This window comes from Rhinolophus sinicus, linkage group LG01 (genome assembly GCF_036562045.2).
Source record: "Rhinolophus sinicus isolate RSC01 linkage group LG01, ASM3656204v1, whole genome shotgun sequence".
Lineage (NCBI taxonomy): Eukaryota > Metazoa > Chordata > Mammalia > Chiroptera > Rhinolophidae > Rhinolophus > Rhinolophus sinicus.
This window is the reverse complement of record NC_133751.1, coordinates 193,048,399-193,190,861: the sequence shown is the minus strand read 5'-3', so window position 1 is coordinate 193,190,861 and position 142,463 is coordinate 193,048,399. Positions and strand designations below refer to the sequence as shown.

Genomic DNA, 142,463 nt, shown 5'->3' with positions numbered 1-142,463 from the left:
ACCACAATTACAGGGCCCACTGGGGTTGGGGGGAGCAGCAGGGATGAAAGGCAGCTCAGAGAATGGTTCCAGCTGTGGTGACTCTGGAGGAGGTTGCAGAGAAGGGAGGGCTGGAGAGGCACCAGGGTGAGAACAGGTGGGACCCTCACAGCGTTAGTCCAGCGCAGGCCAGGCTCAGTCCTGCTGGGTGAGTCTGCAAGTTTGTTTTGGTGAAGAAGAGAGGGAAGGAGTCCTAGACTAATGAGGGATCTTTGTCCTATTGCTTGGGTCTTAGGGACCACCCCGTCACCAAGGTAAGGGGGCATAGCTTGCTGCTTCAGTCTCCCAAACTCTTAATATTTGGTCATTAAAGGGAAAGGGAAATGCTTCCTGAGCCCTCGGCCTCAGGCTGATCCTGGGCCTTCCAGCCGGCCTCCCCACCCATCTGCCTGCGTTCTGGCTGTTCCTGATGTGGTCACGCACACATCTGGGGCATCTCTGTGCTCTTCCCCCATTCCCCAGTTCCACATGTCCCTCACCACTCAGCCAGCGGGAAAGCTTGATGGCTCAGACTATGCCTGGGGCTGAGCAATGGGGTGAGCAAGGAGGGGTGATGTGATGGAGCATTTCTGAGCTCTGCTTCCAACCCCCTTACCAGGCAGCAGTGGAAGAGTGCAGGGCCATTTCTGAGCTTAACGGGGACCAGGATAATGGTCAAAATGGTGCCTTTCCGGCCATCACTCTTACCTTTCACAGATGACAGTTCCCAGCCTCCTGCTGGGCTTGGTCACAGAAGATGGACCACTAACATGTGACTAAAGTTTGAAGATTGCAGTGTACTCTTACAACGTACTAAAGCTACCAGGCATCTGCATTTCGTGAGGGGGAAACTGAGACGCAGAGTAAGTGATCAATCAAGGTCCAGTTAGCAAACTAGGCCTTTTGTCACTGTGTCATGTTACTTCCTCTGAATACCTTTTAACCTGCTTGGGTTGATCTCAGTTCATTCCGCTGCCTCAGTTTCCCTCCCTGGCATCATGAGAAAGGATGTCCATCATCACCCACCCCCATACCACCCCCTCCTACTTCAGGACCTGGAAGTAAAGACTGGGAGGCAGGCATCCCAGCCCTAGGTCTGGTCCAGCCGAGAGGTCCCAGACAGTCTGGAACCCTAGCAGCTTGACCCAAGCTGTCCATGGGTCTCCTTGCTTCCTTTCACCCTACCCTTTCCTGCCCACGACTCTTGAGTTCCCCAGATATCCTGCCCGGTCTTGTCTGTTGGTTTTTTTTAATGAAGAAACTGGGCTCTGTGCACCCTCTGGTGGTCTTGGAGGGAAGTGCAGGAGATCATTTTAAAAGTATTGTACCCAGCACAGAGCTCTGGGGAAGGCAGAGCTGTGAATGTAAACCCTGTCTATACGGAGCTTCATTTCAATTCCATGTAGCCCACGATGCCAGTTCCACTCTCCCCCCTTGATAAATCATCCAAGCCCACTTGGATTGAGAGATTCTGAGTCCAACTTCTCCATGACACTTCTCCGAAGCCCAGGCATTTGACCTGAGGGAGCCAGGAGGAAACAGGAAGGAGAACCCAGATACTCCTTCCTTCTCCCAACACCCCCCTCTCCATACATGCCACCCTGGGGTCCTGACCTGATCCTTGAAGGATGAACCAGCCTACGCCGTATAGTGGAGGCAGGCGGGTTGTAGGGGGAGGGCAGATACATTGGAAGCCATGGTTAAGGTCTGTTACATCTAGGAAAAGTTCCCCTTCCTTCTGCGTCATTTGAAGGACTCTCCTCTATTCCCTGTGCCCCCATTCCCTGTGGTCCTAGGGGCGCTGCCAATCCCAGTCATGGTAGTACATCTCCCTGGACGTTGTTACTGGTTCAGGAACAGGCAAGTGACCCGAGCTGACCCAACCAGGGTCTTCCTCAGGACTTCTGCTGAGAAGGCCATTGTTTTTCAGATTACCAGCTCTAAGAATGTAGGCGTAGGGATGCCACTTAGAGAAAGTCTGTCTGCTGCAGGAGAGAATGAGAACAGCAGGAAAAGAGAGGCAGAGATAGCAGAAACAAGAGATGTGGGGGAGGGGAAAGAGACTTATGACATCCTTTGGGTCCCTCAGTTCAGCTGTGCCTGAATTCAGTCTTACCCCTGGACTTCCCAGGTATAAGGCCCGTTAATTTTCTTTGGCCCAAGTTAGTTTGAGTTGGGCATCTTCATTTACAGAGAGCCTGCCTAATATCTGCAAGATATCAGCTTTCTATCCCCATTCTGATAGTAACTGATAGTAACCATTTATTAAACGTAAATTTGACACATAGTGTCAAATGCTGTACTAAGTGCTTTTCATAGTTCAAAAACATCCTCCCCATAATTCTGTGAAAATATAGAATGGATTATGATGGCTGCAAATTCTTTGCCACTCTCCCATTGAGACTTGGAGTCTATTTCCTCTTCCCTTGAATTTTGGCTGGTTCTGTGACTTGTGTTTCATTCAATAGGGAGTGACAGCAATGCCGTGTAACTTCTAAGGCTGGGCCTTAAGAGGTGACATGCAGCTTCTGCCTTTGAGTTTGGCCAGTCTATTTTAAAAGCCAGCTTTTTGAAAAAAATTTTTTATTGGGGAATATTGGGGAACAGTGTGTTCCTCTAGGGCCCATCAGCTCCAGGTCATTGTCCTTCGATTTAGTTGTGGAGGGAGCAGCTCAGCTCCAAGTCCAGTTTCTGTTTTAGTTGCAGGGGGTGCAGACCACCATCCCATGCGGGAATTGAACCGGCAACCTTGTTGTTGAGAGTTCACACTCTAACAAACTGAGCCATCCGGTCGCCCCTCCGGAAGCTCAGCAGCAGCTAGTTGTCTTCAGTCTAGTTGTGGAGGGCGCAGCTTACTGGCCCATGTGGGAATTGAACTGGCAACCTTGTTGTTCAGAGCTCACGCTCTAACCAACTGAGCCATCTGGCCACCCAGAAAGCCAGCTTTATGTAAGTAGTTCAACTACACTAAGACCACCATGCTGTGAGGAAGCCCAAGCTAGGCACATGGAGAGAAGGAGACCACTGGAGAAGCTCTGAGGCACTGGACATATATGAGTGAAGCCTCTTGGACTATCTAGCCCAGCTCAGCACCATTGGAATACAGCTGAATGAATGACCACAGCTAATAGTTCTACCATAAGGAGCAGAACCACTAAGCTGAGTTTTGACAAATTCCTGACCTAAAGGATCAGTGAGAAGTTATGTTGGGGTTGTTTGTTATGCAGAATGTATAACTGAAACAGGATGATATTCCCATTATACAGGTAAAGAAATTGAGACTAACATGGCCTATACTGTAAACTAAGCAGCAGCACCAGCTTCAAACTCAGAGCGCCTGAGTTCAAAGCTCTTGCTTTGCCCTACCTACCTTGATGGGGTGTCAGTCCACTGCAGTATTTGGATTGTGGGGAAATTGGGGGCTCTGAATCCCACCCATTTAGCTATGCCCTCCCTCATTCTCTCTGGAGGAAGAGGTTTAGCTCTGGAGAACTCAGAACCCCAAACCCTCCTTTCTTCCCTTCCTGCTCACTATCAGCTTCCTGGGAAAAAACCACGAAGAAGGAAACGTGGTCGGGTGCCAAGAGAAACCTTGGGACAACTTTTCTTCATCTCCCTCAATGTGCAATTAGAAATGCTGTTCTGGGCAGTCTTTTCCATGGTAATGGGAGTGAAGTTAGTTTCAGTGGTAAGTCTGATGGTACTAATAACATATTTCATCACATTCTACAGTTCATAAAGTGCTTTAATCCTATGGGCTTGGATGGCCCTAAAAGTCTACCCACGAATTCCCCAAGGGTCACAGAAACAGAAGGGCAGATAAAAATGTCACACTCCCCTAGAATTAAGATGAGGGGTGAACTGAGAGCTGGGTGCACCAACAGAAGCTTCCGGTCCTCTTTCCCCAGATCCTCTCAGTCTGCTTCTTTAAAGCGGGATCGTGACTTCCTCCCCAGCTTGCAGAGCCAGGCCCCAGCTGTGTGACAAGAGTGAACAAGAAGAATGCCAAGGGAAGATTTAGCACTCCTCACCACAGTTGCCAGGAGAGCCCAGTCCCATAGGAGGGAAGATAGGAACCCAAGGTGATGAGCCCTGAATTGCTAGTTCTATGTAGTTCCCTTTAGATACTCCTTTCAGAGCCTGGCCCCGGGACAAACCCGCAGGAGACCCGCCTCCCTCCCAAACTGTGGGCCCAGTCCTATCGGTTTAAATATCTTTATTGATATTAAACTCACCCACCCAACCCATGACCAGCAGTTCTGAGGAGCCCATCATCCAGAGGCCTAGAGAAGGGTTCTTTGGTTTCCATCTGGGGCGGAGGAGAGAGGGCTTGTACAGTCTCTCCCAGAAGCCCCCAGAGTGCCTCTCGGGCCCCACTCCGGTGCCCTGGGCCTGCCTGGGCGCGTGTATAACTCAAGCCTCCCGGCCTCGCAGTTTCCAGAGGCTTGGGAGATGGACTTGCGTGTAGGGGAAAGCTGGGTCAGGGCCAGCGCCCCTTGCTGGAGCCCAGAGGTCGCGCAGGTACCGAAAGGCGGCTCCGCGCTCAGTTCAGAGAGGCGCGCGGCGGGTCAGAGGCAGAGGCTGAGCTCCTTGCGCACGTGGCAGCGGTGGCACTGCACTACACAGCACCAGTGGAAACGGCACAGGCAGTTCTCCTCGAGCTGCACGCTCTCCTGGCGATGCCCGCGGCCGCAGCACAGCAGGTCGCAGCCGCTGAGGTCCGGGGCACTGCTGTTGCAGGCGCGGCCCCGAGTGCCTGGCGAGCCGGTGCGCCGGTTGGGGGCGCAGAAGTCGGGTGAGTCAGCAGCGTAGAGCAGGTCAGCGCGGCCCGGCGGCTTGAGACTGCGGACGGCGGGCAGCAGAGCCTTGCCATCGTTGGTGCCCATGACACGCGAGGCGCCGTGGAAGCGCTCGAGCAGCCGCGCGCCCACCTCGCGGAACGGAGGCAGTTTCTGCCAGCAGGTGCGCAGCGCGCACGAGCCCGACAGCCCATGGCACTTACACTCGGTGCGCATATGGCTTCGAACGGCCTGCGGGGAGCAGAGGAGTGGGCAGATGGGGACAGATGGGGGTACTGGGTGCGGAGAGGCCCAGACGACCGACACAAAGTAAGATGGGGGCGTGGACCAAAGGGAGGAAAGAGTAGGGAAAAAAAAGAGAGAAAGCGAAAGGTGAGAATGAGGAAATCAAGGGAGCGACAGCTCGGAGAGGAGAAGAAAGAAAAATGATGGCGGAGTATGAGAAGTGGGACGTGGGGGAGAGAATGTGCTCAGAGATTCCAAGATCCCAAGACAGGGAATCGAGGAGAAAGTCGAATGGACAGCAAGGGTGAGATCCTCCCTGGAGGAGGGGGAAGGTGGTAGCTGTCGCACCTCTTCCTCCTGCCAACCCTCACAGCCCCAGGCAGGGCTGAGTAGAGGCAGAACCGTCTGTCTCCACCACCCCTCCCAACCCTCTCCGACAGGTATGTGGGCCTGTCAGGACATTCCTCTCTGGGTCCCCTTTCCTCCCCCTGCCCAATACCTCAGGCCCAAACCCTAGAGGACACAGGATGTGTGTGTGGGTGTCCTTAGAGCACCCTAGAATTGAGGCATAGGGTGCAGGAGGCCCCACTGTAGACGCACTACTGAGAATTGGGACCCAAGAGTCCTGCCCTTTATTTGCTATTTGTGTCTGAGAGTCACAACTGCACCAGAGATATGGGGTCAAATGACCCAGGAAGACAATCTGCAGAAGCTCAGTGACCAGAGGCCAATCTGAATTACAGATACTTGTGTCCTCCTCCCCATCCCAGGCCCTCTCCTTCCTCCTGGAAACATGTGACCCAGATAGCTTTCTTGTCCCTAAACAGTAGCTCCTGGGGCCCTCATTGCAGAGGGAAGGGGAGAGGCTGCTGGGGTCCTGGGCACGGCCTGGTCTGGGGTTGCTAGGCAGCCAGTTGACAAGAGCCCAGATTGAGTCACAGCTTTCCTGGCCTCTGCTTGACCCCCCTCCCACCTCCACCAGGATCTACTCTTTGTCCTTCACTCCTTTCCAAGCCTGTTGCCTCTTGGGCTTATTCTAGCCCCTTTCCAGGCCTCCCTCAGCTCTCCTGGCTTCCCTACCTCTAGACCTCATAACTTTGCCCGAGCTTCTGTCCTTCCTTTCATCCCCAACCTTTGTCTCCCTCCTCTGTCCCTACCCTGGCAGCCACATCTTTACGTACCCCAAAGTTTACCCCACCTGTTCTGTCTCAGAGGTATGCCCCCAAGTGACTCCTAGACTGGCCATCTCAACTCCTACATGGCCATCCAGGCCCCCAGCCATTTTCCCTAGTGGCCCCCCCGTCATGCTGGCTCCCACACATTAATATACTCCTACACTACCCACCCTTACTTCCTCACACAGTTCCACTAATGTGTTCCTACACAGACACCACACATCCACCCACCCACACTCACAAACACACTCTCCCACATCCACCGACACACTCACACATTTCCACACTCACGCGCAAGGAGTGTGTACTCTTACACATTCCTGCCCATACTCACCAGCCGTCCTGCCTCATTGTTGTGAAGTTGCACCAACACACGGATGTCTCCACGTCCCCGCTTATGCCGAGCGTCCATAAAGAGCCTCGACTTCTCATCCCCGAAATCCACGTCATCACCGCAGCCTCCCCATTCCCAGGCAGCACTGCCATCTGGGGAGCCCGTGGGGCCAGGGGGCCCAGGGGTGCCTGGCAGGCCCGGGGGTCGTGGTGGGGCCCGCCCTCGGGGCGCCTGGCAGCCACACTGCAGCAGCTCGCCCATGGAGCAGGCCTGAGTGACCGCGTGGCTGGCGCCTGCAGCAGTAATAGCAAACACAAAGGCCGTCTCCCGGATGTCTGTGGAGGCAGGGAGGGACAGTCAGCTGGCAGCACCAAAGCTGTCCTGGGGGGCTGTGATGGGCGAGGCAGTGAGGTAGGGGCTGGGAGGGCCTGGGAGACAGGGTCTGGACAGGGTGCCCGGAGATCCATGGGAGAGATGGGGCTCCGGCAGCCTCCCCAAACCTCCACCTCTCCCCTGGACCCCAGGTCCCCTCTCACACTGACCCTGCTGCAGGATGCGCCCAAAGGCCTTGCTGTGGCTGGAGCAGTTCCAGCGGCGGAAACGGAACTGGAACTGGCACTCTCGAACCCCAAGCCGGGCACCCCGTGCTAGCTCGGCCACCACTTCTGGCTCTGCCTGGCACAACTCGGCCTGCCGCCCTGCCAGCCTCCGTGCCTTCCTGCAGATACTTGTAGGGTCCATGACCAAGGGGCTGCCCACTGCCCTGGGAAGCAAAACACAGCAGGTCAGGGGTATAACTCAAAGGGCCCGTGTGTGTGTGTGTGTGTGTGTGTGTGTGTGTGTGTGTGTGTGTGTGACCAGCCCATTCAGGCCGCAGCCAGGAGCTGGGACATGCCTCTCCCCCACCCACCTACCCACCTGCCCTCCCCAACTGAGACTGACATTCTTCTCTCAGGTTCTCTTATCATCCCATCCATGTCTGTGTCAGCTCTTAACTAGAGTCTAGACTGCTATAGAGCAAGGATTCAGTCTTATCCTTCTGTGTACATCTTCATTAATAAATCTTCATAGGAATTTGACTCAAGGTGAAGACAGCTGGCACCAGGTAGGCCAAGACTAAAATTCAACAGGCCAGGCCCAAAAGGGAGACAAGGAAGAAATTAACAGAAGGTAGATCAAGAAGGCTATCAAAGAAAAGAAAGTATGTATAGATACTAAAGAAAAATAGGCAGTATCAGAAAGAAATCTGGTCTTAGTGGACCACAAGCCGGATGTGTGTCAGCCGAACAGCCTTGATGCTAGAAAGGCAGGGGCAATCCCAGGTATATAGAAAGCCATGGGATGTTAGAATTGCAGGGGATTGGAGCCTCTGAAGAAAGTCACACCCCCTCTCTAGCCCAAGTTTCTCCTTCTGTAAAATGGGAAGGCTGGGCTTTGATCTCTAAGATGGGACTTCTCACCCTGTTACCCTGAACTGGAAAGCAGGAGAAAGGAGTTGGGAACGGAGACTCTGAAGTGCTGTGAAGTAGGTTCCACTGACCCTTCTCCTGCTCCAGGATCTGTGGCCTTTCTAGAGCTGGATGGCGGCAAGCCAAGCCCTCTGTACTGGGGTGACATAGCTGATTGGAGACAGGGGATACTGGCTGGGTGGGTAAAGACCTCGGGAAGTTCCACACACTTTCAGAAATCCCTCTATTTCCAGCCTTCATTCCACCTGACAAGGGAGCTACCATTTGGTTTCCATGTACCAGACCCCTGAAGGCTAAGTCAGCTGGGTATTCACACCTGGGTGTAATGAAAGGGCTTTCATCAGATTGCTCTTATTTGAATGCTTAACTGGGATCCCTTTCTTGTAGGAATGAGTGGGTTGAGCACATGGGAGCTGAAGGTAATTTGAGACCACTCAGAAACCCTTCAGCAGAGGGCAGAAAAAGACTCTGGGATGGGGAGAGAGAAGTGACACTAGGAGACAGAAAATGTAGAGGAAAATGGTGGCAGATAGGTGTCAAAGGTCAAGGTGGCCTCTTTTCAGTTTAGCTTTAGTATACACCCGCCCCCACTGTCCCCATTTGCTCCACAAGTACAGGCTGCCCAGGCATGTTCTGGCCTCACAACAATGAGGTGTAATGGGCTTAGCAGCAAGAGGAATTTAGGTCTTAAGGTAGAACTTCTCAACACTGAGGAGTGAGATGCAGGAAGATGTGTAAGCTCAGTCCTTTAAGGTCTCCTGACACACACACACACCCTACAGGTCACTGTCATCCTCCGTAGCTACCCAGGTAGTCCAGGAGCTGAAGTTCTCTCCTTAGTGGAAAGGGAGACCTTCCCTCCACCGTGCTTAGAACCTGCCCATCCCTGCATTCCAACTGCAGCCTGGAAAGGTCCAACCTCGACACTTTCCCAACCCTAGAGCAGTGGGGAGTGAGCCAAGGGTAGGGCAGCCAAGCTGGCTCCCAGTGACCTTCAAGAGTTGATCAGTCCCTATCTATCTATCTATCTATCTATCTATCTATCTATCTATCTATCTATCTATCTATCCCCCCCCATCTACTTATTCCACCTCATTACAAAAAGAATTTGAGGCATGTGGGTGCTGGGTGGTTCAGTTGGTTAGAGCACAAGCTCTCAACAACAAGGTTGCTGGTTCGATACCCACATGGGATGGTGGGCTGCACGCCCTGCAACTAAGATTGAAATCGGTGACTGGACTAGGAGTTGAGCTGTGCCCTCCACAACTAGATTGAAGGACAACGACTTGGAGCTGATGGGTCCTTGGAGGAACACACTGTTCCCCAATATTCCCCAATAAAATTAAAAAAAAAAAAGAGAACTTGAGGCAGCTTCCAGCATGGTCGTACATGGTCAGTAGGTAAGACCACAGCACCTTGAGGCAGGACTGTCATTCTCCTTTGTCTCCTAGCAGATTTTTAGGTGCTTAATTTCTATCCCCCATCCCCAACTTTAAACAAAATTTGCATATTATGAGCAAGTATTATAATACTACAATGAATACCATTTAACACACGTTTTTGAATGAATGAATGAGCCCACATTCATTCCTCACTTGAGCCCAGCCCCTGTCCATATGTCATTTTATGACTCCTAATTAATTTTTGTAAACATTGTATTTCCCCCACTGGATTCAGAGGCAGGGAAACAATCCTCCCCAGGCTGTCCAGTTCCTCTCCTGCCACCTACATGCCCAGGACTCTGAGTCTGGGACTCTGCAAACTCACCTCCCCACCCTCCTATGCTGCTAAATTCCCTAGTCTTCTTTCCCCAACCCTGCCCTCTGCTAACTCCCTACTTTCCCAAGGTTGACTGGCCTTATCTTCCCAAGGTTACTCTGCCTCCATTCCTCTCCTCTCCCTCCTCCTGCCCTAGGAAAGCAGGAGAGGGAGGGGGGATGCAGGAGAGAAAGGCAAAACCTTCTTGACCTTGTCTGCTTCCCAGGGGCTAGAGATAGAGAAATCAAGAGGAGCATGAAGGGCAGGGCCCTTTCAGGAGGTGGGGCTGGCCCTTCTTGGGGTTGAAGGGCTGCCCCAGAGTCAGTTCCTGGTCTGGGTCTGGCTCCCCAGGCTGGCTGGCTGCCTGGGAACTAGACTTGTTTACAAGCTGATCAGGAGAAGGGATGGGCAATAGTAGCAGCCAGAATCCCAAGGGACCAGCTTGCTCCCTGCCCTCCTGTCCTCGCTCCCATCCTCAAGTCACAGGAAAGGAAATTCCAGAAAAGGAGTGGCAGGGGACGTGGGGTAAAACACCGAGCCCTCGCTTCAGTGCCCTGGTCACAGTCAGCTCTGGGTGAGCTGAGCCACTCTGGGCAAGTCAGGTCCCTCTCAGGGCTTCTGAAACCTGAGGAGTTAGCATGAAAGGCTCGCATACCCCCTCTAACTTTAACACTTGACTCCTTATCAAGAAATAGCTCCCCTAGACTCTCCTTTTCCTTTATCCTCCTTCCTTCCCTTCTGCTTCCCTAGGGCATGAACTCTGCTGTTGGTGCCTCTGAGTCAGTATTGTTCTGGGATCAGCCGAGAAGATGTGCCCCTTGGGGGACATCTGCATGTTTTGAGGGCTGGGGCACAGTGGTGGTAAGACAGAATATAGAATATGTAGGGTCTGAGATCTTAATCAAATCGACATTCCTGGGCATAGAAACAATGAGGACAGCCTTAAAAGAAATCAGTACGCAGACAAGAAGGGACAAGCCTAGGGTTAGCCATTCTAACGAGCTTGGCCTGTGCCAAGAACTCCCCCCAGGGACCTTGGTTGATAGAATCAATAGCCAGCTGAGTGAGGTGGCATCAGGGGCCAGCCAGGTCCTACTGGCAACATCTGTAGATCTAAGCCCGGGCAGTCCCGGGTTCTGGCCTAACCTGCCTTTTTCCTTTTCCTGGATTCAGAGGGTCAAAGAGAACGGCAGAGATCATGTAGTCCAGATCCAGCCTCACCCCCATTATATAGATGAATAATCTGGGAAGGGAGATGACTGACCCTGGCCACTCAGTGCAGGGGTCCCCACTGCAAGAAACTTAAGTGAATATTTTAAAAACCAAGGGGCCAGAGGGAAATGGCCACCAGAGGTATCAGAAGACCTCAGCATGCCATCGTCCACACAGCGCTTACTCCTAGAGGGACTGGCTAACTCTGCAGCCATCCCAGACTGCACTGCTCAAGTTCTGGATTCAGAGCCACCCCTCCCCACCCCGAAGTCATCAAATGCTTACCCAGCATCTTTCTAAGTTCACCTCAGATCCTACTCACCCTACCCCGCCCCCAGCCCTCACTGACCTTCCCCCTCTACACCACCCCACCTGCCACTCATTTGGGGGTGCTTGTTATCCAACCAGGGGCATAATGATTTGTCATCTTTTCGTGTCTTATCTGTCCATTTAGACAGAAAACTCATTAAAGACAAAGATCTCACGAAGAAACATAACGTCAATAGCAGAGCACACTCAAGGCTGTGGGGATCCAGTGGACCTGTGTTTGGATTTGGGCTCTGCCGTTTGCTTGTTCTATGATGTTGAGCGAATCCCTAGCGTGAGAGGTTGCCCTTAGTATTTGTTGAGTGATGAGGAGCTTAACCTTCTGAGCCTGTTTCTGCAACTGTAAAATGGGAACAAATAATGACACCTGCCTGCTTCCCCGGTGACATATGGATAGAGCCTGTCCAGAGATTGGGCTTCCACCAGTGTTTTTTGTCTTCCTATTCACACCTTAGTCATCTCTCTGCCTACATGGTGCAGGGCAAACAGCAGGAGGACAGGCAGGCTTTGTGGATTCCTGAGAACACCCTTTTCTCCAACTTTCTGCCCTTACTTCTCAGCCTGGATCCACGTCCCTCCTCCCCTAGGGACCAGAAGCACACTCCACGACCCCTCCCCTTCCCCAGCAAGCACTCCTGGGTAGATTATTGAAGCGGAGGCGATCACAGACCCTTTGGATGCCAATGTCCTTTGAAGGGTCTCACAGCCAGCTTCCCTGTATTTCATACCCACACTCACCCCCAGGGTCCCTCACTGACCCCCACCTTCCAGGAGCCAGCAGAGGGAGCCCTGAACCCTGGGGCTGTGGGTGGGGGCTGCACGGGGGTGGGGGAGGTGGGTGGTGGAGAAGGGGCAGAAAAATGTTGCCTGACAGCTGCTGAGGCGGCTGGGCCCGGGCCTGTGCCCGCCCGCCTGTCCTGTCCTGCTCTGTCTAACTCAGTAATTACTGCTCCCCCTCCCCCAGTCCCTACCCCCACCCCAACTACCACATCAAAGCCAGTGATGCCCCAGCTCCATTAACCCCTGCCTCCCCACCAGCCACCCACCACCCCATTCCACCCCTCTCCCACCCCGCCCCAATTTGGTTCCCTCTGCCCCTTCCTGGAAACTGCCCTTTCCAGCTCCTCACACTTCTCTCCTTCCCAGCTCTCTTGGGAGAGGCAGGGGCTTTCCTTTCCCTGACGGACTTCACCACATAAGAGGTTTCCTATTGATCAGGGCCGTGGGAGACCACGGAGGGGACACACTGGCTCTCCACTGGATCCTGGGAGGAGAGTCTGTCATGTGTCTTTCGCTCTCCCATACTGAGGTGGGGAGCACCCAGGTGAGGGTGGGCATGGGGGAGCAGAAGGGGCCTGTGGAAGGCCCTGAACCCCTTTCCTGACCCCACCCCTCAAAGCAACCAGGGTGAGATCCTCAGCAGAAGGAGGTGGGCTCTGGGCCTCAGTCTTTCACTGCCCGCATCCTGTGCTCGGACTTTGCTGGACTTCTCACTGTGAGGGAGAAAATTGAACCAGATGATCTCTCAGTCCCTCTTGGTCTCATTTCTGGATTAAATGGGAGACTGAGAGCTGGAAGAACCAGCCAGAGAGGCCAGGTGGAACGTGGCAGGACTCTCCCAGTGAACTTTTCCCCGCCTCAGTTCCTGAGGCAGTCCAGGGGAAGCACCCAAGGTCTCCTCCCACCACACTCCAGGCAGGAAGTCGGGTGCAGGCTAGAGGGCCCTCTCCCTAGTCCCCAGGGACAGGCTGATATGTTCCCTGAGTGCCTCCTGCCTCGGTTGGCTGGGTGCCCTGCTGCCAGCCTGACCATGGCCTGGTTGCCTGCCCCACCCTCGATTCATCCTCTCCACAACTGCCTTTCTCCATCAAAGTACACATTCTGGAATCCCCCTCACTGGGCCCTGGTGATCAAGCCTCTCACTGACTTCCCCCCACCAACTCCTGGCTCCAGATGAGAACGGGGCAGGGGGGGGACTGCACCCCCACCAGGAAGTGTCACAGTGCCAGGACTCTGGTGGGCTCAGGGCATGCTCTGGCCCAGATCAAGCCGGCCTCCTTCTGCCCCTGCCCTTTTCTGCTCACAGCCGCATTGTCTCCCACCAGGGTAAGCTGCCAAGGCCAGAGGCCTGGAGGGTGGGACGGCATGGACGCCCCACCCCCACCCCCACTCCACCCCAAGCCTGGCCAGGGCCGTCAACAGGACTGCCCACGAAGGGTCAGGGGCCCCAGATAAAAATGGGATGGGAAGGGTGGACAGGCCCAGCCTGGGGTGGGGGTCACAGCTGGAAAGCTTGGGTATCAGAAAGAAGTCTGGTCCTTTCTCTGACTCCCTGTGGGGCCAGAGATGAGGCTGTCCTAGGCCTCTGGCTCCTGTTTCTATAAGGGAAGGTAGGGTGGGGGTGGGGGTGAAAATCAAAATGAGATGGGGGAAGAGAGAGAGCCTGGGTGGTGTTTTTCCGAGTGGAACATTGGGAGGGTTAGTTCCCTTCATAGAAAATACAAAACAGAAAGAGGAACATGGAAGAAGGGAGATTGATTTGGCTATGCTGTGAGTGTGAGCTATTTCCTCCATCCAGTAATTGAAGGTATAAAGATGGGTCAGACATTGAGAAGAACTTCCTGGAGGAGGGCAGGGAGCAGGTAGAAGGGGTGGAGCTGGTGACCAGGAAGCCATAGCCTTTCCCTTTCTGTCTCATTCTTAAGATGGGATCTGTCCGGGCCAGAGGTAGGCTAGACGGCCTGAAGGCAGTGGGCTAGACAAGATGGACTCAAGACTGCCTGGCCAATGTCCTGGAATCTGGAATTCTGCGATTCACAAGGCTAGGGTTACAGATGGCAGAAAGAGAGGCTGGAGGCAGAGTTTAGAAAGCACAAACTGCAACAGGGGAAGGAGGAAGAGTGGGAAAGGAGTGAAAAGGAAACTTCTGGAACCTGGAGTCAGGTTCTTGAGACTATTCCAGGGCCCCAGGCCACTGCCCTCCAGGACCGTCCTTTCCTACCAGGACAGGCCTGTCACTCAGAGTTCCTGGGGTCCTCTTGGGCTCCCAGACTGGCTGCTGCCAGGATGTCAGAGGAGACTGCAGTGAATTGCAGGTCTTGCCGCTTTCCTGTCTGCCCCGGAGCCCTGACCTGGCCAGCATTCTCTGGGGAGCAGAGAAGAGGGCCAGCAAGCAGGTCCTAGACATCAGGGAACAGCCTGGAAGTTCCTGGCCTGAAAAAGCTCCTAGCTGAAGTGAAGCGGGGTGGGGTGGGTTGGGGTGGGGGAGTGACGATGGGGGGTGGGAGAGTGGGACAAAGAGTGGCAGGAGCCTCAGGCCACCTGGGATGTTGGGTCTGGCCCACCCGCCCAAACCTGATCTTGCAGGGCAATGATGGGGTATGGAGGGGCCAGGAGTGTAAGCAAGCAGAATCAGAGTTTCTGAGAAAGGGAATGTGGGCTCAGACCAAAGGAATGAAGTATCAGAAACAGGCAGAGGAAAGTGAGGGGGCCGAGGCAGGGGGGAGAGGCAGGTTCTCTCTGAGAAGCATCTGAGAGAGGCAGTCTCTAGACACCTTATCACCCCAGCCCCTCACTCTTCACCCTGCTCACCCTGCAGCTGTGGCCATGAAGGCCTTTGTGTTCTCCCACACCTGCCCTCCTCACCTCCTCCCCCACTCCTTGCTCCCCAGCTTCAGGGTCAGTCTCCACTGGACCAGGTCTCCCTCCCTCAGGTTTGGCTCTCACCCAGCAGCCCTTCCTGAACAAAGGAACCCCCCACAGATACAAACCCCAGAAAGATGAATCAACAAATTCAGCAATACTCCACAGAACTGTCCCCAGCACCTTTAGCCTCCAGGGCCCCAAAGACCAAGGCTCTGCCTTCCAGGAGCAGGGAAGAAAGACCCAAGAGGAGATGGTTGTCAGTGAAATGCAGTAACTGGCACAGCTCCGCAATGCATGGGCTGCATTGGGAGCTCAGAGAAGGCAAGGGAGGGAAGACAGAGGGACAGCTTCATGGAGAAAGTATCATTTTAACTGGAAGGAGGAGAATATTTTGGACAAATGGAGGAGGGGAGGGAAGGCGATGACCATCAGGGAGAGAGAGAGAACCTTGTCCACATACCTTGAGAAAGGGCAAAGTTAGGAAAGGTGTGTTTTGCTTGAGACCCTGGACTTTAAATTTAAATGAATCCCCCTTTGCACCCATGAGGTCTCTGGCCAGGAAAACCTGGGATGTGGGGGAGGGGACTTACTTTTATGGAACACCTCCCAATGTCAGATCATTTTGTAAATCATCCCACCGAATCCTCCTATCAGACTGCCAGGTAGGGGGGCTGTTTGACTATTTTACAGTTGAGACGTTGGGGGGCAATGAGAAGTGACTTGCCCAAGGTCACAGACTTAACAAGTGGCCAAGATTAGATCTCAGGTCTATGTCAAAGCTGCTACTGCATTATGCTAAGCCATGATCAAAGAACGCATGTTCCCTAGCCCGGACCTGGGTCGTCCTCGATTTGCCCCCTCACTGACACCCCCAAGGGACGTCTCTCCCTCATCTCGGAAGAGGGATCTCGGCCAGCAGCTCCCTGTGTGGGCATCCAGCTCTTTTTCTCTCTGGAAGAGAGGGATCTATCTGCCTGCTCCACCCCTCCTTCCAAATCCGGCAGTGGGGGAGGAGTGGAGTGTAGAGAATCCAGCCAATGACAAGGCGATATGTAAATAGCAAGGCCCTGCCTTCTTAGGATTGGCTGATACATCAGCGGTATTGTCCAAATCCCTCCTCTCTAAACACTGAACTATTCCGGGCGGGTCTTTGCAGCTCAGGAGACTGGGAAGGGAAAAAAGTCTGCGGGATCCAGATATCCCGGCGGTCCCGACTGGGCACCCACTTTCTCAGCCCCTGCCCAGTCCCACCAAACTCAAAGTTTCAGCAACCTTCACTGCCTTGGTGTCTGCTCTTAGTTAGGGCCAGTTCCGGAAAGACATCCTCATCTCTTGGCTGTCCAGGCCTCCCTCCCTTTCACGAGTACTCCCCCCGGTTCCCAGTACCTCCTGAGCTGCACATTTACTTTATCTTTGACCCCACATCTGGAAGGCCTAGGTGCCTGGGTCCCTTTCCTGCCTTCCCTCCTCTTCTTTGCTCAGGGAGGAGGAAATAAAGAAAGCCAAGGTCCTGACTCAGTTTCCCCTTTCCATCCCTTCCCCGCCACTGCCGCCCGCTCTGAAGGAACCCAGAGAGAAGCTGGTGGATTGGGGGGCAAAGTGGGGCGGGGAAGAGGCAGCTGTTTGACTCTACCTGACTGTGGCTTCCCACCTTGTTCCTCTCTTTTCCCCAAATCCAGCCCTCCTCGCACACTCTCTTCTTCGGATCTCTGACTACAGATCTTTCCCCCTGTCTCCCCCGTAGCTCTTTCCTACCCACCCGCCAATTCCTCGGTGACCTGGATTGAGCGCATAACCAAGGAGGGAGATGGTATGTAGGACACGGGAGGAGGAAATACAGTAGAATGTTCGGGGGTGGGGGTAGGTTAGAGCCGCCCAAGTGGCAGTTCAAAAGTGTCCCTGGCGGAGGCCGGCAGGAGAGCGGTACGCACCTCCCCCGCACCTCCCCTGCGCGCAGGTAGAGCCCGGAGGCAGCGGGACCACGGTTCGGTGCAATCTGTCGCGAGGTCCCCACCCTCCAGCGTCCGGAGCCGCACCGGGACAGCCGATGCAGCACTCACCACCACAGTCCGCCGACGTGCGCCGGACACAGGAGCAGCAGCAGCAGCAGCCCGAGGCGGGAGGGCACCGGCGGCAGCATCGTGACCGCTCTACTGCCGGCCGGTGCGGGCAGGGGGCGAGGCTGCGGAGCCAGCCGGTGGGCGCCGGGGCCCGGGCTTCAGGGCGAGCGCGGCGACGGCGGCGGCGGCCTGGAGGCGATGGCTCTGGCGGCGGTGGGGGGGCCCATCTCGGGCGAGGAGGGCGCGGCGGAGGCGGAGAGCGGACCGGGCAGCCAGCGCCTGTGTCTCCTGCCGAGCTCGCTCGGGAAAAGAAATCAGAGCTGGGGGCGGGGGTGGGAGGGGAGCGGGGCCGGGGCGGGGGCGGGGGGCAGGGAGGCCGTGGGGGTGGCAGTTGCGACAGTCAGGCGGCGGGACTCTCGGGAGGGAGCCGCGCGCCCCGGGGCGGCAGGCGCAGAGCTCGGCGGAAGGCGGGAGCTCGGGCCCGGGGCGGGGCCCGAGCGCGCTCGTGGCTGCGGGACCCGCCTGCCTCGCCCCCTCACCTCGCCTCTCCGGGAATGGGAGCCCCCCGCCGCCGCGCGGAGTCGGGGGCAAGGAGGGGCGGGAAAGTAGGGTGGAGCGGGGTGAAGGGGGAAGGAAGAAGAGCTGAGGAATGGGGGACGGGCTGGAAGGGAGACGTTTGACAGGTTTGTTGACTGTAAAGAGAGAAAACTTCCCAGGAATGAGGGAGTTGGGGGGGTAGCGGTGCGGAGGGCGATGCTGGAGCGGGGGCCAAGAGAGGAAGTCCGCCTGGGGCGCTGGGTGCTCCCGGGAGTGGTGTCTGTCGAACTCTATGGTCGTACGGGCGGACTCTGGAGGGGGTCACCTCTTACCGGGCCCCGCCTCCGCGCCGCACGCCCCTGTCTCAGTCTTTCCTTGAGAAAAGGAGGAAGCCCTAGGCCTCCACTCTTGCTCCCCAGCCACCCCGCCTCTTCAAGCCCGTGTTGAGCGGAGGCGGGTGCGGAGGGGAGATTAGGCAGCAAGAGAAACCTCTTGATGGCCTGCGCTCAAGCGCTCACACGTGTAAACGAGAGATAGAGTCGAGGCTGCAGACTTACAAGAGATTGAGGGGTGAGAACTCGCTGCAGCCGGGCCTCACGTATCCGTGGGTACCTGCCTCACCTTGCTTCCCCAACTTGGCGGGGCCAGAACGGGTGGGAGAGCCAGCTGCAGGTGAGATGGCGTTTATCTGATTCTCTAATGCCACAAAAATGTCTTTGATGCCCCTGGCGCCCTCCCCACGGGGCGGGGGGAGATCAAAGGCTCCGTGGGAAGGAGGGACAGCTCCATTCATCACCGCAAGCGGACTGGCAGTCCCTGCTCCTTCCCTCCAGCCTCACTTGACCCAGGGGTGCTGAGGGACAGGTGGCGTAGGACATTTCACAGCAAGGGCCTGTCTCTGCAGCATCATCATCTAGAGGGGCCATCAACCTTTAGGGTGTACTGGGCTGGGGAGGACAGATCGAGGGACTCACGCCGGAGGTGCAGATACCTCAGGCTCCCAGAGGAAAACTCCTGGTGGTTTGAATGGGGGAGCCCCTTAACTTGGGGAGTAAGGCCATTTCCAAGAAAGATAACCTCTCCTGGTGAGCAGAGAGAAGGCAAGATTCTGATTCCCCAGAGAGTAGAGACGAGTGGATCAGGATGAGACTGGGGAGCAAGGGGAGGTGAGAAAAGACCATGGGTATCTACCCCACAGGAGGAGGCAGATTGGGAAAGGAAGGGTGAGCAAGCGGAGAAGAGAAAAGAAGTGCAGATATGTTAGTCTGGGCGCTTAGGGAAGCCCCCGGGTTTTCTGGGAGCCCCACACCAGGGCTTTGGTGTCCAAGATGTGTCAGTCTAATCCCTGGGTACAGAGGGGTCTGGTGAGGGGCTGGGATGCTCTAGAGAAGCGGAAGGGACTGTGGGATGGGGTGCTGGTGGCTGAAGGAGATAGTGAGGAGAGCAAGTGATGGCCCAAGTGCTGTCCCTTTTAGTTCTAACTATTCATAGCATCAAGATGCCACCCATATCCTGGCACCTATTAATTTTGTACACAGTTGCTATTTCTGCAGGGCAATGTCAACTCCAGGCACTGCACAAAGACATGCCCAGGGTGGGCACACACTCAGGCCAGATGGTGCTGAACAGGAGGCTGGGGGCTCTGTGGGGGTCCCTGGAGGCTGCAGGTGGCTAATGACCAGCCCCTCCTCCCAGCCACTGCCTGGGTTCCGAACCCCCTGCCCCCACCCTGCTACTGTTATTGCAGATTATGAAATGCTCTCCCTATCCTGCATTCTTCTCCGAGGCAAGAATTTTAATGTATTTGTCTTTGTCATCAGGGGACCAGGGCTCTGGGACCGCCCTGCCTTTGCCTGAGGAGGGAGCGCCCCAAGTCTAGTCCTGGCTGCCTCCAGACCCCAGCCTCTCTCCATTACCACCCCCTCATGCCCTGGCCCTACCCCTCACCTCCCCCTCCTAAGACATAGTCTCTCGGTGGGGTGAATAAAAATGATGTTATTGAAACAACAGAATTGGGAGCAGTGGCAGGGAGCAGGGATCAGCTCAGGAAACTGGGGAGTTTGCCAAGAAGCCTTCTCCCCCGCAGGCGGCCTTTCTGCCCCCACCCCCCACCTTTCCTAAAAACACACACAGATGGCCCCACCCCTCCCACAGTACTCTCTCTGGTCAGATCTTGCAGAATATTTGGCCATCCCTGGACTCCCCAATTCCTTGTTCTCTCCTCCCATCCCAGAGTCCCGTTCCAGAATCAGTTAGCCCAGTGGTGCCTGCAGAAGCTCTGGGGCAGGGGAGGTGTGGCCTGTCATCTGTGATAGACAGGCCTCCTGAACCTTCCATTCCCAGGGCCTGGGTTCCAAGGGCAACGTTGCCTCTGTTCACTCCCCTTTGCCTTCTCTGCACCCCCATCTAGGAGTTGGCTGGCATCTGGGCAGAGCCAGAGCAATGACTTCTGCCCTTATACCCTCTGAACCTTCAGAGAGATGAGTTTAGAAATTCCTGAGGACTCAGTGCACCGCTATCACCTTAGAAAACTCTGCAAGGAGCAGGACTGCGGGACCAGGAGAGAGACAGAGGCACACAAAGACAGTCCAAGGTACATGCACACACATGCACACTCACCCCTCCACACACACACAGCTTGGCACAGGCTTCCAATTAACCCCACAGAAACCACAGGACACCCTCCCCTCCTCCAACAATGCTGAAGAACCTTCACCCACAGGTATGGATGGACACACAGATGGGGTGGCTCAGGATGAGACTCATGCCTGCCTCCGTGCAGACCCAACGCACACACATGCACACCACCTCTGCATAGGCGCGCATGTAGAGGAACAGTCACAGAAGACTGGAACGGAAACACTGCCGCCCAGACAGAGGCATGGTGAATGGAGGGGTGCCACTCTGATCCCTAGCTCTCTGTTCTCTGGGCACTGAGCCCCCTCCACTCTTCCCCCATCTCTCTGCCTTAAGTCCCGAGAACCTGTTAACTCCACTTCTAGGCCCTGGCTCAAAAGAGAGGTGAGAAGCAGAGACATGGGTGTCTGGCTGTGGGGTTGGAGAGGAAGGAGGGGCAGAGATGGGGACTGCGGAGGGGGAGAGAGAGGCAGCTGGAGAAAGATAACATCAGAATCGCTGCAGGCACAAGCAGAGCCCTCTGTTTCTGTCGGATTCTCTCTCTCTCTCTCTCTCTCTCTCTCTCTCTTTCTGTCTCTGTCTCTCTGTCTCTCTCTCTCTCTCTCCAAGTCTTTCCCATGTCTTTTCCTGTCTCTCTATAATTTGGTCTCTATTTGTGTCTGTCTCTAAATCAATTTCTCTGTTTCTTTGCTTCTCAGAATGACTGAAACTGCAGGAGCCCAGGAATTTGGGCCTGTGACCCTTTCCGTCCCTCTCTCCCTCCCTCCCCACTGCCCTCCCACCCTCCTTCCCCAGCAATGGAACCTAATTCTTAGTCCTTTAGGATGGTGACAGGACTTGAGAATTCCTAAGGGCCTTGGGTCTCTGGGTCCCAGTAGAACAGAGGAAAGGCCAACCCTCTAGAGCAGGGGTGTCCAAACTTTTTTCAACGTTTTTTACCAAGGGCCATATGTGGTAACATACACAAACAGCCAGGCCACTCACTCGAGGTGAAGTACGTATTGCCTCACCTGGTTTATTTAAGTAAACTAAATATATTTTTGGAATTTGCTGCAGGCCAATAAAAAATGGATTGCAGGTCGCAGTTGGCCCATGGGCCGCAGTTTGGAAACCCCTGCTCTAGAGAGATGGAGGGGAGGAAAAAAAGAAAAAAGAGAAAACTCACTTTCCTCTCCCTCTGTACCCCAGATGCCTCTACTTCAGCTTTGCCCCGGCCCACCTGAAGTCATGAGACTGTGCCTTCCCAGCTGAGACAGTGGGAATTCCAATGTCCCAGTTTCAGCCAGCCTAGTCCCTGCCTCACAGGCCAAATTTTCTGAGACTCCCTCTGGGCTTTTGTCTAAGGGAACCCCCACCCATGCCCCAGTTCCCCACAGAGCCCACCTGCCTCCCATCTTCCAATCAACCTTCTCCATGCCCTCAATGTTCCAATCACCCCATCAGTCAAAGGGAGAAAGAACGGGGGTGCAGGGAGAGCTCAAATGAGGGCATGGGGAAGAAGGGGCTGAGAGGGTGGGGCTGCTGGCCCACTAGGACTGGGCTGGAAAAAGCCAGCGAACATTTGTTTTCACTTAGCTCAGCCCCAGTGGCCCCAAATGGAAATGGTAGGGCCCAGGAGCCTCTCCAGCTTTCCCAGTCCGGGCCCAGCTCCTGCCTTATGGATGGTATGTGAGCAGAAGGACCCTGCCATGTCCTTGGCTGTTCTGGGCGGAGCCCCTACCCTCTTCTCACCGCTCCATTTATGATACCACCTCTCCCTGCTGTGTCGTCTCTCACCTCGGAGGGATCCGGACTCAGACTCTCTCCTAATCATGTTGGTGCTGCTGGCTATCTCTCCCGGAGTAACAGTCAGCACATTTTTAATCGAACACCTACTACATGCCCGGCACCCTGCTAGATAGTGGAGAAAAAACCGTGGTGAGCAAAAGCAGACATAACTTTTATCCTCATGGAGCTGACGGTCATTAATCATGTCATCTCACAAACAAATGGAAAACCACAACCTTGACCTGTGCTGTGGACAAGGGAGGGAGGACACAATGAAAGCCTCTGGTGGGGGGACTGGCCAAGTCAGGAAAAGTGAGAAGTCTTCTCTGAGAAGGGAATGCTCCAACTGAGGTACAAAAATAAGTTGGGGTTAACTGGGAGACACAAGGCAGGGAAGAGCATTATCAGGCAGAGGGAACGGCCTTGGTGAAAGCCCTTTGGGGATATGGAGAAGGTGTGTGGGCACCAAATCAGTATTGGCACGGGGTTGAAAAGAGAGTGACAAGCAGCTTGGTTGGAGCTGAGGTAGGAGGTATTTGGGTGATAGTCCAAGTAAAGCCTTACAGGCATGGAAGGAAATTTTTTTCTTATTTTGAAAGCAATGGGAATTCTACGAGACAAGTATATTGCAAGAGGGAAGAAAAAGAGATGGAGGGGGACTTCTTGATTAAAGGAGAACTAACAGACATATAAATAAAAAACAAATGCAGGCAAAGGTGAATTATAGTATTTAGAGATGCATGCTTGGATGACAAAAATAACTAGATGCTTACCATGAAAGTCAGAACGGTACGTGATCTGGAGGTGACGGGAGGAGGCAGCTCTATTTTGAGGGGTGCATGAGTGGGACGGCTGGCAAGTTTCTGTCGCCTTTCATGGCAGTTAATTTCAAGGCTCTTCAACAGTACATTTGTTCTGTTCTCTTTTCTATATTAATCAAAGGGTTTTTTAAAAAAAGCAATAGGAAGTCACTGTGGAGATTTTATTGGGACAGTGAGTGACACGGTCAGTTTTACATTTTGAAAAGATGGTTCTGATCACAGTGTGAAGGGTGGATTGGAAAGGAGCCAGCGTGGAAGCAGGAAGACCAGTTAGGAGGCTCCACAGTGGCCCAGGCGAAAAGCCATTGTAGCTTCAGTCTGGGTGAATGGTGGAGGAGATGGAAAGCAGCAGACAGTTCTGACTGGTGTGGAGGAAGTAGGGTCGAGTGGACTTGGGCAGAGGCTGGAAATAGGAATCAGGAAGAAGGAGGTGGCAAATCCTTGGGAGGTGGATGCCTCTGAGATTTTTAACTGGCATAACAGGATGAATGGTGGCATGTCTACTCAGCTAAGGAACACCGGAAGAAGACAAGCATAGGTGAGGTTGGGTGGGGGTGTTTGGGACATGAATTAAAGACGCTTCTGAAATATTAACAAGAGCTGTCGAGTAGGCAGTTGGATATATGGGACTGGAGCTCAGAGGGGAGGTCTGGGTGAGTCATCTCGGTGGAGGGTGTAATTAAGCCAAGAGCATGGCTGAGCTCGGCCAGGGAGAGTGCAGTGAGAGGAGCTTTGATGAAGTACAGTGTTTAATGGCTGCATGAAGGGGAAGAGCCTGCAAAAGAGACTGAGGAGGGGCTCCAGAGGCAGGAGGGTACAAAGAGCATTGTGGCTTCACAGGAGCCAAGGAAAGACAACATTTGGAGAAGAGGGCAGTGGGCAGCCATATCAACCACTTCTGAGAGGCAGATGAGGAGGAAAGCGTGTTCGTAGAACACACAAGGGAAATCACTGAATCAGTTAAATCTCAGGCTAATTTTCCCAAAGCACAAATACGACTCTGTGATTTTCTTTCTTCGGCACACCTTCACTTACAAAATCATGCTTCTTAGCTTGGCATTCAGATCCCGCCCCAATTTGTCTCTTTGTCTGTCATCCCAGCCTCAACTTCCCTATTGTCTCCACCTGAGCTCCAGGCTCACAGTGGTTCTTGGTCAGGCCTCCAAACTCTGGCCGTCACTCCTTCCCCCTCCACGTTCTGCTCACACTCCACTCCCCAGCAGGCCTAGCTCAGCTCCCACTGCCTCCAAGATCCCACATACCTAGAGTTGGAAGAAATCTCTCCAATTCCCAATAACTCACAGCATTTTTTTTTTAAACTTTTACTTATTTAAGTGTGTTTTTCCAAGTCCAGTAGTTGTTTCAACCTAGTTGGGGAGGGCGCAGCTCTCACTGGCCCATGCAGGCATCAAACCGGCAACCCTGGTGTTATGAGCATTGTGCTCTAACCAACTGAGCTAACCAGCCACCCCATAACTCGTAGCATTTTTAAACTTCTCTTATAGGAAATACTGCCTTTAGAGTTGATTTTGTTTGTATATTTTTCCTCCACTTGCTTATGAGTTTTCGGAGGGGGTGAACTATGTCTGGCCTGCCGTGGACACTTCATAAACTTGTCTTGTGTTGAACTTCAGGAGAATGGAAGATATGTTGCTGGGCAGGAAAAGGCTAACTCAGCAGGTATGGTGTCTCCTCGTCACCAAAACCAGGTCTTTTGAACTCAGGTGGGAAATTGGGGTCCTGAGATTTCTTAACATCCCCTCTCCTGGTGCAAACACCGCGCACAGCTAACAGCATGGCTCCTTCTAGGGGAGCCTAGCACAGAGTCACAGCGCCATCTTCTGGCAAGACGGGACACTGTGCGGTGAGAGAAAACACTTTCTGAAAGGTTGTCTGGGTAACAGAGAAACACAAATTAAAAATGAGAACCTGGAAGAACAACCTGTTAAATTAACAACAAAATTTTAGAAGGTGTAAAACTCAAAACTGGCAGAGGTGGGGAGAAACCCTTGGGCATTGCTGGTGGCGCTATAAATTTGACCACACTTTCTAGAGGGCATGCCAATAAAATTGGCCATATACTTAGCGTGATTTTACTTTGGGGGTGATACACAGTGTAAGTTACTTAAGAGAAACAAAAGAACCTACTCTATGCATGCACATATAAGTACATTTTCTTTATTAGTGAAGAGCTAGAAACTTATGCAATGCCTAGCTAGCAGTAGGGTATGGTTAAACCTGGTGTGATTTGACCACACAACAGAATTTTGTGCAGCCATCAAAATGACAAACATGTTCATTGTATTGAAACAAGGAACAGTCTCCATAAAATAATTCCAGGTGGCAAAAAGCACACCCCAAAATGTTATTTTTATAATAAAGGCCTGGAAATAGAAACGGTGCATGCAGCAGTAAGGATCAGGAGAGGATTACAAATTTTAGAAATAGTTGATGTCCTTCAAGGGCACAGAAGCACTTGGAGTTTTTTGCTTATTTATTTACTGTTTGGTTAAAGTTTGTTTTTATGATCAAGGCTTCAGCTCTTCAGTGAAAATAAATCAAATAAGGAGGGAACTGATTGGGAAAATGTCCAAAGCTCATGAGGCTGAGGAATGTCCCTTGGGGACAGTCAGGGTCAGAGACATTCCCTGAGGCTTTTCTCCAAAACTTTCTTTCTTGTAGCACAAGGTCTCGCACGTAACATGTTCAATAAATGTCTGTGGAGCCACTAAATGAAAATGATGCGGTGCCTGAAATATCACCCATCTTCCTTGGTGCCGTTCTTCTCTCAAGAAGCCTCCCTCAATTGTCCCCCAGCTCTTGTGTCTTCAAGTTGTTTGCCCTGGTTCTATGAGGACCAGATCATGCAGAGAAGCTGTCACTGAACCCCACAGCCTGACCTTCCTATTGCCTTCAATGCTTCCATTAAAAAAAAAAAAAAAAAGAATCTAGGACTGGCCAGAAGGTAGGTCCCAAGGAGCTGGATACTTCTCACATTTTGGATTTGTACCCAGCATCATTTCATCAAAATTGATGGCATGCTTCCTTTGTCCTGGGCACATAACACGGATATGCCACAGATTGGGTTCTCCTGAAGCAGATGCTGAGATAGAGTCTGGGGTACAAGGGGTTTGTTTGGAATCAGCACCCATGAAAGGAAGGGGAAGGGAGCAGGACTGGGCAGAGCCAAAAGTGGGGCTGCAATGCAGGCTTGACAAAGCTTCCGTCAACATAGGCGTCTTGAGCTCTGGAGGGAGTTTGCCCACCAGAGCTCACCAGAGTGTTCCTTTCTGGGTTGAAATGGCCGGGCCTTTACACTCCTACCTCACTTGGTCACCAGATACGTGGGCAGCCCCCAGAAGGGCAGAGTGTGTTCTCTGAAGCTAATCCTGAAGGAACTGACAGCTGGAGACTGTCTGCTGACCCCACTCCCTGGAGTTGGACAGCAAGGCCGTTCATGAAGGGGAACCTAGGCGGTCCATCTCAGTATTTACTATGGGATATTTGGCAGATGAGGAAACTGAGGCCAAGGTCAGAGTCACTGAGTGGTGAGGATAGGAGTCCAGTTTCTGCCTGCACCCTTGCCCCCGTCCTCCTCCACCCGTTCCACTGTGGCCCCGCTCTACCCCAGAAGAAGGTCCCAGGCAGGGCCAGCTCCTCAAAAAGAGATCCCATGGAGCGAATGTTAATGGATGGCATGTAAATAATCAGAAGGGGACACAGGGTGCCCAGCGGGGTCAACAACATTCCCCAGGGTATCAGAAAAGGAGGACTCGGAATGCCCCTCTTATCCACCCCATCTTCTCCTTCAGTCCCCACTCCCCTGGACTTACGGCCCACACGTTCTCTGATTTTCCTGTCTTCCCATATGCCAGAATATGTCACCTTGCTCATGCCTCTATCATAACACGGCCTACTCCACTGTACTCTTCTGTCCGCTGTCTGCCTTCCCCCTGCACAATGAGTCCTTCCATAGCACATATGCTGCCCCAGTCATTAGCTCTTAACTATAGCTTTGCATCATTTTACTTTTAATTTCAAAAGACAAACAAGATCACATAAATCGGCTTTGGAAATAGAGTGGGATGAAATTCAGCTGAACCATTTACCAACTGTGGGAACTTGGGCAAGTAACTAGCCTGTTGTCCATGTCTCAATTTCCTATAAGGATGGGAATACCCACCCACAGAGCTGTAATAAGGATTGGATAACATCATGAAGACACACCAGATCAGTACCTGAACGATACCAACTTCTCGTTCCTCAGTAATTGTTTTTTCTAAGTGAAGAACTCAGGGTGAGGATCACGTCTTCTTGCCTAAATGAAGACAACAAGGACTCCAAGACAATTCCCAGGATCCAGATGCATCTATACATCATCACCTAGGGGAAAGGGATGCATTTCCTTGGACCTTTAAGGTTAAAATGAGACATCTAAAGAAAAGTATCAGGTAAACTAGTTTTGGTGATACATGGATATGGCAAAATCCATGAAGGGGCCTGCAGACGATGGTGTTTGGGGAAGACGGTCTACCCGTGTGCCGAGGGCAGTATTACACCCACCCATGCTCTAAAGGGAAACATGAGACATCCCAGAAAGGGCAATAGGACCACTCCCCCAGAGCACAGCAGTGGACGAGACAAGCTAAGCAGTCATTCCTTCCAATCCAGCGGTCGCCAGCCTGACAGGGAGCTCCAGAGAACCCCTGGGGATATGTGTGGAAGGCAGACTCTCCTAGCCTGGGAGTCCAGTCAGACATCTGTCTTCATTCCTTCCAACGATGCTGTGCTGGAAATGGTCCTGGAAGAAGGGTCAGAAGGCCTAAGTTGTGGTCTGAGGAACTGGTTTGCTTTGTGTTCTTAAGCAAGTCACTTCCCCACTTGCTGCCTCAGTTTCCCCATATGACAGTGGGGTGGAAATGGATGAGCTCTAAGTTAAGTGTAGGTCAGGCAGTCCTTTAAAGATTGTGGTGAATCCTCAGGGCCAGCAGAGGGCGCTAGACCCTAAGGAGCAGATTCAAAGCACCCTTCAGACCACCCAGAAAGAGTCAAAGTTGAGACAGAAAAAGTGACAGCTTCAAACAGTGGTGGGATAATCCTAGGGACCGACTGAAGGGACAGGGCTGCTCAAGAGAAAGAGCTCTGCATAGGGACAGGGCAAGTGGTGTCCCGGCCTATGGGAGCTCTGGGCAGGGCACTTTAGCTCTGTGGGCTAATTGCCATTAGAGACACTGGCTAGTATTCAAAAGCAACACTTCATTCCAGCACCATCTTCCTGTGGGTTGGGGGTTGAAGATAAGACTAATTCATATTCTCTCTCTTCATCCATCTCTCTCCCTCTCTCTCTCTCTCTCTCTCTCTCTCTCTCTCTAACAAAAAAATGTTTTTAAATACTCGGGGAAAAGAAATGCAGCACCATGGAAAACTCTCATGTTCTGCAGAAGACTCAAATGCCTTACTTTTACTTCATCTAAGTTCAAAATGAATTTGTCATTTCAAGATGTCTAAACAAGCAGCTCATTAGCACAGTAATGGTAATAGTAAAAAAAACAAATAAACAAAACCCTAGAAACAACCTAAATGTCCATCAATAGGGAAAAAATTAGCTACATTATAGCAATTCCTTACCATAAAACATAAACTCCCTACACATAGTGATGGAGTCAAGACATACTGTGCATGAAGAAAATAAGAACAGTGCACCAGGGTAAATCCTATAAATGGGTACATTTCTGGAAGGAAACACAAGAAATTGTTAACAGGAGCTACCTTTGGGACAATGGGAAAGGGAGATTTACTTTTCAATTTTATTCCTCTGTATGCTGCTTTGGAATTTTCTAATAATGCGAGTGTATTCTTATTTTTAAATGTCAACAGGGATTAACTGGTGGGAAGATCAGGCATCATTTTTGTTTTTATCTTTAAACTTTACAGTTTTTAAAACAAAAATATTTTGTTATTTTGAATGGGTAGCACATTATAAGGTTCAAAAAATCAGGGCAATATAACAAAATGTGCACGGAAATCTTGCTTCCACCTTGTTCCAATCTACCCCACTGTCTTACCTTCCCATCCTGCAGCTCATCTTCAGTCAATCTGCTATCAGTGTGCCCCATGCTTTGAAAGGCCAAAACTCAAAACGTCAGAGATTGGAGTAAGGAAAGACTTATCGATTGAGCAGACACCAACTGACAAGATGAGAACCCTAGTGGTACCTTAAATCCTTCTTAAGAAAGTTCAGAGTTCAGGCTTCTTTTACGTCAAGGGAAGAGGAAATGGGAGGGGCAAGAGACATCTGGGCTCCGGCAGGGGTCCAAGGAAGACTGTGCTAGTTGATGTGTGTCCAGTCACAGAGTTCCTGCAAATCTTTGATAAACAATATATTATTTCTTTATCTCCTTAAGCCACAAGTAGAATTCCTCTGATGGTTAGTATGCAAGACTAAGCAGAAGCTATTAGCCTGAAGGCTTGGGGAACAAAGCAGGCTTGAACAAGATGGAGTCAGAGAAGTCAAGCACTTCTGTGACACGAATCTTCTGAAACCACTTCTATTGTTTTATGTACCTGCCTGTGTTTCTCTGTGCAGAATTGAGCCACACAGATTCATATTCTAATCCCCTTTTCTTATACAAAAGGTAGTATATTACATCCACTGCTGTGTATCTTTCTTTTTCTATTTAACAATGTGTCCTAGATATCGTTCTATATCACTAAAAAAAAAAATCTTTCCCATCTTCCTCTTCACCCCTTTTCTAATGTAAGTATTTAGTGCTATAAACTTCCCTTTCAGCACGGATTTAGACATTTTAGGGATGTAGAAATCAAGCCTCACAAAAAGCAAATAATTTGCTGAAAGTCACACAGCTAGTGTGGCAACATCCCTTGGGTGGGCAGAGCAGGAGCTCTCTTGAGGCCCAGACTCTTCTCAAAGGTCCTCTGTGGCCTCCAGGTAAAGTAGGACTTCTTAGGACTGAGGTCCACTCAAATTTGCATGCTATCCAGCAGCTCTGAAGGAGAAAACTTGAATTTGGCCTATTCTTGGCATTTAAACGTGCAGCTGGTGGAATGGAATTTTCTGAGAAAGGTAGATTGGGGAGGAGAAGAAGGAGGGAGGGAAGAGGAGAGAGAGGAGAGAGAGAGAGGAGAGAGACCTAATGGTAGTGCTCCAATGGGCCTATGAGACAAATCTGTGTGTGAAGGAAATCTAGCCGAGGCTGCTGTACTGGGTAGCAGGGTTAGGATGTTGGTGGATGCTGTGAGCCCAGTGGCAAGTGACACTGCACTTGACAATAATCCAGGCCCCACACCACACCCTGAGACCCTGGGAAGGAGAAAGCTTGATACAGGGGAAGGAAGGGTATTACTAGGGGCCAGCAGCTCGATTGTGGGAACAACTGTTGAAATAGCTGATCTGAAATAGGTGGGAAGTTTCTGTTGGCCAAAGAGGGAGACAGAAGCCACAGAGCTCTGTGATCAGAGGAGTAAGAAAATGGCACAGGTAGTGGCGTGGGTAGGAGGGTGGCCTCAGCCAACAGAGAGGATGGCAAAGGCAGAGGACAGCAGGGTAATGGGACAACAGCCTAGCATGATAGCTCTCACCATGTGTGGAACATACCCAAGTTCCTAGAAGGAATTGGGGTAGGTGAGGGGTTAGTCCCAGGGGAAAATTACAAGGCTTTCCACTAATTAAAGGGGTATCACTTCGAGCTCTAGGAATTTGGCATATCAGCTGCAAGTGCGGTACATCTATTAGGGTCATCAGGTGAGATATGAATATCCACAGTTCTCATTGGTTCATTTTTGTCATGATTTAATTTTAAATCAGGATCACAACCTGCGTAGAAGACATTATTATTCTCATTTAATACACGAGGACACTGAGGCTCGGAGTTTTTCCAAGCTCACATAACGAGAAACAATGACCTCACACCCTACCTGGTTTCTTATAAACCCAGGTGCACATCACTGACTTGATAGGCGGGTCTGCACGTCTCCCAGAGATGCTGGGTTTGCACCTGGATAGAGAGCTGGGTGAAGTTTGGCACTTTTTTTTAGAAGGGCCTGAGTGCATTTTATTAGGCATGTGTGACACAGCTTGGAGGTTACATATGAATACTGGACAACTAAAGGACAGGACTATAGTTGTGGGTGTTCTGTAATACCGTGTTGCCCCGAAAATAAGACCTACTTCAAAAATAAGCCCCAGTTAAGATCGTCAGCCAGACGGACGCATTTAGTACATTATGACAATGTTCCAGAAGAAGATGACATGATTGTATTTGAATAAATGTAGATGGTTGTATATGAAAAAATAAGACGTCCCCTGAAAATATGCCCAAATGCATCTTTTGGAGCAAAAATTAATATAAGACCCGGTCTTATTTTCAGGGAAATACGGTATCGACTGCGTTCCTCCTAATTTTGTAGTAGCCGTGCAATTGGGAGAAGTGACCTCAGTTGAGGATGAGCCCTGTTAGTCTAAGTCAAGCATATTCTCCTGGTAAGGGTTCTGGAATGAGCATGTGGCTTCCATTGGGCTAATGAGATACAAAGATAAATTTGCCATGGGCTTTTGGAAGATGTTTCCTTCTCTGGGAAGAAAGTACAGGAAAAGATGGTCTCTTTTCTTCTGAATCTTGTTGGGCATCAATAAGGGACCCAGATCTGCTGCTGCCACCTCAGTACTTGAAGCTAGCACTCGTGGAAAGCTGAGCAAAGAGAATCAAGAGAAAATACATCAGAACCACTGGATTAAATTAACTGGAAGCCCAGCCTTCCCCTGGCTGCCCTGTTAAATGAACCAATAAACCTGCATCTTGTTGAAACCAATTTGAATTGTTTTCTATTACATGTGCCTGAAATCACCCTGACGGATACAGCCTGTCCTCTGAGAAATTCAGTCTCACTTAATTCAGGATCTCAGCTCACCTGGGATTCTAAGTTCTCAAGTACTTACCATGTAAGGCTGAGGTTCAGAGTGTGAGAGGACATATTTTGTCCTGCTGTCTTTTCTGGTAGCTCTTGCTCATGATTCCTAGTTTCCTCGTGTATCTAATTATTTCCAAATCTGTGCTGTATATTGTTGGGAAAATTGGTGGCTTCGCAAGAGGTCACTTTCTCCAGAGAACATTTATGCGTGCTTCAGCCAGGCACCTGCAGTCATTACTGACTGAGGACCACGTTAAGCTAAGGTCAAGGTTTGACCCTCTCTGAACCATTCAGATGAGGAAAACCTTGACTGTAAATTGATCTGAGAGCTAGTTTGCCTCTGGATTGCACTTACTCTGATGGTGTGGTTCTTTGAGTTCCCAGCTTTTTATAGGTGAGATTTTCTATTGTACTCCCAATTTGTGTGGATCCTGAGCCCCTGCCATCCCATGTGGCTCTTGTTTGAACTGGCAGATACCCTAGAGCAAAGCCACTTATTTTCTCACTAACTTCACTGTGTGCCTGTTTCTCTTTCAGTTGGAGCTAGTAAGTCATTACTCCCTTGTCTTTTCAGTGCCTTTAAGAGGCTGCTCTTTATATTTTATCTGGTATTTTTAGTAGAATATGTTTTCTGAATAACCTAGCCTGCCAAAACTTCCAAATCTCTTGTTTAAGCCAAATATATTCATTTTCCTCCCAGGAGGCCTTACTTTTGAAACTCAAAACCAGACGATGCTGTCATGCAGGGTGTCATGCGGGGTCTCCTGTCCTGCTCCCCGCATAAGAACGCAGGACACGGTGAGGCCAAAAAGGAACACCCACGGAGCCATAGATAGGGGAGTCATATCCCTATAGCAGGGGTGTCCAAACTGCGGCCCGCGGGCCAACTGCGGTCTGCCATCCATTTTTAATTGGCCCGCAGCAAATTCCAAAAACATATTTAGTTTACTTAAATAAACCAGGTGAGGCAATACGTACTTCACCTCGAGTGAGTGGCCCGGCTGTTTCTGTATTTTACCACATATGGCCCTTGGTAAAAAACATTGAAAAAAGTTTGGATACCTCTGCACTATAGTCTTGCTGGTGGCTGGGTTGGAGACACAGGAAACAGGATCCACATGACCTGCAACCTGCCGACCGCTTCTCTGCCAACCAACCCCACTTGCTAACCGCAATCCGTGCTTGCTAGCTCAGCCACCATCCACTGCTAGCATAGCCACGGCAGTTATATTAGTGGCCAATGGCTCACTGGTTACAGCTGACAGCTGACTAGCCACAGCTGATGGCCATCTACTACCCGAGCCAGCACCTTTCCACGTGAGGCCAAGAGCCTGGAAACTGCACTCCTTGCTCTGTCCCCACAATGCTTTTCCTTCTTTACATGTATCATTTCTTCCCTAAAGCAATAAACAAGAAATTGTCAAACTTGAGTGAGAAAAGAGCTATAGGGAAGAAGGAAGTACCTCTCAATTTGGTTAATATTTCAAAATATTATCCCAACACATATGTAAACTGCTTAACCCAGCACATAGTTGGGCTCAGTAAATAGTTGCTGTTGCCATGATTATTATTTCTATATCCAACTCACCTTCTCTAGGAAGCTTTCCTTCAGTAACCTTGTCTCCTTCCAATTTATCTTTTACTATATTTTCTCCAAGTACCTTTCTACCCCTGTTGACACCCTGTTCATTTACTCTAATTGCTTTTTCAAATGTGCACTTTTTCTTTGTAAAGTGCAGTGATGGAACACCACCCCCAGAAACATTTGAAGGTGTCTTCTTTCTTTAACTCTCATGTCAGAACTCTTTCAACTGCAGGTGACAGAAGACTCATTTCAAACTGCACTCAACAAACGAAAATTCTATTGGTTAATGTAACTGAAAAACCCAGAGGTAGGTCTTCAGGTACAGTTTGATCTGAAGCTCAGTGAATGGCATGAGAACCTGGTCTTTCTCATCATGTTGTGGTCCTTTGCCCTCTGTTTTGTCTTCATTCTCAGGCAGCTCCACTCTGCATGGTAGCAGAATAGTCACACTTACATCATCACAGCTCCAAATCCAGTGGGAAAGGATTCCCACTAGCTCCCATAAAAAGTCCCAGCATTCACCTCTATTGGACTAATTAGGTCAATGCCCCCCTCACTGTGGCCAGGGATTCCCTGATTGGCTAAGTCTGAATCAGAGGTATACTTCCTGGAATCCACAGTTAAGCCTTTCTGAAAACTGTGTGCTCTGAGATTGGAGGAACTGTAGTTCCCTGAAGGAAACTTGGGGGTTGCCAAAAGTGGGTAAAATGGATACTGGGTAGATAAAAACACCATCTGTCCACTTCAGTCTCAAACAGTCCACAGAAAAGGGCTCAGTAATCTGGGGCAGACTAAATTACATTGACAACTGGCTGGGTCTGTCCAGGTCCTTAGGACACTGGCATAGAAGCTGCTTCGTTTCAGCCACACACAGGATGAAAGCTAGAGTGTCTGCGTGTCACAGTCTCCCAAGCACTCTGGCCTTGAGGATCCCATCAGTAATGGGTCCCATCCAGGCTATGCCCTTGGCCTCCTCAAGCTGTTTTTCCTTTTCTGATATAAAAATAACACTTAAACAGGATCCCGACCCCATGTCTTAGAAAAATAAGCTATCCAGAGATGATAGCCAAATTCACCCTAGGGTCAGAGTCCATTGTCCTTATTACACCCAGTTTTGAGAGCAAGCCAAGAAATAGGGTTTCAAAGAAATATGATACCATGATAAGAGATTAAAACCAAACACCCAAGAGTATTTGTTTCCCAACTAAAGCCAGTACCTTCTGCTGATTTGCTCTGCCAAAGAGAATGGGTGGGGCTGGGATGGCAGCAGGAGCAGGTGTGGGAGCTCTGAGAGGCAAAGGGCTGAGGCAGGGCAGAGAGCTTCTTTTTTACAACTGGAAAAGTGCTATAGTGTTAGTGTGAAGCAGTGCTGGTGTACCCCCAGCTGGAGCCTTTCTCTATCTGACCCTTAATGCTACCATGAAATGACTGGTAAAGAGTCCCCGCCCCCAAGCCCCATGCCTGCCTGCTTTCAGAGTCTCGTAGCTGAAGGTCTAAGGGGACAAACAGATGGTGAGGTCATAATTTTAGTAAACACTTACTGAGCGTATATCACACGTCAGGCCTGTGCTTTATTTACATTAAGCTTAATGGTTAAGAGAGTGACGCTAGAGTCTAGAAACACAGTTTTAATTCGGCTCCATCTTACTAGCTTTGAGATTTTGATCAAGTTACCTAATCTCTTTGTGACCTGATTTTCTCATCTGTAAAATTATAATAATAAAAGTGTTTACCACATAGGGTGGTGAGGGATCCCATGGGATACTGCACACGATGTGCTTTGCAGTGTCTGGTAGATATTAAGCACTGCACAAATGTGACACATCCTGGTACGTGCAAACACTTGTCATAGCTAACCCTACCCCAATCCCGCAATGTAAATGCATTAGTTAGAGAGGGGCTTGGCTGCTGTAACAAAGGTTCCATTTGTGAGTGGCTTAAATAAGATAGAGGTTTATTTCTCCTTATAACATAACAGTCCAGAGGTAGACAGGTCAGCATGGGATTGGGGAGGGTCTATCATATTCAACCTGCATCTTCCACCATTAGGTTCCAATGGCTACTGCAGCTCCCACCATCATATCATAATTCCAGTCAACAGGAAGGCAGTAATCAACCCTTTCTTTCTAAGTCACCCTTAAAGCATGCATATAACATTGCTGCTCAGATCCCATTGGCCAAGCTTAGTCGGAAAGCCACCCTATCTGCAAAGGAAGCTGGGAAACATAACCTTGCCCTTAGTTAAAATTGTTGGGATTCACTAGTAGAAGAAGAGGAGAGTAGATACTGTGCTGCTAGAGCCCAACATCTGTCCACCCCTTCCTTACAAAGGGCACAGTTAGCAGCCGTCAAAGGGAAGCAAGGCAGTATTCTATCCAGACCAAGTGTGGGTGAAGTCTTCGTGGTCTAGTGTTTGTAAACCAAAAGGCAGGTAATCTGGCCCTCTTATTCCCCATAGACAACAGTGGGGGAGGAACAGGATAAACTCAGTTAAAACAACTACTCAGGAAAGAATGGCAAACACCTGGCAGTCACTAGAATGGCAAACACCTGGCAGTCACTAAATCCACTTGGGCAGGGATTGCAAAGCCTCTTCCCCACAGTGGGGTAAGTTCTTGGGCAGTGCATCTGGCCACCCCTGCTTCTGCTCTCTGGGAGGATCTCCCTTTTCTCCTCTACTCTGTGGCCTCTGGGAAGTTTTTCCTTACCCAGTATCCTCTGCGGCTACCCTGAGAACACATCTGCCTTTTTGTAGACCTTAAAACTTTCACAGCCCTCTTCCTGCTATGGCAGATTTGGGGCAGTGAGAATAACTTTGGGGGGATGGGGTGGGGTGTCAAACCAGGCCTTGCTGACCAGATTTATGGTTTCTTTGCCAATACAATTCCCTCAACAATCTTAGAAGGCTTCTGACCGGTTCCATATTTGAGTTGCCACAGACAATGGTGTCATTATTTTCATGCTTGAATGTTCTGGATTTGATGGACTTTCTATTATTTCTCTAACACTGGTAGCTACCTTGAGGTCATCTAAATAAAAATGTGCTTGGTGGTGAAGAGAACTTCTTTATTCTGCCCACTGGGCTGGCTTCCACTGTTTGCTGAACAGGGTGTGCTTGAGAAAGGTTTGGGACCACAGGCTCAGCCCTTGCTAAGCCTGCCTCTCCAAAACTGCCTCTTATGACTAGCCTGAGTACATCTCTCTTATAGGACTTTGCCAACAGCAGCAAGCAGCAGCCAATGTATATCAATAATCTGAGTGTTTCCATGAGTGTTTCCAGGCTCTATTAGCATATGCTTTACTTTCCAAGGTATCATGGATGACAGACATGCCACATGTTTTGCTGTACTATAACTATGGTCACCAGCTTAGCAGCATATAATATTTTTCTTTGCTATCTACTCTCCAGTCTCTAAACTGATGCCATTTGTTAGGATACATGTTTGATTTTTGTAGCAAAGACCCAATTTAAGAATGACTTAAAAAATAAAGTTTATATCTCTCTCTCTTATAGTAGTCTATAGACATTCCAAACCTGGTAGGGTGACGCTGAAACCCTTAATAAGCATCTTATATCTTGGGTACAAGATAGCTGCACTTGCTCCTGCCATCACATTAGCATTCCAGTAAGCAGAAGGGGAGAAGGAAGAGAGGAACTCATGCTTCTTTCTTTTAAGGCCTGACCTGGAAGTTGCTCACATCACTTCTTTTGGCCATCACATTGGCCAAATTTAGTCAGAAGGCCATCTTTAGCTGCAAGGAAGGTTGGGAATTTGTCTTTATGATAGGCAGACATTCCAGCTAAAATTCAAGTGATTCTATTATTAAAGGAAGAAGAGAAAAATAGATACTGAGACAACTGGCAGTCTCTGCCATCAAATGTTTTTATCTTCATTTTACATTTGTGGAAACAGGTTCAGAGAAAACAAACAATGCTTACCAAGATCATATGGCAAACGAACAGTACAGCATACATCTTAACAGATCCTCTGACTCCAAAATGGGCTTTCCATCACATCCAGTCAACAAATTTGGTCATCAGTGTGCCCACTGTTTATTTAAAAAATATTCACACATGAATAGATAGATAAATGCCAGCCCAATGTACATTGAGATGTGTACACAGAACACTGGCTATCAGCCCAATGCAGTGAGGGTGATGCAATCAGGGCGGGCCTTCTCAAAAGGAGCCCCTGTTACTGGCCCTGTAGGTGGACCATGTCTGAGGAGGAGGGGAGCATGAAGTTCTGCAGGAGAAGGCAATGGTATGAGCTGAGCCTGTTCTGTTTCTGGCTTAGCTGTGAAGGTGGCCCTGAGCATAAGGGGGTGGGGGTTTTCCAGGTCCAATGCATCGCTCACCTCCAGAGATGGTCCACTTGAGGTGTCCCATTAGCTATGCCTTAGAAGTTCCGTTCTCTGAGACCAGACAGGAAGAGGCCATGGGGATCCTGTGGAAGGAGACCTGCACTCACCCCCTGTACTACCCAAGCAAGACACACATGGATGGGTAAAGTCTCTTCTCTGCTCTCTTCTCCTCCACCCTCCCCACAGGCAGGACAGGGGTTTTGAGGGATGACAGGAAGTATGTTCAATAATTTCAGAAAGAGGGCCGGCCCGGTGGCTCAGGGGGTTAGAGCTCCATGCTCCTAATTCCGAAGGCTGCCGGTTCAATTCCCACATGGGTCAGTGGGCTCTCAACCACAAGGTTGCCAGTTCGATTCCTCGAGTCCCGCAAGGGATGGTGGGCAGCGCCCCCTGCAACTATGATTGAACACGGCACCTTGAGCTGAGCTGCCGCTGAGCTCCCGGATGGCTCAGTTGGTTGGAGTGCGTCCTCTCAACCACAAGGTTGCTCGTTCGACTCCTGCAAGGGATGGTGGGCTGTGCCCCCTGCAACTAGCAAGGCAACTGGACCTGGAGCTGAGCTGCACCCTCCACAACTAAGATTGAAAGGACAACAACTTGACTTGGAAAAAGGCCCTGGAAGTACACACTGTTCCCCAATAAAGTCCTGTTCCCCTTCCCCAATAAAATCTTAAATAATAATTTCAGAAAGAAATCCAGTAATCCATTACCGAGTGTCTGTTCCATTCTCATTCCAAGGCCAGAGACTGAGATGGAAAAAGCTGAAAGGAGGAGAGGAAGGGAAGGGCGGAGAGAGAGGAACTAGAGCAGCTGGGTCAGCATTCCTGATCCGGACACTGACTCAGGCCCCAGGAATGCCAAAGAAGGAGGGGTGGGCAGCCGCCAGAGCTGGGCTGGGATCCTGTTGGCACCAGATGTAGGGACAGCACACACACAGCAGGATTGGGGATCTGGGGCTCCTGCATACCTGGACCTACCTCCAAACGACAGGTAGAAACAGGTGTCTCTCACTCTGTGGACAAGTGCAGGCCCGGATCCCTCAAGCCCACCACACACCTTTAAGGTGATCATCACAGCTCCCCAACTGCCTGAAACAACCCACTCCTCCATCAGAGAGAGGGACAGGCTCCTGGGACTCAAATGGGGACATTGCCATATATTGGTCCATCTCCTGGGACCACCCTCAAACCCTTATCCCCAGCCTCCCAGCTGGCTGCGACTTGCCCTAACTCCAGCACCACCCATGACTGAAATTTGTACAAGGAGGAAAGTTAAGCTCAACCTGCCTCCATTTTATCCTCATTTGGCATCTGACAAAGATGAGAGAGGCCCTCGGAGAAAGCCAGGACTCCAACCAAGCCCAGCTCCTCCTGGCCCCAGTGCCCCCACAGTGTTCCAAGTCACCTCCCTGGCCAGAGGGAGAGTTCTTCCCGCTTGTCTGCAGAGACCCAGGAGGCAGCCCAGGACCAGACGTCAAGATCCCAGGTTGCCCCTTTCCTCCCCACCCTGCCCCCAGGCTGCTGAGTGGGTGGATTCCTCCCTCCCCACTGCCTGACACCCAGTGAGAATCTGATCCCGGAGGGCAGGGTGCCAGGGGCCGGGCCCAGAATAGTGCAGCCCAGCCAGTGTCGCACACTTGCTCTCTGTTGGTCCGGTTGGCCGCATGGAGCCCGAACTGCGCAGGGTACAGGGGGTCTGGGGACGCAGTGAGCTGCGACAGCTGAGGCCAGGGGACTGAGAGCAACCACACTGTGTGCGTGTTGTGTGCGTGTGTGTCTGACCTGGATTTTCTCTGTGTACATGAGCACATGGGTGTCTGTGTGTATACATTCTTTGTGGACGTGAGTGTATGTGGTTCTTTGTCTGGGAATGGTTTGAATGTGTGTCAATGTTTGGGTAAGGGGGCGTGTGTTTACATGTGTTTGTGGAGTGGGTGTTTATGTGTTTCTATATGTATGTGTGTGTTTGTGAGGTGTGTGTGTGTATGTGCTCTTGTCACGCGGTGGCAAGGGAAGGGTCTGTGTTTCAGAATGGAGGGCATTTTCCCCACTACTTCAGACCCTCTTCTCCCCACAGAACCCATCCTGGAGCAGCCCTCTGGGACCCAAGCACCAAGGTAGGTGGGGCGGCCCCTCCCCCCATGGGCCCAACCTTTTTTCTCACTTCCTTTGTCCCCCACCTCTCTGGACCTGCAATTTCACCCACTCCACTAGCCTGACTTTTGTCTTCCTCCCCTTTTATTGCTTTGTTCCTCTTTGTTTCTTCTTTCTCTTTTTCCTCACCTCCTCCTTCCTCTTTCAAAAGAAGAGAAAGAGGACTTAGACCCTAGTTCTGACTTTATCACTTAATGGCTGTGTGATCTGTGGGAAATTGCTTAACCTCTCTGAGCTCAGGTCCCTCATTAGTAAACTAGGGATAGTAGTAATACCTCCTTTATAAAATTGTTATGAGGTTTGAATAAGAAAAATATTGGAAAAAATTTTTGGAAGCTTGCAAATATTAAATATTATTATTAATTACATTGACATTGATTTTGTTATGTTACTCCCTATTAACCAAACAGGCCCCATTCCCCCTTCCAGAGATGAGCTTCCTAGAGCAAGAAAATAGCAGTTCATGGTCATCACTGGCCATGACCACCAGCTCAAAAAGGAGCCGTGGGAAACGGGGGGCCAAGGCCTCAAGATGGACAAGGCAGGAGGCTGTGGAGGAAGAGGAGCTGCCAGGCCCAGGGGAAGATGAAGGTGAGGCCAAGGCCAGTTCTGATGAGACAGGAGGGGGAAGGGGTGGGAAGTAAGGGGGTGGGCAGGGGCGGGGGTGGGGGCATTGGGGAGTCCCAGAGCCTGGGGCCCGGGCTCTGCCCTTGATCCCTTCATTACACAATGTTAGACCCCAACCCTCATCTTGTAGCCTCAGTCTCCCCACATTGGAAAGGACAACTGCATTGAAGACTCAGGAATCCAATAAGGGTTACTCAGGACAGAACCATTGTCTTGTGTGACTCCCTGAGACTCAGCTTTCTCATCTACAAAATGGGGCCCACAAGATCCAGGCGTTCTGAAGCTGCTGTGAGGCTAAACTGAGACAGCAGATGAGACAGTGCTTTGGAAGATGGAATTACTATCCTCTCCCCCCAAACAGGTCCCCAATCCAGGCCAGCTACTGAGTCCATTGGGCTGGAGGCCACATTCCCCAAGGAAACAGCCTTGGCCCAGGCTGCTCCTTTGGCTGGGGTGGACAACCCACTAACAGAGTGGGATAGCCCCCCCACTGAGTGTACAGCCTCAGCTGCTAGCTCCAGCACAGACCATCTGGAGCTGGGCAAAGAGTTCTCAGTCCCAGAGGCCTGCAGGTACGAGCTTGGCCTGGTGGAGGAGAGGCCGGCTCCATGCCCGTCCCCTCAGGCCCCGTTACCTAGGCAGGGCTGGGACGACGAGCTGCAGAAGCCGGAAGCCCAGGTCTACCTGCACTTCATGCAGAAGCACACCTGCTATGATGCCATGGCAACCAGCTCCAAGCTCGTCATCTTCGACACCACGCTGGAGGTGAGGCCACAGCTTTGCTCACCTGCATCCTCGCGGGGCTGCAACCACTGCTCACACCCTCCAGGACACCCTGGCAGGCCAGGCTCCCCTGCAAGTCCCCTTCCAGAATTCCTTCTTAGCACCACGGAGACCAGTGCGGGAGGTCTGCTGTTCTCTGTGAGGACTCCCCAGCTGTCATCACAGTTCTGACACTTAGCATCTGTGAGATCTTGGGTCCAGCACTTTACTTCTCTCATCTCTAAAATGGGGATAGGGATGCCTGCTTTGCCCTGCAAGTTTCGGAGGATTCCTGGGACAGCCCAGGATAGATGGGAGCACTTTGTGAGCCCTGAACTACGTGGAAGACATTGCAGAATGGCTTAGGACAAAGCACAGGGGACTCTCGGTACTAGATAAATAGGATGAGCTCTGGGCCCTGCTCTTCCATTAGGCTGAGCTACAAAATGCCTGTGATTCCATCCCTTTCATCATGTATAGTAGAGCAATGCTTCCCAAAGCATAATATGTGTGTCGTCCACAGGACATGACTTGATTCTACTGACATATGAACGCATATATTTATGTTACTAGCTTTGCATTTATTTTGACATGTATTAGAAAAATACAACCAGCATGTTTAGATAGCATTGCTTAGGATGAGGCCAAAATGAGTCAATGAAAGACGTATTTAGAGAAAAATATTTTGTAAATGTTATGTAAATAATTATACCTCTGGTACTTAGATTAGCAAAATTATACTATGTGTGTCTGTACATATACGACTTCTGAATAGAAACACTGAGTTACATCCTGCTGTGCCTGGTGAGGGGGTCAGCTCAGTGCCTCTGGCCACCAGCAGCCTTATCTCTGTAGCAAACGTCCCAACAGGGTCACGTCTGGTGTGTGCACGGCATGGGAAAGGCAGGCTACTCGTGTGGAGGAAAGCACCATCGAGAGACCCTGGCTGGGACAGGGGACCAGTGAAGGGCCGCAAGGGACTTACCTGTCCACTGTTCTCCCTGGTCCTAGATCAAAAAGGCCTTCTTTGCCCTGGTGTCCAATGGTGTCCGTGCAGCCCCTCTGTGGGACAGCAAGAAGCAGAGCTTTGTGGGTAAGGAGGAGCTGGGAGGCAGAGGTGGTGGGGAAGGGAAAGGAGGGACCTTGTGAGGTGGTTCTGTGTTCAATTTCCCCGTCTGTGAAAGAGTTGTGACCAGCTGACCCCCACCCCCAGCCCTACTGCCCCGTGGTCTCAGGTCATAGATGCTAGTAGGAAAAGAGGAAAGGGAACGGAAGAAATTAGAATAGAAATGGGTGTGTAGAGGGGGAGGAGAGGAATTAGAGGGAGAAGGGAGTACCCCATGTCTCAGGCACAGAAGAGGCTGCGCTACTCCCCTCTTCCCACAATGCCTCTTTAGGACTCTCGCGGGGTGGGGGAGGGGAGTCTGACCCCTCAACCTGCCTCCCACCTCAAGGCCCCAGGCCGACACTCCTGTACCCCCCTCAACTCTGCAGGGATGCTGACCATCACAGACTTCATTCTGGTGCTGCATCGCTATTACAGGTCCCCCCTGGTGAGGAGTGGGCGGGGAGCCCCGAGGGCACCCCTCTGGGCTGGGGGGAGGGAGTTCAGGGAGCCTGGTGCCCGAGGGGCCCCGCTTTGACTTCTGGAGTCCTGTCTATGTCTCTAGGTGCAGATCTATGAGATTGAAGAACATAAGATTGAGACGTGGAGGGGTGAGCAGGCAGAAGGGACTGGAAAGGGACGGAGGGTGTGTGGGTGAGCATGAGGCCAAGGACCAGGGGGAGAGAATGGGGGGCGGAGGAAGGGTAACAGGGAGGCCCAGGGCCTGCGGGACCGCAGGGGGAGGCAAGGCGGCAGCTCCCTTGGCCTGACTCCGCTTTCCCTGCAGAGATCTACCTTCAGGGCTCCTTCAAGCCTCTGGTCTCCATCTCTCCTAACGACAGGTAAGCTTCCCCACCCACCCACCTGGTCACCACGGCCCACGAGGCAGCCTTGGCTCCCTGTCCTCCCTTCTAGGGGGCTGGGGTGAAGGGTGTCTGTCCCCAGGCTGCCTCAGGCTCACTGCTCCCACGTCCGCAGCCTGTTTGAAGCCGTCTACACCCTCATCAAGAACCGGATCCACCGCCTGCCTGTCCTGGACCCAGTCTCAGGCGACGTGCTCCATATCATCACACACAAGCGGCTCCTCAAGTTCCTGCACATCTTTGTGAGATTAGGACAGCTAGGGGTTGGGGGTGATCTGAGGGGCTAAGAAGTCTTCAACCCTAGGGATCGAGGAGGGGGCAGCTGGGAGCCCTGGGGGCTGCACCATCCTGATCGCACCACCTGTTGCCAACCCAACCAGGGCGCCCTGCTGCCACGGCCTTCCTTCCTCTCCCGAACCATCCAAGATTTGGGCATCGGCACATTCCGAGACGTGGCTGTGGTGCTGGAAACGGCACCCATCCTGACTGCACTGGAAATCTTTGTGGACCGGCGGGTGTCTGCTCTGCCTGTGCTCAACGAAGCTGGTATCCATACCCAGGACGGGGCTCAGGCTGGGGCGGGACAGTGAGGGCGGGGTCTCTGTGGCATCAGCTCGGGGCCCAGGGTGGAGTCAGGGTTAGAAGTCTCTGTCTGCTTTGAGCCTTGGACCCGTTACTTAGCCTCTCTGTGCCTCAGTTTCCTCATGTGAAAAGTGGGAATCTCAACAATACCCATCCTCTGACTTCCTAGGATGATTTAAAAGGATCATGTGCAATGCAATGAGCATGGTGAGAGGGACCAGTAAAGGAGGGTTTTTCATTTTAATTCATCCTAAAATGGGCCACGCACGGGACCCAGCCAGACCTCAATTTCTTGCTCTGGAAAAGGGTCAGAGGAATTACATGATCATTTCTTGGGTAAACCATGGTTGTAAATGATTTCAAGGTTAAAATTGTCACAATGAAGCTAGAGATCAAGAAGTATTTTAACTTATTTTTTATTATGAAAAATTTCAAAAGTATAAAAATGGTAGAAAAAACTATGTAATGAATCCCACATGACCATCGCCTGAATTAACTACTGTTAATATAGTGCCATTACCAGTTCTTTTCCTTTCCTTTTTTTTGAAGTAAACTATAGACCTTGTCATTTCACCCCTAAACACATCAGTCTATATCTCTTAAAATAAATGTATCTCCTATGTCATCTAACAAAACTATAATTTATTCATATTATCTAATATCCAATCCTAATCCTTGTGTCCCAGTTTTCCCCAATAATATACTTTTTAACAGTTGATTTGTTCAGACCAGGTTCAGTTAAGGTCTATACCTCGCATCCGCTTCTTTTGACCCTTAAGTCTCTTAATCTGGAACAGTTCACTCCCCACTCAATGTTCATGACACCGAGGATGAAAAGCCTGGGTCAGTTGTCCCATAGAATGTCCCACCTCCAGATTTGTCTGTCTGCTTTCTACAGGTGGCTCTTACGTTGTTCCTCTAGTCCTGTTTCCCATAAACCAGAAATGAGGTTTAAGTCTTGGTAAGGTTCAGGCTATACATTTGAGGCTAGACTACTTCATAGGTGATGCCATGTACTCATATTGTCACATCAGGAGACATGACGTCAGGTTCTCTCTCTCTCTCTCTCTCTCTCTCTCTCTCTCTCTTTCTCTCTGCAATGCTGTTTGGTCTGTGGGTTCTGATAGTAGCAGCCCGATGCTTCATTATAAGCCAGTAGTCTGGGGGTCGGGGTGGGGAATGTCAAGTTCATTCATTCCAAAAACGCACCCCAGGGCTTGCCCAGCATCCCCACTCTGATCTGAACCTCTTCCCTGTCTTTCTCTCATCCCACCCACCACCCCTGCAGGTCAGGTCGTGGGCCTGTACTCCCGCTTTGATGTGGTGGTAAGTGTCTGTGGGGAAAGTAGGGGAGCTGGGGGTGCCGCAGGGAGGCTGTGGGTGAGCATCACAGGCATTGGTGGACCAGGGGCAACTTGACAGGTGTGTAGGAGACGACATCCGTGGGGCTGGCGCTGGGTGGCGGGGGTGAGTGAGAGCGGTCCTTCCCTCCCTACCCAGCACCTGGCTGCCCAGCAAACCTACAACCACCTGGACATGAGCGTGGGAGAAGCGCTGAGGCAGAGGACACTGTGTCTGGAGGGCGTCCTTTCCTGCCTGCCTGAGGAGAGTTTGGGAGAAATCATCGACCGCATTGTCCGCGAGCAGGTAGCCTGTGCCCGTCATACATGCTCCCAACCCCACGGTCCTTCTCATGAGGGGCTCCAGCTCTCCCCATACGTCAGGCACCTGCCCAGTCCTCCCATCTCACGGCCAGGCTCTTGGTGTCCACATGGGCCTGCAACGGGTCCTGTCCGTGGGGTCCTTGTGCCATGGGCTGCAGCCAGCTAGTCACCCCAGAGAAATCAGAACCACCCCTACCTGGTTTCTACGAGACACCCCCTTGCTCCCCCAGTTATGTCACGCTGTGGCCCTCATTCTTGGTGCCCACCTCGTTGCTGCCGTAGCCGTATGGCTCTGCGCTCTTACTGAACCCCTGTGGACCCGCAGGTACACCGGTTGGTGCTAGTGGATGAGACGCAGCATCTCCTGGGCGTGGTGTCCCTGTCCGACATCCTTCAGGCGCTGGTACTCAGCCCCGCTGGCCTGGACACCCTCAGTGCCTGAGAAGATCCGATCCTCACGCCTGGGCCACCTTCCACACCCGCAGTCAATGAAGGGAGCCAGGGGACTTGGCCTTCATCTTTCCCCACACCCTTTAGCTGGTGCAGCTCTGGTTCAGGTAGGCTCTGCCCTGGGCCACTGGCCACAGCGCCAGCCCCTTGGTCTCACTGGGCTCTCAGATCTCAGATTGGGGCACCCTGAGGATGGGCTAGTGCAGCTCATAACGCAGCAGCTCCATGAAAACTACAAGTGTTGGAATTCACTGTGGGGGCACCACTTTGTTCCATTCTCAGTGGAGGTCCTGGAGGCCTCCATAAGGAGGGGTGCACAGGGGCCAGGGTAAAGGCAGGGGCAGTGTGATGTGACTTTAGCTGTTCTGGGGAGACTGACCTGTGGTCTCACAATTCAATTCCCACCTGCTTGGAATTCCCCTACTGGAAGGAAGCAAGTTAATAAACCTTTGTCGAAAGAAATTTCCCTGCTCAGTAAGAACTAAGGCTAAAAGGAGGGAGCTTCTACCTAAGCCCTCATCTCGGGATATTTCACATGACCTCAGACGTTTCCCTGGTAGTGCATTTGCAGCAGGGTGGGGGCACGGATTCCACCTACTTGGCAGTGGGTAACAAGGCTGAGGATTCCCTATTGGAAAGGCGACCATCCCTCCCCATTTAGTCACTGTCTTCCTTGTCTTTTCTTCACAGGTTTCTCCAGCCCTCCCTAATTGCCTTTGCCCTGCCTATGCTCCCAGAAGCCCTCGGGAATGCCCAGTGCATTATGGGATGATGAAATTAAGGACGACAGCTGAGTCAAGCCTAGAGGTCCCTGAACCAGAGGCACTGGATTACCCCAGGGCCGACTGTTCCATGTCCACCCACATCACTTTCCCCCACCTGGGTCGTGACTGGCCCCAGTGGGGTGGCGAGCCCTCGGCCCATGGGTTTAGTCTCTGGATTCCTCAGCTTCTGGACTACCTGCCACTCGTGTCCCAGCTCCTGGAAGTCCCAGCTGTTCTTCCTCCATAGGAACCGCCGGAGTGGTTCTCACAACTTTGCCACTGCCCTCCTACTCTCCCTGCGCGGTCATTCCCTGCGGGGCGCACCCTGGCGTAGCAGTTTTTTGTAGAGCTGCCTGTTGGAGAGGGGTTCTTCCTCCATTCTTGTCCTCAGCTCTCACCAGCAGTGTTCTCAGTCCCCAGTGATGGCCCTGTACTGAGAAAACTAAGGATGAACGATCGAGAAAACAAAAAGAAAAAGAACCCACGAACTTACATTTTATACGTTTCACTCAGAAAATGCTAGTCATTTGACCTGAACTTGTGGCAAGATCCCTGCACTTTCTGAATTCAAAGACAAGAAGGAAAATCTGTAATTGGCAAGCGCTGCAAGTGGCGTTCCTTTTGCGCCTTTCTTTTGTGCGTTTCTTTTTCATCCTTTATAACAAAAGCCTAAAGAAAATATTAGCTACTTACATAGTAGGTACAACTCACTCCATAAACTCTAATCTGCGAGAAATCACTATATTTTTCTAACACTGAATGTAATTTCTATTATGAAGCCCATTTTACTAAGTGATAGAAATTAATTTCAGTGAGTTTGGGGTTCCACTGTCATCTTTTCCAGGGGTTAAGTTCTGTGAGGAGGGGGAGGCTTTCAGTAGTGTAAGGCTTTGTTCCTCAGTTAGCATCATTCATCCACGCCAGCACCTGCTAAAACATCCCTGCTCCATCTGGTTATCACTTGGTTGGTTATTGGTGGGCATGGCCCCTGATAGGAGGTCCCTCACTCCTTACCACAAAGCCCCTTTGGACCTGCCTGCTCTTGGGGCATGAGGATATTCTAGCTCCTGGCCCTGTACCCTTCTGGGCTTCAGGAAGATCTGGGGGGCTGTCCCAAGCCCGTCTGCTGAGATGGACAGCAAGTGGCCTATTCTGCTCTGGGCCTTGCTGTTTTCCCAGCCTCTACCCAGGAAACATGGGGCCCAGGGTTCTACTATCCTTATCACCTCTGGGGTATTTGTCATTCTCTCCTCTCCTTCGGACACAGCTCCTTCTCAGGGACCCCAGAAATGTCTGCACTCTACTTACCCAACTCCCACCAGCCTGTGGAATCTTTACCCAGAGGGAAAAGAGGGGTCTGTTTTCTTTAACCCATCATATATGCTCCCAAATCCACCGTGTGTGTCTTGAGTTCTTGCTACCCACCTTGAGGGTCAGGCTTTTGAAATTCCACAGCCAAGACCGAGCTTCTGCTGCCACCCCTCCTCCGTGGCCACGGACACCGCAGGTCTAGCTGTCCAGTGGGGAGAGGGAGGCTAAAATGTTTCGAGTATGCTCTGACCCCACTGACCTCACAGAGCAGCAGCGTGGAGACACTCGTGCTTGATGGGTCAGGCAGTAAATGAAGGCATTTTCTCCTAGAGTCTCAGCTTCCATGTCAGGTTTTGCTCTAACCCACCGGTCAGGTGCTGGCTCGGCTCTGGCCCTACGTGGGAAAGTCCCCCGTCTTTGGCTCAAGTGGGAGGATGGGATGGGGGTGCTTGCTCACTCAAGTGACAGTGTCCTTGGGGAGCCTGGGGCAGGCTGCCTGTAGCTGCGCTGGCTCTAGGGAAAGTGCAGCAGGGTCATCTTTGGGGTGCGGTGCCCTGTTGCTGTGTATGACCCGATCACCAGAGGTCAGAGCACAGGCTTCAGGTGAAAGGGCAGCCCGAGAAAAGCAACCTCCCCTCCTGGGCCCACCATCCTGAGGATCCAGCAGTGCTTCCCCCAGGAAGAACTTTCAGTCAAAGGTGTATCTTCCGTGCTGAATTAATGTTTACTCTTCTGCAGTTATGCTAGGTCCTACTGTTCTTCTTTCCTTATAGAGCCAGGGTGGGGTGGGTTATCCTGTGACATCCCTTCACTGTGGGAGCAGCCCAGAGTCTCTGAGACCCCAGACCCTGGACGTGTGCCCTGTCACCAGCCACTGCTGGGCTTTGTGCCAACCCTCAAATGAGAGCTGATGCTTTTCACCCACCAGGGAGAAAGTTGCAAGGGAAAAAGCCCAGCTATTCCATCACATCCATCCTATAGCTATCATATGTGTTTGAAGGAGTCACTGTCAAAGAAAGTAATTTTTTTCATTTACATTAAATAAGTCTTGTCCAGGCATTGTGATGGAATCTAAACTGACTGAGACAGTTTTCAATCCCCAAGATAAGCAAAAGAACTTCATGTACATTTATGGTATATGCATTTTTCTTCAGGAATATTCTATTTCAATAAAAAATATTTTATAAATTAAAAAAAAAAAAAAGAGTCTCTAGGATCAAGAGAAAACCTCTTTGGCCATGCTGTGTTTTGTTTTTCTCTGTTCAGGATAGAAGTCTTTGATTCCATTCTTCTTCCCAGAGCTGTGTCTATGAGCAAAATTTCGTAGCTGTGTTAATAGCTCTTTGGCTCTGACATCTTCTACAATGCAATGTCCACTTGTCACTGATGGCACAAACTTTTGGGGGGCAGCCTCTGAGGCTGTGCCTATACCCCACCAAAGTGTGAGGGAATACAGGCTGCTCTTTCATGGAACCTCCCAAGGACATCATTACGTCACCAAATGGCTTAGGTCTTGTTTGGGCTCTGCATTTCTGATCTCTGTTGGAGGTTGGGTTTTCGGCCCTATAGATGGCCAGCAGGACAGAGCTGCCTCAGACCTTCTGTGGTGCCTCCAGAGGGATTGCTTATATCAGCAGCTATTTCTACGAACTCACCTTCATAGATTTTTATTTTTCAATTGAGATGTAATTCACATAGCATTTAAATTCACTCTTACACAATGTGATATATAGATGATGTATTACAGAATTGTACTCCTCAAATCTATGTAACTTTACTAACAATTGTCACCCCAATAAACTTTAATTTTAAAAAAAATTCACTCTTTCAAAGTGTACAATTCAGAGGTACTTACTATATTCAGACTTGTGCAACCATCACCGCTACCTAATTCCAGAACATATTTATCATCCAAAAGAAACGCCATATCCATGAACAATCACTCCCCATTTTCCTTTCCCCTCAGCTTCTGGCAACCACAAATCTACTTTCTGTCCCTATGGATTTGCCTATTCTGGACCTTTCAGGTCAATGGAATCATACAAGCTGTGATCTTTTGTGTCTGGTTTCCTTCATTAGCATAATGTTTTCAAGGTTCATCCATGACGTAGCATGAATCAGTACCTCATTGCTTTTTTACAGCTGAATAATATTCTATCCGATATACGAGACCTTCATAGATTTGAATGGGAAATTAGCCTACACATTCCTTAACTGAGCTGCAGATCATGAACGCTGACACTCTTGGACAGATGCCACAAAACCCAACCCCAAGCCACATCACACCACCCAGCTTCCCCTAACCCAGGCGCCAGCACTAAGGGGTTCACGTGGCTTGGACAGCTCAGCCCTGGTGGTCTGTAGGAGCAGTACACTGGGAAAGGCAGATTTCTGCTTTGTTTCACCTGGTGGCAGAGATCCTGGTACCCTCTGCACCCAACCCCCACCCTCTACATTTATAAGGAGCTCTCACAGGGGAACCCCTACACAGGTAGGGTCGAGACCCATGCCTTTATCATCAGGAATTCCTTCCAATTCTCTCCAGGATTTCTTCTCAATATGGAAAGCTCAGTATCCTCTCCCTCTCCTTCCCTTTCCTGCAATCCCAGTCTCTTTTCTCTCAACAAACATTGACTGATCACCTCCTCAGGGCTAGACACAGAGTGAGACATTGGGGTCCAAACTGAAAGGAGCTGGATTTGTGCCCTCCAGTTGGTTTCCAGCTGGTTGGGGAGACAAGTCAGGTCTATAACAAGATGAACAGCTGAGTGCTCAGTTCCGGAGGGGGAACAGGAAAAAGTCCAAGCTTTTTTCTCATGCTCACCCAGAGAGGTCAAGGAAGGCTTTGCAGAGGCAGTGACATTTGAGCTGAGTCCTAAGGAAAAGTAAGGTCTCTGGGACGACATGACAGTTGGTGAAGAAGATGTTCCAAGGCAGGGGTATCAAGTACAAAGTAAGGAGGCCACAAAGAGCATAATGTGCTCGGGGAAACACAAGGAATTTGGGCTCAGCCATGGAAAGAGTATCTGGGTAGGGAGGGTGAAGGGGGAGTGTGGAGGTCAGGGTGCCAGAACATGAGTCTTCTAAGCCCCAGAAAGGACTTTGGACGTTGCCTGTGTGCTAGGGGAGCCGCTGAAGGATTTTAATCAGGATAATTACATGCTTTTTTTTTAATGGGCTCAAACTCAAATCCCCACAGACATAAGAAACTTGACCAGTTTTCTATGAGTCAGCAGAAATTTACAACTGGGACAGGGATTTATGAACTTGGGACTCACTGATTTCTCACGCTTGTGATATGGTACCCGGATCTCAATGCCAACGCACTTTTCTGCTAGTTGGCTTTTGGTATTAAAGAGGTTTGGAAACTGAAAACTACAATCCCTGACTCTCTTGCAGCTAGAGTTTCAGGTGGAACCTAGGTTCCACCTCTCAGATGTACGTGAGAAAGATTTGGGAGGTGGTAGTGAAGCAGAGGCCATGCTTTTGCTGTTTCTGCTCTTTCTGTGTCAGGGGCAGTCTGGAGCCATTAGCAGAGATCCAAGCCCAGGGACCACTGGTTTCGTGGGTATTAAGAGGCAGGAGCAGGGAGGGCATCCTTTTTTCTTTTTTTTTTTTTTTTTCCCAGCACAGACCCGGGAGACGTGGAGTAGCTCCCTACCCATCCTCCTGAGTGTGGGCTATCTGGTGCTCCCCAGGCTGGGTGCTCTGGTGGTGTCCTAGGAGTCATTCCTGTAGGCCTCGCCTAGCGCTCTTCCAACAATTTGGGCAGCACCTCACTGCTTCCATCTAAGCACTCTCTGTTCAAAAGAGGGTGCTGCTCTCAGTGCCCCCGCGGGAGTCGCTGCAGCTCCTACGTGGGCGGGGTCTCAGCCAATGCCAGGTGAAGCCAAGGCCTCTCCAAGAGGTCTGGGAAAGCATATGGTGTTCTCGGTCGCCATGGAGGGAGGAGACTCTGCCTCCCACCAAGATTCTTAAGTGGGAAGAGTCTGCTCCTCCAACACAGAAAGGGGGTTGGCTTCTGGGTTGTCAAAAAGAATGACAAAGGTCTCCAATTATCAACAAAAGTCCCTTTATTCTATATTTTCCCCAAGGATAGTAATGTGACAAGGGCGTGGCCTTTTATGCAAAGGGAAGATATGAAAAATGATAAAAGTGGCAAAAGCTCAGGGTTCTGTGGGAGATGCACGGAGCTTCTCCAGCCTTTGGCATCTGGGAGCACCCATTTTGCCCTCCTCATCTGAGACCCAGCAGTGGCCAGGAACTACTTACTATGCCAGGGCCGGGCCTCTGGGGCGGCAGGGGCCCCATTCAGCCCTGTCTCTGCAGGAAACGCAGGCCCACCTTCTTATGGGGAACGAGGACAATGCGGGCCACACTCTTCACCTCCCCTGTCTCAGGGGCCAGGGCCACCTCATACTGCTGGATCAGCTGGGAGGCAAACGCATACGGGACAGTTACAGTCTGTGATTTCCATCCATTGCCCGCCTCTGCACGCTCCCACCCTGTACCTCCCTTCCTTTCCTCTCCACGACTTCCTTCCCCGCTCTCTGGCCCACACATCTCCTGCCTCTCCCCACTCACCCTTGCCAACAGCAGCTGCATCTCCAGCTCTGCAATCCTACGGCCCAGGCAACTCCGAATGCCATAGCCGAAGGGCACAGAGCCGAACGGGTGTTGGACCCCGAGGGTATCAGGCTGACTTTTCTTCAGCCAGCGGTGGGGCTGGAAGCTCTCTGGCTCAGGGAAGACGCTGGGGTCCCGGGATACCACATAGTGGCAGAACACAAACTGGGTCTGCAGAGAAAGAAGGGGCAGCGTATCAGCTTAGGGCTATGGGGTACCCCTGGGAACCCCGGCTTTCTCACCCCACTCACGTTCTTGGGGAAGAGGAAACCACCAACTTCAATTTCTTTTTCCGTAATGACCCGGGAGTTGATGGGGACCACAGGGTAGAGACTGCAGGGAAAAGGAGGTGCAGGCCTGCCTCTGGATCCAAGGAGGGGCAGAGCACCCGCCCCTGCGATCCCCTTTCGCTGGTGCCCCAGGCCCCTCTTCCCATCTCAGCCCTCCCTCAGCCCACCACCTCCACTTCCCACGCCTGTGTCCTCCCACACACAGACCCTGTGCTCCCGGGAACAGCAGCCTACCGCAGGGTCTCCTTCAGCACAGCTTTGAGGAGGGGCATGTGGGCAAAGTCCTTGTGCTGCGGGACCTGCCCGGCTGGCACCACGCCCACTATCTCCTTATGCAAGGCTGCCTGGATGTCCGGGCTTTTTGAAAGATGGTACAGGGCCCACGTCAGTGTGTTGGACGTCTGGGAGGCAGAGTGAGAGAGGAGTGAGGAGGGAGTTCTAGGAAAGAGCCAGGTGAATGGGTGCGTGCAACACGTGGGAGAAACACGAACTTGCACAAGTATGTCAGACTAAGACGGGAGTGCATGGGCCTCCATGCTAAACGCGACTCCACAGTGGGCCGAGGACCAACGATGGAGAATCGCATTCTAACAACAGAGGAGACTGTAACAGAGAGAAAGCCAACATGACAAAAGAGACTGGAAAGAGATCCTCCAAGAAGATGCTTGTGGATAAGCTCTTCAACTCTCCACTTAAAGTACAGCATGAGAGAGTTGGATTAGATGTGAGATGAAACTTCCCAGCTGTCCGAGAGACTCCAGGAGGTGACAGATTGAATCCCTCTTACAAAAAGACAATCCCTGCCTATCTCTGTTGGACTGAATGACCCTGTGGGGACAGAGTCCCAGAGAGCAGTTTCCAGGCTCTCGGCCTCACGTGGACAGGTGCTGGCTCGGGTAGTAGATGGCCATCAGCTGTAACCAGTTAGCCATTGGCCACTGATATAGCTGCCGTAGCTATGCTGGCAAGGGAGTTGGTTGGTTGGCAGAGAAGCGGACGGCAGAGTGCGGATCATGTGGCTCCTGCTTCCTGTGTCTCCAACCCAGCCGGCAGTGAGAATATAGCGGTATGACTCCCCTATCCACGGCTCCGTCGGTGCTCCTTTTTGGCCTCACCATATCCTGCGTTCTTGTGCGGGGAGCGGGAGCTGAGTCCCTGCATTACAGACCCCCTTTCAATTTTCCTTCTAGATCTACATTCATGTTACATAAAGAGAGGTAGGGACCTGGAGGGAAGCAGGTCAGGTTCAGGTGGGGGATACTGGGGAACTGGTTCAGGATGGGAGCTTGGAGCCCTGGTCTCCTCGCCGGCCCTCCCCACGCACCGTGTCTACTCCAGCCATGAGCAGCTCGGGGAGGCTGCCCATGGCCTCATTAGGACTGAGCTGTCCGCTGGTCAGCAAGAAGTGCAGGTAGCCAGATATCTGGACCCCATCTGGACCCCTTGTCTGTAGCTGGGTCTCTATCTCCTTGAGTTTCTCATCAATTAGCTTCTTCCCTACAGGGACAATGGAGAGCAGGGGAAGACAAGGTTAAAAGTCCTGATCTCCAAGAACCAAGAGCCATTCTGACAACCGGTAGCATGAGGGTAAAGGTTTTGGGAGAGACTATTAGTGTATCGACCCTGGGACTTATCCCCCAACTTCCTTCCTTGGAATCCTCACCAAAAGAGAAGATGGTGTTCCAGCCATCCAGGTATCGCCCCCAGAAGGGCAGCACAGGACGGGTCCACTTGGGGAGGAAGGTGGCATAGAGTGAGTTCTGGAACATGAGCCCAACAGATCTGACGAAGATCGCGGTGTCCTGGGGGATGGAGGGTTCCAGGCAGCCAATACGTTTCTCAAACAGGATGTAGCAAATAGCTGGCAGGGCACAGAAGCCATCACAGAAGGCAGTGCCATGGCACACAGAACCCAGGGGGCTTTGAGGAGGGTGAACACAACCTACCTCCAACCCCTGCCCACCCAGCCCCTCTCCCAACAGGTACCTTCCAAGGCAAAGTAATAGAAAGAGTGAGCCATGTCAGGCACCAGGTCCCCAGAAGCGCTCTCCGCCCGCTGCTGTTTCAGTCTCGTCATGAAGCTGTCAATCACCTCATTTAGAACATCTGTGTAGAGCGCAGCCTCCGCTGGCTTTAGCATCCGCTGGTTCAGAACCTGGCGCAGCTGGTACCAGCGCTGTCCTTCCCTGCAGGGAATGAAGGGGCAGCACAAATGTAAATATCTGAAGGGAGTTAGAGTAGAGGGCACCTTCCCACCCTGAGACCCCCACAGAGTCTAGGAAAATCTCAAACTCCTAGATCTTAAATCATTGACCCAACTTTCAAATGATAGAATCTTTGAATCACAACTTCAGAATCTCACTACCGCAGAGTATGAGTGGTTAAGGCGGGCATCTAGACTCAGATTTCCTAGGGGCAAATCACAGGCATGATGAATACTGGCTGAACTCCCCAGTGCCTCGGTTTCCCCTTCTGTAGACTAGGAATAATAAGAGTGCCTATCACGGTAGGGTTGTTCAGGTAATTAAAATGCTTCGATCAGTGCCTGGCATGTGATGAAGGCTTAATGAATGTTGACTATGGTTCTCTAAGAATGCTATCACTTCAGGATCTTCTGTATGTGGAATGAGAAGGAGCTGCAGTAGTTCCAGTCCCTCTGTGTGGAGGATGAGGAATAAAAGGGGTGAAAGTTAGGGTTCCTGGGGTGCTCAGATCCCTGACCTTCATGCTCTTCTTAGCTCAGCGGGGCCAAAGGGGACAGGGAGCGCCTGGCTGATGCCCCAGACCTCTCGCCACAGCCATCCAGTAGGCGGCTTGGTCCCCATTTTGGTTAGACAGGGAAGCTCACGTCAGTGGGTGCACGCTTTCCATGGAAGGGGCTTAATGTTCAGGGGCTGCCCCCACTCTCAACTGTCCCCCAAACCTGTTACCTTTCCTAAGCAAGCTGGGGACAGGTCCAGTTTTTATAAGCTAGTTACAGAATAACAGGTACAATGTGGTCAGGATTTAAGAGGAAGAGAGGAAACCCTATACATCCAGATGCATATTTGCATGTTTCTACATGAAGTAGGGAAGAATACATATCAAACTGTCAGGATTACTTAGAAGGGAGTGGGATGGGAGTGGTAAGTAGGGAGACAATATTTTATTATTGGAACTTTTACAGTAAATATTACTTTTGGATTTTAAAAACCAATCAAGTATTTTAAAAAGAAAAACATTAAAAAGTCTTAAGTCAAGAATCAGATTTTTTATTTTTATAAATTATTTATTTAAAGGAACCTCAAACCCCAGAAGTTTTCTTTATTATACTGGGGGAAACCTGCACAAACATAAACTAAAAGTGTTGCTGAAAAAGAAATGAAAACTAGAATAGACCCATTTATCGGAACCAGGTTATTGGTACTTCTCCAGGAGTAAAACTCTCCAACAGTAGGAATCAGATTTGAAGAACTTAAATGAGAGCATTTCTGTGGTTGATAAAATATTTCTTGGGGAAACAAGGCTCCATAAAATGAGATTTAAAAATATGTATGTAAAACAAAAAAAAAACCTTATTATCATAGTCTAGCAAAATAGATTTTCAATACATATGTTCAATATATGGTATAATATATTCAGGAAACTGGCTTTAGAGTGAAAAAGTGTAAGTAAATGACACAGAGATGTACATAATATTCAGCTCCAAATCTAAACCTGAGCTTTCAAGTCCAGAGGTGACCTGACTTGGCGAAAGGCCTGAGACCCAAATCTTGCCTTCAGGGTCTGACATCGAGTTAAAGAGCTCTTGAAGAAGAGTCATTCTCTAGTCTCTTCCCAGAACTTTGAATAAAGGGCCCAGGAATTGTTAAGTTCTGAAACTGTCCACCTGTGAAGGAACCAGAAAGGAAGAAAGAAAACCATGCAATGGGAGAATGAGTGTATAGGCATCAAAGACAGATGAAATGAAAGAGTTTGTTTCCTTTCCCCAAGTGTCAAGACAGTTAAGTGCTTGAATTCCAGAATCAGAGATCTATTCCACCACTCTCTCATTGTGTCACCTCTGGCAAGTGATGCAAAAACCTCTCTAGGCCTCAGTTTCTTCATCTATAAAATGGGAATAATAATACTATATCTCCTTCATTGGTGTGTTGTGAGGATAAAATAAAGTAATGAATATACTAACGAGACTAGCCTGATGTCTGGCATGTCATAAACACATACTAACTTATTATCATTGTTGCTGCTACTACTGCCACCATCAGGATCCACTTTAATCCCTTAAGAAACAACTATGACATGGACATCAAGCAACTAGGGAAAAGAAAAAGCTATTCATTGTTCTTGGAGCTCTGTTAACATACTATAGAAAAAAAAAAAAAGTCCGTCATATATCCAATCACAACCTGTGGCATTGGGAATAGTTTATCACCAGTGATTCTCAATTATTTACCTCAATTGGCATATGGGTATATAACAGACTCAGCCCATCCTTCAATTTGTCACGGTCAAAATAATCTTAACTGTTCTATGTACGAGATATAACTTGAAGACTGACACCTACACCTACCTCTGTATGTGGAGAGCATCCATGAAACTTATACCCAACACAACTATACAATATATAATTTGGGAACTACTTAAAAAATTTAATTGAGCCCTCCCAACTAATATGGTGATGATGTTTTTTTTCAACTATAAACAGATATGTCCCCTCATGACTTGAGCCAGTATATTTTCAACCATCATGTAGAATAATGGAGCTGGAAAGGCCCTAGAGTCACATTGGAGATACTCTAGTCCAAACTTCCCATTTTACCTATGAGAAACGTAAGGTTTCTCATATGTAAAGGGAAATTATTCATTTGTCCAAAGTCATACAATACATGTTTATTAGTGGAAAAGCCAATGAATGCTCCCTGGGTTTCGGCCCATCCCAACCACTGCTTTCTAGACTGAGTACCAGGTTCAGAGAATGCAGGGAGATCCTACCCTGCCCGTTATCTACCAGCTGCCCAGTGCCACTGTCCTTGGGACCCTGCTCCAATCCCTTCAGGCCCCAGCTCACATGGTGAAGGGGCCATATTCCAGGCCCTCCTGGTCCCGGTGCTCCTTCCATAGATCCATGTCGTTCCGTATTGGGTACTTGCCCTCTTGTCGCATCACTTTCTCCAGGAGTGGGGCACTGGCCAGGTTCACATGGGTCTTGGGCCCTACGCGGGTTATCCATATTGGACCATACTTGGCCTTGCTCTGCACCTGTGGGGTTCAACCAAAGCTGAATAACCATGGCCCAGCCAGGCAGGCACTTCCTGGAGAGGAGACAGGGTGGAGGTGTCTGACGGCCACCCTCCAGAAAATGGGCTGGGCAAAAGCACAATGTGTAGGAGGCAGGCCCTGGGATGGCCTATAGCTCCAAAAGGAGAATACTGGGGAAAAAAAGGGAGGCGGGCACACAGGAGTTAGAATGTTGAGTAATATAGCTGGTGGAACTGGGGGGAATTGAGGTCGTTGGAGGAATGGGATTTTGGAAAAATGGGATATGTGGCAAACTGGGGTATATTGAGGTGTAAATATTTGGGGTCCAGGGTTTTAGAAAACTGAGCCCTTTGGTAGGTATGCGTATGGCTCCTTCATAGAAGCATTTAAATCTATTACAGCTTGCTGTCATCTACAAGCTGACAATAAAATATAACAAACAAATGAGATGAAGATAATTACATGAAATGAAGATAAATATCTCATGTAATCAACAAGGAAAAAGGAACACAATTAGAAACTCTGGGAAAAACAAGAAGTTGAATGAGAAAGTCAGAATCCAAATATGAAGTCAACTCTGTGGTGTGAATTTTTTTTAATAAAAATTATTAGTTGTGTTAAGTAGCGTAATTTGCAAATATTTTATCTTAGAATTGCTAAAGCATTTGAAAATTGATACCCATAACACCTATGAAATTGACATTGCTATGATGTTTTTATACTTGTGGAAAATGAAGGAGAAAATAAACATATTGTGGTTTGGGGGAGGTAAAACTTAAAAAGAATCCACAAATATTGAGACTAAATTTACTGGCTTATTTACATCTACAAACTAAAAGAAAATGAAACACAGTGGTATCCCAGGTACTTCATCTTTCACAACCTGTTACTAAAGAGATTTTAAGAGGATCAGAAGCTGCTCTAATAGAGACATTAGGCCAAAGGACTTCTGTAAAAGAGACATCAAAATTATAGAGATCTATCGTTCTAACTACAGAAGGATATTTCACCCAACTCACAGTCTAGAAAAACACGTCTTCCTGGGTCTTACTATTGGCATTAACAACTGGATTCTCCTAGGATCAATGCAGCATGATTGCCGTCATGTTACCCAATCGTCCAAAGTCCACCCCGAACTAACGGCTCATTCTTCCAGTTCATAGGAAGGCAGCCTTGACAAGCCCCCAGTGTCCATTTAGGCTTGTTTCCACTTCTACCTCCCAGTAATGCCTGCCAGTGTGATATGATTTTTGAATAGTTGATTGTAAACTACAGTGATTCCTGGAGAGAAACAGGCATATTCATACATTACCGGTGGGCGTCTAAAACAACACAAACCTACATGGAGGCTAACTTGTTAATATCTGTAAACACTACAAACAGATTTATAAGCGAAGTATGGAATATCTACATAATGGAATACTGTATCACCTTAAAAGAGAATAAAGCAGCTCCTTGTGTACTAATTAATGCAAAGGAAGACTGTAATATGGAAAGAAAGATAGCCAAGATAGATTGCTAAATGGAAAAGTATGATATCGTTTGTCTAAGAAAGAGGGGCTAAATAACAATACATAGCATTTGCATTTGCTTTTATAGAGAAACAGTGGTTTGTTGCGTCAGAAACTAAAGTGATTACTTCGGGGAGGGGACACCCATGGGAGTGAGACTGTGCGATGCAGACCTCATTTTATGGTTTTGAGTTTTGAACTGTAAGAATGCGTTCAAATTTCTTAAATCTAAAGGGGGAAAAAAGAAAGTGTTTTCTGAAATGATAAGTCACCCACCATTGATGAGGTAATTCCAGAAAACAGGAAAGCTTTGCTGAACCTCTGAATTCATGTATATACTCCTTAGATTTAGAAGTGTCTTAGAGTCATTTCATTTATTTTTCTTAAAGTTTCCATTTAAAAAAAATACTTATATGTCTATTTTTTAAAAACTTTTATGTATTTTAAGTGTGTTTTTCCAGGACCCATCAGCTCCAAGTCAAGCAGTTGTTTCAATCTAGTTGTGGAGAGCGCAGTTCACAGTGGCCCATGGGGGATCGAACCGGCAACCTTGTTGTTAAGAGCAACGTGCTCTAATTAACTGAGCTAACTGGTTGCCCTATTATATGTCTATTTTTGTCTACTGGATTCCTTAGGAGGATTATACTAAAAGGAAGCTTAATTTGTGTTTTCTGATTGGTTTATTTAAAGTATTAATATCAAGTATTATTAACAATAATTGCAAATATTTCCATGTAGCTTAGCGTAAACCAGGCAGTGTTTTAAGCATTTTATTTATTATATTATCTCATTCAGTCCTCACTACAGCAGCATGATATACGAAGTTTAACATTACTGCAATTTCGTAGATGAGGAAACTGAGGCCCAAAGAGATTGCACAAGGTCACTTTACTGGGAAGTGGCAAGAGTCAGAGTTCAAACTCAGACCACCTGACTGGAGGCCATACTTTCTACCACTTACTCTGCGGATCCCCGAGAAAAGTGACCATGTCTTACTAGAAACAAACTCGGGCCTTTTGAATCTATGTTCTATTTAAATACAACTGTGCAAGAACTCAGGGTTTTTCATGGCACTGTTGATTTTGGGGGCTGGATAATTCTTTGTTGTGGGGAATGTCCTATGCATAGTAGGATGTTTAGCAGCCTCCCTGGTCTTTACCCACTAGCACCTCACTCCCTCCCCACGAGTTGTGACAACCACAAATTTATCCAGCTATTTCCAAAATATCCCCATGGGGGTAAAATCACCCCAGGCTGAGAACCTCTGCAATAAGCCTAACCTCTTAATATGTCTCTTAATTATGTAATTTTAGAGGACTCTTTTTAAGAAACAATATCTCATTTTGAAGAAACATTTATCTGCAGTTTGGTTTCTTTTCCTTCTGTTAAGTTCAAGTAAAATTAATTACATGTCACATTTTTTATAAAAATGCTAACAGGGGTTATCTCTGAGTCACAGTTTACAAATAGTTTATTTTCTTCTTTATACTATGATTTGTTTTTCAAAATTTCTACCATGATCTTGTAATCAAAAAACAAAAATGTCATGTTTCAAAAGACTAGATCAATAACCATTTACTCGGGTACTAGCTTCTTGCCTGGAATCCAAAGTCTCTGGGACCACTTCCTGCCTGTCAGCTTGGAGGTTTCTGGGACATTTCCTTCCCCCTTTGCCTAGATCACGCTTTCTTCCCTTTTCCTTTGTATTCCTCTTCTCAGTTAGTTTACTCGGTGGAACCTAACAAGGATCTATTTATGTAAGAACTTATTTTAGAAAGACACTGGGATACTTGCTGAGAGATACGTGCTGTGTCTGTACGCCTACCATCAGGCCGTAACCTGAGCCGGTTAGTAAGCCCTAAGGTCCTCAGATAGGTCTTGTCTAAGCACCACTTCGCAGAACACAGTTCCCTAAGGATACTCTCCAGGATGAATAGGAGAGCTGGCCTTAGTCAGGTGAAGCGCCAGCGAGGGAGAGAGTTGAATTCATTCATTAAAAAATATGATGGACGTGTTTACTGATACAGAAAAAAAATCATATTTGTTTTTTAGTAAATGGCCAGTTACAAAAGAGAATATATGGCATGCTTTCATTTTTAAAAACATATATATGTAGATGACACACGGAGAGTGTGGAAATCTATTCCCCAAGGACAAGCCCGCAGGGACGATGCTTCCTTACCCCAAGACCATGTGTATCTTTATGGATTCATTTCACAAATGCGTATCAAGCAACTATGTATACAAGGCATTTTGACATGGGCAGGATGTTAGGAGTATGGAAGATCTAGATTTTCTTTTTGTGTCTTTACATTTTCTGATTTCTCAACAATAAACACGTATGACTTCTGCAAGTTATTTCAACTAAGTCAAAATGACACTTTCTCATAAATGTGGTATGTAAGCACAAATAATTAGCATGTAACTCATATTTATGTAATTTTTTAAAAACAAGGGTATTTTAATAGAAAAAAAAGGTGTCTGTCTCCTTGTCATATGTTTTTATCTCAGCTCAGTCATCCACAGCTGGCAGTTCAGTTGAGGGGTCAGGGAATAGTTGGCAGTAGATTTTGTTCTAGGTCCAGCCCAACACTAACAGCCTTTGTCACTCTGTTGGGTAATAGCTCTGCCATGGCACCTTCCCAACCTGCATGTATCCATGTCCACAAAGGCTTGAAGCCAGCCGTCCCTGAGTCTGCAGGCTTAACGCCCCAGATCCTCCCTAGAACACTACAGGACTGGATGCCTGCACGGAGCTGCCTTGAAGCCACCTTGCACTCGCCTCCCTATGTCCCCTAGGAGGTTGTCATGCATCAATTTCTCATGCTTTGTGGGTTCTGATGGAACGTGGGTTTTCTGCCCCAACCCCATCAGAAAAGAGCTGCAGAATATAAAACGGACTCACTGCAGTCTAGAAAGGGCTCTCAACAATGGAGTACCCCACAACTTGCATTGCAGTTATCTGGCCCTTTTTGTTTCGGGTTGTCCTTTTGCGTGGGTGGGACAAAGAGCCTGTGGAACTGGCACCTTTGGCTTGTTCTTCTTCCAATCTCTATATACATAATCAACTGTCTAAATCTAAACATGGCCATTGTGGCTTTTCGGGAAGAATCCGTTAGCCCTTGACTTTGCCTTGTCTAATGGGTGAACTTGACACATGTGGTGTTCATCAAGGGGACTGGTAAAGTTCCAATGCTCTTTTAGAGACCTGGGCCATGTGGCCGGGTAGGAGATAAATCAATTCCCGTGATCTAGTAGCACATGATGTGGCTAAGTGTGTGTGTGGAGGGGGGGGGAAGGTCTTCCCACTGGGGGTGGTGCAGGTCAGGTTAGGAGCAACACGACTGGCAGTGCAGTGGGGTCGGGGTCTTCCTACAGTCCTATCTATTTTGTCAATAAGTGGCCACTGAAAACTGAAAGTGCAAAACTGTGCTTTCTGGTGGCGCTCCCCTGCCTCCCCCTCCCCAACCCTGGAGTCCCTGAGCTTCCAGGCAACACGGAATTCCTGAAGTGCCTGTGTTAAACCGTTTGGTCTATGTTTGGGGCAAGAATTGCAGTGAGGAAAGAACAAAAGGAAAAGTGATTCTGGGAGTGAGAAGCCTGAGTCCATCTCTCCTACATATTGTTGCCAAAATGTGAACCCAGTAATGAAATGTTTAATTGTGCGCATTCCTAAAGTGTTAGGAAAATTCCTCTGATGTCCACAGTTTTCACTGTACAATGATGTGTTGATTAGCCAGGAGTGACTGGTAAGCCCCAAGGTGGTCAGCTGGTCGAGTGGTTTCTAGAGACAATGTTGGTGGAGTGACAACACTGAACCCTCTGGCAGGCAAAGAAAAACTGCTGTCTTTTACCAGTTACAAAGCAGTATGTTCCTGACATAAATGTTGCTCCCTGCTCCTGAAGACTGACTCCATGGGGTTTTTAACTCCTTCCTCCCCAAAACTGATAAGGTCACAAGATCCTTTTGGAAAAGACAACAAGACCCCACAAGCGACTATCGAGGTAAGGAACAGAATCCTGGCAGGCAGTAGCAGACGGGGTTGCTGATGTGTTTAGTGCCAAGGGGAAAAGGGTCTTTGACCATTGTTCCTGAGAACCCTGCTGAGTTAGTTGTATTGGTGTTTAGAGTCAAAGAGGAGAGGGTCCCATAACATTTTTAAAAAGTGTTTCGTGGTTGTTCCTTACCCTTCTGTATCACCAGGAAATTGAAAGCACTTTGCTTGGACCGGTGGCTGTGACCATAGATAAAATATTTCCTGGTCATCAAGGGCAGTCAGTTCCTTGGAGATATACTGAGGTTCCTTCTTATAAGGAGCAGGAAAGGAGACATTAGAGATAAGTTTGGGCAAAAACCTAACGAGACACTAGCAGTGAGGCTGCACGAGCTGGCTGATGAGAAAGCCACACCAGCTCTGCTGGATGAGAACGAATGGAAATCAGTTCGTTACCAAAAGACCAGCCACGAACAGCTTAGCCGATGAACGAGCTCGGAGGAAGAACAGACCTGGAACCGACCCTCCCCTGACAGCCCTCATAAGAAACCAACCTTCCCACACCTTGATTTGGGGCCTCCAGTACTGTGACAGAATGCATGTCTGTTGCTTAAGCCACTTAGTTTGTGGCACTTTGTTATGGCAGCCCTGGCACACTAACACAGGGACAGAGTGTAGGAATATAGGCGTCCAGAATGTAGGACCATATGGACCTGGTTAGTATGCCAGGGAGTCTCCAAATTGGAGATTGATGGTTTGCCCGTGAGGGACATTCTCTCTCGCTAGCAGGCATGAGAGGGCCACAAAACTGAAAGATCCAGGTTGTAATGAAGAATCCCCAGTCAGCTTTGGCATTTACTGTGGACAAACAGGAGAGCCAAGAGGAGTTAGACCCCCTTGCTGGGGTCTGGCAGTTGGGATGGTGTTGATTCAATGCCTTCACACCACCCAAGTCCCTCTTGCCCTAAGGAGGGCCAGGAAGCTTACGCACTGGCCAAAGAGTGCTGGGGACTTGATGGCAACCAAGGTTGTCAAACCTTTTCAACATCGTTTCATTGCAACGTTGATTAACTCTTGTTAATATCAATCAGCCCATAGTAAAATTGGTTTCATTATAAGTTATTTCGCTTAAAATCTGAGAACCTGGCAGCACATTTAGTGGGGACTTACTGCATGTATATAGACAGATTTATTTTAAGGAATTGGTTTGTGCAATTGTGGGGGCTGGCAAGTCTGAAATTTGTAGGGAAATTCCAGCAGGAGTCAATGTTGTACTCTTGAGTCTGAAGGCCATCTAGGCAATTCCTTTTTCTTCTGAAGACTTTCGGCTTTTCACTTAAAGCCTTCAACTGATTGGATGAGGCCCACCCACAGTATGGAGGGTAAACTGTTTTACTCAACGTCTGCCTTCACAATAACATCTCAGCTGATGTTTGACCGAACATCATTGCCTAGCCAAGTTGACATATAAAAGGTTCACAGTGGATGAGCCTTCTCGAGCCAATACACACTCAAGTGGTTGTAATGGATACTGCTGAATGTATTGTGGGAATAGATGTGCTAAGTACATGTAATTCTTGATTGTAAAGGACGTTCCCAATGCAGAAATGCCACATTTAGAACGGTGGTAGTGGGTTGAGTCGACCACCAGGAGTCTACCCTGTTCTGTCAGCTCAGCCACTGGCTATCAGTAAAGTAGTAAAGAGTTGAGGGAAAGGGAAGGGGCAGAAGGGAAGAACACTGTCTTAATCAAAGAACTAGTACAGACAGATGTGCTTAAGAAAACTATCCAACAGGGAGGATCCAAGATGGCAGAGTTAGATAAACCCTGTGCTTGCCTCTTCCCAAGACCACATTAAAATTACAACTAAATTATAGAACAATCAACCTGGAGAACCACCTGAAGTCTAGCTGAACAGAAGTTTTATAACTAAAGATATAAAGAAGAAGCCACATGAAGACTGAAAGAAAAATTTAAAAAAAGAAAAAAGAAAACTATCTGACGGTACAGACTTTCCTTCTGCTTGGGCCAATCAGCGCTCACGAGGCTTTTGAGCTACTATCCATGACTAACAATTCTGCAGACTGGAGCCTGTGGCAAAAATATGCAGCCATTTAGATAATGGTTCTCTAGTTTTTTGGGTATGACGTGTACCTGATATCACCCCCCAGAATTCTCCATTTGAGAGAGCTGGTGGACCCTGGGAGACTGCCGAACAAAATGTTACCATACTGTTATGTCCCTATCACGAGATGGGTCATAAACGAGAACATTAACAAAGTGGGATTTGCCTAATAGGCAATATGTGGAAGTGGTATTTCCAGGAAAAGAAGCAAACTAAGCATGAAGGTGTTGGCTGTCCTCCAGAAGTGCTGAGTCACATGCAGGGTCTATGCCACCACCTCACGTTACTTGGGAGGTTCGGTACACTGAGGTTCTCGACAAAGCTAGGGTACACTGAGGACTTGGTGCATGCATTAATCAGCTAAATTCAAGGCCATGGGTGCACTGAACTGCTGCTGTGCAACCCCAAAGAAAACTATCTACACTGTGCATGGAAAAGAGAAGTCTGTCCAATAGGCAGAGATGGGAGCTGTGAACTGCAGTCCTTGCCCTGGAAAAGACCTCCCAAGTTGCCCCTTGTTGCATTTTTACTGATTCATGGTGGTATGGGCTGGTGCCTGGCAGCAGGATGCCTAGATGGTCAACTCTTAGCCTCTTTAGGGATGAACATTATGGCAGCAGATCACAAAAGAGCCACACCCCCTTTGTGACCCAGGTGGATGCTCATGGAAAAGGTCTCCTTGGATGAACGTCAATGGAAACAACGAGTTGAGGAGACCTGTGGTGGCCACGTAAGGACCATGGCCACCTGGATACACCATTTCACAGGGCATGGTAATCCATCCATAGTTCAAGACTGGGCCCCCGAAATGAATGACTACAGCACATGAAGCCAAGGAAGCCTGGCGAATATGCCCGACGGCCAGCTACACAGTCCAGTGGTAAAGGAAACTTTGAGGCACACAGTGAGGGGTACCAGACCTGGCCCGTCCTGGCAAAAAGACTATATAGGTCCCCACCATCCTTTCAAGGGTACGTATTGACTGCAGCAGACAGCTTTTCAAGGTATGGCACTGCCACCTCCATCCACACAGCAGATGGGAGGGAGCTCACTATTCAAAGACCCTTCCTCAAATGAACTGTGCTACATGTTCCGATTCCCTAAAATCATCCAATCAGACAGTGGTGCTACCTTTGCACTAAAAAGTACCCAGCAGTGGGCAGCTCCCTGGGACATTCACTGGCCCTTTCATACCCTGGATCATCCACAGGCAGCAGGTGCCACTGAAAGACGGAACGGACTTTTAAAGGAGAAACTGAAAAAGATAAGTGGACAACCAAGGCTCAGCTCCCAGTAGAGCACACTCTTCAGAAAGTTAGTTTGGACTACAAATGTGGCAATTCACCAGAAGGGCAATTCACCGTTTAAGCAGAATTTTTCATTGTGAGTTGGGGAGGTGGGAAGAAGCCCAGATAGGCTGTAAGAGAACCAAACTACTTCATTAACTCTTCTCATTCTATCACACCTACCTCTTCTTCCCACAGCTACCCCTTGGGAAATGAGGCAGTTGGAATTTGCAAATAGCAAGAAGAATCAGGGCGTGAACTACTTTGATGTGGTGCTTCTTTTGCCACTGGCTATGCTTGCTGCTCTGGGGCAATCATGGATATGGATGATCATGAATATGAGGTGACAACTCCTCAAATAGTCCTGGTGTGGCCCACATGTCAGGGGGTGGGAGATATACCAGCACGGCACAAGGCATACAAGGAAGAAACCACTGAGACACCTCAGGAAACCAAGGCTCCTAGGAGGGTAAGACACAGGAGGACTGGGACATGGAGTGAAGTAGTCACTGGCCGGACAGAGGTTACATTTCTACATGGTTGTGGAAAGAGAGGGACACCTCTGGCTTATGGGACATCAGTGGTCAACCCTGATTGGTTAGCGGTGAAGGGAGGGACTATTAATCTCTTTTTCTCAGCGCTTGTCTACAGGGCATCTGGCCGATTTGACACAGACTGCTACCACCCTCCCTCAACGTGACTGCTGGCCAAAGAGAATGTGAATCTAAAAACTCTTAGCAACTTCCCAAGAGCCACTGACGTCAGAAAGGATCAGCCTCCACTAAAGATGACAGAACAAGATGAACATTCTGAACGGTTGTTCAGTCTCTTTAGCCTCACCCTGTCCCTGTTGGCCTTTTTTGTTCATTTGTCACAGGTTGTTCTAAATTCTTCAGCATGGGTGGGAACAAGCAATCATACTGCCAGGACTTCTGGGGGCCAGTTAAGGGGAGGTATGTGTGGCACCTCTAGTTGCCCTCCCAAGGCGGGGCATGGCTGCAACCTAAACTCCAAACAGGTCTAATCAACCTACAATGGATCATGGTTATGGTGACTCATGTGTTGTTGCCTAAGACCGACAGAACAGATTTGGCATGAGATCCTATCATTAAAATATGAATATCGATTTGATGGGCCCCTGAGAATTTTGAGCTGGATACGTGAAAGGTCAGGGTGGAGCTGCAGGGCAACGTTGTACATATCCACACGTGCAAAGATTCGAGCCACACCTCCAGAGCTCAAAACTTAAGAGTTTTGGTAAACCAGGGCAGCCACTATGGAAAACAATATAGAGGTTCCTCAAAAATTAAAAATAGAACCACCATATGACTCAGAAATTTCAGTTCCAGGTATTTATCTGAAGGAAATGAAAACACTAATTTGAAAAGATATCTGTACCCCTATGTTCACTGCAGCATCGTTTACAACAGCCAAGATATGGAAGCAACCTGAGTGCCCATCCATAGATGAATGGATAAGGAAGATGTGGTTCATAGTTACAATAGATTATTACTCAGCACTAACTAGGAATGACATCTTGCCATTTGCAACAATATGGATGGACCTAGAGAATATTATGCAAAATGAAATAAGTCGGACAGAGAAGACAAATACTGTATGACTTCACTTACATACAAAATCTAGAAAAACAAAACAAATGAACAAACAAAATGAAACAGAAACAAATTCACAGATAGAGAGAACCAACTGATGGTTGCCAGAGGGTAAGGGGAATGGGCGGAAAGGGGGAAGGGAATTAGAAGTACAAACTACCGGTTATAAAATGAATCACAGGAATGTAACGTACAGCATAGGGAATATAGCCGTTAATATTGTAATAATTATGTACGGTGCCAGGTGGTTGCTTGACTTATTGGCAGTCACTTCGTAAGGTCTATAAGTGTTGACTCACAAGATAATTATACTATTAGTTGATCCCAAAGGCTCACTGTGGCTAGCCCACGCCAAGGTCGATAACCCAAGGTAGCCCATTAGGGTCATTACCTAAACTCTAGCTATATTGCCTGGAGCACACTAGTCTACCTCCAAGGCAAGGGGTGGTAACCTAGGGTGTGCAGACAGGCTGGGGGTGGCGTGGGGTGGAGAGCTGAAATCCCATGCAATAGATTGTGCATAAACTCATATTTTGCTGTAGCGAAGTGCCATAGCTTTCAGATTTTCAAAAGGTTGGGAACCCAAACAAATTTAGGCAACTTAGCTTTGGGTTGTGATAAAGATTCTCTCCTGAACTACATTCTAGCCAGGATCCTCTCAGCCCTCTTCCCCACTAGGCTTCCACCTTGACCTGTAGACTTGAACACTAACCGTTTCTAACAGCTCCGGGTCACCTCCCCAGGATGACCTTCACTCCTAGCATGAAGCCCCCTTTAAAGGGCCTGCCTGAGGAAACTCAAGGCTGCCAAGAGAATTTCCTGTCTGTTCCAGACAACACCTGAAGATTGGGCCCCCGTTTCCCAGTCTCTGTGGGAGGGGAGGGGCCTAACTTCAATAAGATTAGCACCATTTAGCAAACACAAATGAGTGTCACATGGACCAACCCCCCACTTTCTGCTTTCTGTAATTTTTCACTTCCCTGACTCTCCCCCAGCTGCTCCCCTTCCCCATTCCCTCATGCTCCGTTGAAAACGTCCAGTCACCTCTGCACAAATTGGAATGGAGTTCATCTCTTTGCCCTGCTGTCACTCGTTACTGAATAAAATCTGTTTTCACCACTTTAACTAATGTCCAGCTGTACTTATCTTTGACAGTTGTGTGTACCTTGAAAACTCAGAAAGTAATACTAAGCCCCAAAATGGAAACAACCCACACATCTATCAACAGATGAGTGAATGAACAAAGCGTGGTGTATGCCCACAACGGAACAGTATTCAGCCATAAAAAGGAGCACAGTAGTGATACGTGCTACAACATGGGTGCACCTTGCAAACATCAGGCTCAGTGAAAGAAGTCTTTCCCAGCAGACCACATATTGAATGAGTCCATTTATATGAAATGTCCATAACAGGCACATCCATTGAGACAGAAAGTAGATTAGTGGTTGCCAAGGGGCTGATAAGGGAGGTCAACGGCATCGGGAATATAGTCATTACACAGGGAGGGGTGGTGGGGGCAGCGACTGTTAAAAGAGTACAAGGTTTCTTTCTGGGGTGATGAAAATAGTCTAAGATTGACGTGGTGATGGTTGCATAATTCTGTGAATCTACTGAAAACCATTTAATTTATTGTTCAATGGGTGAATTGTATAGTATGTAACTATATCTCAATAAAACTGTTAGGAGAAAAAAAGAAGAACATTAAAATTCTCCAAAATCTCCCCCTGACACTGCCTTGCACTGTTTCATTCTCCTACGTAGTGACCTGTTTAGTTTACTGGTAGTGGGCTCCTTCAGCAGACTGTCAGCACAGCAAAACAACAGTAAAACCGCACGTCAGCTGCCCTGAGGACAAAAGTGAACTCACAAATACCAAGTACTGTTTTGCCAGTGTCAACAAATCTGTCCCTAAAAGCTGGCAGCCATCAGTGGGATAAACAGGAGAGATGCAACTGCCGGCATAGGCCACTCTTTTGCCTACATTGGCAGATGCCAGAAAGAAGGCCCATTCAGGGTCAAAGGTGAAGAGAAGTCCAGCTGGGACAGCCGTATCTTGGTGCTGTCAAAGTGCTGTCAGAGGTTTAGCCTCAACCCCTCATACAAGTGGAATTCACATTTCCAAGTGACAGAAGGTGCTAAATAATTAACAGCATTCTCAGGTTTTCCTTGCTCTAAATTTTGCCTTGAATGATCTCCTCCAAGATCAGACCATGCCAGCGGCACCATTTGGACTCAACGTGAACAAAATTACTTGTATTTTTATTATTTTAATATGAATCATTATATTTTAATCTGAATAATTAAAGATAACATTATAAACACCCAGGTACACACCCTCCAAAATTAACGTTTGTCGTATTTGCTTCGTATCTTTTTAAAAATGAAAACATTTCAAACACAAATTTCCCTTCTTATGCTATTCTTTGCCCTCCCTCCACAAAGCAACTACTATCCTGAATTTGAAGTGTATCCTTTCTGTCAATGTTTATGTATTTTACTACATATATGCATCCAGATAGCTTATAGAATTTTTGTGTGGTTTTCATTTTATAGAAATAGTATTCTACCATACATACCATTCTATATTCAACTTTGTTTCTGAGTTTTATATTGATACATAAAAGGCTTGTGCATTCATTATGACTGTTGTATAGTGTTCCATTATATATCCTGTTGATGGGCATTTAACAGGTTTCTGAATTTTTTATTTTACAGAGCTGCAAAAAACATGTTTGTGCATGAGTGCAGCCATTACTTCAATAATTAAAGAATGTCTGTTTTTGTACAAGAAGGCAGAACTGTTGTAAGTTTCCAGATAGTTGGACACCAAGAATTTCCTTCTGATTTTGCACTCTAGAGAAACAATGGGCTGAAGGTAGAGAAAGATCCAAGAGTGATCCAAGAATAGTCTTTGCCTGGGATGCGCTAGTATCCTGAGCATCCCTTTGCCTACAACATGGTCTGGGCTGGAGTAGAACAATGAGGGTATCCCAGGACAAGGAGTGGATGATCAGAACAGATGCAGAGCTGAAAAGAGGATATAGACACAGAGATGAACGTGAAAAGTAAGGACCCAGAGCCAGACAGAAGTATAAGAGGAAGGGCCCTCAGAAGACCTCAACATATTATGTTGGGCCAGGAGGCACTTGGTCAGACATCTTTTCGTCTTTTGTTCTCCATTCTTTTGCTGTTGAATATGCCCAGGCAGGGTGAAGCCAGAAGAAAATCTGGTGGAGGGCCATAGCAGTCCTGCAACAAAAAGTGAGGCTTGCTCCTAATGCTCAACTCCAGACTCCAAAACCCTTACACAGAGGCATCATTACCAATTTCTTGTGTGTCCTCCAGAGATATTTTATGGACATACAAACACATAAATGCATATATACCTCACACTCTTTTTTATCCACAAATGATGGCATATTGTATAGTTTTGCACCTCACTTTCTTCCCATCTCTTGGCAAGCGATTTATATTGAAACATATAGATCTGCCCTTATTCTTTTTAATGGTTACATAAAATTCCATTATAGAAATGTATTATAATTGATTCAATTAGTCTACTAGGCCATGTAAGTCATTCTAATCTTTCCCAATCAGAAATATTGCTACCTTAAATAAACTGGAGTATCTCTTTATCTGTAAGATAAAAATTCTGGTAGTACAGTTGATAAATTAGTATGATTCACTTTTTTGACTGTAACACTTAGTTTCTAATTTCCCATCCCTGAGGCTTAAAGGCAGTACACCTAATTCTGTTCTAGCCTCAAGGCGACAATGTCTGCCAGATGATACTGAAAAACACTTAAGCCAAGTCAGGGTAACTGGAGAATAATCTCTGGAAGGCTTGATGGTAATGTGAGTACTGGGTAAGAAAACCCATCTAATCAATGGCATTAGCCAAACTGAAGAAAGAATGTATTAACAGAATATGAGCGGCCACTACAAAATCCAGAAGAGAGGAGCCAAACAGCAAGAATTTGGCAGCATTTATCTCTCAAGAGAGAGACACTTAATCTAATGAACAGGCACCAGAGAAGCATTTTCAACCAGGTTTCTCCAAGGCCTGGATGAAATTTCCTCCCATACAATTATATTCCTTAAGTTCTGGGGTCCCTGCACACCAGCAGTCCACTAAGGTAGTTACTGATTTCTCTCCCCAGGTACCTACATCCTAGGAAGAGGATGAGGTGGATTAAAGATAGCCACAGATTCTTGACACCACCTTCATTAAGAGATGAGGTCTACCTCTTCTCCTTCAGAATCTGGGTGGGCTCTGTAACCGCTTTGATGGCTAGAATACTGTGGAAAAGATGCTGTGCCAGTTTCCAGGCCTGGGCCTTAAGCAACGCACAATGTCTACTTTCTGTCTCTTGGAACATTCACTCTGGGGGAAGCTGCCACTTCTGGAAGAAGTCTATCCAGAGACCACCAGGCTGTGAGGAAGCCCAAGAGAGCCACATGGAGAGAGCAAGAGAGATACTCAGCTGTTCTGGTCAAACCAGCATAGGCACTAAACATGAAATTAAAGGAGCCATCTTGGAAATTCCAGGCCTGGCAGAGGTGACATGAAGAAAAACTGAGGAAGCCAGCCAAAAGCCAGCCCCAAGGCCCTGACGTGTGGCCCCAATTGAGCCATCCTAACAATATTCAACTATTTGAACTGAAACCCCACTCCATTGTGAAGCAGAGAAGAGCCATTTCTGATGAGCACAGCCCAAATTCTTGACCCACAAAATTATAACACAATGTTGTTTTAAGCCACTATGTTTTGGGCTAGTTCGTTATGCAGAAATAGATATAACTAGAATAGGGAGTTTCTATGTGATGGAATATTATGATCCCTGGGAGGACTAACTTCTTCAGCAAAGAAACACATGGGCACTCCAGTCTCTGTGGGTTTGGCCAGGGTGGGTCAGTCCCCAGTAGTCTCTCCATGTGGAATGTGCCAACAACATTTAGTTTCTGAACTTGGAAAGCTAAGACCTGAAGGGTTAGGTTTCACCAATCTGCCCACCTCCCTCACTGTCTCTTTTTTCCTCTATCTTCTGTCAAACCACCCAGATGAGGGAGTTGAGAAGAGTCTCACGAAGAAGGTTACCACCAGATAGAGCCACTGCTCAGTGCCATTCACAGCCCTTTGGCTGCTATGTGGAATGTATTCACTTATCAAACAGTACTGAGCACCTCCTCTGTGCCCAGGGCTGTGCCTGTCACTGGGGAGGGCACAGAGGTGGGAGAGACACAGGCCCAGCCCTCACAGTTTCTAAGCCATGTAAACAGATGATGGTAAGAAACACGTGCACCTAAATATATAAAGCAAATCTTAACAGACACAAAGGGAGAAATAGATGGCCATACAATGATAGTAGGCGACTTTAATACCCCACTTTCATGAATGACTAGATCACCCAGGCAGAAAATCAATAAGGAAACATTGGCCTTAAAGAACACATTGGACCAGATGGACTTAAGAGATAGATAGAGATAGATAGAGATAATCTATAGATCTAGATCTCTATATATTGAACATTCCCAAAGCAACAGAATACACATTCCTCTCCTGTGCACATGGAATATTCTCCACGACAGATCATAAATAGATTTAAGAAGACTGAAAATCATAACAAGCATCTATTTCCCCCCACAATGGTATGAAACTAGACATCAATTAGAAGAAGAAAACTGGAACATTCACAATATGTGGGGATGAAACAACATGCTACTGAACAACCACTTGGTCAAAGAAGAAATTAAAAGAGACATCAAAACAATACCTAGAGACAAATGAAAATGGAAATACAACAGACCAAAACTTAAAGGGAGGAGCGCTTGGGAAAGGAGGCTGGGGCCTTGAACGTCCACGTGAGTGGAACGCTGATTCCGCAGGCCCTGTGGAGATTCCTGAGCAGGGGAGCAGTAGAACCAAACGTGCCTGTAGGGACGCTGACAGGGCAGTAGCGCATGAGTAACCGTAGGGCAGATGGCGCAGCAAGGGAGACCAAGCAGGAGAGTGCCCAGCCATCATTCCTTCCGAGGGCCACGACGGGGCTGTGCATGCTGCCAGCCGGCTGCGGAAAAGCAAGGAGGCTGACCTGGCCATGAAGCTGCTGGAGCTGCTGGAGCTGGAAACGATGTCCTCTGCGTTGGGCAGAACAAAGCCTGCCAGGTTCAGAAGGTCACGGATCATCTGGCCTTTGATGCTGATGTCCAGTGGAGAGTTGGAATGGAGGCTTTGGGGAAAGGATGCAGAGTGGTAAAAGCCAAAACTTATGGGGTGCAGCAAAGCAGTCCTACGAGGGAAGTTCATAGCAGTAAGTGCCTACATTAAGACACAAGAATGATTTCAAATAAACAACCCAAGTTTATATCTCAAGGAACTAGACAAAAGGAGAACTAACCCAAAAGTTAGTAGAAGGAAAGACATAACGGAGATCAAAGTGGAAACAATTGAAATTGAGAATGAAAAGACAATAGAAAAGATCAATGAAACTAGGAGCTGGTTTTAAAAAAAAATAAAAAATAGATAAACAAAATCTACACACCTTTAGTTAGATTCACCAAGAAAAAAAGATAAGAGGACCCTTATAAATAAAATCAGAAATGAAAGAGATGTTACAACTGGTATCACAGAAACACAAAGCATCATCAGAGACTGCTACGAACAAGTACACACCAACAAACTGGACAACCTACAAGAAATGGGTAAATTCATAGAAATATACAAACTACCAAGACTAAATAATGAAGAAGAGAAAATTTGAACAGACCAATTACTAAGAAGGAGATTTAAGCAGTAATCAAAGACCTCCCAACAAACAAAAGCTGAGGGCCAGATGGCTTCCCTGGTGAACTCTACCAAACATTTAAAGAAGGATTAATATCAATCCTTCTCAAATTCTTCCAAAAAGTAGAAGAGGAGGGAACACTTCCAAACTCATTTTACAAGGCAAGCATTTTCCTGATACTAAAACCAAACAAGGACACTACTAGAAAAACACAACAAAAAAATTATAGGCCAGTATTCCTGACAAATGTAGATGCGAAAATCCTCAATAAAATATTAGCAAACCAAATTCAGCAATGCATTAAAAGGATCCTATACCACGGTCAAGTGGGATTTATTCCAGGGATGTCAGGATAGTTGAACATTTGCAAATCATCAATCAATGTTATATAATACATTAACAAAATGAAGGCTAAAAATCACACGATCATCTCAATAAAAAGCATTTGAGAAAGTTCAACATGCATTTATGATAAGACTCTCATAAAAGCGGCTATAGAGGGAGCCTACCTCAACATAATAAAGGCCATATATGACAAACCCCCAGCTAACATCACAGTCTACAATGAAAAGCTGAAACCTTTCCACAAAGATCAGGAACAAAACAAGGGTGCCAACTCTCACCACTTTTATTCAACATCGTATTGGAAATCCTAGCCAGAACAATTAGGCAAGAAAAAGAAATGGATGGCATCCAAATCAGAAAGGAAATAGTAAAACTGTCACTATTTGCAGATGACATGATATTATATATAGAAAACTTGAAAGATTCCACCAAAAAAACTATTAAAAGAAATTAATTCAGTAAAGTTGCAGGATATAAAATCAATATGTAAAAATCAGTTGTGTTTCTATACACTAATAATGATCTATCACAAAGAGTAATTGAGAAAACAATCACATTTACAATTGCATAAAAGAATAAAATATCTAGGAATAAATTTAACCAAGGAGGTGAAAGACCTGTGCACTAAAAACTATGACATTGAAGAAAAAGATTGAAGAAAACACAAATAAAAGGAAAGATATTCCATGTTGATGGATTGGAAGAATTAATATGATTAAAATGTTCATACTGTCCAAAGCAACCTACAGATTCAATGCAAACCCTATTAAAATGCCAATAGCATTTTTCACAGAACTAGAACAAACAATTCTAAAATTTGTATGGAACTACAAAAGACCCTGAATAGCCAAAGCAATCTTGAGAAAGAAGAACAAAGCTGGAGGCATCATGCTTCCTTATTTTAAACTATATCACAAAGCTATAGTAATCAAAGCAGCACGGTATTGGCATAAAAACAGACACATAGATCAATGGAGCAGAATAGAGAGCCCAGAAATAAACCCAGGCATAAATAGTCAATTAATTTACAACAAAGGAACCAAGAACAGACAATGGGAAAAGCACAGTCTCTTCAATACACGGTGTTGGGAAAACTGGACAGCCACATGCAAAAGAACCACTAGCATATACCATATACAAAAATTAACTCAAAATGGATTAAAGACTTGAACATAAGACCTGAAACCATAAAACTTCTAGAAGAAAACAGAGGTGGTAAGCTTCTTGATAATCATTCTTGGCTATGATTTTTTTGAATTTGACACCAAAAGCAAGGGCAACAAAAGCAAAAATAAACAAGTGGGACCACATCAAACTAAAAAGCTTCTGCACAGCAAAAGAAACCATCAACAAAGTGAAACGGCAACCTACTGAATGGGAATGGGAGAAAATATTTGCAAATCAAATATCTGACAAGGATTAATGTCCAAAATACATAAAGTAGTCATACGACACAATAGCAAAAAAAAAAAGGCTGATTAAAAAAGGGCAGAGGATCTGAGTAGACATTTCCCCAAAGATACACAGATGGCCAACAGGTACATGAAAAGGTGCTCAACATTACTGATCATCAGAGAAGCACAAATCAAAACCATGATGAGGTATCACCTCACACCTGTTAGAATGGCCATCATCAAAAAGACAAGAAATAAGAAGTGTTGACAAAGGAGTGGAGAAAAGGGAACCTTATGCACTGTTGGTGGGACTAAATTGGTATAGTCTCTATGGAAAACAGTATGGAGGTTCCCTCAAAAATTAAAAATAGAACTATGATATGATCCAGCAACCTACTTCTGGGTACGTATTCAAAGAAAACAAAAGCACTAACTAGAAAGATACCTGCACTCCCATGTTCACTGCAGCATTATTTACAATAGCCAAGATATGGAAGTAACCTAAGTGTCCATCAACAGATGACTGGATGAATAAAATGTCATATATATATATATATATATATATATATATATATATATATATATATAGTGATCACACAATACAGTGAATATTTAAATAAAAAAATTTGTTACAGTAAAAGACATATGGCCATTAATCCCCCTCAAAATACTCCCCCTCACTTTGAACACACTTATCCCATCATTCTTGCCACTTTCTGAAGCAGTTCTGGACGTCCTCTTTCGTGAGCGTTTTTACTTCATCCTCCATCATGACAACACTCTGTGCCACACATTGCTTCTGGTATATGGCAGTTTCTGTCAAATAAAAACATTACAGTGCGTCCTCATCCACCTTATTCACCAGATTTAGCACTGTGCGACTTCTGGCTCGTCCCCAAAGTCAAAATGACCATGAAAGGTAAACATTTCGAATCAATCCAGGACATCGAGGCAGCCACAACAGCACAACTAAAAATATGAATAAAGACTTCTAGAACTGTTTCAGAAAGTGGCAAGAACTATGGGATAAGTGTGTTTGAAGTGAGAGGGAGTATTTTGAGGGGGATTAATGGCAATGTGTCTTTTACTGTAATAAGTTTTTTAAATTTAAACATTCACCGTATTGTTTGATCATTCTATATATATATGCACAATGGAATATTATTCAGCCATAAAAATAAGGAAATCTTGCCCTTTACAACCACATGGATTGACCTTGAGAGCATTATGCTAATTGAAATAAGCTACACAGAGAAAGACAAATACCAAATGATCTCACTTCTATGTGGAATCTAAAAACAAAACAAACAAACAAATAAAACTGAACTCAGATACATAGAACAGAGTGGTAGTTGCCAGAGGCAGGGGGTGGGTGGTAGGCAAAATGAGTGAAGGTGGTCAAAAGGTACAAAATTCCAGTTATAAAATAAATAAGTCCTGGGGATGTAATGTACAGCATGGTGACTATAATTAATCATACTGTATTATATATTTGAAAGATGCTAAGAGAGATCTTAAAAATTCTATCACAAGTGAAACAATTTGTAACTATGAAAAAAAAAAGAAACATGATACATGAAATGACAAATATGTGCATAGGGCATTAGGGGGGGCCCAAGAGGGGCCACCAATCCAGGCAGTCTACAGATAGCTACAGATTAGATAGCTGATCTCATCATTCATAGGGTTGACATCTCTGAAAGATATCAATTTAGTATCAATTTGCGTATAAATTTAACATAGATTCACATTTAATTTTTCCAGCTCTCTTGACATTATTTTGGTTAGGAAAGAGAAGGGAACTGGCATTTATGGGCCAGCATGATTTTCACATGTCCCAGTTCCCACTCTACCCTTTTAAGTCCTACAATGCTTCCCTAAGCTGATTTGATTATTTTTATGTGGGACATGCCGTTTTGGACAACTGAGAATGCAGGGAGCATTATGGTCAGCTGCCCTTATATCAATTCCACTCCTCCCCTTTGTGCAGTAGCCACTTGGTTTGGAGGGGGGGGCCCAACCCCAGCTTTACAGGTGAGCCTGCATGGGACTAAGCTGATTAGCATATGCCTGTGGCCATGATGATGGGTTCAGGGACAGGCACTTAACCCAGGCCAGTCAACTAACTTCCACAAGACAGCAGAGCCGAGCGAACTGTAGAAAAACAAAACTGTAGCTTTGATGAGCTCATGACTCTCTAGAGCAAACTACACCCAAAGGGCACCAACAATTAGACTCTTTGGTTATATGAACCAATAAAGCTGCTTTATAGTTTAAGCCAGTGTGAGTGGCAACCAAATGAGTCTGAACTGACAAAAAGTGGGTCACTGGAATGCATCCTCTTCCTCAGTGGGGGTGTTAGCAGGGTTTTAAAGATGTGCAGCACTCCACCCTTCAGTAACATCCCAGCAACATGTAGTGGGTGGGAAGGGTAACAGATTTCCCATGGGACAGCCCAGGTTCATGTGACTCCAGATCTTTGGGATATAAGGGCTGGGGTCAGGGGCTCTCCTAAATCCTAGCCTTGGCTTCTCCTTTAAAGGTCACATACTCTTGGCTTTCTCCTGCTTCTTCCTCCCCGTCCTAGGGCCATCTAAAATTTCTTTGGTAGTTACTGCGCTAGAGAAAATCTCGAGCAAAACCTTCCAGTAAACTCCCCCTGAGAAATGATGAGAAATCCTTAGTCCCCACCCTTAGAGCATTCACGGGGCCTCTGAAATTTCTACAGGTCAAATAAAGCAGAGCAAGTTTACAGGACTCTGGTTTCTTAGCTTACTTAGCTTCTTAGAGCTGAGCCCAAAGGGAGTAATTTTTTTAACCATCTCTGGGTGCCTTGGGATCTGTCCACCCAGTCTTGGAAACATGAGCTCAACAGGGAAGTTCCCAGGGGATATGGCGTCCATCTGGGCAGGTGAAGAGAAACTGTGGTCAGTTTAGACCTTCAAACCCTCAGTCATTTTCTCCCTCATCCTCAACTCCCACTCCAGCTTTCTCTGGAGGGTGGCGCAGATACTGCCACACCTGAGCCTTCATCACCTGCGGCGCTCTCGCCCTGTCCTGTCCAATCTGCCCGACTGCATACATCAGCACTTGGATAGTTCTTGGAAGCCATCTTCAGTCCAGGCCTGCTCAAAAGCCCATCATGGCCCCTCCGCGGAGCCGGGGTTCCTGGTCTGGCCTTCAAAGTCCCAGGCGCTCCTGCTTCTGGACTACTGCCCAGCACAGCCACTGGTAACCAGTCTGTTCACCAGCCCTGGCCAGGACTTGGAAAAAAGGATGACCAAATAGGAGATAGACTGACTCCATAAAACAAGCCACAGGGCTACAGGCAGGTGTGTACAGGAGCTGAGCAGGACTGTGAGGACATTGTATAGGGTCACCAGGAGTTGACGCCAACTCAATGGCATGTAACACACACGTCCCTCTTTCCCAAAGGAGTATATAAACCCTGTGAGGCTGTTGGCCTCATCTCACTGAATCCCAACACTTGGAAAAATGTCTGGGGCACAGTGAGTGCATTCACTTGCTTCATTTCCTAAAACCTCTCCAGTTTAACCAACGTTGGGTTTTCCAGTCTCTGCGAATTGACGGTGGGCTATCATCCATTCATCCCTGCCTCACAGGTGTTCCACTGGATACACCCTTCTTACTGGAAATTGATTTCTTAATAACAAAAATCTACATTTTCCTTAATGTCTATGATTTTGCCTTTACTTCCTGAGAAGTGACACCTTTTTTCCCCTAAGAGAATACTTAACTTGCTAATCGCTAAACCTCTTTAATCCTCCCGAAGCCATTTCCTTTGTAAGAAGTCTACAGTAGCCAATAACACCACAGAAGTAAATAGTGGTTTTATAACATCTGGCAGTTGACACATGTGCCATTCTGTTACCAAGACAGTTTCCCCTTCTCTCAAGCTCTGTTCACGTTAAACCCAGCCTCCCAAGTCACCTCCTCCCTGAGGCCCTCCCGATTCTTACCACTCCTCAATCTGCTCATTTCAGTTCAAAGGGCTGTGCCTACCCGTTGCACACAACCTCTACAGACTTCCAGTTTATGACCATAGCCCCAGTCGGTCCTGAGCTAAGTTCCCATGTTCTTCACTTTTTGTCCATCACCTCCCCACCCCCAGCTTCTCTGACCCGGTGTTCACCCCCATTCTCCAGTCGCGAGACATCCCCGACCCCCAAGCTCGATTACCTGGAGCTGGTGCAGGTGCAGGACGTAACCTTGCACTAACAGCTGGAATAAGAAGCGCAGCTGCCCTGGTCCGGGAAGCTCTTCCAGGCTCCGCAGCCTCCGGTCGCCAGGCCCGGTTCCGGGAGCCTCGGCTGCCTCGGCCGCCGGGAGGGCGCTGGGGATGGAGGCCTTGGCTCTGGCCGCGTGGGGGCCGAGGCCAAGACGGGTCGCCCGCGTCCCCAGCAGCGCCCACCGCAGCCTCGCGCAGCCCAGCGCGGCCATGCGATCCATATGGCTCGCGCAGCTGAGCCTTTGGATCCGGGGAGCAGAGCCTGGAAGCCGCCCAGAGATAGATCAGGAGGGGCGGGTTCAAGGGCTCCGGCAGCCCGGGGTGGGCCGGGCGAAGGACGGCCAGGCCCCTCACGGTTCTTTTTTCTCGCGGTCGTTACTCCTTCCAAACAGGACCTACGGACACACAGAAGCCACCTTCCAACTGTATGCCTCCCGGCCGGGGAACTGACCAGCCAACGCAAAGGCAGAAGATGCACAAGAGGACTTAGGGGGCCTCAGAGAGCTCTGACGATGGCCGCCTCTTCCGCGACGCCCCACCTCGCACTTCCGAGAACTCTCAAGAACTTAAAGTTCGCTTGGTCCGAACTCTGGGTAGAGTGCACAAAGTTTCTCGGAAGTCCAGGAGGGTTCCAAGGTCAGGAGGCCCTACCCAGTGAGATCAGCCCTCGCTTGACCTGCGGGTTCGCCACCCCAGGAATCCGCTGCCGAGATTAAACTGGCCGCAGGTTTTTCCTAAAACCTCCCCCGCTCCGCCCCCCCCCCCCCCCAGCCTGAGTGCTGAGAGAAGAGGGAGAGAAACAAAACAAAACAAAACAAAAACAAAAACAAAAGGCTCAGTGTCCAAGGTCATCTGATTCCTGGAGGGGGAAGCCAAACAAATGTAAATATCAGCGTTTTCTAATGCAATTCCACCAGCTTCCGCTCCCCCTCCCCACCCTCCCACCGCCCCAGTCCCAAGTATGCTAAGGCAAGGCTTTTCAAACTGCAAGTTGAGACCAGATTTAGTAAGTGCGACCACAATTTTTTTTTTTTATAAGATGAAAAAGAATAAAATAGTACAGAAAATATTGCAAGAAAAGAAAATATTGCGAGAATTATTTCATGAATTCTTTGTTTCATGTATATATTCAAAGTATACTTTTCAAAAAGTTAAAAACATGACTCACACAAATATAAAATAAACACAGGGTCAAAATTTATTCAACCCATTAATGATAGAACCAGTAGGACAGTAAAGCTTGTTCTAAGAGCATTGGAAGAATTTGGTTTATAGGCAGCCAGAGCAGAGAAAGGGCATATTAAGTTCAAAGAAACAACAATTAAACTGACAGCTGATACCAATAGGTGTGGATTTCGTTTTACTTATCCTGTTAGGGGTCATAGAGTTTCTTGAATCTGTGACTGAATGTCTTTCATCAGTTTAGGGAGCTTTTCAGACATTATCTGTTCAAACATTGCTTACACCCCATTCCTGTTTCTTCTCTCCTTGCAGGACTTCGAACTATACATACAGACCTGGCTGTATCCTTCTTGTCTCTTACTTTCTCTTTTGTATTTTTTAATCCCTTGGTTTCTTCTAGTTGATTAATTCTCTATTCACCTTTGTCTAATCTGCTGTTAAATCTATCCATTGAATTCTTAATTTCTATTATTTTATTTTCCAGTTTTCAATTTTGATTAGTTTTTTCAAATCTATGTCCTTAAGTATATTCTAGTTTTATGCCAAGTTCTATCTTTAATTATCCCCTTTAATTTTGTAAGCATAGTTGTTTTAAGGATTATAACCAATAACTCCAATCTCTGGAACCTATATGGGACAATTTCTAGTGTCTATTGTTTCTAGTGGTTTTTGTTCATGTTGCCATAGTTCTTCCTGTGTCTGGTTACTTTTGATTATGTGCCAGAAAATGTATTCTCTAAGTTTCTGGTGGAACTAATTTGAGGTTTAGGATGATTTCATTTCCTTCAGGGAAGATTTACTTTTGTTTTTTACAGTTGCCTGAAGGCACAAGCAATCCAGGATCATCACCCTAATTCAATTTCAGCAGTGAGATGTTTTGAAGCTCGGCTGCAGCCCTTTAGAAAGCGAGTCTGTTTCCAGTCCTCAATCCTTTTGGGTGCCGACCCAAAGTTTGGTATAAGAGATCATGGACTTCAGATTTTCACCCCCAGGTCTGTGAGGCTAAACCACTCACTTCTCATCTTCTTCTTCTGAAAATGAGACGTACCACTGGTAGGAAAGTGGTACCTGTGCCTAATTTAACCCTGGATTTCTGTCTTCTCCTGGTTCTTGTCTGCTAATTCTTTATTACCTTGTTTGTTCCCTGATGTTGATGACTTCATGTAAATGCTTGTCATATTTTTTTCAGTTTTTCAAGTTATCCTTAGAAAGAGGGTTGAATCCAGTATTAACACAAGTGGAAATTCAATTTATACTTTTATTTTTATTTTTCCCCCTTCTGGGTTCATTTTCTTGTTTTAAATTTTTTTAACCTTTTAAAAATTGCTTAATGAAATCTCCTAATACATGCATATAAAGCTATACATTTTCACATGATACTATTTTGTCCATAACCTACAAGAGTCAATAATCAGTTTCTCTCACTGTCATCTATTTCCAAATAGTATGTAATCTCCATTTTGATTTCTTTTTTAATCTGAGGAATTAAGATCAGGAAGATAGAAAGGTGTTTTTATTTACTTGTAGTTGGAGTTTTATTTTTGGTTTTGAAAGAGAGCACTTTTGTTATTAATTTATAATGTTATTACATTATGGTCAGAGTGCATAGGTTCTGCATTTTAGAATTATTAAAATGTCTTTGATGGTACAGTATTTTCTGAATGTCCCATATGTATTTTTGAAAAATATGTATTCTGTTTGTTAATTTATTAGTTTTGTTATATAAATCCTCTATAGCCTTAGTTATTTTTGTCTACTTGATTGGTTAAATTTTGAGAGTTATGTTCAAGTATCGCCAAAAAATGAATTTGTCAAATTTTCTTGTATTTCCAACAGTTTTTGTTTTATATTTTGAAGGTCTGTTGTTAGGTTCATAAAGGTTCATGACTATTATATATTCTTGATGGAAACACCATTTATAAATGTGAAACATTAAATTGCTTTTGATTTAATTTGTTTGATTTTATACTGTTACTCCTACTTTGTCTTTAAGCATTTGTTTGAGATATCTCTATTCATTCCTCTAATGTCAATCAGTGTGAGTTATTTTGATTTAGAAGTAGCTCTCATAAATAACATGTAGCTGGATTTGTTTCTTACCCAATAAGAGATTCTTTAAATAGCAAATGTCATTTTTATCATTCGAATGAAAGTTTAAAAATAAATAAGTAAATGAAATGAAAACACAATGGATAAATTCATAAAAGAGGAATTATAAATAGCTCTTAAACATATACACAAATGTTCAACTTTACTTATAATAAAAGCAAGACAAATCAAAACTATGTTAGAAACAATATTTCATCCATAACATTGGCAAAGATCAAAAGTTTGATACCACTATGTAGTTGAGGGGGCCAGGTCTGCTGTCTCATTCATGGTTCAAGGGAGTACAAATTGCTACAAAGCTTTCAAAAAGTAAGGTGTACTTAACCTACTTCTAGGGATTTATTTCACAAATATGCGTGCATATATGCAAAGTCATGAATATACAAGGATATTTACTGCAGCACTGTTTGCAGAGATAAATGCAATATTGGAAACAAATGAACACCCATCAGCAGGGAACTAATGAGATAAATCATCGTTAATCCATGCATTGGAATCATTTGCAGCCTTAAAAAACAATGATACCAAAAGTTTAGTGGTTACCAGAGGGTAAGGGGGGTGGGGGGGGTTGGAGATGAGGGTAAAGGGGATCAAATATATGGTGGTGGAAGGAGAACTGACTCTGGGTGGTGAACACACAATGTGATTTATAGATGATGTGTTACAGAATTGTACACCTGAAATCTATGTAACTTTACTAACAATTGTCACCCCAATAAACTTTAACTAAAAAAAACACAATGATACAACCCTATATGTACTGATATGCAACAATTGCCAAGATAAATAAAAAGAGCAAGATGCAGAACAGTGTTAGGGTAGGCTATCATGTAATTACGCCAGTCATTGCAAATGCACAGAATATCTATGGAGAGATATACAAGATACTTATAAGAGTATCTACCTCAAGGACAAAGGTGGCAGGGACACTAAGAACTTCACAGCATGTTCATGCCTCTGAGTTATGTAATATGTATATGTAATATCCACTTCTTTTCAACTAGCCTGTCCAAAAGTCACATAGCAAGGACATTTTCTTTTGAACTTTCTGAAAATTTGTTTCCCAAAGTGATGTCTGGCTGTCCATTAACTTGGTCATCAGAGCCAAGAACTTTAGTGAGAGCAATAATAATATATTAAAATAATTAAATCTTCACATACATATATATAGCACCTTACTCTTTCTTTCTTTCTTTCTTTCTTTCTTTCTTTCTTTCTTTCTTTCTTTCTTTCTTTCTTTCTTTTCTTTCTTTTCCATTTTTTTGGGGTGGGAGGATATCCAGAAAGAAGTATGTTGTGGGAAATGTATAATTAAAGATATCCATGAATTAAGTACAAGGAAAACTAGTGTGCAAAAAAATTGGTTTGAGATGTGAGAGTAGGTAAAACTGATCTGATTATTTTAATTAACTCATATTTTGTGATTTTGAAAATTAAAATAAACGAAAAATTTCCAAAGCTCCTGAAAGTGGAAAATTTATGTTTGCATTGCTTTCAAAAGAATTAAACTGTACAGAAAAACATCCCCAAAGTACAAATCACCTATAATCTGACCACTTGAAAAATGTATATAAAGTAACAAAATGAAAGACCCTGCTTTGCTTCCCCAATTACATTCCCTCAAAATGAAGCACTGTTCATATTTTAGTGCATATTCTTCCAGACCTTGTCCTATATTCATATAAACATTTTTTTTACTGTAGGTGAAAAATATTATATTGATACTTCAATGTGAATTCCTTTAAATATTACAAAGACTCAGGTTTTTTGTTTTTGTTTTTCAAATATGCTTATTAAACATTTCTTTTTCTTCCATGAAGTCTTTAGTCATATCATTTGATTTTTTTATTTTATTGGATTGTTTGTCTTTTCTTATTGTTTTGCTGGTGTTCTTTTTCTATTTAGGGAGATTAACCTTTACTACATACCGGGGGTGCCAAAAAAATGTGTACATACACATGACTTGTATTCATCTTTTGTTATCGGTATATATTGAGTTTTAGAATTTTACTTTTCGTTTCTTAAAATGTGCATACATTTTTTGGCACCCTCTCTATATTATAAGTATTTTCTCCTGTTGGCATGTTCCCTATATCTTGACTGTATTTAGGGTATCTTTTGGAAATTCCTGCATGGTTCGATCTGGCATTTTTTTTCTTTTATAACTTCTGAGTTTCCTATCTTGCTTGCACTGCTCCAAGATTACAGGGGGAAATAAATCTCTTATATTTTTACCTTACATTTGATAGTTTCAATTTTCACATGCTACATTTTTTTTTCAGTTAGCAATTCAATCCATCTGGACTTAATTTTTGGTTTTGGTATGACCTAGAATCTTAACATATATTCTACTTATTCCAACATTATTTATTAAATAATAGCTCAAGAGATTGCTGGGTAGCGACATTCCCTATATGGGAACAGCGTTCTTTAAATTACAGGACTTAGTTGATTTTCCATTTCATTCCAGGGTATTCGTTTGGTGCTATCAGCTTTCAGGAGCTGGCTCTGGGTAATCCTCTGATACTGCAATGAGCAGCTGGAGCTCAGAGTCACAGTTTACCCAAGGGTGACCCTCCATCTTCACTGGGGGCCGGTAGGAGATGGGAAGAATGGACCCTTCCCCCACATCTCACTCTGTGTCTTTGGTGTTCACAAGACCAACATCGCAGAAAGCATATGTTCCTTTAGAAAAAGGTTAGGACATTTCCAGAGGGGAATCACTCACTACATAGGAGAACTGAACATGTTAAATCTCACTTCTCCCTCGGGCGGCATGAGGGTAGGCAGCTGGTAGCCTAGACCTTGATGACCCTGTACTTCAGAGGCTTCTCCAGCAGCCCTCTAACTGGGTTCTCCAGCACTGTGCTTAGTTCATTGTCCCTCTTGCATCCTCTTCTTCAGGCCTCAAAGGGGAGAAACTCCACCTTCCTTTCCTTAGGAAAACGCCACCTTTACCCACAAGGACCCTGGTTTCTTTTCTTCAAATAAGGTTTTGAGTCCTAGTTTGGTAGTCTCGTCCAATTCCAAGGTCCCACAGGTGTGGGGGAGTGGGATATCCAGCTCCTGGGAGATGGTGAAAGAAGAATCTCTAGCTCCTGTTTTATTGACAGTATTTGTACCCATAATCATGGTGGCAAGGTTGCTGGTTTGGTTCCTCTCCTGGTTGATCTGTAAAAGTAAGCATCTCAACCCAGATAAATTACTTTTCTTCCCCTTTAGACTACACAACCTAAACCCATGCTGAAGCAAAAATATTTCTTCCCAACATTAACAGAATCAGTAAGTTAATCGATTATTTTGCTAAAGAACAAAGCAGCTGGTTTCTCTCTTGAGTACACTCTCTGATACCCAGGGAAAGGCACCTGCCTTCATTAAACTCTTTCATGTCAACAATTATCCTCTGATTTGGGATGGGATGGGATGGGATGGGATGGCCAATTCTTCCACACAAAGCTTCCCCAGAGGTTTGAAATACTATATACGTTTTTTCTTCAATTCTAGTAAGTATTTGGATCTATTTCTGTACTCTCCATCCCAGAGGTCAAAAATCCAAATAGCTTTAAATCAAACAGACCAGGACAGACCCCAGATTAGGGGAGGGGTCGGAATTGGGGTAAATTGAAGGATACGGCCTCAGGATAGCCACCACCCAACTCCGGCAAACTACTGGTGTTGCTAGAGCTTTGGATTTTTTGAAGAGACTCCCAAACTCAGAATTTTTATGAGACAACAGCTGAACATCTTTTTAAAAATTAATCAGGTCAAATAAAATCTGTGTGTGCTAATTTTCAGCCTCTGTTTTATTATGTTCCACTTTTCTCTCTGCCTGTTCCTGCGCCAGTACGATCCTGTTTGAAATACTGTTTTTTCTAGGCTGAACTGTGTGCCCCCAAAATTTATATGTTGAAGTCCTAACAGCCAGTGCCTCAGAATGTGACTGTATTTGGAGATAGGGTCTTTAAAGAGGTAAATAAGGTAAAATGAGGTCACGTGGGCCCTGAACCAATATGAGTGGCCTCCTCGTAAGAAGAGATTTGGACATAAGCATACTCACAGAGAAGACCAATGAAGACACCTGAGGAGCACAGCCATCTACATGCCAAGGAGAGAGATCTTAGAAGAAACCAATCCTGCTGACACCAGGATCTCAGACTTCCAGCCTCCAGAATGGCGAGAAAATAAATTTCTGTTGTTTAAGCCACCCAGTCTGTGGTACTTGGTTATGGCAGCCCTCACAAATGAATACACTGCCTCTTCACAGAAAGATTTACTCTTCACAGCAATCTGTTTCAATACCACAGCCTCCCTGAATAGTTAAGAGGTCGTTCTTCTTCTTCACATAAGAAAAATGAAGTTCAGGTAAAGCACAGTAAGGGGCAGAGACAGACTTTAAACCCAGGACTTCAGGTGCTGAGTTTAATGCCCTTTCCATTAGGTTTGAGGTAAGAAGGGAAGGACTAGGAAGTCTGAGCATTCTTACTGCAGAAACGGGAAGTCAAGAGCAGCGCACTATTACCCTGATAACCAGCGGCTGGGTGATGGTCCATAAGAAGGTAGAACCTCTTGCCTGGCCCTGCATAGTGACACCTGCCTGGAACGAACAACACTCTCCAGCCCCAGTGATGAGCATCTCTGGGAGGGTGGGGGAGAGTTGGCTCACTGTTATCCCAACCAGGGCTGCCACGCTAAGGTCTCTAAGGACAACTTCAAGGGCATGTGCTGGCCTTCTGAATCTGATAGACTCTTGTTTGGAATTCCATTTTGTATCAGAATGTTATCCTCAGTAAATTTAGGGATACCTGATGCTGTATAACAAAAAATTTGTCTGGTCTTTGTCCTAGGTTCTTAAGATGGAGCTTCTAACTCCTAAAATTTCCCAAGTGATGGGAGTGTCTTTGTTATTCATGGTGGATCCCTAGACAGTTTCAGAGTGGGGGCTGGTCATGCTGGAAAGACTGGTCACATGATTAGAGGGGTGGGGCTTCCAGCCAGGTGATTTCAGCCCAACTTCTGGGAAGGGGAGGGAGGCAAGAGATTGCGTTCAGTCACGTGGCCAATGCGTCTATCAATCCTGCCTATGTAATAAAACTCCAGTAAAAACTCCGGACAGCAAAGCTCAGCCGAGTTTCCTATTTGGTGACTACATCAATATGTTGGGGAGATGATGCATCCTGATTCCATGGGGAGAGGACATGGAAGCTCCATGATCAAGCCTCTCCTAGCCCTCATCCTATAGGTCCCTTCTCTTGGCTTGTCCTGATTCAGATACTTTATAATAAAATTGTAATTGTAAATATAGAGCTTTCTTGAGTTCTGTAAGTCATTCTAGTGAATCATCGAGCCTGAGGGGGTTGTGGGAACCCTGATTTTGTAGTCAGTTGGTCAAAAGTACAGGTGGCCTGGGAAGCCCCAAACTGGATCAGAAGCAAGGGCAGGCTTACTGCAGACTGTGCTCTTAACCTGTGTCTTCACTAACTCTCAGTGGTCAGTGTGAGAACGGCAGTGTTACCCTTACCGTTTCCTTTCCCTGCGGTTAGGTCTCATTTTGAGGGATTACATCACACCCAATAAATGTAAGGCTCCCAACCTGGTCCTCAGCTGCTGTTGGCCTGTGCTGCCATTACCTGAAACAGCCTCACTTCCGCCTGGCTTCTCCTGTACCCCTATTCCGACAAAGGGCTCTCACTTTCTTCTCTCTCTCTCCCTCCTTCCCTCCTTCTCTCTCTCCCACATCCTTCTTGGGTTCCCGGGAGCACCTGGCTCTTTCAGAACTGAGGGCAAGGATAACACTGAGGTCATTTCAGGCCTATCTGCCTACATATCTCAGATGTCCCCATAGAGGGCATGAAAGAAACTCTGGGACTTACCTTCCAGGCAGCAGGAATAGGTATTTTCCGTTCTCAGATTCTCAAAATAATTGGTAGAGGAGAAGTGCAGGATACATGCTCTGACGTCAGGGACACGTATCAGCCTAGAAAGAGGAGGAAGAAGGGAAGGGAGGAGGAGAAAGAATGAACATTTGAGGGTTTGCTATGTACCAGGCACTGTTCTGAGCACTTTCTTAATATTAATTCATTTGATTTCTGCATCAACTTTAAAAGTTAGTAACATCTTAGAAAACAGAAGGACAGAGATTAAATGTAATTGCCCAAGTCAGATAGCTGGTAAAGTCAGAGCCAGAATTCAGGAACTGGGAGCCCCAGTGCTTATGGATGCTCCAGAACGACTTCCTCTTGCTAGACCTGAGTCATGCCTCCCCGTCTACTACTTAAGGTAACTCTTCCACTCTTCAGGACAGGAAATTCTGGCTCTCAGTAATCAAACATTTTTTGTAAACATTTCATTATATAGCTGAAATTCAATTTTTACAAAGCAAATCATTGACTACTTTGCTCTCTGCTATGTCAGCCTCTCCCTAAAGGGAATGAGATGAAACACGTTAACTACTGCTTCCTTCATGAGGGAAAGGCCACTCAATTAAAAGGGAGCATCTGGAGGTGTTGTTATACTTTGACACTTGAATGGGGCTCCCTATCTGAAACCAAAGAATTTATTGAAACAAGATGGAGCATGTTACAGTGATAAGAGTGTGGGTTTTATTAAAATGCTCACAATGTTCCAGTAAGAAGAAACAAAAACAAGTTACAAAACCATTTCAACAGTTGATCTCTTTCTCCCCACCCCCTCAAATGTTTACAATATTAAAGAACATAGGCTATACAGATATACAGTCACACAGACATAGATTCCAGTCCTTGCTTTGTTACTTCTGAGCTATGAGACATTGGGCACATTATATAACCTCTTGAATAAGCCTCCGTTGTCAACTATTAAATAAGAATAATTGTCCAAGTCATACGAGGTCGGACAATTAAGTTCGTGAACTTGTTGCAACAATGTTGCTAATCTTTTTTTGATATCATAAGGATTATTCATTATGAATTTGTACCAACTGGACAAACAGTTAACCAAGTTAATTATTGGAAGCGCTGAAAAGGCTGTGTGAAAAACACAACCTGAACTTTTTGCCAATAATTTATGGCTCTTGCATCACGACAATGCACCAGCTCACATGGCACTGGCTGTGAGGGAATTTTTGGCCAGTAAACAAATTACTGTATTGGAACACACTCCCTACTCACCTGATCTGGCCCCCAATGACTTCTTTCTTTACCCAAAAAGAAAGGAAAACATTTTGAAGACATTCAGGACATCAGGGGAATATGACGACAGTTCTGATGGCCATTCCAGAAAAAGAGTTCCAAAATTGCTTTGAAGGGTGGACGAGGCACTGGTATCAGTGCATAGCTTCCCAAGGGGAGTACTTCAGAAGTGACCATAATGATATTCAGCAATGAGGTATGTAGCACTTTTTCTAGGATGAGTTTGTGAACTTAATTGTCCGACCTCGTATATGTAGTAAAACGAATAATTTGTATTAGACTTTTGCTATGACAAACTGCCCAAATACTTAGCATGACAAACTGCCCAAATACTTAGCAACTTCAAACAACAATCATTTTATTATGAGTGTGAATTCTGTGAGTCGAGAATTTGGAATGGGCACAGTACGGTAACTAGTTTCTGTTCTACAGTGTCTGGGACCTCAGCTAGGAAGACTCAGAAGCTAGAAGAATTGGAAAGCACCTGATGACTCCGAGATAAGGACTGTTGTCCAAAGTGTCTCCACATGGCTTCTCCTTGTGGCTTGGCTTCCTCATAGCCTGGCAGCCTCAGAGTAGTAGGACTTACCACATAGTAGCTCAGGGCTTCAAGTATAAATGTTCCAAAGAATAAGGCAGAAGCTGCATGATCTTTTTTGACCCAGCTTCAAAGTGATGTAGCATCACTTCTGCTATACAATTTGGTCAAAGCAGTCACACGCTTTCCCAGATTCAAGGGGAGGAAAATCAGACTCCGTTTCCTAAATCAGACTCTGTTTGCAGCTACCTTTGGAAAAAACAATCTCCCACATTAGCCATCAGGGAAATGCAATGTAAAACACAATGAGATAACATGAATACAATTACAAAGACAAACGAATAAAATTAGAAACACTAAAATTACAAATACCCAAATGTTGTTCCGCTTCAACTGGAACCTTCACACACTGCTGATAAAGTGTCAACGGCTACAAGTACTATGAAAATCTAGTCATATTTACAAAAGCTGGACCGTGCCTACCCTGTGACACTGTAATTCCACTCCTACACAAATCTAACAGAAATGTGTACGTATGCTCACCAAAAGATGCATATAAGAATGTTCTTAGCAGTTCTACTTGTAATAGTCCGTAAATAAAAAGCATTCAAATATGCCTGACAGTAGAATAAATAAATGATAATATATTCATACAATGGAATTACATACAGTATGAGAATGACCTGTAACTACACACGAGTGACTCTCATTAGCATAATGTTGACTGAAAGAAAAACCCAAAACACAACATACTGCATGATTCCATTTACATAAAGTTTGAAAACAAATGAACATCATGTATGGTGCTAGAGGAAGGCAGTGATCAGCAATTAGGGGAGCACAGGGGGCTTCTGGGGTTCTGATCATACCTGTTTATTGTTCCGAGTGCTGGTTTCATGGCTCTGCACACTTCCTAAAAATTCATCAGATTATACACTTATGATTTGTACACCTTTATATATGCTATATAGCAATTAAAATGTAATTAAAAAATAAAGAGGATGTCAGTAAAATGGTGGAGTAGGCAGCTTCAAATGCCCGTGCCTTCACAGAAACACCAGGGGGGAAAAAACCCTGAAATTGTCAGAACCAACTTTGTCAGAACTTGGAAAAACCATCCAAAGTTCACAGCAACCAAGCAAATGCTGAATCAAGAAAAAGGCAACTTAAAAACAGTAGGAAAGCTTTGTGGCACTTTCACTTGTCGTTGTCCTATCCCCTTTCCCAGCTGGGTGGCACTGCTGAAGACAGCAGCCAGTATGGGCCCCTGGCCCCTGGTTCTGGAGGGTGCAGTGTAGACTTTTTTCACAGACTATTTGTTCTAACCTGTCTGGGAGCTGCCTGAAGGACTGACAGCAAGGTGCTAGTCTCTGTTTCGCTTATCTCAGAACCAGACCAGGGCAGACAAATGGCAGGCATTGCTCAAAAACACTGCAAGGCAAAACTGCAGGATACAAAATCAACACACAAAAATCAGTTGTATGTATAGAAATACATACACCAGGAATGAACAGCCCACAAAGAAAACAATTCCATTTACAATAGCATCACAATAAATAAAATAATTAGGAATAAATTAAATCAAGGAGATCTAAGACTTGTACACTGAAAACTATAAAACATGACTGAAAACAACCTAAATAAATAGAACAATATGCCATATTCATGGATTGGAAGACAATATTGTTAAGGTGACAATACTACCCAAATCTATATTTAAATTCAATGTAATCCCTATCAAAATTCAAATGGCATTTTTTGCAAAAATGGCAAAATCTATCCTAAAATTCATACAGCATTTCAAGGGACTCAGAATGGCCAAACAATCTTAAAAAAGAACAGAGTCAAGAGACTCACACTTCCTGGTTTCAAAACTTACTACACAGCTACAGTAATAACAACAGAGTGGTACTGGCACAGGATAGAAATCTGGACCAATGGAGTAGAATTGAGAGCCCAGAAATAAACCCTCACATTTTTGATCAATTGATTTTCCACAAGGATGCCAAAACCATTGAATGAGGGAAAGAACGGTCTCTTCAACAAATGATGCTGGGAAAACTGGGTATCCTAATGCAAAAGAATGAATGGGGACTCTATCTTAAACCATACACAAAAATAACCTCAAACTGGATCAAAGATTTACATTTACGATCTAAAACTATAAAACTCTTAGAAGAAAATGGGAAAATTTACATGACTGTAGATTTGGCAATGGTTTTTAAAATATGATACCAAAAGCAGACAACAAAAACAAATAAATTGAACTTCATAAAAATTAAAAACTTTGTGCATGAACAGGCACTAACTATCAAGAGGGTGAAAAAAACAATTTACAGATTTGGAGAAAATATTTGCAAATCATATATTTGGTATGAGTTTAATATCCAGAATATATAAAGAAATACTACAACTCAAAAATAAAGACAAACAACTAACTGCTTGTTTTAAAAATAGGCAAAGGACTTGACGACGTTTCTCCGAAAAAGATATACAAATGGACAATAAGCACAAGAAACAATATTCAACATCTTTTTTCATGAAGGGAATGAATTCAAAACCACAGTGAGATATTACTTCATACCCTCTAAGATATCTTTAATTTAAAAAACAAACAAACAAACAAACAAAACCAAAATAAGTGTTGGCAAGGATGTAAAGAAAATTATAACCCTCGTACATCACTGGTGGTAATGCCCAATGGTGCAGCTGCTGTAGAAAACACTTTGCTGTTTCCTCACATAGTTAACCAAAGAATTAACATGTGATCTAGCAATTCCACCTTTAGGTATATACCCCAAATAATTCAAAACAGGGACTCAAACAGATATTTGACATCAATGTCCACAGCAGTATTACTCACAATAGCGAAGGGCAGAAACTACTCAGGTGTCTGTCAACAGAAGAACAGATAAACCAAGCTGGTATATACTATACGTACGTACAATGGAATATTATTCAGCCATAAAAAGAAATGAAGTTCTAATACATGCTGTAACATTAGCATGAAAACATTATGCTAGGTGAAATAGCCAGACATAAAGGGACAAATATTGTATTATTCCACTTGTACAAAATGTCTAGAGTAGGCAAATTCATAGAAAAGATTAGAGTTTACTAGAGGATGGGAAGTGGGGGGTGGGGAGTTATTGCTTAATGGGTACAGAGTTTCTGTTTGGGGTGATGAAATATTTGGAAGTAGGTAGTGATAATGATTGTGTAACACTGTAAATGCAATGCCACTGAATTGTACACTTAAAATGGTTAAAATGGCAAATTTTATGAAAGAAGGAAGGAAAGAAGGGAGGGGGGAAGGAGGGAGGAAGGAAGGAAGGAAAGAAGTGAAGGAGGAGGGAGGGAGGGAGGGAGGGAGGGAGGGAGGGAAATAGGGAGAGAAGGAGACCAAGACCAGCCCGGGGCTGAAGGAGGCAGGAGTTAGGTGGGGAATCAGGTACGCATTCCATTAAGCCAAGCTGGAGTCTATGCCCATACTCATACCTGTGCACATAATTTGTACCCACAAGATTCCTCACTCTAGAAGTTTGTTACATAGTAGAGGGTTGGCTGGACCCCTGATGAAGTATACTCAGTAGAGCAAATGAAAGGTCAAGAATAAAACCAAAGGACCCACCTCCATTTCCAAACGTAAAATACGCGGATGTGCCATAAACAATAATTGAATAATGATGTTGGAAACCCCATTTGACAACTGGCAGAGGTTTTTATTTGGACATATACTGTCTATTTCATCATTCTTAATGAGGGGAAATGTATAGGAACATATTATATGGAGAAAACACGAAAATATCATTTACAAATTATTTAATTATTACTTTATGAACTGTTAGGATCATAAACTCTTGATCACATGATTAATTCACTGTCATATTTGTCAATCTCTTAGTATTCTTGCCTCTTTTTTGGCTTCTTATTCCATCCTTCCTTCAACCCAGGTCTTCGCATTGACTTCTGAAGTCAGCAACTGCTACAAAGTACTAGGAAACAGGGTGGTACATGTGTTCAATAATTCACTCAATAACTTTGGACGATTCATCTAGCCCCTCTGACACTTGTTTTTCTTGTCTGAAAAATAGAGATAATACTGAAGGGTTTTTTTTTGTAAGAACGTGTGTGTGTGCATATACATGCACATGTGTCAATACTGAAAGTAATACCTGAATAATAGAAACTTATTAAATCACAGCTACTATTTGTTTCGCTTGAGCATCCACTGTAGGGAGAGAATTACACTTATGCACATATTAATAAAATGTCTACCTCTTCCAGTAACTACAATTTCTCTTCTGAAATATATTATGATGAGATCCTCAATGTCAAAGAACTCATCTGTTAATACCACAGCCCATAAGGAAAGTCATTTGTACAGGATAGAGATGAATTATAGAAAAAGAAATTTATCTCCAGGGATTTGAACCTTTTCTCATCTGGTAGAGGCAAGAGAGAAATCTGATAAGAGAAATCAGTGATGTTTATCTCAGCTATTGTCTCAGGTATGATTGCTGAGATACCTGGTCTTTCCCCAAGCCCATGGATTTTGAGTCCGTTTCCTAACAAGAGAAATGTGTCTTAAAATTTATATCCCACTGGCTATGAGCATTCAGATTTGAGATGTTTGGTTTCAATTAAACAGTCTTTCCAATTCTAAATCTACCACGCACTCTAATAATTTTCTTGATGATTTGCACCCCAAGACTGATAATGTCATTGTCACATTTATCAATAGCTGATCTCACTTGGGAACTCCATTCCTAGGTATATACCTGTGATGGGTTGAACTGTGTGCTCCCCAAATTCATATGCTGAAGTCCTGGCCCTCAGTACCTCATATTGTGACCTTATTTGGGAATAGGGTTATTGCAGATGCAATTAGTTAAGATGAGGTCATACTGGAGTAGGGTGGTCCCCTATTCCAATATGACTTGTTCTTATGAAAACGAGAACATTTGGACACAGATATGCACACAGGGAGAAGGCCTTATGAATATGAAAGCAGAAATCAGGGCGATGCATGTACAAGCCAAGGAATTCCAGATGGCCAGCAAACCACCAGAAGTTAGGAAAGAGGCATGGAACAGATTCTCCCTCACAGCTCTCAGAAGGAGCAAACCTTGCCGACACCTTGATCTGCTAGCCTCCAGAACTGTGAGACAACACCACCCAATTCGTAGTACTTTGTTACTGCAGCTCCAGCAAATACAATATCCAAAGGAAGCGCAAACAGGCACTCAAACACATTCACAACAGTGCCGTTCACAACAGACCAAAGGGAGAATCCACCCAAATGTGAATCAGTGGATGAGTAGAAAACCAGATTGTGGTAAATACACACAACAGAATATTACCCAGTCATACTCTTCATATTGCATTCTATACAATGGAATATTATTCAGCCGTAAAAAGGAATGAAGTACTGATAGATGAAACTTGAAAATATTACTCTAAGCGCAAGAAGCCAGACACAAAATATCACATACTGTATGATTCCATTTATATGAAATATCCAGAATAGGTAAATCCATAGAAACAGAAAATAGAAAGTGGGGGCAGGGAGTAGGGGGGCTGGGGTATCCTTTTAGATTGATGAAAATGTTTTGGAACTAGACAAAGGTGGTGATTGCACAACACTGTGAATGTACTAAAATGTTCACTTTAAAATGGTTAATTTTTTTATGTCAATTTCACCTCAGTTTCTAAAAAACATGCTATTGCTATTTTTAAAGAGCACAGGTCTGAAGTATACAATTCGATGGGTTTTAACTAGTGCATTACCTATATAAACAACACTCCCAATACACATTACCATCACTCCAGAAAGTTATTTTGTGCCCCTTTTCTTACTATACTATTAAGTCCCCGAGGAAATCACTCTTCTGATTGTAATCCCCATAGATTAGTTTCCTCTGTTCTTGAACTCCATATAAGTAGAATTATACTGTATATATATATATATATATATATATATATATATATATATATATATATATATATATATATACATACACATACACATACATATACATATATATTTGTGTCTGGCTTCTTTCACTCAACATAATGTTTTTGAGATTCATCTATGTTGTTGCAATTTTATTTTTTTACGGTATCTTTATCTGGTTTTGGTATCAGGGTAATGTTGGCCTCCTAAAATGAGTTTGGAGTTTTCTTTCCTCTTCAATTTTTTGGAAGAGTTTGTTGAGGATACACATGAAATCTTTGAATGTTTGGTAGAATTCACCAGTGAAGCTGTGTGTGGCCCTGGACTTTCGTTTGTTGGGAGGTTTTTGATTACTGATTCAATCTCTTTGCTAACAGTCTATTCAGATTTTTTCCTCATCAAGTCTTAGAAGATTATGTTTCTAGGAATTTAACTATTTCTTTTATGTTGTCCATTCTATTGGCATATAATTGCTCATAGCAGTCTCTTATGATCTTTTGTTTTTCTGTATCAGTTGTAACCTCTTTCATTTCTGATTTTACTTATTTGAACTCTCTTTTTTTCTTGGTGACTCTAAGTTTAATTTTGTGTCTTTTCAAAGAACCAATTCTTAGTTACATTGATCTTTTCTATTGTCTTTTTAGTATTTATTTCCACTCTGATCTTTATTATTTCCTTCCTTCTAACTTTGGGCTTCATTTGTTCTTGTTCTAGTTATTTTAGGTGTAAAGCTAGAGATTTTTCTTGTTTCTTGAGGTAGGCCTGCATTGCTATGATCTTCCCTCTTAGAATAGCTTTGGCTGCATCCCATACAGTTTGGTATGTTGCACTTCTGTTTTGTCTCTAGATATGGTTTGATTTCTCCTTTGATTTCTTTGATGACGTATTGGTTGTTCAGTGGCATATTGTTTTCTAGTTTCATACTATTGTGGTGGGAAAATAGGCTTGATATTATTTCAATCTTAAGATTTATAGACTTGTTTGGTGGTATAACGTGTAACCTATCCTGGAGAATGTTCCATGTGCACTTGAGAAAAATGTGTAGTCTGTTCCTTTTGGGTAGAATGTTTTGTATATATCCATTAAGAGCATATGGTCTAATGTGTCATTTAAAGATTTATGATTCCTTACTAATTTCAGTGATTCCTTATTAATTTTGTCTGAATGACCTATCTATTGATCTAAGTGGTGTGCTATTGTATTGGTGTCAATTTCTCCCTTTTGGTCTGCCAACATTTACTATATGTTTTTGGTGATCCTATGTTGGGTGCATATATAAATCTTACATCTTCTTGCTGGATTGATCCCTTTATCATTATGTAATGCCTCTCTCTTTTATTATAGTCTTACTTTTAAAGTCGATTTTGCCTGATATGAGAGTATAGCTACACCAGCTTCGTTTTTATTTCTATTTGCATGGAATATCTTTCTCCATCCCTTCACTTTCAGTCTCTGTGTGTCCTTATTTCTGAAGTGAGTTTCTTCTAGGCAGCAAGTCTTGGCTGTTTTTGGAGTTCCTCTCTGTTCCTTTCTTCTTTCTTTCTTCCTTTACATTTTCTTATGTGTATTTACTATATAGGCTTTTTTGCTTTGTGGTTGCCATGAGGTTCATGTATAACATCCTATGTATATAACAACCTATTTTAAGTTGAAAGCAACTTAAATTTGAACACATTCCAACACTATATTTTTACTCCCATTTCAGTTTAATGTCACACTTCACATAACTTATTTTATGTATCTTTTAACTAGTTATTGTAGTTTTATTTAGTTTTGTCTTTTGACCTTCATATTAGCTTTATAAGTGATTAATCCACTACCTATACCTTTTACAGTGAGATTTTTTACTTTTGTGCTTTCTTGTTATTAATTAGTGCCGTTTCTTTTCCACTTAAAAGATGTCCCTTTAACATTTTTTGTAAGGCCAACTTTTTTTTTTTAAGGCTGTAGTTTGTTTCTTTTGATTGCCGAGTAGTATTATAAACCAATTTATCTGATCTCCTGTTGAGAGGTATTTTGGCTGTTTCCAATGTTTTTATTATGAATACAGCTGCAATAAATATTTTTGTTGGACATATTATTTCATTAGTGGGGAGGATAGAATACCTAGGAGTGGAATTGCTGAGTCATAGGCAAATATGTTAATTTGTACAAAGTTCTGGTGTTAGATAGTAGTTGCAACATTTTACACCCAACCACCAGTCACTGTGAAAGCCTCACATGTTGCACAGTCTCTCCAACATTTGGTCTTGGCTGCCTTTTTAATTATTCTAGTGTAATTTCATTGTGGTTTTAATTCGCATATGCATCATGAAATAGTATTATCTTTTTAAAAGTCAAATTTACTTACATACAATAAAACACCCATCTTAAGTGTAGAATTTGATGAGTTTGGACAAAAATACAATCATATACCTACCACCACGAGGATAGAGTATTTCCAATGCATCTCTTTACAGTCAATCCCCTCCCTCATCTTATAGTCCCTGGCAATCACTGGTATACTTTGTTACTAGTTTATCTTTTCTATAATGTTATATAAATGAAATTATATAAAGTATGTAGTTGTTTCTGGCTTCTTTCACTTAGCATAACGCTCTTGAGATTCATCCATGTTGTTGCATGTACCAGTTTATTCCTTTTTTATACTTAAGTGGTCTTGAACAGATATATCACAATTTGTTTATTCATTCATTAGTTGTTGGATATTTATATTGTTTCCAAGTTTTTGCTGTTATGAATAAAGCTTCTGTGAACATTTGCATGCAGGAGTAAATTGCTGGGTCATATTTAAGAGTGTTTTTTTTATAAGAAATTGCTAAGCTGTTTTCCAATGTACCATTTTGCATTCCCACCAGTAATGTATGTGGCCCATTTACTCCCCATTTAGACATCTGGTATTTTCAGTTTTCTCTATTTGAGCTATTCTATTGTATGAATGGTGTCTCGTAGTTTTTCTTTTCCATTTTGTTTTTGTTTTGTGGTTGTTTTGCTTTTTAGTATGTTTTTCCCCTTCAAACCCTTGTGTTAAAGGCTGGCTTTCAATAAATCAGTGAGGGAGCAGCTCTGTTACATAGCAACCCTGACCCAGGAGCAGTACTTCTGAGTGGTTCAGCACCAGGCTCCCCAAGAAATGTACATTGTGTGACGTGGGGGGGGGGGGGGGGCCTTTCCAGCTATGCCGTTTCTCCGGAGGGGCTGTGCTCAGTGCTCAGTCCAGCACACTCCTGCACCACCTGGGCAGCAGGTAGCCACCTGCCTGCAGGGCCAGTGGGGTAGCAGCAAACCAAGGCTCAGCCACTCTGCCCTATCATTCTGCCTTCGTGGGATTTGGACTTAGAGGTTCAGTCATAATCTCACAGATGGTAGCTTCACCCACTGGCTCCTTAGCCAAGCATATACACCAAATGTCTGAATCTGTTTCATTATTGTTTTAATTGCCTGCAGCTTTCATTGTTCTAAAGTTGACAAAAGGTCAAATCCAATGGGCCTGAATCGATCCCTTGACATCAATGAGGGCACAAACCCTTATGGAGGACCTAGGAGGCAAAGGAGGGTGGTTTGAGAGGCTGGATCACACTCTCTAGTGGCAGGAAATGGAGCTCCCTCAGCCTCATCTCTCTGAAAACCATCAACGTTGCTAAGTCTCAAAGTAGTTGGGTGATTCAAACAGCAGACAGAGGTGAGCCTTACTCCTAAGGGACAAATGCAGAGGAAGCCAGGAGGGGAGGTCTCATGGCTGCCTTTGGTGACTACCTTATTTAGGTAACTGATCCAACTGATGGGGCAAGTGGAATGGACTGTGTACCCAATTTATCAACCTCCTTCACTGGTTGTATGGCTCGTGCTGTATGGCTCCAGAGGGCAATCAGGTGTGTTGTTTGGCTAGGGTGACAGGGAGGGACAATCACCCTCAACTAAATAGTTCGAAACTGTAAGAATGTACCTGTCATGACAACGGTGCCTTCTCACAGCTGTCGGGTCTGTTCTCTGGCTCCAGCTCTAGTTCAAGGTCTGTTTTCTGTACCAGACTCCTCCTCTTTCCAGCCACTGAGCACCCATTGTCCCCTTGCTCTGCCTTTCATGTCAAAACTTCTCTTGGGATAAGACAATAATCTCATTCAATTCACATACTTCTAATGCTTAATGTGCGTCCTTACCCAAGGGATACGCATTCTGTGAAATATTTAAGCAAAGAAATAAATCCCCAACAAAGAGTAAAACAGAATGAATAATGATGATAGAGTTTCTGTGTATCAGGGTGAAGGTAGGGGTGGCAAAGTATCTATCTAAACCCTGTTCTGGCCTTCTTCACCTGTAAAATGGCTCTATAGCTGCTTCACTTCCCTTTTACATTTCTTGCCTGCCTTTCCCTATCCAAAGAACAGGGTTTGGATAGCAAATGGAAAAAGGAGTAACCATGCACTATGAACCCTCTAAGTGCTTTCAGTACATTTTGCTTAATTTTCACCTCCCTTAAATGTAGGTATTATATTCGTATTAAAAAAAAAACCAAAAAAAACCAAGACTTAAAAAGTTAGATGACACGCCCAAGGTCACACAGCAGAGCTACAATTTGAACCCAAGATCAGCTTCCAAGGCCCACGCTCTTTTCCTATCAGAACACCACCTTTTCATTAGTATTTAGTTTCTGACCAATCCTGAGTGAATCTGAAGCAAACAGGAATAGTGCCCACCCTCCTTGCCCTCCACCCAAATCCTTACTGCAGCGCTCCAGAAATACTCTGTACTTCATTCCACAACTCAGGAGCACTCACTCCCCTTTCTCTAAACAGGGACTGGGTAAGCTATCATCTTAGGAAAACAACTGACATGTTCTGACAAACATTTATTCTATTACACCCCCAAATTTAAACTTTCAAAAAAACCCAAAAAAAACAAAACCCCAAAACCCTCATTACTTCCCCAAAATTCCTTATTCAGCTGAATAACCTATGCTGTGGTATTCATTGCTAAGTATGTATGCTGAATGCTTAATAAGTAAGATTTAATTTTTTCTCGGGCAAAAGGGAAATGATCCATAAGCCCCATTCCTTCGCCCACCCAGCATAACATCTATCAGATACTTAAAGGTGATGAAAATTTAAAAACACTTGGCTTCAAGGACTTCTCCTATTGGCCCTGAATGTGAAGTCCTTACCGCAGAGCAGCAGGAGCTGCCCCAGGACTCTGACACCATGCTTTTTTCACAACTGTCAACACGGCCTTCACACTGGCCGGCAGTCACCTACTGTGGCCTTAAACCCAGTCAGGGCTCTTAGTGATCTTTCCCTGGTTCCATGTGAACTCACCACAGAACTCCAGGAGCCACGTGACAGGGTAGAGCACCTTCCCAAAGCTCTGGGAGAATGAAGGCAGAGAGCCCTGGGGGAGAGCTTCCTTCCTGCCTGATGTGCAAAGGTGAAAACTTGGGTATGACAAGCAGGGACCAGTTGGTTTCCTGTTGGGCCCTGCTGCTGGCAACATGAAGTAAAGGGATTGCAGGGCTAGGGAGGGGGCAAGCAGCGACCGGCAAGTGTGGGGTTAAGGAGGAGCACTGTTCCAGTGAAAACAGCCTTTCTGATCCAAGCTCCCGCCTGGCTCCACCTTCCCCTGCGGAGAGAGACGCAGAACTTCTGGTTCAGGCGCCGTGTCCTTGGAGATCTCCATCTGTACAGTCCACTCGAACATTTATTGGACACTCACCATGTTACTGAGATTTAGGGAGGGAGGTAGATTCAGTTAAGAGTACCAGAGTTAGTCAGCAGTCTGACTAGGAGCCCATCCTACAATGGTGACAGCTCCTGAAACCCACCTGCCATGCCACCACTCTGCTTGCCCTAGCGACCTGTGAGCCAGACCCAGCTAATCAGAGACAGCAAAGGGGAGTAAGCAGAACATGAGCCTCCTCTGGGTAGTGGGGGAATCACAGCTCCTTCTACCGTCCCCCAGGACTGTGTCCTTTGATATATGGACACAGCCAAGAGCTATTGGGATTCTCTGGGCTCCTTCACTGGGGCTACACGACATTCACAAAGTTCACAGAATCTCTCACTCTCAGAAAGTCAAGAGCTGAAGAGGTAACATCCATAAGAGAGAAGTCTAGAAGGCTGACCACGTAGTGATGGGAGGTGAGAATAGGAAGACCTAGGCCTACTGGCAGGCTGGATGTATGAAAAGGTAAATAGTCTGGTGGTGAAGGCCCCGAGACGAGGTTGGCAGGACGTGGGTTCATCATGTCACAGCCTCTCCGTCTACCGAGATGTCTGAAAGTGGCTCTTCCGGAGAGACGGTGAGACCTGAGGAGACTGTGAGCTCCCCAATGACAAAGGACTTCGGCCCAAATACGTTCACTATGTTTCTCCTCTTGAACTATAATTCAATCACTGTACCAAGGCCTAAAATAAACCACACTTGGCTCTCTGAGGGTAGAAACCAAACCCTGCTTTATAAGGCTGAGTAGCCATCATTGGCTTCTCTGCTGAGATATGAGGTACCAGCCAGTGACTCTTCCTCACCTTCTCTCACCCCGTCCCCACCACCCCTCCAGCCATCCAGATACCCATCTCTGGAATTCAGCCACTTCAAAAAATACTCTGAGGAGGGCCAAGGTGGAGGGGGCCGGGGCTCAGGCTAGCTAGCCGGCCGGTTCCCATGAGGTAGCTAACAGCGGTGATCTGGGCAGCGGCTAGTGGAGAGGCCGGTCATGGGCTCACAGCAGCCAGGAGGGAGTCACTGGTTGATTGGGAGGTGGGGGAAGCAGACAGTGTCAAAGTCTGCCCAGAGTACTTGTGGGTGGAGAGGCTGGGCTCTTTGCTGGTGTCCTCACTGTCCTTTGAAGAAATGGGATTCCTGAGGAAAGAGGAAAGGTCAGCTTGAGTCTTCTTGGGCTTGGGTGTGGTCCCATCATTGGGGAGTGGCATTATTCCCTCAGAGGAGCTGTGTTTTCTAAAGGGAACAGGCGAGAAACAAATGGCTGAGACTGTGTAGCTGAGATTTTGACCCCTGATCTGCCTTCAGAGTCTGGACCAGCCATTGACAACATTACGGTGTTACAGGTCATAATTATATGGAGGTATAATCATTTATCTGAAGGCTTGAGAGCTTAAGTGTAAGTATGAATGTATGTAAGGCTAGGAGGGCTAAAGGTTTCCTACAGCGCGTGGGCAGAGCTGGAAGTGGCCACTTGTGCAGATGAGTCTGTGCTCAGCTCCGTTGCACTGGGCAAACCAAGAGCCACCAGGACGAGGGTATTATGGCTGCATATTCTGATACTGCCACCAACGCTCAGTTGGAGAATGCCGATCTTATCATGATCGAGGAAGACAGGAAGAAAGAAAACTCCCTAAACTCACGCCCAACACCTTTCCCTCGCCCAGGTAGCACTCACCCCAGCTTGCCAGTCTCTGATTTGGAGCAAGCACTGAGCGTCGTGTCACCCTTTGAGCCAGTCAGAAGTGACGTTGGGAGAGACCACTGAAAGCAAAGGCAGCGGTGAGGCCCAAAGGGCGAGGCAGAGATCAGGTGTGGCCAGGTCTTGGCATGCCCTCCCAGTTCTGCTTCTGAGTGACCCTGGGGCTTTCCCCTTTCCGACCCTTACGGCACGGGCCCAGATGAGAAAAAGTCTCGGTTCTCTCCCAATTCAGACAAAAACTGAGGCTACACAGCACTTTTCGATCTTTGAAAGAAAGGTACCCAGAGACAATTATACCCTTGAAAAGGAAGGGTGATTGAGACACAGAGGCAAGGCCCAGGGGAGAAATGAGAGGGTCTAGAGGTACACTCAACCCATGCAGCACTCTCCAGGCACAGAAGGCAGGCAGGGAGCCGTCCCCCTCGCCCTGATGGCACCACTCACCAGTGGAGCAGAATCAGAGATGGCTCCTGTGTGGAACCCTTTGTAGCACCAACTCCGAAGCAGATCTACTCCTACGACAAGATTAGCAGGGGTGGGACTTAAGAAGGTGGAATCAACTGGCCAATTCTTCTTGCCAGGGAGGCTCATTTCTGGGATTTAATCTCTCACTAGACATGGCCTCCTGTGGGCAGGGAGGACACATCACCTTTGAGCTTGTTGCCATGGTACTTCTGTTCCCATTGGGTGGTGAGAATGTTGAAATATCGTGGCTGCTCAAAAAAGCGGAGATAGCGAGAAGAAATTCGAGAAGGAAAAATTCGTTCAAATTGACCCCGGCGAGAAAACTCATCTTCCATCTCGACCAGAACCCGAACGTCATCTGGTGTCAGGACATCCAGCACTGACGCGTAGAAGTCCTACGACCCAAAGAAAGGGAGGAAAAGGGTGTGACAGAGAGTATAAGCCAGAGGAAGAGAATCAAGAAGATGGGGGACAGGGAGCAGAGCTCTGGGATCCTAGGGCCCCACGACTCTCAGGGGACCACCAAGGCAGCCTGGTGGGCCAGCTCTGGATTTCGTCTGTTCCCAAGTCTACTGAGCTTAGCTGGAGGATGGAGATACTCTTGTTTGGGGTGAGGGGAGCCACTGAGGTTCCCCAGTGTTAAGTGGTTTGTTGGATGGAGTCAAGATCAGAATCCAGCAACTCATACTTGGCAACAGCTTTGTGTCTGCCACTCTTCCATCTGGCTCCCTCACCTGCTCTGAAAAAGCCAAACCTTCCAGGAGCTCACTGTACCTCAGGGAAAGAAATGCAAAGAGACTACAGCTTTGAGAACAACGGTGGGTTAGTACAGCATTTTGCTAAGAGCAGTGGTTCTTGAACACATGATAAAGGCCATCAACTCTCTCCTGGAATAATGCACATGCCAACATACCTCTGCACATCAAGGGGACCGGGGTTAGGAAACCCTGCCTTAGACAGAAGAGAAACTGGTTGCCTCGGGGTTCCAAAAGTTTGAGCAGGGAAGCTTCCTGCTGGCACTAAAGGGGGGGTAATTTCCTACCTGATCAGGAGTTTTCTGGGACAGGTAATAGGCTTTCTTCATCTTCTGTGCAGTGAAGTGCTCTGGGGCCATTTGACATTTGTCTCTGGGGGAGATGGGCAGGCTAAGGCAGGGGGTGGAAAGGGAGAAAGGGCAAGGTCAGCAGCTTCACATCCTGAAGACATGTGGAGAGAGGGTCCAGCCCAGGAAGACACCCTTCTCAAGAAATGACAAAGAAATAGGGGCAGATGTTTGTTACTTGAGTCGATTAGACTGCAATGTATTCCATTCAAGCAGCCGGTCAGAAAGTCAAAGATCAAGTACCATGGAAGAACTAAAAGAGTACAAAGTGCCACTTCTAGGTTGTATTTCAATGATAAAAAAAAGACACTGAGATAATTGCTGTACACTTCAGTTTAGTTTAATTTCGTGAACACTTACTAAATACCTAGCTCGGCCCTACTGGCTGTGTGATCCTGGGCAAATGACTTGACCTACCTTCACCTCAGTCTCATCATCCACATTACTACAACTACTACTGAGAGACACAAAGATGGCCTCCAAGGAGCTCACAGGATGGCAGGTGTCAAATGACAACTACAGCACGGAGCCAAACATGAGTCTACAAGGTGTGGTAGGAAGAACAAGTTTGTTACCGGCAAATTAGGAATTGAATTCCAACTCTATACCACTTTGTAGATGAATGACCTTGGATGGGGTACTTAATTCCAGTCATTTTCAGCTTTCTCATTTGTCAACTGAGGATAGCAATACAAGTGTCATGGGGCTACTTTGGGGATAACTTATAGGTCTTTCCTTACACAAAGAAGGTACTAAATATTGGCTCCTTTCCCTCAAGAATAGTTCCGAGAGGTTTGGGGGTATGGAGGAGAGAGCCCACACTGAGCTGGCTTCATGAATATGTTGCCTTGAGCTAGGCTTCGAAGGATGGGTGAGGTCGCAACAGGGAGGTCTGGCTGAGAGGAATTTCTGGAGGAAGGAACCCCTGAGCAAAAAAGGGGACACTATGGGGAAACAGTAAGGGGCAACAAATGTTTCAGAGAGACTGGATTAACTGATCTTTAAGGAATCTTCCAACCTTGAGGTTCTATGAGCGATCCCGTTTATCAGAGCACGGAAACCAGAAGAGGAGTAAAGGGAAAGGCAACTGGGAAAAGGAGGCTGGGGCCTTGAACGTCCACGTGAGTGGAACGCTGATTCCGCAGGCCCTGTGGAGATTCCTGAGCAGGGGAGCAGTAGAATCAAACGTGCCTGTAGGGACGCTGACAGGGCAGTAGCGCATGAGTAACCGTAGGGCAGATGGCGCAGCAAGGGAGACCAAACAGGAGAGTGCCCAGCCACCATTCCTTCCGAGAGCCACGACGGGGCTGTGCATGCTGCCAGCCGGCTGCGGAAAAGCAAGGAGGCTGACCTGGTGGTGGAGCTGCTGGAGCTGCTGGAGCTGGAAACGATGTCCTCTGCGTTGGGCAGAACAAAGCCTGCCAGGTTCAGAAGGTCACGGATCATCTGGCCTTTGATGCTGATGTCCAGAGGAGAGTTGGAATGGAGGCTTTGGGGAAAGGATGCAGAGTGGTCAAAGCACATTCCAAAACTGTTTCTGGCCACACGTCCGTCAGAGCTAGCCCCATTTACTCCCTCGAATCTCTAGGATGAAAGGCCTCTGACATTCATTTCACGGGCACCATCGTGGGGTCGTCTTGCCCACAGACGTGAACACCCTTATTCAGGCGGTTCTTGCCTATGGCCTTCACTTGCTAGGGGAAGGCAAGCAGTGGGATCAACTTCAAAACAACAACTTCTAACAAGCCCTGTCTATCCTCAAAGAACCCTAAGATCATGGCAAAGAATGAGTAAATGAGCAAACGAGCAGATGATGAAGGGAAAACTCGAATTCTAGTGAAGGAAAGGTCTGCCCAAAGTAAGCAAGGCTCGAGTGGAAACAGGCTCATGAGGAGACAAGAAGCATTGTACTGCGAGTGCCGAGAACACCTCCGACCTCGGGGAGATGTTCACTTCCAGGACCCAGGGCTTGAGGTTCTCGTCCAGCATGATGTCGAAACCGAAGAGCTCATGGCAGCTGTAAGGTCGCCGCACGTACATCTTCAGCAGGCTGGTCACATATGGTTCTGACCTGGTCAGAGGCAGGAGGAAGTATTCAGCCCAGCTCTTCCCAGGGACTTTACCCAGAGCTGCCCCACCACTGGAATGCCCCGGAGATGGGAGAGCAGAGCAACCCAGAAAAAGCGCCTCTCAGGAGAGGCCCCTGATCTGGGGCCAGCTTCCGGGGATGAATTGCAGTAGAAGAGCAGAATTGTACTCTGTCCACACCTTCCTATTCCCTGTCCTCAGAAACTGAAACACAGCATGGTCAAAAAATCTGGAGCACAGCAGCATAAAGGCCCATGGTAGAAAGGGGGGTTCCCTGGTAGGCCCCCCACCAGGGTGGCAGTGTGACTCACGAGATGATGGTTTTGACAACCACATCCTTTATCTTCTCCCAGATGGCATCACTATTGACTCCCTTCTGGATCAGGTAGTTCCATAAAGCCTTCAGTGCCCTGCAGGAGGGGGAGGAGGGGCAGTATTGGGGGTTTTAGTCTATGAACTGAGTGATGAAGAGAAAGAAAGAAAAAGGGATAAGAAGCCCAAAGGTATTTTCTTTGTATCTCTTCTATGTTTTGAATTAAGAAAGAGATGAGCTTAGATGCAAACAGACCGATTCTGAATTGCCAAGTGTTTGTATAAACTTTGGGTCTTACATTAATCCTCGGCCCACCATCTCCCTGAAGCGCCCCAAAGCCCAGAAGCCTGCACTCCTCAGGCCTCAGCTCAACAGGGACGCGGCCTAGGTACCATTTGTGGCCCTGGCAGGCCGTTTCATCTGCATTGGGCTGGTACTCAGCGTTCTTTTTATTGACACTGTAGTTTGTCAGGTGCATGAACTTGTTGCCAAGGCTCTTCATGGAAGGGGAATACCTGGAAGTGAGTGGAAAGGCCGAGGGTAAGATGGCGAGATAGCAGACAATGGTCCCCACATTTCCCCAAATCCTGAGGCAGAAAAGGGCAAGTGCACAGACCTTTTCAGATGCACAAGAGCCTCAGAAATACGTCTCTTGGTGAGGTCTCTAGAATACCACAGCTAAATTAATCTCCTTTATCCCACCTCAGTCCTGAAGGAAGATCCTCCCCAGATTCAGTGAAGTAGAGACCCTCTTTAATTCCCATTCCTCATGTGACATTATGATTTATAATTTTATATATGTATGTAATATATATATATCTCTGCCCCCAGTTCCTGACAGAGCTCCTAAAACTTATAAATTCTTAAGTGATAAGAGCACTAGGATCACCTTTTGTTCTGATATTTGGTCTTTGGCCCCAGTTCCTTAACATAGGACTCCTGAAACCTTGTGATTTCCTGGGTGACAGGAGTGCCTTCTGTTCTAACAAGGAGATTTTGGGGTGGGCTCCTGGATGAGGGCCGGTCACCAGAAAGACCAACCCATGAATAGAAGCTTGGAATTTTCAGCCCAGACCCCCACTCTCTTGAGAAGGCAGATGGGCTGAAAACGGAGTTAATAATTGATCATGCCTATGTGAAGAAGCCTCCATAAAAACCCCAAAAGTATGGGGTTCAGAGAGCTTCTGGGTAGGTGAGCACGTGGAGGTACTGGGAGAGTGCAATGCCCAGAGAAGGAGTGTTAAGCTCCATACCCCTTCCCACATACCTTGCCCTACACATCTCTTCCTTCTGGATGTTTTTTTGTATCCTTTATCATATCCTTTTATTCTAAAGTAGCAAACATAAGTAAACTGTTTCCCCGAGTTTTGTGAGCTGCTCTACCAAGTTAATCAAACCCAAGGAGGTGGTCATGGGAACCTCTGATTTATAGCTGATGGGGCAGAAGCACATGTGGCAACCTGGACCTGTGATTGGCATCTGAGGTTGAGGGTTGGGGAGCCTTGTGAGACTGAGCCCTTAACCTATGGGATCTGACGCTATCTCTAGGTAGATGGTATCAAAACTGAGTTACATTGTAGGACACCCAACTGTTACTGCAGAGAATTGCTTGGTGTGGGGGCAAAAATATTTGGTGACCAGAAGTGTCAGAAGTGAAGTTTTCTGTGTAAAAGAGACACACAGAAGGAAAAGAAGACCAGGTTTTCCCAAATAAATCCCCCTTCTCCTTTGCTAACAAAAACTACCAAAACATCTGTTATTTTTCTGCTGGGTGTCCTCCAGTTTCCCTTCCTCTCAGGAAAGCAAACCCTGAAAGCTGTCAGGGTGACACCTCACCACTACCACATACTTGCAACTGGCAAAGCGGACAAGTCCATCGGAAAAGAGGTAAATCCGTAGAGGATCATAGGAGGTGACGTAAACATAGATTCGCAGATCAAACTTGCTGCCACTGATGAGGTAGGGTTTGTGTAGATACCTACATAGGGAAAGGCGAGTTTCAGGGACACGGCAGATGAGATAGGCTCACGAACCGTAGCAAGCCAGCTAACAAACAGTCCCCGAGACAAAGACTTAAACAGTTGGCTGAAGAAGGTGTGTGGCTGGAAGGGCAAAGGGCAGAAGAAAATGGTAAAAAGGGAACCTGTAGGCAGAAGAAATGAGAAAATGGGGAGCGGGATCCAAGTGGGAGGCAGGCTCACCTCTGTACCAGAAGGGGCCTTCGCTTGGGGAGCTGACTCCACTTGTGAATGACCTGGATGCCAATGCCGCGAGCTGATGCTGGCTGGAGGTCAAGTGGAAAGGAGGTGAGATCTGCTCTTGGCCCAGGACTCCGCTGTTCCCACTCTCACACCATGGCCTGCTCCCCTCTGTGACTCACTCACTGGTTTAACAATCCACTTTTGGCGGCGGCTGCTCTCCCAGGCTTTGCGCAGGAGCTTGGCGTCCTGGGGCAGGATGAAGGACTGGGGGAAGAAACTGAACTCCTTCTTGCCAAAGCGGCTCTGCATGCGGGACAGGTTCCGCCATAGTCGGTCCTTTCGCCCAATCTGGAACGAACCTGGGAAGTGGTTTAGCTACAGGAGGGACAGAAAGTGAGAACAGGGAGAAGGCCCAGGTAAGACCATGAGGAAGATGGCAGGACTCATGATCCCATCCCAACTTCTAGCAACTTTCTAAGCTCCTGCTCCATCTTCTTATCACCACCTCATAGTCCTTAAGTATTCAGCTACTGAGCACTCACCAAAAGATGATTAAAGCACAAACAAAACACAACACAATTCAGTGCCCTCTAGGACTTGATAGTTCATGACATATAATAGTGATTAAGACAGGCATGACATCCACTTTAAGTGCAAAGAATAAGCTGTTAAGTCTTTCCTCATGGCAGCCTATAGGACAAACGCAGAAAGGAACCGGGCCTTCAGTAAGTCTCGGGACAAGGGATTCATTCATTACATGAGACCAGAGGCCTCTTTACACATCTTCAGCTGGAGGAAGGGAGGAAATGTGCAGTGGTTGTAGGGGAAAGATAACAAACTGAAAACAGACACTGCATCTCAAGACACATTAGAGGCAAGTGTCTTTGAGAGGCTACGACTGCCCGTCACTGCAGCTGACCTGCTAGATGTGCGTGATCTGCTAGGGTCTGACCCAGAGCCCTCCTCCTGTACTTTCTCCACTCCTCCACAGACCTTTCTGACTTCTCCGTGGTCAGCCACCTCTTCCCCCGATACCATCCTCCTCTTGTCTAGAGCAAACACTTGGGGAAGAGTGCGTCAGAAAGGGCCCCTACCTTCTGATGTTCCCGAATGGATCGGAAACCAGGAGACTTCATGTGGTGACCCCAGCAGCCCAGCCAGTCATCATTTCCTACGGAAGGCACACTGGGGAGTCAGTCCTGCTAGCAGCTGAGTCCCCGGGAGAGAGAGAGGTCTGGAGGCCCCCAGAAATACCACTGGGGCTGGGCATAGCTCCCAGACCCTGTTTTCTAAGAGTTACCATGGAGCCGTCCTACATAAGGCCCTGGGGTCAAGAAACAGAACAACGGCCCTCTGTCTTACAATTTTGAGGAAAAGGCTCTAGTCCAGAGTGTTCAGAACTATGTACTCCTATGAGGTTGGAAACTTCAGGACAGGGTCCCCACATGGCAGGAGGCATCTAGAGCTTTCCTGCTGCCCGAAGCCCATGTGCTGGGGCCGAGAACAGGCTCACACTAAGGCAAATGACTCACTCTTGCTGATTTTGAAGTGGGACCGTCCAATGGTCTGCTTGACAATGTTGGGGGTCACTGCGCTCATCTTCCACCGGAGCAGCTTCCTCTGTTCCCAGGGAAGTTTCTCCACTGGGGGAAAGTGGGGGTAGGAGGTGGGGGATGGAGAAGAGCAGGAGAGTCGTGGTGAGAAGAGGAAAAAGATGGCACTATTGCTCAACCTTCTCTGGGTAGGCAAGTCACTAAGTATTACTGCAGATCAGAGTTTCAAAAAAACAAACTTTGGGGAAGAAAGGACGCTGCACAGGAATGAGGAACACAGAAAGAAAGAGAGGTTGAAAGGGGAAAAAAAAATTTTAGAGGGAAAGAACGAAGAATGAGCTTATGGGGTTGAGAAGGGTCAGTTCAAGGATGAACAAGAAAAAGATCCCCAGATCAGACCGGTGAACCAGGTGGGGCACTGAGCACCGTAACAGCCACTCTGGAAAGGTAGCCACCCTTTTGCTACCTCCTCCTAACTTTGCTAGTGTCCTTCTCCTGAAGGCTCTTCTGAGCTTAGACACTTGGCTAGGTTTACCTCTCTCATCCCGAGTGCTAAAATAGATGGTAGGGGGCACGTTGGGAAAGAGACTATAGATGAGGGCTGGTCGGACAACTTTCTCACTGGAAAGAGGTTTGGTCAGAATCTCCATGCAGCTCCTAAGGGAAAAAACAGACATGTAGTAAAGAAAGGGGAAGCCACAGCCCTCAAGTGTTGTTACTGATACATTCAATTTCTTTTAGGGTGCTGTCTTTTAAATTGTACTTCTACGAAGACAAGTGCTCAATAATTATTTTGCAAATATTAATCAGTAAGGTGCTAGGGCTCACCCATATACAACTATATACCATTAAATGTCACCTAAAGACAAGGCTTTCTAATACTCCATCCTGTGGTACAGCTCCAGAATTTCCTATGGGAAGCCACAGGCTGGGGAAGTTCCTGAGAAGAGTGGTTCTGAGAGCAGGTAATGAGTTTGGGTGGATACTAGCACAGGAATATGCTACACTAAGACAAAGAGAAATAAATGAAGAGAGAAAAAGAATGATATGGATAATTAAAAAGGAGGAAAAGTAGAAAAGACCTAATAAGAGGCATAGAGATTTTTAAAAAGAAAAAGGAAAAAAGCAACAGAAAGAAAACAGAGATACTTTTAACTCATTTTATATCTAGGTTTCTCTGAAGATACACAGTTGATGAATGCTCTTCTCCATTTGGGAAATGATTTGTGACACCAGATAGTTATGTAACCGTGCAGATGGGTTTCCAGGCAGGAATTCCTGCCCATTCTCATGAATTTTTTTCGCTTTCCTGTTCCTGAATCCCAAGAAAAGTTGGTCGGGAAATTGGGAAAATCAGCTCCTTGAACCCAGTAATACCCACAATGGGAAATAAATGTACTACTCACAATGTATCTCTTAGACATTTTTCCTATTTATTGCTAGGGTTTCCAGACGGAAATTCCTACCCATTCTCGGGAATGTTTTTCGCTTTTCCATTCCCAAATCCAGAGAAAAGTTGGTCGGGAAATCGGGAAAATCGGCACCTTGAACCCAGATGGTTGGCAGTATCGGCCGTCACTTTGTGGAAATGATTCATTATGGAGAACAGTAAATAGTTTATATCTCGGGATTCGGGCATGGGAAAGCGGAAAAAAAACTTCTGAGAATGGGCAGGAATTCCCGCCCGGAAACCCTAAGCGTGGTAAGACAGGTCTGAGAATCCAGGGCAGTGGGCCATGGGATCCCTGTTGTTCCAACAACGGCTAGGCCAAGGCTACCTCAAGGGGTCTCAAAACAGTGAATACGTCAACTATCTATTAGTTCAAGTTGACAGATCCAGACCATGTCTTTAAATAGCACTTAAAATGAAGGGAATAGTATTACTCCTCTATCCTGAGCTGATATGATCCACAAATATTACTATTTAATTTTTAGCTTATAAAAAGCCATTCTACCTGTTGTTTTGCAGCACAACAGAAATAGGCACTGTATGTAAAATGCCACAGTGTTTTAAACCTTCAGAATTTTTAATGAAGTTTATTGGGTCAAGTTAAATACTAAGTCCCAATTAAAGAATTCCAATGAATTCAACTCTATTCCTCATTTCCAAAATATTTTACTTCAAAGAAAGACTTTTAATTTACTGAGTATCAGAATTTGAAAATCAAGGAGAATGAGTTAATTTAAAAACAAAGACATCTGAAGTTAACATAATATTGTATGTTAACTGTATTTGACCAAAAAAATTTTTTTTAATCCAAAGACAAGATATAATGCAAAATGGTACAGCCACTCCGGAAAACAGTTTTGGCAGTTCTTTAAAAAACTAAACATGCAATTACCATATAACCCAGCAATTGCACTCGGGGCACTTATCTCAGAGAAATAAAGACTTATGTTCACACAAAAATATGTATATGATGGTTTATTTGTAATAGCCAAAAAAGTGGAAACAATCCAAATATCCTTCAACAGGTGAATGGTTAGACAAACTGTGGTACATCCATACCATGGAATACTACTCAGCAATAAAAAGGAATGAACTATCGATACATACAACAACCTGGATGAATCTGCAGAGAATATGCTGAGTAAAAGAAGCCAATCCAAAAAGGTTACATATGGCTATCATTCCATTTGTATAACATTTTTGAAATGACAAAATTATAGAACAAATTAGTGGTTGCCAGGGATTAAAAGGGGATGGGAGTAGGAGGGAAGTAGGTGTGACTTTCGGGGAACAGCAGGAATGCTTGCAGTGATGGAAATGTTTATATCTTAACTTAATGTTAATATTTTGGTTGTACTGCAATACTGTAATTTTGCAAGATGCTACCATGGGGGAAAACTGAGTAAAGAGTTTGGAGGAATTTCTCTTACAATTGCTTGTGACTCTACAATTGTCCCCAAATCAAAAGTTTAATAATTGAAGAAAAGAAAGAAAATCTTTGTTAGCTGCCTCTCAAGAGTACTGGACTTTTATCTTCAAGAGGCTTGGCTTCTGGCCTACTGGCCTAGCAGTGCTAGAAACAATGACCTTGCAACAGCTACTTAAATTCTCTGGTCCTCAGATTTTTTTGTTTCGTTTTTTGTTTTGAAGATTTTATTGGGGAAGGGGAACAGTGTGCATTTCCAGGACTTTATTGGGGAACACTGTGCCCTTCTCAGGACCCATCAGCTCCAAGTCAAATTGCCATTCCTCAATCCCAGTTGTGGAGGGCACCGCCCAGCTCCAAGTCCAGTCACCATCCCCAATCCAGTTGCAGGGGGCGCAGCCCACCATCCCCATGTGGGAGTGAACCGGCAACCATGTGGTTGAGAGCATGCACTCTAACCAACTGAGCCATCCAGTGGCCACCCACCGGGAGTTCAGCAGCAGCTCAGCTCAAGTTGCCGTCCCCAACCTAGTTGCCGTCCCCAATCTAGTTGCGGAGGGCACAACCCACCAGCCCATGCGGGAATCAAACCTGCAACCCTGCTCCAACCAACTGAGCTATCCAGCCGCCCATCTGGTCCTCAGTTTTTATATCTGAAAAAAGAGGCTAGACTTGGCAACCTCCATCTCTAAAATCACATGATTCTTAGAAAAAGAATATGGAACTGGAAATGCAATAAACCATTGCTGGGTAGAGAAACAGAGGCAGTGTTTTCAATGATCTTTCTGTAATTGCTGAATTTTCTCTTATAAATCTTTCATAATTGGAAAAAATAAGATTTTAGCAATCCAAAAGAATTTCTGATTTTTGTCATCCTTAAAATGCAAAGTGGGGGTGGCCCGTTGGCTCAGTTGGTTAGAGCGCAGTGCTCATAACATCAAGGTCTCTGGTTCGATTCCCACAATGACTTGACTTGGAGCTGATGGGTCCTGGCAAAACACACTGTTCCCCAATATTCTCCAAAAAAAAAAAAAAAAAAACCATGCAAAGTGGTTGAGAATTCCTCAACCTCCATGTGCTTGAAAACCCATGTTTTAAGCCTCATATAGATTAGAAGGTCTGTGCGTTTTGTAGGAGTTAAATTAATTAATGAAAAAATTATTAACAAACAGCTTTTGTGAATTTTATCTTATAAATCAGAAAGGTTAAATAAAGGGCTATGCAGCTATCTTAAAGTAGGCCTGAAAACAAACCCAGTTCACCTTTAAGCATGAAAAAGGTGGGACTCCAAGTCAATTACATGTCAACTATCTTTCTCTCACGAAGAGTGGTGGTGCTTAGTAACATCCAATATATACAACCAGAAACAGCTTTGCTGTTCTGAAAGGAGGATAGGTTAGGCTTAAAGGAACAGAATTTATGCACTAGACTCAGGGTACCTATGACAGGATTTCTATCCACCTTCATAGAAAGTCCCAATTCTGTCTCTCCACTTGCCCAACAGCTCTCTCTGCCTTGCTGGTTTGGGGCTCTAATTGGTACAGCTGCTGCCACCATCATATTCACAGAGATGCAGCTTGCTCAAAGAAAAGCAACCTGAGTCTGGGTGCTCCACGTGTTAGGCGACCCTTCACATATACAGCTGGATTTTAATTAAAATTAGAATAGAAAGTTTTAATCAAAAATAAAATACAAAAACAGAACTCCCCAACTTTTTAATTTTTTGTATTTATGTTTTGTTTCTTTTACGTTTTCAGAAGTTATTTTTAAACAGAAAAAATTTAACATTTAGTACTTTGGGCAGTTCTTTTTAATATTTAATAAAACAACGTAGTTGATGAGAGCCTCACATGGAGGCAAGGCTGGAAGTGGTGAGGGGAACCAGGAAGGTTATGTTGAAGAATGTTAACTTTCTACCCTGAAAGGTGGTGTATACGATCCTTTAGCAGGTTCTACCGATCTTTAGCACCACACCATGTCCTCACTTATAGTCATTTCCTCATAGCCCAGCATTCCTTCCTTTCCCGCAACTCTCCACCTCAGTTACGCAGCATCCTACGACTACCTGTTTCACAAAAGAAGGACCTATTCTAAGAGATCGATCTTTTGGTTCCCTTGTTAGAGACAGATATCACTCAGACTCCATCAAGGGCTGTCAATAAAATAATGTAGACTAAAGCTACAAAATTTTTAATTCAAATTCTTATCACTAAGGTTAATGCCAGTCTTATTTCCCAATATAAAACTAACCTCAGAATGGAGCAAAAGAGCATTTCCAATTTCCAAAACCTCCAGTTAACGGTACATCTATCCCAGAACTGTTCCTGACAGTGGAACACATTTATAATGCAAGGTGGCAATTACCCTCGTGTGAGTGGCCTAACTAATAATTTACCTCAAACATTATGTTTCAGAATTAATTGGTTATTAATTTTCTAACCACTTCTTGAAATTATTTGCTTTTCACTTGAACAATTTCTTGGAACCTAAAGACCAACTTGCAGCCTAAGAAACACGGTACTACTGCTTTTAGCCCAACTGACAAAATATGCTTCTGGTCCTTTCTATTCCTCCTTGTTTGAAAACTAAAGCTCCAAATGTGAAAATCTGGTAAAAGTGAGTCAGGGTTAACAGGGTCATTCATGACTTAGGTGATTAATCTCATTATAATCTTAGAAAATGAGCATCTACCGCCGATCTGCACAGACAGCACTCACCGAGAGATGACCGCTATGGACCCATTGGGGGAGACGGCACTGGGGGAGGAGCACTCGGAGTCTCCTGCGGGGGAAGCAGAGAAGTTCTGAAGGGGAGAGGCTGCTACACAAACTCACAAGCCTAGGCAGCTCGTCCTGGGACATCGTGGTCAGCCTTCTTGGAAAGCCAGGAGGACCACCCTGCTGCCTTCCCGGGGCTCAACAGCAGCAGGGACAAGGCATGACTAGTGGGATAGGAGGACTAGAGAACAGTCCCCCAAAAGCCACTACCCACCAGCCTTGGAGCCCAAGGCAAATGAGTAATGCAGATGATAAAGTGGGCCATGGACCTGGTACACAACTGTTAGCTCCCCCGCCCCCCGCCCCGTGGGTCGTGACCAATTCCCAGCTGGAGGTAAGAGGACCCCCTACTCACCTTCCTCCTCCTCATTCTCGTCATGGCTGCAGCAGTCCTCCAAACCATCTCCCAGCTCTTCTTCTTCATCTTCAGCCTCAGCCTGGTCTGGCTGGAGGTCAGCAGCTGAGCTATAAGAAAGAATCATGCCGCAGCCCAGCCAATTCCATAATGGAGGTCACAGTCAGATTCTCCTTCCTTTCTCATTGCCCAATGTTTGTCCCTTCCCCAGTTACCAATCTGCTGTCTCTTGCCTAGCTCTCACAATTCGCTTCCCTTGCCCTCAGAGCTTAGGGCTAGCCATACTCAATCCTATATCCCCTATTCTGTAGAGGCACTACTGTGATTCCTGGAAAATGAGACCTAGCCGGACAAACAGCTCTAATGCATCTTTTGGAGCAAAAATTAATATAAGACCCAGTATATATTATATTGTTATGTTATATGATTATATATATTATATTATACTATGTTATATTTTATTATATTATATTATACCCGGTCTTATAGTAAAACAAGACCAGGTCTTATGTTAATTTTTGCTCCAAAAGACGCATTAGAACTGATTGCCCGGCTAGGTCTGGTTTTCGGGGAAACACGGTATATATGTCTTTTATCTTCTCTGAAGTCCCTCAGAACATACAAGTACAAAATTCTGCATTCAAAACCCCATCAATGACTATCTGGTAATGGACTTCAAAGGTCCTTAGGCCTCTCTCTGGCCAAGGCCTGGGTGAACCAAGGCTTAAGAGAAGTAACAAGGAGCCAAGAGAAGCAGCCAAGTACATGTATGCTCTAACGCTGCAACGGCTGTCATACCAGGAATGACTGAGAACCTGATTGGGTGTCTGGAATTCTTATTTCTACCTGGTTATAACCTAAAGCAGGGGTCAGCAAACTCTTCCTCTAAAGGCCCAGACAGTAAGTATTTCCCGTTTTGTGGACCATTCAGTTTGTCACAACTACTCACCCCTACCACTGTAACAAGAAAAATGTCATAGATGGTAGTAAATGAATGGGCAAGGCTCCATTTCAATAAAATGTTGTTTACAAAAGCAGACAGTGGGTGCGATTTGGCCTGCAAGCTGTAGTTTGCTGACCTTCGCCCTAAAGTGAAAACCAAAATTCTAGGGCAACTGAAAAATAAAACCTTTAGAGACACAGGGTCAGTGTCACCGAATCATGGTGTGTATACTCTACAGCTCTAAAGGAACCGAAAACTTTCCCCCACTTACCCAATATCCCTAGAAGATGAGTCCAGCTCTCTGGCTTCTTTAGGCCCCTCCTTCCCAAGCTGGCCCAGATGGATGGAAGAGAGGCGGGTGGCCACGTCGGCTAAGCCACAGGGCTGAGGGGGAGAAGGCAGAACTGGAATTTTGTCTTCTCCAAGTGGTGGGGAGTCAGCCGCAGACCCACAGGCAGGGCTGTGGCTGAGCCCGTTGGCGTGTGAGGCAAGGAGGTGAACGCTGATGCGCTTGGTGCAGAAGACGGTGCTATCCAACTCCAAGGCATCCGAAGCTCCGGGGAGCGTCCTACCGTCTGCGCCAGCATCCTCCTGCGGGAATGGCAGGTCTACCGCAGGAGGTTTCCACCGCCTGTTCCTGTTGAGATCCCACTGCAAGCTGGGGTTCATGAAACAAGACTGATCAAACTGGCAGCCTTGCCTCGGCGGCTCAAAGCCTCGTGCAGTCAACTTCCTCACAGCCTCAGTGAACCGAACCTCCCTGCTCAGAGCCTGGGAAGCAGAGTCGCCATCCAGGCCAAAGGGATGTGGCTTTGCCCTCGTGGCTAAGTTACTCTGGTTAGACTGGGGAGAGGCAACACTGGTGGCGGAAGTGTCTAAGGAGCTGGGGGAAGCCAGGGTGCTACGGGCAAGGGTGTCCTCTAGGACGGTGCCATTGCTCTTGGGGACCTTGTGTTCAATGGGCTGGAGTGCACAGTCTCCAGTGCCCCCTGAATGATGCCAGGAGGCAAGGTGGATCCTGGGTGAGGACAGTGGCTTCAGGCCCTCTGTGGCCTGTGATAAAGGCACTTTAGTGCTATTTGGCCGCATGAAGGAGTTGTTATTTAGCGTGGGCTTGTAGGAGGAGGAGGAGGAGGAGAGTGGAGATGGGCTCTTCCCTGAGATGGCAGAGGCCAGGCTATTCCCTGAAGGGATTTCCCCGGCTGCTCCCAGTGAGAAGTACGGATCAGTGGATGAGGACGCCGTGGGCTGGGCCATGGGGGAGACCGGGAGAGACGTGGCCTGATTGGCAGTGAGTCTGACAGGGAAGCTCTTTTGAGGGAGAGAAAAAGATCTTCTTTCTAACGGGCTTGAACGCAAACAGAAAGATTCCAGTTGCTGGTATGTTTTGTCCCTACAGTTGGAGCGGCGGTACAGCAGGGTGTGGCTGACCAGGTCCGGGAGAGAGTGCAGGTAACAGGAGTTGCTGTGGCTTGCAAGGACAGCTGTGGGCCCAGGGCTACATAAAGTGCTGGGGCAAAAGAAATATGCTGGTTGGGGTGGGCCCAAGAGGCCTGGGCCCAATTCTGCCGAAAGTGTCCCCACGTGCTTCTTCTCCAGCTTCCAGATCGGCTTCACCTGCTGATGAGCCTGAGGCCAGACTTGGCCCTCACAGCGTTTCTCAGGTGGCAGGGCAGGTGCGGGGCCCACGGGACCCGTCTGCTTAAAGCCGTTGCCCTGGCGGAGGCCAATGCTGTAGTGCTCCGTCCCCGCTGAGGCCATGGGGGGCCCACGTCATGGCCACACGGCCTCATGGCCCTGCTGAGGGAAGGTGCCACACGCTGCCAGTGGCGGCAGCTGCATCCTGGAAGTCCGTCAGCTTGAAGGGGAGAGAAACAAATGGGAATGTCACAGTCCCAGGAGGACACATACAATGCGACAGCAGTCCCCAGGTAAACAACAAAGTCCCACATCATCAGTATTTCTTGGGTAACCAGTCTTGGTCGTCATTTGGAGCCCTGGGAGAAGAACACTAGATTCTTAGGGTGTTTTCAGTGGCCTTCCGGCTACCCTCATGCGATCAAAGCTGGCAACATCAAGGACTAGACTTTACAGCTCCGCCACTGTGAGTCTGCTCACCTGATGCCACTCTCTCACTCAGAGGGCCAGTTCCTTTCTATCCAAAAACAAAAACAAAAAACCCCATCTTTTTGTTTCATTATCCACAACTTTACATGAGGGGCTTCCTTCCCTCACCTAACATTGGTATGGCTAGGAATAAGGCCAGTCTGGGGGTGACACAGAAACCATCCAGTATCTTTTTTCTCACCAACCAATTCTGAAAGGTCAAAGATCATTCGAGAAACATAGTTTACATCTACTGGTCTTTGACCAACGCTCAGCTGCTCCTGGTGTGGTCTACTTTTCAGCAAAGTACGACAAGTTCAGAGAACTCCCTTGACCTCTGGAGCTGGGAAAGTAATTTCATTTCTTCAAGAGTCTTGCCAACTGTATAGAATTAAAGTCCATCCCATGCGTTGGTGGGAAATAAAAGAAACAAAATGGAAGTAGATACCAACATTATTTTTACTTAAAATGACTTTATTTCCAGTGGGTCAGGAGAGTTCAGAGAGTAGAATATAGAGGCAAGAAGAAGGGCACAGAAGCCTTCTTTACTCCAGATCCCAGACTGACCTCAGGGACAGAGAGCCTGTCTCCTATGTTTCTCATTCAGTGTTGCCTCTAAAGCAAAAATCTCTGAACCAGCTGTAGTTCTGGGTCCCAAACAGTCTGTTCAGCAGGGTCACTTACTTTCTAAATCAACTGCACAAAACAGTCTCCAGTTTTCACAACTGCAGGGAAAGGTGGGCCTTCTTTCATGACAGCATCCGGAGGTAAAAACAAGATCCTTTTATAAGAAGTCATTCATCTGAATGGAATCCTGGCCTCTTCCTCAAGTGTTTTCAGAGTGGCTACAGGGAAGGAATTAGCAGAGAATTTTTTTGTTCAAGTTAAATTTAAAACATAAACTTCAACAGGGAGAGGACCTTGTATTTTGATAAGAGAGTAATGGCCAAGGGAGATCCACGATTCCTGTTTGCAGCTACAAAAAGCCTGCAGAAGCCACACGATGTCACCCTCTTCCTGCAAAGGCTGACTTATGTGGATTCTTTCTCAAAAGTACAAAACCCAGAACTCATCACTACTGATACTCAAAATGACAGTGGGTTAAAACAGCGGAAGTGTTACAACTAGATTTTGATGCCAGTAACTTCAAATTAAGGTTCAAATTAAGGACAGAAAAAGGACCTCCACCACGTCCAAACTCCGGAAATACTGTGCGGGGCACGATTACAGTCTATGCCCTCATGGTGAAGCGGCACATGCAAAGGAAGAGGCAAATCATGCCCGTGACTTTACAACATGACACGAGTGCATGTGCTGTGTACACTCAACAGATTCACAGTCCCAGCTCACGGAGTCCTCTTTCAGGATTCCACATCCTGCCCTGCCGATACAACACAGCAGACACCCCAAAGTGATGGGAGGAAAGGGCTAAGGAAATGACACTTAGGGCTGGCACTCCCTGAAGAATATCCCACCTGTGGTTCCCATGTGCACCCTGCTATCTCAGACCGGTATGTCTTTACAAGTGCCGCTCCCTGGAGCCCTTTCCTTCACTTTCACCAGACTTCAGAACGAGCAGCTAGAATATCACCTTCTCCAGGCAGCCCTCCTGGACTCCCTTGTTCAAACAGGTTCATGGTTTCTCTTACAACAAGCTTTAAGTATGGACTGCTCATCTGACTAAGAGCAAGAAGCACGTTTTCCTCCCGCTGCTGTCGCCAGTACAGGGTCTGGTACACAGTAAGTGCTCAATAGTCTGTTGAATGAATAAACTGAAAAAGTTCAATGAATGAACGGGAAACACTCAAGCACCGAGGAATGCTAGTTTGGGTGCCTAACGAATGCCAGGTACTGTGCTAGGCATTTTGCCTGTATTATCTCATTTCATCTTCACAGCAGCCTCACATTCAATTTCTGATGATGACTCGGAGACTCAGAAGAGCTACGCAACTCTTCTAAATTAAACCACCAATAACGAGTGGTGCCTAGATGAAAACTCAGGTTTGTCTGACTCCACACGGCCTCTTAAACAGGAATGAAACACACACAGTCACTATTCCCTCAATTAGCCCTAAGCTTCTGGTATCAGACAAGAGCCAGGCTGGAAATACTCTTCCACTGTTTACACTGAGCTCCTTTGTGAGCGAAGTGACTACTTCATCCTCATCAGCACCACAGCCAATCCCACTTTCCTTTGCAGCCCTGGGTGCCCGCTGCACAGACTGCTCAATGTCTCCCTCTCCGCATTGTACTGTGTGAATCCTCAGTGCCAGGAATAGTGCACACAGGCGTCCTGGCATCTAGCTAACTTGACTTCTAATGCAAATGAGGAAGAGGGAGGCGAAGCTGCAGGTGGCCTGCTTCCAGGCAGAATGGGAAGCGGGCCAGCAGGGCAAGTGCCTGAGGAAAGCGGATTCTCTTCTCTCTAAGAGGATTCCAGCTCTCGCATGTCTCTGCAATGGCCATTTCCCACTCATGGTTTCCTCTCATAGTCCCCATGACGTGTAGGATGGCAACTTGGAAAAGGGCGACCTGCCTTCCCAGAGATGCATATCTAGACCCAGGGGCCTAGCAGGTGAGAAGATGTTTCTGTAACTCTCTTTTTGGGAAATAGCTCCACAGCTCGTAAGAAACATCCAGAGATGGCTAAGATAGTTGTGTGAGAACTGCCAAGCAAAGGCAAATCTGTCCGGTCAGATAATTCGGAGAGCGTAGCTTCAAGAACATGAAGTAACCAGTATCACTCATAACACGGTCACATACAAACGTTCCAACCTGGCATCAGTTTTTGGTTCAGAAGTAGTGTGTGGTGTAGACGAGGAAATGATGATTGCTAAAAGCCACTTCCTTCTTTCTGCTTACAGACAAGCCTGATGAAATCAAAGCTCCACGTGATGGGCAAGCAGAGCCCTAGCTCAAACATTCAGGCAGCCTGGGTCCCCGCCCCGACGGCTGCCACACGTCACCTTCTCCTGTGTGCTGCCCTCAACAGCACTGCCACTGAAGTGCCAGGAATTGACCCCTTCACCCTACAGGAATGCAAAATGACAAACTTTAAAAAGCTTTAAAAGGCCCAAAATATAAGAAGTAGAGGAAGTGAGAAAGTAGTTCTAAAACCTAACATACTAAGAATAGTGGTTTCTGCCATAGCAAAGTCCAGGTGGGCAAATAATGTCTGGCCCCCAGGCCCTCCAGACAGCATACACGCAGCAGGCGCGTTTTCTGCCAGGTCATAAAACCTGTCCCCTGTAGTGTAGTTGGGGCTCCTGACACAATGTCTGCAAAACCCTTCTCCCAGCTTCCCTCAAATTTCTAAATGAACTGTGATGCTACAAACTTGCTGTGTCTGTGCCTTTAGAATCCAAGAGACAGGTTGCCCATCTCCCAGGAAATATTTTAGGATGACACATCAAAGAAAAGAGAACAAGGAGAAAAGGTACTAATATTTATGTATGTAGACGGCCACTAATGGAAGCCTCCTTTCAAAAACACTTGACTTAAGCAAATCTAAACTTATAGTAATTGGTGATTATGTAAATTAAAAGGAATCACAAGTTCCATTATTTTCATTCAATTTACATATATATTTTTTAGCCACATCTATCCACTACTTAAAGATAAGCAAAGGCATTCATACATACGCTAAGTCCAAACGATCCACCATCAATTGACCCTCCAATCAACAGTTTACAAAGAACTTACTTTAGGAAGAAATAAACTGACCTCATCTAGAAAATAATATTTTGAATAATCTAACAAATTTTAAAGAGCTACTAATCTTACACCTTTCTTGCTTCTACACATTATCCCTGGGCAACAGGAGGCTTACTTAAGAAGCAAACAGGGGGTACGAAAGTTCAAGTTTAGAAGAAACAAGCCTGTGTCTGGCTAAGTTCCTCAAAGTCCAAACCGGAATATGCCCAGCTGAAAAGAAAGGTTAGTTGAGGGCAGAGCAGCTAAGGAAAGAGTTCTTGGGAAGAAAAGTCCCTCTGAAACAGTTCTCAGGACATTTTTTATACTTACAGAAAAACACAGGTCTGGAAGAATATACACTAAACTATCAGCGTGGTTATCTTGGGGGAAGGGGTGGGATGAAGGACTGGGCAGTGGAGGGGAGTGGGCCACGTTTCCAGGTTACTTCACAGGCATCTGTATTGTTTGATCTTTCAAAAACAAATAACCACATACTACTTGTGGGAAGTTTTTCCAAGAGTCTCCAGGGCACTGCCACTACTCACACCCATGCGGCATCATCAGCAGCTGCCACCCCTTGGTGATTCACGTTAAACAGAGCTCTGATGAATAGAGTATCCATTCAATGCTGAAACAACACAGCTGGAATGTCTAGGGAAAGACTAGCGAGGAAGTACCATAACCCCACTGGGCAGAGATGGAATCTAACCAGAAAATTCACGTACAGCACAATGAGTATGCGTGGCCCATACTCACAGTCAAGTGATGCTCACTATCATACTCACTATTACGGGAACCAAATGATCTGACCTTCTCCCCTCAGCCCTTTTCTTAAGCTTCAATGCAGAGGGGAAACACATGGAGCAAGCAATATTACTCCACCCCCGAATTTCAGCTAGTATGTGTAATGCTCTTTTACACAAAGACATACCTGTCTTGTCATTTGGGGACTTCTGTGATATTTGCTACATTACCAGTAACTGGATTCTTCAGCTGCAGGTATGACTTGGCACTAAAAGGCAACTGAAAAGTGCTTTGGGACATACCAGGAAAAGACCCTTGCTTCTGGGTCTTCTTTTGGTTTCTATAACTAGATATTCGGGATTTCTGAAAACATTGGGTGAAAAGGTAAAAAGTGATTGTTACTCACCTACTGCCCAGACACTGGTTCCCATACATCATTTGTCAATAAATGGAACCAAGGAACTAAGTTCCTTGAAAAACAGCTGGGGCAAGAAAAACATCACATGAGCCTGGAAAATGCTCTAAAAAGGAAATACTCAAAATTTGATAGGAACATGTCATAAGATCACAGAAACAGCTAATATCATATTTATAGTGAAACACTAGATGCTTTTTCTCTAAGATTGGGAATAAGGCAAGGATGTCTACTCACCCCATTTCTATTCAACACTATACTGAAAATTCTAACCAGTGCAGTAAGGCAAGAAAAAGAAAATAAAGGCATGTAGATTGCAAAGGAAGAAGTAAAACTATGTTTATTTGACGGAGACATGATCTTGTACATAGAAAATCCTAAGAAATCCACACAAAACCTACTAGAATAAGCAAGTTAATTAAGACTGTAGGATATAAGATCAATATACAAAAATAGATTTTATTTCTATATACTAACAACAAGTAAAATGAAATAAAACAAATAATTCCATTCACGAATAGCATCAAAAGGAACAGGAATAAATTTAACAAAAGAAGTACACTGAAAATTACAAAACACCGCTGAAAGTAATTAAAGCTCTAAATAAATGGAGAGATATAACATTCATGAATTAGAAGACTCAATATCGTTAAGATGGCAATTCTTCCCAAATTGATCTAAGAGATAAATGCAATTCCTATCAAAATCCCAGCAGGTTTTTCTGGAGAAACTGACAAGCTGATCCTAAAATTTATATGGAAATGGAAAAGAACAGAATGGCCAATACAATTTTGAAAAAAAAATAAGTGAACCAAGTTGGAGAACTTAATACTACCTGATTTTAAAACTTAGTATAAAGCTACAATACTCAAGATAATACGGTACTGACCTAAGAAGACATATAGATCAACACAACCCAATAGAGTCTAGAAATAAACCCTTACTTTATAGTCAATTACAGGCATATCTTGTTTTATCGTGCTTCGCTTTATCAGGCTTCGTAGATGTTGTGCTTTTTACAAATTGAAAGAAAGACCTTTCATCAGCAAAAAGATCATGACTTGCTTTATTGCAGTGGTCTGGAACTAAACCTGCAATAGCTACAAGATATGCCTATAATTGTCAACAAGGCTGCCTAAGCAATTTAATGAGGAAAAGGACAGTCTGTAACAAATGATGTTAGAACAACTGGATATCCGTACACAAAACTGAACTTAGACACTTAAACACCATAAATTCACTCAAAATGGATCAGAGAGCTAAATGTAAGAACTGAAATATAAAACTTCTGGCAGAAAACACAGAAGAAAATTTTTATGACCTTGAGGTAAAGGTTTCTTAGATATGATGTCAAAAGCATGATTGATAAGAGGAAAACTGATAATAGTCCAGCTGTTAGTTAGCTATATCACAATTAAAAACGTAGAAAAACATCACTAGAAAGATGAAAAAAAATCCACAAACTGGGAGAAAACATTTGCAAATATAATATAAAGGACTTATATCCAAAATATACAAAAACTCTTACAACTCACTAAGAAGATGAAAACCAACTGACTTCAAAAAATATATTAATAGGCAATTTTAAAAATAGGCAAAACATGAATACTTCACTAAAGCAGATATACAAATAACTAATAAACACATGAAAAGATGATCAGTATCATTAGTCATTAAGGAAATGAAAATTAAAACCACAATGGGATACTACCATGTGTCCCCGAAAATAAGGCGTAGCTGGACAATAAACTTTAATGCATCTTTTGGAGCAAAAATTAACATAAGACCTGGTCTTATTTTAATAAAATATAAGACTGGGTATAATATAATATAATATAAATATAATATCAGACCAGGTCTTATATTAATTTTTGCTCCAAAAGACACATTAGAGCTGATGGTCCAGCTATGTCTTATTTTCGGGAAAACACGGTACTATGTACCCACTAGAATGACTATAATCAAATAGATTGATAATACTAACTGTTGGCCAGAACATGAAGAAAGGGAAACTTTCATACATTCCTGATGGGAATGTAAGATGGTCCAGCCACTTTAAAAAATAGTTTGGCGGCTTCTTTAAAGAGAACAGACACATGTCCAAAGAGGACATACAGATGGCCAACAGACAGTGAAAAGATGCTCAGCATCACTAATCATCAGAGCAATGCAAATTAAAACCACAATGAGGTATCACCTCACACCTGTCAGAATGGTTATTGTCAGTAAATCAACAAACAACTGCTGGTGAGGATGTGGAGCAAGGGGAACCCTCATGAACTGCTGGTGGGCCTGCAAATTGGTGCAGCCACTATGGAAAATGGTTTGGAAGTTCCTCAGAAAATTAAAAATAGAACTACCTTATGACCCAGCAATTCCACTTCTGGGTATTATCTGAACAAATACAAAACATTAATTCGAAAAGATATATGAAACTCTATGTTCACTGCAGCGCTATTTACAATAGCCAAGACATACCATGTTTAAAATAAGACCAGGTCTTTTATTAATTTTTGCTCCAAAAGATGCATTAGAGCTGCTTGTCCGACTAGGGGGGAAACATGGTAGAAGCAACCTAACGGCACATCAATAGATGACTGGATAAAGAAGATGAGGTACATATATATAATGGGATATTACTTGGCCATAAAAAATGAAATTTTACCATTTGTGACAACATGGATGGACCTAGAGGGTATTAGGCTAAGTGAAATAAGTCAGACAAAGACAAATACCATATGATCTCACTTATATGTGGAATCTAAAGAAAATAAACAAATAAAACAGAAACAAAGATACAGAGAACAAACTGATGGCTGCCAGATGGGAGAGGTTTGGAGACCTGGGTGAAAAAGGTGAAGGGATTAAGAAATATAAATTGGTACTTACAAAACAGTCATGGGGATGTAAAGTACAGCATAGGGAATATAGACAATAATGTTGTAATAACTATGTATAGTGCCAGGTGGGTAATAGACTAATCAGGGTGATCATTTCATAAATTATATAAATGTCTAACCACTATGCTGTACACCTGAAACTAATATAATATTGAATGTCAACTGTAATTTAAAAATTAAAAACTAATAAAAGTATGAGGTAAAGATTAAAAAAATAGTTTTATAGTGACCCAGCAATTCCACTAAGTGTCTACACAAGAGAAACAAAAAGCATATGTCCGCACAAAGACTTATACACAAATGTTCATAGCAGCATTTTTCAAAATAGGCAAAAACTAGAAACAATTCAAATGTCCATCAGCTGATAAAGGAATGAACATATGACATATTCATATAATGGCATGCTACTCAACAATAAAAAGCAGTGTACTACTGATGCATGCAACAACCTGGATTAATCTCAAAAACATTATGCTTAAGAAGCCAGACACAAAAGACTATGAGGTGTGACCGAAAACTACAGTGAATATTTAAATAAAAAATTATTACAGTAAAAGACACATTGTCATTAATCCCCTCAAAATACTCCCCATGGCTTCGAACACACTTATCCCATCACTCTAGTCACTTTCTGAAGCAGTTCTGGAAGTCCTCTTTTGTGAGTGTCTTTAGTCGTGCTGTTGTGGCTGCCTCGATGCCCTGAATCAATTCAAAATGTTTACCTTTTATGGTCATTTTGACTTTGGGAAAGAGCCAGAAGTCACATAGTGCTAAATCTGGTGAATAAGGTGGATGAGAACGCACTGTAATGTTTTTATTTGACAGAAACTGCCATATACCAGAAGCGATGTGTGACACGGAGCGTTGTCATGATGGAGGATGAAGTAAAAACGCTCACGAAAGAGGACGTCCAGAACTGCTTCAGAAAGTGGTAAGAACAATGGGATAAGTGTGTTTGAAGTGATGGGGAGTGTTCTGAGGGGAGTAATGGCCATGTGTCTTTTACTGTAATAATTTTTTTTTTATTTAAACATTCACCGTATTTGTTGATCACACCTCATACATAATATACGATTCAATTTTTACAAAATTTCTAGAAAAGACAAAGTTACAGAGATAGAAAGTAGATCAGGGGTTGCCTAGGGCTAAAGGTAGGAACGAGGAATGAGTATAAATGGGGATGAGGAAACTTTTTGGGGTGGTGAAAGTGTTCTACAGCCAGACTTGTGGTGACAGCTGCATGACTGTTCAAATTCACTAAAAGCCATCGAATTCTACTTTTATACTGGGTCAATCAATTGTATGGTATGTAAAATTATACCTCAACAAAGCTGTGAAAAGTGGAAGGGACAAAAAGGACAGAGAGCCACCTTAAAGACGATCCCTCTCACCACATCTAGGACGATATGAACAGCAAAATAAATGAGTTATCAGATTAACTAAAAGAAGAATCCACGAATCCATGCTGATATAAATGAACAGAAGAATGAATGACGGGGGAGAAGGAACTCTTCCTTACAGAATTCCAATTAATGAGAATAGAAAATCCCCATTGGCAACCCCTATAGTAACAGCTGCTTCAGGCAAAACTCATCAGTGGATCCTAAAATTGGTGGGTGAAAGGTTGTTGGAAAATAGGATAATTATATTGTCTCTAAATATCTCTGCACCAGATTTTATTAATTACAAAGGGGAAAATCCTAACTTGAAGTGGAGAAACCTGACAGACACCACCGCTTTAATCAAGTAGTCAAAGATGCCATCAACAGAAATAGCACAAACTGACTTTATGTGCCCCATGACATGATGCATTGAAGGACACGTCATCACTTCTGTGATTTCCTGCCCAAAATGCATCATCTTCAAGGCATGAGAAAGTATCAGGCAAGGCCAAGTTGAAGGTCGTTGTACAGAGTAACTGGCCTGTACTCTTCAAATGTGTCAAATTCATTAAAGACAAAGAAAGGCTGAGGAATTATTCAGATAAAGGAGACTAAAAAGACATGACACCGGAATACCATGTGTGAGCCTGAAACAGTTAAAGGGCATTGACAATATTTGAATAAGGCAGACCAGATAATAGTATTATAGTATACGGTATTATATCAAAGTTGATTTTCTGATTTTCATCATTATACTGTGTCAATGTAAGAGACTATCCTTGTTTTAGGAATTTTTTAGGAAAGATTCAGATGTAAAGGGGCACCATGTCTGCAGCATATTCTCAAACATTTAAAAAAAACAGTTCATAGACCACATATGAACGAATAATAAAGTGAGTATGGTAAATATTAACATTTGCTACATCTGGGTAAAAGTAAATAGGAATTCTTCGTACAATTTTTACAATTTCTGGCAAGTCTGAAATCATTTCAAAATGAAAAAGTCATTACTATTGTAAGGGAAGCCTGGTTTTCCTCGGACCAGCAGGCAGGCAGCACCCAATCAACTTCAACTTCTTTGAAATTAGACTGGCAGGAATGGATTTTACCAGTGAATGATTCAAGACGATAAAATACAAGTCACTCCTTGCTCTATTACCTGAAGCAGGCTTGACTGGGGGTTCCACCTGTCATCCCTGAGGTACAAGAACTGAGGTCACACGCCTCAGGAAGAGCCTCGTCAGGACACAAGTCTTTCCAATGCAGCCACTGGGGGGTGGCCACCCTCACATGAACTAGCCACCCAGCACACTGCGGCCTAACCTGCCAGTGCCTCTGCAAACTTTGGCTTCAGGGGAGCACAAGGGGGAAGGCACACACCATAGCCTGGCAGATGAAGTTTAACATTTAATAGCACTTTTTCTGGGGCCCATCAACACACAACGTGGGGGGAGGGCTCCAATTTTTAGGGGAGAAATGCTGTTTAAACTCGGTTTTATGTGAAAACCTCGTTGCCCGACAAAACACGAAGTTCTCGTTTTGCCTTCAATTGAGAAAGCAGTTGCTGTCAGCTGAGAATCAGGAACCTAGAAGCTGCGATAAGGAGTTCACAGCTACAGTTAAGGGAATGGGGCAATGTGGGAAGCTCAAAGTTCTCTATGATCAGTTATTCAAGGAAGGAACACATTATCTTTTAACCTCCTTGAAACCAGACGGGAATGTCAGATTTTAGTAAAAAGAAGGGCTAAGGGAAGTGGGAGGAGGGCTAATAAAACAGGAATGATCAATCACATTCCTTATTTAATTGACCTTTTAGACTCAAGTAATCTTTTAGAATCAGGGACGGGAAATAAGCTGCAACTGCACAAAGACGTCAATAAAAAAAAAAAATATATATATATATATATATCTCCAGGCAGAAGGGTGCTAAGTACCTGGGACGAGTGTTTATGCAACACAGAAATTCCCAACATGCCCTGCGGCAATGATTTCACCCTGACCTCAGCTATCTTCATTTCCACTCCTCAATCAACAAGTCCTTCCAGTTTCAAACATACCCCCTCGCATGCATGTGTCCGTCTCCATTCCCACTGTTACTACGTTAGCCCCAGATACTGTCGTCTCTCACCTGCGGTTCCAGCTTCCACTCTGACCTCTTCTTATAAGCTAGTCTCCGGGCAGTGGTGATGGTGCTCTTCGTAAAAGGTAGTTTAAACCATCTGACTCCTGACTCTCTGACCTTATCAGAGCCACTCTTGCCCCTCACCAGGCACGTTCCCACCTGAGCTCCCAGGGTCTTTGTGTTCCCTCTAAAACACCCAAGTGGCTTACAAGGCTGGCTCAGATCCCTCACTCAGTATTCAGCTAATATCACCACCTCACAGAGCCTGTCTACCCTAATACTGCAGCACCCCAATCAGTCCCTATCACGCTACCTTGCTCCAGTCTCTGTTTGCATTCTCCCAGGATCTAAAATTATTATATATTAATATTTCCTCATAACTGCCTAAAGAAACATTGGAAGGATAAACAGAAACTGATTTTTTTTTTTAAAAAAAAGGTTACCAATGGGGTGTGAGACTTCTCTGTGTATACCTTTTCTATCATTTTGATTTCTGAGCTATATAAACGAATCACCTAGTCAAAAACCTTACTAATTATATTTTAAAGTGAAAAACTCCCAATTATTTAAACATTCCTTTGCTATTTGTCTACCTTCTCTTCCGGAATGAAAGCTCTATGAGAACTGGGACCTTGTTCGCCCGGCATATGTCCCGCCCTGGAAATGTAATCAGGGTTCCTTAAACATTTGCTGAATAAACAAATGTACCTACAACAGGTATAACCAGCAAAACCACAAGATGGGCCTCTTCAGATTAAACAGGTGCTCCTCTCCTCCCACCGTCTCCTTGTTGCTACTTCTTTTCTTGGTGCAGAATCTCTGCCATCGCCACACCCGACTCCTTCAACAATAAATACCTTTTTTCCTCCACCTGAGGACTCCTCCAAAATTCTCCACAGCATCTGTCTTTCTTCCTTCCCACATCAAACCAATCTGCTCTTATAATTTCAACTATCACCCGCAGGAGGACAGTCAGTTTTCAGACCTTGATCTCTCTCATGCTTCGCGTTTTCATCACCAACTGTCTGCTCCATCTTTCCCACGTGCGTGTCCAGCCACTTCAACCCAGCTCGTCAAACTAGCTCTGCACTCTTGACTTTCCAGTGTCTTTCAGTGGGACCTTCTTTCTCTCAGTCACTTAAGAGGAAAACGTCAGTCACTTCCGACTTCCTCCTTTCCCTTATTCTCCAAAACCACACCAGACACAAAACTTAGATCCTTTCTTCATAGCATGCTTCATCTTTTATTTCCAGCATCACCACCACAGAGCTGGACCATTGCAAGCATCCAGACTGAAGTCTGTGTCTCCAGAGTCTGCCCCTTTTAATGCTGTCCTGTGCTGGTCTCAATGCTAAGTCCTGGAATAAACCTTTGAAACCGGTCGGTAGGCCTTGACACTCCACTAAGCCTCCTCCTTCTGAATCTTTATATTTTACTCACCTTTTTTTTCCCAGGCCCAGCTCAAGCCCCACTGTCTCTATGAATATCCGTTGTGTATTTACTCCTCTAATTTGACACTTTGCAAAGGCTATCTTTTACCACTGACTGCTCTCTTTTCACACGGATGTGCCGTATAAACCCACAATAGTTTTTATAGGGAAGCCCTGTGTATCTATAACAGACAAATGCAGAGCTAATCTGGCAGAAGTGGGGAGATCACTGCCCTAGTTTGGCTTCCTCAGTGATGCTGCCCCACTCTCCTCCCCCAACAACTTCATGGGAGCACTGAGGCTCCCCAGAACAACGTTTGAAAACAACAATTCACTTGGGAGTGATGGATATGGTCCATGTCAATTATACCGACACAAAGCTGTTAAGGAGGAAAAAAAAAACTTGACTAAAGGGGCAAGAAAGGAGAGTAAAGAACTGCAGAGTATTCTAAAGATAAACAAAATGGTCTCAAACATGCCTTTCTGTTTGCACGGCTGGCTCAGCCCAATCCCTGATCCACCCCCTCCCCCTACCAAGTGTAGGACTGTCACAGTAGACCCCTGACGGAAGTCCCTGGCTCCAGGCTCTTCCCTTCTAAAGCATTCAGTCTCAGGAATCTCAGCATCCTGCTCTGTCCTCTTTATACAGCCTTCAGGAACTGCCGAGCTCATTCTGCCTTCCACTCATCTATCATTTTGCCTCAAGTTTCCTCCTGAAGTCAGAGTGAGCGATGAGCAGCCCAGGCTTGAAAATCTATGGCTGTTGCGTCAACTCGTCAGGTCTCCAGGGACCCAGCCCAGACCAACTTGGACAAGGTATCTGTTTGTACAGAAAGCAATTATTCATTACCCACTGATTAAATCACTCTCCTCTATTACAGGAGTGCGTGTGACTCCTGGGATCTGCAGTTTCCTTTTCCTCCTCCATCTAGGTGTTTCCCTCGGTCACCAGGGGAACTCAGGACATCAGAAATGGTTCAGAGTCTACAATTCACAAGATCTCTCATGAGATTACTTTAATTGCTCCGTAGTTATGTTAGAAGACAGAACTGACTTATGTGGAACAAAATAAAATGGGGAGGAGTGTAGGCACCAGACTCCCTTTCTCTTAGGAGATAAATCTAAGCTGTTTCCCTAAAGAAAGCTGGAGCAATGAACTTCCTCAAGTCCTACTGAGAAAGGTCGATACCCCAGCCCTAATGAGAAGGGAGGGTCAATACAAGTGAAGACAGGGAGCTCTTGTAGAACACAGTTCAACAAAAGGAGTTAGCAAACCTGGGGGGAAAACACTGATCACAGCAGTTAGAGCTGAAGGAAGGAAATCTCCAAATTACTGAAAAAGGAAAAACAGTAGAAGGCTTAACATAATTAGGTGACTAGCTCTCCTGAAGCCCTGACCTTTATCAGCTTCAGAAAGGAGCTTCTTTCCTCATCCTGAGTGAGCTCTAGAGCAGTGGTCCTCCAAGTATGGTCCACAGAACCTGAGGGAACCCCGAGACCCTTTGAGGGGTTTCACTAGGTGAAACTGTTTTCATAACAAAACTAAGATGTGGTTTGCCTTTTTTTTACCATGCTGGCCTTTTCACTGATGGTGCAAAAGTAATGGTGGGTTAAACTGCTGGTGCCTGAGCAGGAACTGAGAAACAGCACCTGACTTGTCAAACTCGCTCTGCACTCTTGACTTTCCAGTGTCTTTCAGTGGGACCTTCTTTCTCTCAGTCATCTAAGAGGAAAACGTCAGTCACTTCCGACTTGCTCTTTTCCCTTATTCTCCAAAACCACACCAGACACAAAACTTAGATCCTTTCTTCATAGCATGCTTCATCTTTTATTTCCAGCATCACCACCACAGAGCTGGACCATTGCAAGCATCCAGACTGAAGTCTGTGTCTCCAGAGTCTGCCCCTTTTAATGCTGTCCTGTGCTGGTCTTAACACTAAACTCCTTCACCATCACACACTTCTTCACCGCACAGTGAAATAATAAATGCCAGCTTTACTTAAGAATGTCCTTGATGATGCAGTAAAAATGATATTAAGTCTCAATCCTCGAATATCTTTGTAATATTCTGTGTGACAAAATTAGAAGTACATTTGTGTGCATACAGAAAAGGATGGTCTCTATAAACACTTGTGTGTCTGAATTGCAAAAGTTTTCTGTGAAACACATGTTTACTTAAAAGAATGAATGACATACAGTGATGGGTGAGACTTTGGTAATTGGCAGACATTTTCGGTGGAGGGGGAAACAAAGCTGTCACTTCAGGGAAAACAACTGACAATATTTGTTGCCAATGGCAAAATTTGAGCTTCCAAGAGAAAATTAGAATTTTGACAAACTCATATCTGCCACGAGCTTGACAGCTTCCCAATACTTAACCATTTTTCTAATGACAGTGTGGTAACATGACTATGGTTTTTTGATACTGTGTAATAAAATGTGGCAATAATTAGAAGATCTGCATAACTCAGTGAACCACTATTTTCCAAATACCTATCACACAATGTTACAGAATCACACATGGGTAAAAAGTCCTGTCAAAGTGAGAGAGACCAAGTTTTTAATGTAACAAAGTATGAAAAGTTCAGTGATATCATTTCAGATTCCACACTGCAACTAACCTTCACAAAACCACCCTTTAACTTTTGTGTAGTACCAAAGAAGAATACTCACAATTACCAAAAAAGGCTATGGAAATATTTCTCCATTTTCCAACTAATTATCTGTGGTGTGAGAATGGATTTTCTTCATAATGCAACCAAAACAACACATCACAACCAACTGAATGCAGAAACATATGAAAATTCAGCTGTCTTCTATTAAGTCAGACATTAAAGAGATTTGCAAAAACAACGCCACACTTCTCACTAATCTTTTTTAAACAAAAGCACTTCATTTAAAAAAAAATGCTACTTACGTTAACTTGTAATGGATGTATTATTATTTCTAAATGAATTAATAAATATTTCAATTTCTAATATGGTAAATATCAGGACATATGTATCCCACACTAAAAAATATATTGAAGACCCCAAAGAGTTTTTGAAGTGCTGAGAGGAGTCCTGAGACCAAAAAGTCTACGCACCTCTGGTCCAGAACACTGCTGCCTGTCTATGATACCCAGGAGGGCTCCTAAGGACAGGTCCTTTGTATTTCAGGGCCTAAGAGAAATTCGTACTCTCAGCATTTGTTCCAAAATGCCAGGTCTGGCTTCCCAGTTCTGCCAGAAGAGGATGAGAAGTTCAGGCATTAGAGAAAATTTTTCTCTGTATTTCACTGGCAGATCAAAGCATTTGATCCCATCCTAAAATCCAGGAAGCCAATGATCAGATTATTCCAAGGTCATAAAGGAATCTAGGTGAGAAAGCTAAACTCAACTCCAGATCATGAATATCAGATTCCGAAGTGAAGGCTTCATCTAGATAAGTTTTCAGCAAGTGACTTTTCATTTACACACTCATTGTTGTGTTTAGTTATAAATTCTCTGCCTTCATCCTCCATCCCACTCTTTCAATGGTGGTGTTCCTCTGAGCTCAGGCTTCCCCATTGCCTAGCACATAGTAAGTGTTCAATAAATGGCACCTGCCGTTATTACCACAAACTCACCCACGGCAATCTGTTCCATCCCATGACTTCAATCACCTCCTGTATTCTTAACTTTCTATCATCACCCAGACCTCTGCCATGAGCCCCAAATCTACACAACGACCTCCTGGGCCTTTCTACCTGGATGTGCTGCAGCGACCACCACTCAGCATGTCCGATGTGTAACTCCTTTATCACTCTCTTCAAAGCTGCCCCTCCTCCTATTTCCTTCTGCATCAAGAACCACCTGGTCACTACAGTCAGAAACTTAGGATCATTCCAGACTGCTGCTTGTCCCACTCTCCCTAGACGTATTCTGCCATCAGGTTATATCCACTCTCCCACCTTTAATCTCTCTCAAAACCCTCCATTCCTACTGGAACCACCATAAACCGCTCATCGTCTCTAGCCTGGTCTCTAGTTTTCTCATTGGCTCCCTGCCTCCAGTCAAATTCTTCCTATGCAACCCACACACTGACACGACGGTAATTTCAAACACAAATCTGATGCTATTTTCCTGTTAATTATCTTTCTGTGGTTTTCCTGCAGCATACTCTTCAAATGGTTTTACTCATGTATACTCATGTAAAAGGATTTTTAAAAACGTGTATTCCTTGTACATCTTAAAGTTGAATTCTAAAATTTTTCATCGCAAGTTTAAACCAAGTTTATTATTTTGTTAAAAGGAGGCAGAAAATACTAAACATTTTATTAAAAGAATTGTTAAGGATTAACTATAACTAGAATAAACACTTTATGATAAAGTAAGTTTTAACTATTTTATTGAATGACACACACCTAAACTAAAAAAACCTCTTTAAAAATTTTTGTGTAAGTTTTACCAAGTATAACTTGAAAAACCTGTGGTCCCAAAGAACATTCCAGTCACATTTAACTGTTATGTTCTTCTGAACTCAGAATATCCCAACAAGGAACAAACGTCCCTCTAATAGCGATGTGTATTAAACAGGGAAAGACAAGAAGCCTTCTGGGTTTTCAAGGTAACTTAATCACTAAACGAGGCCTCCCTCAAATCAGTATTTCCAAAATATTCCATTTTGCAACTGAGGTTTGTGCACTCGGGACAATATACTACAATAAAATTTGGAAATTTGAGAGATATGACATTCCTTCCACCAGCCCTTTTTTTTTGTAAGGTGAGTTTTAGAAGAGTTCATTTGGAAACTGAGGTTCTGGAAATTGATTCTTCTAAAGCTTTGTTGTGCAGGTACTGTATATCCCTTGGAAGTCTTGGGCACTGGTTATCCCAGCTTGAAAACCACTGCTCTGGAGGATACACCTCTAACTCCTTAGCAAAATATCTAATGCCCTTTGTGACCTAACCCCCATTAATTTCCCTCTTCCTAAATGTCACTGGATGGCTCCCATCAAAACCAACTCAGGTCTGTGAAACTGTTTCCAGTTCTGTTTTCAGGACTTGCTGTATCTTCTCTAAAGTTACATTGTATCTGGAACGTCTTCTCAGCTCTTTATTCCCAGAAAACACCTGATAATTTTTCAAGGTTCCATTCAGTCCAATCAATGGGCAGCTGGTAACTTACTGGGTACCAAGGAGGTGGTTTTTACACAAGAAATGAAGGATGGATTGGAATACTGTCCCAAAGGGTCTCCCAACTGCTTGTTGATTGGCTAAATTAACAGGTGCTGAAGTTAAGGAAGATGCCATCTGGAGTAATTGAGAAAGCAGGAATGACTCCACAAGGAAGGAAGGATTAGAGCACTTCTTAGATCCAGAACAGGATTGTGAAGACCAGGGAATGGGGATAATAGTTTTCCAAGTGAGTATGGGTTATGTATCTTTCTAATGTTCTATCAGAGCACACACCACACAGTATGACATGTGCTTGTTTACTTGATTAAAGTCTCCCCTAGACTACAAGCTCCGCGAACACGCCTGTCTTGTGGACCACTGTATCCCGCCAGCGCCTTCCATCGTGCCCTGGCTCATTAAATATTTGTTGATGTTTATTACAAATTATTGAATAATTAAATGAAGAAATGGATGGATAAATGAGTTAAATTCCACAGGATCTCAGCTGCTGTTTCAATCTCTACAGTTTAGGATTTTTCTATAGGTACTGAAGGTGGGAAAGTAAAAATGTAGGTATCCATGTTAAATGCAGCCACGAAGCCTGAGAGGAGCTTGGGCTCACACCCAAGGGAGAATTTAAACCGCAGAGTGGCGGGAAAGAGGAGGCACGGAGGCCCAGGGTGAGGGGATGCAGCAGGGTTCGGGTGCCCAGAGGCGAGGCGGACTAAGTTCAGAAGCGTAGAGAAGGAAAAGAAGGGTTCCGAGGAGGGGTCAAGTCCTGGCCCGGTGGAAGCCAAGGCCCCCTGGCCTCCCAGCGGATGGAGAGTTGGAGGGGAGGAAGCCGGGCTGGAGCGGAAGCGGCCGAAGGGCTGGAGACCCGCGTGAAAGGACCCGGGCAGAGGGAAGGGCGGGAGAATAGGGTCGGAGGAGAGTCGCTCCCGCGGCTCCGCCGCCACACTCACTCACCTAGCCGACTCAGCTTCGCCCCGGCACTGAGCTCGCTCCGCGCTGCTTGCTCCTTGGCCTGCTGGGCGAGCGGGCGGCCTCAGGCGCCCCTAGCAACCACGCACCGCCACGCGACCCGCGCTCCCAGCCGCCAGCTCCGCTACCGCCTGCCACGCACTGCGCGCGCCCCCAGTGGACGGACCCAGGGCCTGGAAGGGGCGATAGCGGGAGGAGGGATGCAGGCGCAAGGAATCTCGGGGGTTGTCGGGTTGCGGACTGGGAGGGCCGGCTTTCACCGGCCTCGCGCACGCGCAGTCGCTTCAGGGCGGGTGGGACCCGAGGAACAGAATTCTGGGAGATGTAGTCCCGAGATTAAATCCCTGACAGGCTCCGTTCTAGCACTTCAGGACTCTCTCGTCTCTGATTCTATCTAACCCCTATGGACTCTTTTTTTTGGCCGTGCCTTAATTCGTTCTTATAAAATCAAACATCTCGGGCTTTATTAAAGATTATTTTGTAGTAGTTCTTTCAAGTAAAAGCCTTTGAGTTTGACCCCGAGTAAGAAATCACAAGATCTACCATGCGTCCCTCCAACCCATCTTCCCCTACCCCAACCCACTCAGCAGGGTACAGCTACAACCACCTGTTTTGCGGGCTTCAGGTGTGAACTTTAGGAAACACTGACTCAATTCATTATCTCCCTAGGCAAGACAGATCGTGCCCCCTCAGTCTCAAATGTCCCTAGACCTAATGGATTTGGAGATCTAAACGGAGCTGAAGGCTAAGAAGATCTCTTCTAAACAGTCTGCTACATCAATAAAGGGGACAATAAAAGATGAAACTAACCTAATGAAAACAATCTGCACCAGAGCAAGGATGCTTAACAAACAATTGATTTAGGCAACAGTCATTGATGGATACTAAAACCATCAGAGGATTAATGGAAGAGTTTTACACTGTAAGGGTGTCTGCCATCACCTGTATATTTTAAGTAATCTTAGATCATGAAACATAGGACAGCTAAAAAGTATGTCTTCTGATGTGATGCAATCTGAACTATAGAGCAATATTTAGGAAGTAGTGTATTTTGTCAAAAAAAATTAAAAGTTGAATCTGAATCTAATCAAGCTTTTGGCTCCAACTTCCAGTT

The 142,463-nt window shown here is 45.9% G+C and overlaps 4 protein-coding genes and 2 long non-coding RNA genes across 9 annotated transcripts; 1 reads left to right on the top strand and 5 right to left on the bottom strand.

Annotated features, from left to right (window-relative positions):
- Positions 1–4,219: 4,219 nt before the first annotated feature.
- Positions 4,220–17,349, bottom strand: WNT6 (Wnt family member 6). Of its 2 annotated transcripts, none has more exons than XM_074313451.1 (4): positions 17,023–17,349; positions 7,094–7,314; positions 6,552–6,886; positions 4,220–5,092 (listed from the first exon to the last, which is right to left on the bottom strand). In XM_074313451.1, exons 1-4 carry the CDS (start codon positions 17,100–17,102, stop codon positions 4,637–4,639), a joined length of 1,092 nt encoding a protein of 363 aa, XP_074169552.1. In that variant the 5' UTR covers positions 17,103–17,349; the 3' UTR covers positions 4,220–4,636. The 2 variants fall into 2 exon arrangements, with proteins under 2 accessions (XP_074169552.1, XP_074169542.1); XM_074313441.1 differs by having other exon boundaries at positions 4,220–5,048.
- A 4,179-nt stretch (positions 17,350–21,528) lies between these two features.
- On the bottom strand, positions 21,529–39,209 carry LOC109452652 (uncharacterized). Its single transcript, XR_002138169.2, has 5 exons — positions 38,373–39,209; positions 37,657–37,745; positions 37,238–37,347; positions 29,000–31,492; positions 21,529–27,585 (listed from the first exon to the last, which is right to left on the bottom strand). It is a non-coding gene; the product is annotated as an uncharacterized LOC109452652 (long non-coding RNA).
- Positions 39,210–39,299: 90 nt separating this feature from the next.
- Positions 39,300–47,203, top strand: PRKAG3 (protein kinase AMP-activated non-catalytic subunit gamma 3). The gene is given in 15 exon segments (XM_019741792.2): positions 39,300–39,346; positions 39,739–39,778; positions 40,245–40,406; positions 40,804–41,207; positions 42,216–42,297; positions 42,699–42,757; positions 42,875–42,920; positions 43,097–43,151; positions 43,288–43,414; positions 43,553–43,718; positions 45,043–45,080; positions 45,255–45,401; positions 45,744–45,845; positions 45,847–45,975; positions 46,559–47,203. Coding segments are annotated over 15 exon segments (1,899 nt in total). The 5' UTR covers positions 39,300–39,325; the 3' UTR covers positions 46,880–47,203.
- Positions 47,204–51,993: 4,790 nt separating this feature from the next.
- CYP27A1 (cytochrome P450 family 27 subfamily A member 1) lies at positions 51,994–82,197 on the bottom strand. The gene is made up of 9 exons (XM_019741793.2): positions 81,353–82,197; positions 57,907–58,097; positions 54,846–55,045; positions 54,523–54,720; positions 54,184–54,356; positions 53,094–53,260; positions 52,821–52,902; positions 52,528–52,740; positions 51,994–52,374 (listed from the first exon to the last, which is right to left on the bottom strand). Exons 1-9 carry the CDS (start codon positions 81,620–81,622, stop codon positions 52,255–52,257), a joined length of 1,614 nt encoding a protein of 537 aa, XP_019597352.1. The 5' UTR covers positions 81,623–82,197; the 3' UTR covers positions 51,994–52,254.
- A 3,955-nt stretch (positions 82,198–86,152) lies between these two features.
- On the bottom strand, positions 86,153–98,352 carry LOC109452674 (uncharacterized). The gene is made up of 3 exons (XR_012489766.1): positions 95,260–98,352; positions 90,563–93,309; positions 86,153–87,863 (listed from the first exon to the last, which is right to left on the bottom strand). It is a non-coding gene; the product is annotated as an uncharacterized LOC109452674 (long non-coding RNA).
- A 6,423-nt stretch (positions 98,353–104,775) lies between these two features.
- On the bottom strand, positions 104,776–141,614 carry TTLL4 (tubulin tyrosine ligase like 4). Of its 3 annotated transcripts, none has more exons than XM_019741790.2 (20): positions 141,335–141,614; positions 123,230–123,390; positions 120,711–122,297; positions 119,497–119,606; positions 119,082–119,145; positions 114,024–114,145; positions 113,468–113,578; positions 113,030–113,106; positions 112,119–112,310; positions 111,936–112,018; positions 111,584–111,712; positions 110,127–110,249; positions 109,733–109,831; positions 109,270–109,404; positions 108,685–108,822; positions 107,274–107,376; positions 106,416–106,626; positions 106,211–106,281; positions 105,743–105,828; positions 104,776–105,300 (listed from the first exon to the last, which is right to left on the bottom strand). In XM_019741790.2, exons 3-20 carry the CDS (start codon positions 122,198–122,200, stop codon positions 105,057–105,059), a joined length of 3,588 nt encoding a protein of 1,195 aa, XP_019597349.2. In that variant the 5' UTR covers positions 122,201–122,297; positions 123,230–123,390; positions 141,335–141,614; the 3' UTR covers positions 104,776–105,056. The 3 variants fall into 3 exon arrangements, with proteins under 3 accessions (XP_019597349.2, XP_019597350.2, XP_074169443.1); XM_019741791.2 differs by having other exon boundaries at positions 104,776–105,204; positions 141,335–141,613; XM_074313342.1 differs by lacking the exons at positions 104,776–105,300; positions 105,743–105,828; positions 106,211–106,281; positions 107,274–107,376 and having other exon boundaries at positions 106,459–106,626.
- Positions 141,615–142,463: the final 849 nt, after the last annotated feature.

What these genes read in the sequence shown, in the direction of transcription:
- CYP27A1 (XM_019741793.2), bottom strand. Translation starts at nt 81,622, where the DNA reads ATGGATCGCATGGCCGCGCTGGGCTGCGCGAGGCTGCGGTGGGCGCTG. An exon ending in GAACACCATCTTCTCTTTTG is followed by an intron (nt 54,357 to 54,522) that starts GTGAGGATTCCA and finishes TTGTCCCTGTAG; the next exon opens with GGAAGAAGCTAATTGATGAG. An exon ending in GTTTCCTCTTCCCCAAGAAC is followed by an intron (nt 52,741 to 52,820) that starts GTGAGTGGGGTG and finishes CTTTCTCTGCAG; the next exon opens with ACCCAGTTTGTGTTCTGCCA.
- TTLL4 (XM_019741790.2), bottom strand. Translation starts at nt 122,200, where the DNA reads ATGGCCTCAGCGGGGACGGAGCACTACAGCATTGGCCTCCGCCAGGGC. An exon ending in GTTGTCAAAACCATCATCTC is followed by an intron (nt 109,405 to 109,732) that starts GTGAGTCACACT and finishes GCCTCTGACCAG; the next exon opens with GTCAGAACCATATGTGACCA. An exon ending in GAAGTGAACATCTCCCCGAG is followed by an intron (nt 108,823 to 109,269) that starts GTCGGAGGTGTT and finishes CTTTCCCCAAAG; the next exon opens with CCTCCATTCCAACTCTCCTC.
- WNT6 (XM_074313441.1), bottom strand. Translation starts at nt 17,102, where the DNA reads ATGCTGCCGCCGGTGCCCTCCCGCCTCGGGCTGCTGCTGCTGCTGCTC. An exon ending in CACGTCGGCGGACTGTGGTG is followed by an intron (nt 7,315 to 17,022) that starts GTGAGTGCTGCA and finishes TTTGCTTCCCAG; the next exon opens with GGCAGTGGGCAGCCCCTTGG. An exon ending in TGGGCGCATCCTGCAGCAGG is followed by an intron (nt 6,887 to 7,093) that starts GTCAGTGTGAGA and finishes CTGCCTCCACAG; the next exon opens with ACATCCGGGAGACGGCCTTT.